Source organism: Dermacentor andersoni, chromosome 3 (genome assembly GCF_023375885.2).
Source record: "Dermacentor andersoni chromosome 3, qqDerAnde1_hic_scaffold, whole genome shotgun sequence".
In the NCBI taxonomy this organism is placed as follows: Eukaryota; Metazoa; Arthropoda; class Arachnida; order Ixodida; family Ixodidae; genus Dermacentor; species Dermacentor andersoni.
The window spans coordinates 19,999,422-20,114,147 of NC_092816.1; the positions used below are offsets into that span (position 1 = coordinate 19,999,422).

Sequence of the window (114,726 nt, forward strand, 5' to 3'; positions counted from 1 at the left end):
GCGCACATTTACAAGAAGCACAGTTCAACTCAAGTAGACAGGCATGTTAGTTACAGTAGCCTTGAGTGGAGAGCGAAAACAAACAAGTTATGTTTTTTGGACATTAAATACAATTCCATTATTAGTGAACCAAAGCATTGCATTGTACACGCCATTTTGCAACATTTCAGTGGACATTTTGTCAGAAAGATGTTTTGCCAGTAACACAGTGCAGTCAGCATACTGGAACACGGAACATTTGAAAATTGCCAAAGGAAAGTCATTAACAAATATGTTAAACAACAATGGCGATAAAATGGACCCCTGAGGAACTCCAGCTTTCAGCGACAGCTTAGAACTAAAAAGGCTCTTATCATCGATAGCGACCCCTTGAAATCTGTTGCCCAAGTAATTTTCGAGAATGTTGTAAAAAGGCCCACGAAATCCCCCAAAATACAGTTTACTTAACAAGATTCGACGATTCAGGGTGTCAAACGCTTTCGCTGCATCTGAGAACAGCGCACACGTGAAAAGATTCTGATCGAATGCCGACAACAGTTCATCTGAAGATTCCTCAAGCAGTGCCACAGTACCACGCCCTAAACCAAAGCCAAACTGGCAGGATAGAAAATTTGTTAAGAAAAGAAGACATAGTGTGGAAAAGAAACTTTCCGAAGACCTGAGCAATAACCGGCAATATAGAAATCGGCCAATAGCTTTCAATATTATCTTTCGTCGCTGACTTGTGTAGTGGTGAAACAACTGCAGTTTTTAAGCAATCTGGCATTTCGTCACCTTCCAAAAAACCATTCAGTATATGCAGGATAATATCTGACAGCGCATTGAAAATGCAGTGGCATTGTTAGGACGGAAACTGAAAAGAGTTTCTTCCAGATCACAACTCGCAATTCTCGGAAGAAAAGCTGACGCAGGTACGGATTGCCCTAAAGACCGAGTGTTTGTGGATAGAGAGACAGCTCTTTCGGACGCTCTTACAAATTGTCTGTTGAAAACATCAGCCACTGCTGTGGAAGGTTGCTGAAAAGCACTGAAAATAGACCGTTTACTGAAACTCACTCCTCTGAGACGATTTACCAAAGACCAAGTTTTGCTACATTATTTGAAGATTGTTGAAATTTATAAAAAAAAAAGTATCGGTGTTTGGCGTCACGAAGAAGAGCAACAACTCTATTTCTTGCAGACTTGTATTCTAATTTTAGTGCTTGGTTTCTCGGGTTTCTTTTGCAGCGTTTCCACAAGGTGTCTCGATACGAAATAGAAGCAAAAATTTCCGTGTTCATCCAGCAGTAACCCTTTCTTATCGACTTAGCTATCAGCCGTGTGCAATGTAATTCCATTTTTTTTTTCAGCTGCGTACAGAACCTTCCATACACTTTGCCCGACGAATCTTCTTTGGTTAAGGATGCCCATTCAAACGAAACGATAGGCTTATCAAGCTTGGATTGATTAGCAATAAGGACAAGGCATTTGCGCTGCCCAGATGCAGTTTCTACCGACGGCGTTCCAGGCACGTTTGGTAATACAAGACGGCATGCCACTAAGTAGTGGTGAGCCAACATTTGTAGAATAGTACATGACCTAAATGAACAGCTGGGAGCTCCGACCGCTATGTGATCTACACAGGATTGCACTAGGCTATTATTAACTAATTCCGCTCTAGCAGGAGCTCCAATTGTACATTCCACACCATAAGCGGACAACGTAGATAGACAATCACAAACAGTAGTTTTTTCAGGACATAAAATGTTGATATTAAAGTCTACGATCAAGCATAATGGGTCCACTGAGCTCCACTGCCGCAGAGTTTCATCAAGCCCTACAAGAAACCGTGACAGGCTCCGTGGTCGATAAATCGACAAGATATGCACAAAAAATGACCTCTTACAAACTTTGACCATCATGGATTCAGCATGTACAAAAGATGCGTCAGCAGAAGAAACTTCACAGTTGTCGTTTCCAAGGAGAGCAATACCTCCGCCGCGACGCCAGCTTCGTGTAACAAAATGTGTGGAAAAGCCCTGCAAAGTAAATGTATCAAGGTAAGCCTGGGAAACATTGATTTCTGTTATTACAAGAACGTCAACAAAGGCAGCTGCCGACTCAGCCAGAAATTTAAATTCGCCCCAGTATTTACGCAGACTTCGAATCTTAACTCTCACCACAGTGAAATCTTTATCAGAATGGCGTTGAAATTTTGTTTTAAATGAACTGAAGTCCGGTAGTTGGCTGAAAGAAAAAAAACAAAACATGCTGGCTAAGCGATGATTTCCAGGTCTACTTGTTTACCGATTCGAACAAGAGACACTCTTTCATTCTTTTTCACGAATATCTTGCCTCTTTTCGTCCAACAAAAGCGATAACCATCCTACTTTGCCTTTGTTCTGGCTTTCCAGAAGAGATCGCGCTTAACTTTGGTCAAGTTATCGTTGAAGTAGATCGTTGGAAATGATACACCTTCACATAGTTGCTTCAGCTTTCCCCGCGCTTCAAACCATTTTCCCTTCCAAATTACAGATTTAACTACAGGACCACAAATGTACCACCGATCTTGACTTTTAAGCGATGTATGGCCCGCAATGTCGTCGGATGAGAACCCAGACAGTTCCAGCTTTGCTGCCATTTGCACGACAGATTGCGTTAAGCTTTCATTACTTTCCTCTGGCAAATCGTGAATCTCGTGATTCTTTCGTCTGCTGTAGCGCCCCTTTCATATTGGCTTTCTTCTAGCTTTTGTATTGCTGCTGTCTGAGTTAACACAGTTGTTTTCAGAGATTCCAGTTCAGCACAATCAGACATTTGACGTTGTTCCCTTGCCAGGTTATTTATCATTATCTTTGTCTTCTGCATATTAATCTTCAGCCCTACTCTTACACTCTCCCTGTTAAGGTCCTCAATCATTTGTTGTAACTCGTCTGCATAGTTGCTGAATAGAACAATGTCATCGGCAAACCGAAGGTTGTTGAGGTATTCGCCGTCGATCTTTACTTCTACGCCTTCCCAGTTTAATAGCGTGAATACTTCTTCGAAGCACGCAATGAATAGGCGTATATATATATAACAGCCGATAAAGCGGCGGACGGGGAAAACCGTTCATCGAAGGAGTTCTTGTCGAAACAAACACGACTAGTATCATCGCTCACCAGGAGAAGCGCGGAAGTCGCCCCAGGCCCACTGTAACTGTCGCTGAAACTGCCAGCATGTGTTGACGCCTCGCAGAGAGCAGCCACAAGCGACTACTGTTAGGGCCTTGCAGTCAAATTGACTAAAACAAAAAGTGAGTGTGCTTACGAGGGCGTACAACGTAGCCACGAAATCGGTGGCACGCAGTGTGCCAACGTGCCTGTTGCACACGCGTCATTCTGTGCGCCATCTTGCTCTGGAAAACTGCGCCACCTCGCGCTGTTGGCATGCATATGTAGCGAGAATAATAATAATAATAATAATAATAATAATAATAATAATAATAATAATAATAATAAGAAGAAGAAGAAGAAGAGAAGAAGAAGAACTTATGGCACGAATGAATGCGAAAGCTTTAGATATGTCCAAAAATAATGCAACGCTAAACAGATTTTGATCAAGAGCTGAAGAACAGTTCACCCGAGAACTCCTCCAGAAGGGCTACCGTGCCACGACCGGCACAAAGTGGCAATAATAATAATAATAATAATAATAATAATAATAATAATAATAATAATAATAATAATAATAATAATAATAATAATAATAATAATAATAATAATGTTTATTGCCACAAAATATACAAAATAACACAAGCAGGCCGGTCTAAGCCTCAGTTGGCTTGTAGGACCGTGCCTATGAGTGTAATAGACAAAGCAAAAAAAAAATATACATAAATTGATGACAGATGAATAAAAAAAAGAAAAAAATGAAAGGCAAAAAATTGAAAAGAACAAGATAACATTTGCTTATCTACATATAACAAAAGTTGAAGAGGTAAATATTGCGATGCAAAAAATAATAATAATAATAATAATAATAATGGCCTGTTGTACTATGGTATATATGTGGTAACCATGATGTGCAATAAACATTCAGTTGTTAGTAGCGCTGTGTCTCTGTTTCCTTCTCCTGTCCTCAGGGATGTTTTCTTTTTTTTTCACTTTGCCCCAAGTTATTGGGGGCACGTTAAGGATCCCCTGGTGGTCAAAATTATTCCGGAGTCCCGCACTACGGCGTGCCTCATAATCAAGTCGTGGTTTGGGCACATAAACCCCAGAAGTCAATTCAATTCGACAAAGCGCATATGCGTAGGTGGTGCGTATACTTGAAACGATCGTGACGTGTCGACTGTGCCCACACATGCAGCAAGAGATACTTTTCGTATGCCGTGCGCTCTCTAGCGAATGCACGTGCGATGGCTTTAGATGTGGCGTGCGATAATAGGGCATGGTGCGGGGCTTAGGAGTTTGTCGTCTCTATGCGAAAATGAGCAAGTTATTGGAATTCTTATCTCCCTCATCGTCTAATCGGCCCCACGATGTGTTGCATCTTCGCGTCGCTACGAAGACCTGCGGTCTCTTCAGAGCTGGACGTCAGAGCTAGGAAGGCGACTACGGCCTCTGTGTTTCGTTGACGACCACGATACAAGTTGCTCGTCGCCGGTGGCTTAAGCGCGCGCTTTTGTTTGGTCTTTCGAGCTTGTAGATAAATTTTTCATTCCTTATTGTACTATTTGATTTAAATGGCTAAACGTCGTTATATCTGACAGTCTGTTATTTGCTTCAAATTTCTTTAGCTAAAGAAAACATCGCGGAAGCGAGTGAAAGAGCTCACGTGAGCAATGATGATTCCCAGCAGCGAAGCGACAGAACAGCAAGGTTCTGCACAGCAGTCCTCGAAAAAGTTGTTCTTTCCAGAATGTAGCATATTAATGTTTTGGAGCCTTATTCTTGCGGTGTCGATGGCATTCAAGAGCAACCAATCCCAGTAGGAAAAAAGTCACGGAATAACGAAGGATGCCTTACGTTCCTTCCATATATTTTCCTGTGTTCACTTGTTTTCGTGTCTGTTGCGACTCGTCACTTGGATTACCTCGATTACTGCGATAACAATGATTTTATTGTTGAAGTAACAGTTTAATACATTCAGAAGATGTGCAGTGGAGGCGCAAATAATTGTGTACCATCTACTTTAACACTCATCTGCGTTCTTGCGTTACTGCCATGTATAAAACGAGAAGAAAGGAAGCCGAGGGCCCGATTTTTATTTGTCATATTATAAGAACACAATAAACAAATACGCAAGGACAGTATATGGGAATCTACATATACATATTGATTGAATTAAATAAATGATAAATTAATGGAAATTAATGGAAATGCTGAGGTATTTATCTACTAGAACTAAATCTGGGAGTGTTAGCCAGCGCCACACCTCACGGGCTTGACGGCGGATGTGGAACATCCTTTCCATTCATGTTTTAGCAACGCATCAAAGGCCGTGTAGGCACCAGTATTAAACAAATATAGCACGCCATAGGCATGCGACCAGTATAGTGGTCCAATGAGGAATGCCTTGGGCCGGAGCCAACGTTTCGACTAAAGGACTCTGTAGGCGCAACACCAAAACAAGGAAGTGTGGCAACCTTCAGGAAAGCGTCGTAGTATGTCTCTATGCACAAGTTTTCTGTACTGCTGTCACTAGCGTCAGCAGCAAGCGCGAACTATACTTCTGCAATGACGGGCACGCTAGAGTTACTGTATATGCTACCAAGTACCTTTGGTAGCATATACAGTAACTCTAGCGCTCGCAAGTGAGGAAGGCGGGGAGGGGTGCGCGCCGTCTTCTCATGCGCGCTAGGAGGAGGTCGAAGGGGCCAGGTTGGTGCACATCTACTCCAGGTTCGGCCGCTGAGACCGGCCGCGCGCGTCCTATCTTGGAGGCAACCTGCGCTGGGTTCGAAGGCTAGCCGGTCGGTTATAGCTGATGGCTTCGTGTGCAGAGTGTTCTCGCGCACCTAGTTTGCGTTGAAGCGAGAGGCAGCACGAAGGGGTATTCGCTCACCGCTGCTGCCGCTCTTCATCACGCCAGCGTTCTAACAACGAGTGCCCGCGCTCATCGAGTGAGTAGTGTTTGCGTGTGCGCGCCTGACAACGTGCTTGTTAATTTAGTTAGTAAGCGAATGTTCGCAGCAGTTCATGCAGCTGATAAAACTACTAACCTTACTTCGTATAGCTGTCTAATAATTTGCTATCGCAATCATTGCTTCGAGTGGCGGCGAAACTGTGACCTTTTATACTATTACCAGCTTGTTTACGTCGACAAAAGTAATTGCACGCATATTTCAATATTCTATTTGAAAACGGGCATAAACTAAACAAGGACGAGTAAGGGCACAGGACAGGTGCTCAGTCGCAACTGATATTTACTGAAACCGTTATGTGAACATGTACATTCCCCCAAGTTCTCAGGCGCACACGCAGTGAAAATTAACGAGACAAATAGAGCGTAGTTTATAGAGCATTTCATATTCCCTTTTCCTAACTAAAACGGCATGTGGTGTCTTTAATGCAGGTGCATATATGTGCATGCATTTTCGCGCATACACGATAATTAATATGTTGGCGTGATGGTTTCCACAAACATCACTTGTGAGTAAGCATCAGTCCTGTGCCTTTATCCGTCCCTGTTAATTTTGTGCTCATTGGTATTTTTCAAACAATTACAAACTCTCCCAACAACGCACGTTGCTTCAGTATTCTCGTATAACAAGCTTGTTTGTGGCGGACGAAGAGGAGAGAATGGTGAAAATGTACGAAGCAGAAAAAAAAGGAAAAATGTATTCTGTTTTCTTTTTTTGTTTTGTTTTTGTTTTCTTGGTTTTCATAATTTCAGATGGAAATTATATTAAGCACTAACCCTCCGAAGTGCTGATGCGGACAGGTAGTAAAATTTGCAGCTAATGAGAAATAAAAAAAAAAAGGAAGAGACCGAGAAAGAATTGGTGCCGGTTGTATTAGGGATTGTCAAGAGGGTTTGATGATCAAGACGGCGGCCATGATGATGATCATGATCACAATAGTGATGCGCAGCCTGTGCAACACTGTGCAGCCTCCGAATCACCGCAACAAAGAGACTGCTTGTTAACTTAATTGTTTTACTTTCCTCGATATGAACACAAAAATATTAACTTCAAATTTTAAAATGATCCAGCCCGAAAATTGTTAATAAAGGTTGGTATTCATTTGATAATATTCATTTTGATAATCAATTCATTTTCTAATACCTATGTTTGTGCTGCAATGCATAGCGCTACTTTTCACAAAGTGTTTTGTTATTTTGTTTCAGTGTTTATTTGGAAAATTGCAAATCTCTGCCTGTGTACTGTACTGCCAAGTTAATAAAGGGGGCAGGACCTCTGTCAAGCTTACGAGCTTTTAGTCCTGTCTCCTTCTCTGTCCAAGAGAAAAATAAAGACTGAATTGAATTGAATTGAATATCATCTCTAAATTACAAAATTCTATTGAAGTATTCTTCCCTTCTAACTTACTTCCGCCCGATCCATGGCCGATCCCCCGTAGTGGGCTGAGCCATATCCATAGGCACCAAACCAAGTGGTCGCTACGAGATGTTCGGCAGGTTCTTCGGACGGGCCGGCCACTTTCGGCCGAAGATGAACACACCCGTATTGCCAAGGGTAGTCGATTGCGCCAGTCCCGGACGCTCGCGGGAGCTCCCACGGCCGCGCACAGCGCCCTGTACGCGGGCCAATCTGTCCGTGACCGAGGTACCCTTTCGTTCGCCGGTAGTGGAGCGGAAACCGTGCCCGAACCGTGGGGGCGGCTGCCGGAGGATAATTGATTTCTGTTTGAAGGAACGACGACGACGGGAAGTGCAGTTCCATTCAATTTCCCGCACTCTTTTCGTCATCTTGTTCGCCGCCACCGCCCGCCCACTTTTCTTCCTCCCCCGGCAGCCGTAGACGTGTACACGCGGAGAGACGGTACACGGACGGGGGCAATCCAGACCGGCACACGGCGCACGTTTCGTCGAAAAGAAATCTCTCGCACGAAGCAGAAATAAAGCGGGCACATAATGGCAGCTATCGGAGAACAGGACCAAGCTGTACGGACGCAATTCTCTTCGTTACGTCGGAGCCCGCCTTTCGAATTCCTGGCCCCGATCGATTGACGGCCAAAAGGCACAGGAGCTGCCCGTGGACGAAACTGCTCTAATCTCTTAATGCTGACTCGCTTTCTGCATCTGCTCTGTCTTTCTCTCCGCGCGCGGCGTTCGTAGCGCAGCCCTATTGTTTTGTAGCAGATTTACGGCCTTGTGCTGCTTCGTTCATCGACATCACAGCTGCGACAAGTGATCGTCAAGCACACCAGCCGCGTGTCCCCTCACCCCCTTCCTCCCCTCCGCAATTCTCCCAAATTTCTGTGTATCATTACGTCGCATATATAGTATTTGAGAATATAGTACTTGCGACATTTAGCCGAATGCTGTTGGAGACATGCCCAATCGCGCCTGTTGAGGCTGCACGGCACCCGAAAGTCGCGCATCGGATCGTAAGTACCGCTATTCGCAGTCTTTCCGGACAGCACACTGCGCGCGCCACCTAAAACGAGACATTGAACCTGACCCGTCACTCGTATCGAGCAAGGTATCGTGAGTTGCTCTTCAAGGTTTTGTGCTGAACCAGCGGCGCAGGTCTAAATACATTGCATTGCTTTTGCGTGAGTTTTTCTTTTTTTTTTTTTTTTCTCATCAGTCGAGGCTTCTTACACACTGCGGTGGATTGGCCGAGAAATAGGCGGTTTAAACAGCAGCAGGTTATCTAATCGTTTGTCTTTCTTGTTTAATCTTTGTATTTCTTTCTTTCTTTTTTGGGGACTCTAAAATAGAATCGAGAAGAAACGCCAGACTCAGTGAAATCACACGAAGAAAAGAACTGAAGCACACACACTAGCAAACCAGGGAACAAAGGAGACAGGAGACAAATTAATGTTTCTGTACTGTTATCTCATTGTTATTCATACTGGGGAACGTGCACAATGAGTTATGCAGTGCCATAGAAAATTTCATTTGTTGCTCCCACTGACTAAATTGTCAACATCATTTTGTTTATTTTAGTTATTTATTTCTCTATCTCATTTGGTTACTGTTATGTTTTATTAAAACTCAGAAATTATACCAACAGCGTCTGACTGTTCGATCACACCTTTAATTTCTGCTTTTCTTTATTTAATTTGTTGATCTTTGAAAATTTATTGAATTAGTGCACTTTTGCCTATTCCTCTCGATTCCTGGCCATAGTTTTGTTGTTTATATCCGCTCATAGATGGGAAATTGGTTACGCCACAATTTTAGGTCATCGTCATCACAAAGAAAAGAAGAGCTAGTAGTTGTGAGTGTGGCCAGGAGCTCTGCATGGAACTATAATTTCTGTTCTCTCGTTACCAGCTTATATAACAGCGATTAGATGCAAAAACTTTTCAACAGAAAAGTTGACTCGCTATTCCGGCCCTGCGAAAATGGACGTCTAGCGAAGCTGTCGAAAACCACCAATACAACTGCTGAGGGGGGGGGCATGCAATGCTTTATTGCTTTAGAGTAATGGTAGTAATGTAATTTAGAGTAATGCTAGTAATGGGAGTAATGATAATTTTGACAGCACGCTGCCGCCGATAACGGCAGCGTAGTGTCAAAATCAGCAGTTTCGCGGGAACGCTGCGGGCCTATACGCTAGGAAGTCAGGAATGCTATGTCTCATTTAACCTACAGAATGTTAGGCATAACGTTTAAGAGGCAGAAAGAGAGCGGTTTGGATTAGAGAGCAAACAGGCATAGCCGATATTTTAGTTGACATTAAGAGAAAAAAAAATGGCGCTGGGCAGGTCATGTAATGCACAGGTTGGATAACCGTTGGACGGTTACATAACGGGTACCAAGAGAAGGGAAACGCAGTAGAGGACAGCAGAAGACTAGGTGGCGCGATGAAATTAGGATATTCGCGGTTGCTAGTTGTAATTGGTTAGCGCAGTACAGGGGTAATTGGAGATCGCAGGGAGGGGCCTTCGTCCTGCAGTGGACATAAAGTAGGCTGATGGTGATGATGATGCTCTTCAACCGCACGCGAATGTTGGAATGACTGAATATGCAATCCAGTTGAAAGCTTAAGGCGTGAATATCTACACGTATCGACAATAACGCCTTTCACATCGTTTCCGTGTATAGGCCGCTCTTATTACAAGACTGACGCGAGTGCAACTCGCAGGTCTTTCACCTATGCAGGCAGCACGGCAGCGCAACGAGGTCTGTCACCAGCGCTCGGCTGTCGGTGCACGTGCAGCAACGACGGTAACGCGCCAGTGGCTCTCACCACGAGCTGGTGCTGCGCGCATCACTGCTACGCGTTCGCGCGTTCGCTTTGACACGTTTAAGCTGCGCGTAGCCGTCGGTGAATCTCGCGCTGCTCACACCTACTGGTATACTCCGTTCTTGGGCTTGACGCTCTTTTTTCGGCAGTTATTCTGGCCGCACACAATGAGCGTGTTCCGCGACATTATCAAGCCGTGCGGCCGCACTAAAGTGTCGACGTTATCCCGCCTTCCCTCGCGGTTCTTTGCTATAGCTCAGCGTATATAGCTACGCACCGTTCGGCCTCTTCGGGACAGTCCTCGCACGTCCCGCCATCGACGGATCGCTTGCAGACCGAACCACGTGCGGTCATTTGCTATGCTCACGCATGCACGGCACGCGACACGCAAATGGCAAATCTTTACGGCCACTTCTGGCTCGGCGACCCCCGGCACGCAGCGTCAGGGCATAGCGGGTATCAGGAAAAATGCGTGCGGAAAAAGAAAAAACAAAAGGAATTGAGATCGTTCGCCAGAATTGGCCCGTCCTAATGCTACCCTACGCGGGCGCACCCACAAGGTCACATAGCCGTATTCGTGAATAGTCGTTTGCATTCAAGTACGTCCACACTATAGCAGCACGTACCAAATATGGATTGAAGGAAGTTGCCCACTTCAAACGCATCCTGGATTTTTTTTTTTTTTCGTTGTTCAAACGGGCTGACTGCGCGCGGCGATGGGGTGATTTGGCTGTGCCATGACAAAGTTGTTCAACGTCACTACAACGTGACAGTGTGCTTTCTGTTGTTATGCTTCCTGCCCTTTGGAGCTTGTTAGCGCATCGTTTCGTTAAAGTAAAAGCAAGAAAGGCAGATATACGAATGCAAAGTGGAGTCTCGGGCTGATCAACGGAGGGTGAACTAGGTTGGCTTCAGGCTGGAGCAAACGTTAGGCAAGGAGACTTCGCCCTGACGAAGATAACTTTCTTTGCCTGAACGTTGGCTGTGCGCTGAGGCTTCCCTCGCTTGTGCTCTCGTCGAAAGGTTGGCTTCAGCAACATGTCTTGTCCAAAACTGTTAATAAATAAGACACAAATTAAGTAAGGCAATGTGAACGTGTAGAGAATAACTCGAATGAATTCCATCTGGATTGAAGACAATGAGTCGAGGAGGCTGACAAGATGCACGAAATTAAAAGAGAAAGATTTGCTCTTCGTGTGATCAAATTTGTGGCGCCCCGTTTCCCCATACATCGCCATAACGGCAAGAAAGCTTTTCTGCTCAGCGTAAGTGTACCGAGGCAAAAGCAAAACACTGCTCGAAGCGCGGCCCGCAGCACGCGTGTGCGGGCCGGGCCGCGTGCGGGTCGTACGCGTGTGCGTTCAACTCAAAACCATTACAGCGGATTATGTGACTACTTGCTGCTTGCTTTCACATTTCTGGCACATTCCAGTTAACGAAAGCGTGTGAGTGCACGTCCTAGGTGTGTTGTTAGGTGCTGTTTTGAGCGAGAGAACGGTTTGCTCCGGAGCGCAATGACAGAATTTATTCGTTTATTTGATTGAGGAACAGGGACGTCCTCGTGAAAAATAATTCTCTAAAATGTGTTGACAAACTCTGTGCGAAGAGTAGGTTACCAAGACATAACAGCCAACATCAGATACAAGAATATGTGATACATAATTTCACTTTCATTATCAGTGTAAATTCAATATCAAACGGTTAACAGGGCCTTCGCGGTAACGCGATATAACGTCAGCAAGAGAAAGAAAACAAAGTGCAAGAATGCTAAACGCTAGCTATAACGCGCTTGCCGTGAAGGTAACAGCTGCACGCTACAGCACACTACAATATAATAAAAGGGTAGTTAAAGTTTCAAACATTATAATAATCATAAGACCTCCTGCTGGCGACCTTTATCGTGTGCAGTTTAGGCATGGTTAAGCGATTCGCTGGCAGTAGTGTAGACCTGTCTCGAACTTTGGGGGCGTTTGACACGGCCAGCTAACGGCGAGCGACACACTGTTCCTGCAACAATGCACGCACGCGAGGAGAGTGCATCGAATCAGCGGTCGCACGTGAAAGTCTGTGGCTACAACAATCGAGAAAGCGTTGTTCTCGCGCTGCGTGAGGCAAGCGTGACCGAGCCTGCACATACAAAGATTGGGAACAGTTATGTAAACGCACGGTAAACGAAATCATAGTCAGCAAGGCAGAACCAAAGAAAGAAAGGAAACTCGCCGCACGCCTTGTTGGCGGCGTACAATGGGAACTGTAACATCACCAACGACGACGACAACAACAACAACAACCCAAACAAACAAAACCGCGGGATACCGTCATACACCGCTGACCCAAAATTAACCACAGCCCTCGAAAGTACGCACCGCACTGTATATAACTAGATAAAGCGGTTTCTCTCTCTCTCTCTCTCTCTCTCTCTCTATATATATATATATATATATATATATATATATATATATATATATATATATATATATATATATATATATATATATATATATATATATATATATATATTGTTTGTTTGTTTGTTTCTCGCGCAGTATTTTCTTTTCTAAGTGATGTGAAAACAAGGAATATGTTCTTGGTATTCTGAACAAGAGACGTTCCGTGGATGTCAGCACAGTAGAAGAAAAGTGTGCTAGTTATTGTCGCTGAGCACCGTGCTGCAAAGCATACGCGCAGATAAACAAACCATGCCATCGAAGCGTTAAAAAAGATGGCAGGCGAGCTTATCGAAACTCTTATAAGGAAATCTCGTACACTTACGTCACTTGTTTGGTACCAGAGAGCCTGAGTCGAAGGCTGCCTTGCCGGGCGCGATAATTATTGCACAAGGTGACTTGCCCACCTCGTTGGCTATCCATCCTTGCTTCCTGCGAGGACACAAAGCATGGGGCGGAGCTGTTTGTTGCAGCGCTCCGCTAGCGAGCTTCGCGCTGCACAAGCGGCGGCTAACCGACGCACGTGCAAAGAGAGCGCGGCGTGGCTGCATTATTGAAGGAGGCGTCGCGTCTGGCCGGCGACAGAACCGCCCGTCTATTCGTGATCGTTGAGTTTCCGCTCCACGGGGAGGGCGATGGTGTCCCAGGGCGTGGTGTCGCTCACCAGGGGAGGTCGTGGCCCTGGCGCCGGCTGGGCTCGCGTTCGCGCGACCGCTTCTGGACAGCAGCGATGCGAGCCCGGAACGCTGGAAGCACAGTGCTGCGCTATACGCTCGCGCGAGGGATGGGCGCGTTCATGTGCGTCTCTCCGGCCACGCTTAGGTACAGCGCGAAAAACGCGCGGGCAACACAATATCCGACGCCGCAATCGCTGCACCTTTACCACGAACGCATATCGATTAGCCCAACTTTCCATCTTGGTCCACCCTCGTAGGAGTCGAGCGCCTTTGTTTCCGTGATAAGGAGCGGGGAGTGGAGAGGGTGGCGAAAGGCGACTGGAAAGCGCGGAGAAATGTGCACTAATCCTGGAACAGGCGAACGAAAGAAGTAATTTTACAAATTACAAGTACCCGAAAAGCAGAGGATGTCACCGTCCGCCGCGGCGGCTTTGGAGCTCCAATGCTGAGCATAAGGTCGGGGTGCGATCCCCGGCCGCCCGGCGGTCGCAATTCAAATAAGGCGGAACGAAAAAAAAAAAAAAGCTCGTGTGCTGCACTTTTTAGTACGCGAAATCAATCAAAGTTAATGCACCACCCTCTACTACGGCGGCCACAAAGGTAAAACCCTTAAATAAAATTTTTAGAAGATATATGACCCACATAATGCAGATCGAGGGAATTTATGGGAGCGTATACTGAGAGGCTTGGCGTGGGATAATTAATATCTTCGCCAACTCATCAACGCGCATACAGGACAAAGATGCCACGAGGACGATAGATTCCTCCAATGTATCCGGGAGATCGCGATAAAAGCGAGGTGACGGGAAAGCGCTGAAAATAATGAGCGAAGATAAAGCAGATGGGCCAGTCGGAATACCAGCAGAAGCCGGACAGGTTCCGGGAGATGTGATCTACATACTGTGGGGCCTTAATCTAATTATGACGTTTGCGAACTAAAACAGCGAATGAAACGGGAGATATATGCATGAGTGTTTTATCTGTACAACAATCTCTTCAACCCATTTTCCCCTCCCTATGGTGAGAGCATGTCAGCGGTAATATATATATATATATATACAACAGCAAAAATTTCCGCCTACCAATAAAGAGATTCTCTATCTCTTTGCGGCGGTGAAGCATAAGCACAATTCGTAGTAGCGCTAGTGTGTTATTTCTGTCTTGTTCTCGATCTCTCCCTCTATAATACAAGATAAAGGTGACAGCTCACAAGAATGACAAGGTGTGAAGAAGGTACACATGGATCCCATACCACCGGCAATGAAGACTTTAGAACGGATTCAGCTCGTGTACGTCTTTGTGAAGATAGGTATTAGAATAATGTCTAATATTTCTGCAAGAAATTGCAACATTCGTTCTGAGACAAATGACGGAGAAGTGGCAGTTGTGCGCTGAGTTTGTTGACGTGGAGAGAGCAAGCGTTTGTGATGTAATGCCAAGGCAGGAAGTTTGTAGGATACTTAAGAAAACAACGCGCCGGGAAGCATGACCGGCTGATAGGGAAATGTACAGCGAACAAGGACAAAGGTTCGAAGCTGCTAGCCTCGGTATCACAGTTGGAGTCCACCGATGTTGAGCGCTGCACCGTTTCCTGTTTAACGTGGCGATGGCTGTCTCGGTGCAGCACGCACATATACTCACGTCTAAGCACCAAACATACTGAATGGAATAAAGAAAAGCGCAAACTTCAAACAGGACGCAAAGAAATACAGAGACATAGAACAGGCGATCTCTGTCTTTCTATTCGTCCAGTTTGAAGTTTGTGCTTTCCTTTATTCCAATCAATAATGAACCAACGAGCCCAGCAACAAAATTTGTTAAACCACGCACACTGCACTGACGACATTGTCCTCTGTTGAAAAGAAAGTGCTGAAGCAAATGTAGAGTCTTGCAAATGACCAGAAGGCACTCAGGGTTTTGGGGTCTGCAGAAGAATCAAAGCGAGTTCATGGTCGGCAACTCTGAAAGACGTGCAGTCGCTGCAATGAATACGTAAATGTGGAAGAAGGGGATCAAGAAGGCACTGACTTGGATATCCCTTGGTTCAATGCATGGGTAAAAATGAAGTCAGCGTTTCAGAAGAGGTAACAAACAAAACACAGACAGGATAAAAACAAAATGACAGAAAGAATGACTCAAGAATTATGTGCGACAAGAGTCCAATAACAAACAGTACACATTTATGAGACAGTGGTACGACGACTAGTAATACAGCATGGAACCGTAGCGGTAGCGAGGAAGCTCAGCATTGAGATGAGCCAGGTGACTGAAACAATGACAGGAAAATGTATGTGTGCAGTGACCCGGAGAGATAAACATTGCATCGGCAACATCTGAGACCAACAGTCGCAGTCGCGCATGTTGCATCAAAGGTTTAAAAAGAGCGAGAACGTGGATGGTTTCGCCATGGCGTTATGTGTGAGAACAAGAACTGCATCAGCATAAAGTTGGATGCGAAGTTGCGCCTGCATAGTTCAATGCATACACAAGGAACGAACGATCACACACACGCAAGCTCAGCACTAAAGCCGGGAAGATTGTCTTTGGTGGCAAGAGGAATCTAAGGGCCATCTCAGAAGGGGATTGACGATATCAACAAAGATTCACACCACGAGAACCTCAGGAACGAGTGTGTTCAATTGCGCAAAGAGCAAAGAATTCGCAAGAAACTGATCCCAGGCCGCAGCCTGGATAAGAGAGATATTTTTATGCGGAAATTTTAACAATGTAACTTCTTTTTCTCAACGCATAGATCTCTTGAGAAGGTATATACTCATTGCGGAAATAGCGGCAGGTACTATTGGGTGTGTTCAGATGAGAGCAGACTCCTGCATTTTTTTTAAATTTTCAGCAAGATATTTATGTGAGGTGGAAAAATGTCTGTAGAAACGAATCAACCTTCGTTTTTGCGAAACTTAGCACGGATTTCTTGGAAAAGAACTCGTATTTCACTAAAGGTGCAAAAGACTGTTTTAACGACTTTAAGATTTTACAAATTCATAGGCCTATCACTCTAAAGTTAACGCATTGTACACCGCCATTATTTTCTCAGTAAAGCTACACCACTTGTAGTGTTGGTTCACGGGAAGTTAAATTTATGTCACTCCCAGTATGTTTTTGAAAAGTTGCCAAACATTGGTTTTTGAGCAACTGCCTCTGCCTGACCCCACAATCAGGGTTTCTTTTTTGTAGGCCATTTTTACTCGTATTGTATTCTCGTGTATTACTCGTATTGTACTCTGAACCCATTATTTTTGTTGTAGTATAAGAAATGTCACTCAGATTGTGTCTTTTTTTGCCTTTTTTTAGCCATGAAATGAGTTGAGCTTGAGTTTTCAAGGCTCCTGCATCCGTATTCCTATACTGCCGTATGTTGCAGTAGCAAGCACGCGAGAGCTCGTACAGCAAATTTTTTAAAGACTATAGTCGGGGGGAACCTATTTCTGGCGTTGATCTCTAATTACATCTGCTATCTAAAATGCTCCCTGCGTGCATGAACGATGCAACAGCCTAGTGGGAAGCTGCGGTGACGCCCCTGCAGTGGGTGAGCCAGGCGGGTATGTGCAGATGAGGACAGGTGCAAAACGGGTCCCGAATATTTTAATTTTCGCTTAAACTTTTATATTCGGCATAAAAATCCTTCCACACCACCAAACTGCGTCTACTTTCCCAACATACTTTCTTTTTCACACATGATGAAATCTTAACTGAGACAAGATGCAAAAATCTTGTCCAGTCGCCAAATGTTGCAGACTTTAAAAGCGCGCGAGAAAGTTAACAACAGAGACGCCAACAAAATAGAATATGCCAAACTAGCGATTATTTTTTACTGCGATCTGAGATGACCTGTCAGAACACACAGAACTGTCCAGAAAAGTCTGATGTGATTAGCATGGAAGCCACTCTTATAAAAATTTGCATTTCTTGGACCGACCGACTGACCTCGCATTGAAAACAACCTTTATACCGCTTGCCATAATACCATATGAACGTATGGGTTTGTGCGGGAACAAACAGGATCACATATGATCATTTTGGATTATGCATATCGGGCATGCGTTGTATTGGAATTTTTCATATTTATTTATTTATTTCGTTTTGTTTAGCGCATTAAGAAGGATAGGTACTAGAACTGTCTATTTACATAGGGGAAGCCAAGCTCCTTATCGAACAGAACAAAGTGCGAGGAATTAGAATAGCTCTTAAAGCTTACTGCTTCTGTTTTCGTGGTCTCTAGCTTGGCTTTCTCCTGAATTACCTCGGAACCGCACTTTTTTTCCAACCGTCGAACGCAGCAGTAATTTTCCAGTTACCTCCATAGTGAGCCTCGTCTCTTACTGCGCTGTAATCTTTAAGCGACGTCAAATCTCGCCAGCGTGATAGCTACACATATAGAAGCGAAGCCGCACATAATTATTATCCGCAAGCTTCTCCTTTACATCAACCTGGGCAATATAAAACGCCGAGCCATGCTGAACAAAGCAAATACCTTGTCCCTTTGACACGCTAATCTATTTCGGCGACTGCACCACAGCAGCTGCCGGCCAAGTTTGACCCGGGAGTCGCCGTCGTTTCAGTTTAGCGAAAGACCGACCAACAACCACACGTGTCGAGCACCAAAACAGAAGTAGGAAAGTGCACCGCGTGCTTTCTAGGTATACTGACCACGTGACCTCTGTGCGACAGCGGGTGTCGAGGCCACAAAGTTTGCGTGCATTGATCCGAGCTCGGTGCTCCACGCGGCTCGATGCCATCCGTCAGCTGCGCGACTCGCGGCGGTCCGGTGATCGATGCCGTCGGTGAGCGGCCGCGTCGACCCCGCCGTGCGATCAGGTCGCGAGGACCTGTGCAGGGCCTGCGGCGAGGACGAGCGCCCCCGGTTTTTGGTTTCGTTTACTTCTCAGCCTTTCGTGGGATTACGTGAACACGTTGGTGGCGTTTGTATAGCGGGCGTCAGCTGTATAATCTGACCCGCACGCGGGAGTTCAAGCTGGCATACAATTTACCAATTACGTCGTCAACGTTAGCATATTATTTCCTGTATCCTCCCAAGTCGTGCGTCACGGGCCTCACAGTCTGCATCGAGAAAGATTTCGGCGCCGGGCTAAGCGGAAACAAAAACAAGCATTTTGTCATTTGTTTCCAGCCTATGGCACTTTTCTATTACTACTGGCACTTTTGTAGTTTTCGTTTTTATCCCTTTTTCCTCCATACCGCGGACATTGAAAAATATCTTGTGACCGCTCCTATGGCTGCATTCACATAAAGGACATGCTTAGCTACCGAATCTAAGTCCTCCGAAGGGGCCCGAACTGAGGTCATCCTTCGGAGGGCTTAGACTTGGGCCTCTGTAAAGTGGCGGTGGCTATCAACCACGACAACGTTGAAAATTCACCGCGATGTTCTGTAGGGCTGTAAACAGAACGGGAGACCCACTACAAAACTCGGGCCCACTCGCCTAAAAATATTTTAGCCAGAATATAGTCGATAGGAACAACCTAACACACGTTAATGAATCACAATTTCACATAAGGCACTAAGTTCATTGTTTGCGACTAGTTCGTTGACTTATGATAGACAGACAGACAACGAACTTTATTTAATCCTGAGGAGCTACTGTCAGGACCTCCTAACTTATGACTTATGAGTTTACACTTTTTATAAACGATCCGGTGTACTTAGTTCGTGCATAGACCAGAGAAAAAAAGTATGCAGATCCCACGCACTGTGGGTACTGACGTTATGCGAAGAATTTTGCAGATAGATGGCTGTCCGGCATCGTTTGAGTTTCTGCAAAGCGTTACCAGATGGAAAGTGTTTTCATAAGGCGAGCAGTCGTGCGTGTGGCCACAGTAACAAGGCGACAATGATGGCATGACCATTGATTGACACGACCACTGACCGATGGCATGACCACTGATTTATGGTATACTCCGGCGAAAGAGCTTTACCAACTGTTCCGTTACCACCGGGGATGATCCCGAATGTGGTACAATGTTGGTAAATAACCGTATAGCAATGTTTATTTATACAAAGTTCCAGGCACGTACCCAGAATGTTTTTTCGAGGGGGGGGGGGGGGGGCAACCCAAGGTAACTTTTCTATTCAAATGAGGGGGGATTACCTTTACTAGTATAAGTGTGAATAATGCCCACCGTTCACCATCAAGACGCGTAAACCTGCAAAAGAGAACTGAAATAAGGTGTATCTCACAGATAGGCCTGTGAGATACACCTCTCCTTTACTTCACAAATAACCACATCAAATGGACGTACCAGGAAAGAAGCGCAAGAAGAACGCTGCCAATAACAAGCGACCAAGAGAAAGTGTAAAATAAAGATTTCTAGTAGCGTTTTTCGAATTACCCCTGGAAAAATTATAGAAAAATATATATTTGCGGAACGATCACAGTTCTTTTGGATCCCTCGTTTACTGCTCTACCAAGTTAAGTGCCACAACCGACTTGTATTGTTATTTGGGAAGTTGCGTAACGATGCGTGATCGGCAGGCCCCTACAACCACGTAGAGCGCAGGACGCTGCGGCTCTAGACGTACTGCGCCCACCGCGGAAGGTCATAAAGGCACCCACATAAGCACAGCAGAGAAGTGGCTGCATCAGGTGGCTCGACTGATAACTCTAGAAGCATTATTGAAAACACACGGAATCATTCTCCACTTCCGGCGGCGTTTTCACTGCTTTCTTTTTAAATAAAAATATGTTGATTCATAAATATTTCCACAAACAACGGTTAAATTTGTTAATTTTCAATTTTGCTTACCGTTTGGCTGCTGCCTCGGCTCTCTCCCTCGTAGATCACTTAAGTTGTCGACTCCTTGTGACTCTTGTTTCCAGTTGGCAATTTTGCAGGAAAAGTGCTGTGTAATTATGGAAAAAACCTGGCGATATAACGGGTGACATTCATATTTTTTATGGGTTCAACGGTTAATGCAGGGTTTAATGATGGACGCTGCCTCGTATGATTTTATTTTCCACTTTATCTTACCCATATCACAGGTATATAATTCCGAGGATCTGCCAGCGTCTCGGCGAGCCATCACTCGAGGAAACAATGAAGCAAAAAGAAAAGTTAAACACAACTGGCGTTTTCTCCGGCCGCCTACAGACCAGCTCATTACGAACTGAATCCCTGGTCTCTAGGTCAGTCTAACGAAAGAAGGTTAAACTAACGAAGCAACAGTGATGCACGTGACCGTTGCAACAGACGGTGACAACTGAACGTATCTCGAGTTATTCGCGCGGGCACCGAATCTATGAGAAAACTGGCCTTCGCACCAAAGGAGATGCCGATAACTACCGCCATCTAAAAGGCAGCAATAATGTTAACCGCCGAATAGCTGTCGAGTCTTAAGACTGATTTGACGGCGCTTTAGGAATGTGTGTGAGGAGTGGTGGCTTCGGCATTATGGCCGTGAAGAAGCTAGATTCTGGTAACCAAAGCATATTTGTAAGGCGAGTTTGATTTCATAAAATGAGTGCGGTTCCGCGCTTCACCTCGCGTTCTCTAATTAAATGAAATTGTGGAGTCTGACGTCCTGAACTTGCACAATGTTGTAGGGGAAGCCGCAGTGGGGACGCTTCGGATTAATCTTGGCCACTTGCGGTTCTTTAGTGTGCACTCAAAGCCCAGTACGCGAAAATTCTTTCGCATTCTAACCCCGTAAGAATGCGCCGCGGCAGAGACGCGCACCCGCGACCTCTGTCTGGCCTTCGCGGCGCGACGCCACTGCACCACGGCGCGCGGCGTGTGTACCGCGCGTTCTCCAGTCGGGTGCGCGGATTCGCCGTTGCGCGAGCCCCGTGCAACTGCAGCGCGATGGGGAAAGCGAGCGCAGAAACGCGTCGGCGTGCAATGGCACGAACTCGCCCGGCGTTGCAGTACACTGTGCCGCAAGCCGTGGTTTCTCTTCCGACGCGAGGAAGAAGCTAGGAGAGGCTCGCCGCGCATCAGTGCGGGCGAACGCGAGATCGTCATCCACACCGCGGCTCCTCCGGAAACGGCGCATGCCAAGCTTCGGTTCGGAAACAACGGCCGCTCCGTCACTGCAGTTGCCCCCGCGTCTCTATATTTACGCGCTTGCCGTGCAGTGGCGCGGTTCTCGGAACTTTGTTCCGCCTCGGGAACGCCGCAGCACTTCTGCTGAGCCAGAGGTGTATAGGAGCGCGGCGGTAATTTTAACCCTTCTTTATTTATTTATTTTTTAATGAAAAGGAGAATAGCGGAAGACGGAGATGGCCGGAGAGAGAGAGAGAGAGAGAGAGATAGATAGATAGATAGATAGATAGATAGATAGATAGATAGATAGATAGATAGATAGATAGATAGATAGATAGATAGATAGATAGATAGATAGATAGATAGATAGATAGATAGATAGATAGATAGATAGATAGATAGATAGATAGATAGATAGATAGATAGATAGATTAATGGAAGCTAAAGATGTCACCCCTGTTATATGCAAGGTTTGCTGCTTCAGATGAAGTGCTTGAATTGGCATGAAGGGAAGAAATACGCCAACGCAAAAAATAATTATAGTTAAGGAAAAGTTAAGGTTCAAGACTGGGTGTGTTGGTATGGCATACGACAAGTTGGAATGCCCAACATTTTAACGGGACACACAGAAGAAAAACACACACGTGTCAGTCAAGTCCAGACGAGTGATAAGAGGTTGAAGAATGTCTTTGAGTCGTGATTGGCGTGTAACATTAGGGCTGTAGTGAAGACGACGAACGCTGACCAGTCATCATCACCAGCGCTGGGCACGGGGTTCGCCGCTCGTGCTGGGACTCTTGCTGCTGCTTGACCGCAGCCGCTCTCAGTCCGCAGTCAATAAACCTCTTCACAAGTGGTGGAGGTGCTGGGTATTTTGAAAACGGCCACACTGGAACTACGATCCCACATGCTACCTTCCACATTGCCAGACGACGCATCCCGGCAGGCTACTCCTCCTCCATCGGTCGTGTGCCCCGGCATGCTCCGCCGCGTTTCAGCGGCGCAGATGACAACGACGTGGAAGATTGGCTCTCGTCGTGCGAGAAGGTAAGCGTGCACAACAAATGGCTTGATGCAGCCGAACTGGACAACGTGATCATCTGTTATCTCGTAGATGTGGCTAGCCTTTGGTAGAATAACCGTGAGAGAGATTTCCAGACGTGGTCAGCGTTTAATACCTCTTTCGTAGACGCGCTTGGCCGCCCTGCTGCTCGTAAGCTGCACGCAGGCAGTGTTTGCGGGAACGAGCTCAACAGCTGGGTGAATCGTTTACGAGCTACACTGAAGATATCCTAGACTTGTGCAAAAAAGTCGACGCGGCCATGTCAGAGTCAGACCGAATCAAGAATATTATGAAGGGAATATATGAGGGCGTTTTCAACATGCTGCTTGCGCAGAATCCGCGCACTGTGGCCGAAATAATTACTCTGTGTAAAAACTACGAGGAGCTGGGAGGGCAGCTGTCGTTGACCCGCCGACCTTCTTTGCACGACCAACATCTGGCTGGTGTGTCTGCCGTTTCCGACCAGTCAATGCTGTTCGCTGAGATAAAGGCTCTTGTGCGTAAGGCTCTTGTGCCCTTCACTCAGCCGCAGCATATCCATTGTCTGCTACAGATTTCGGGCCCTCACTATGCCACGCGACTGAGCAAGAAATTGCCGGAGTCTTGCCTCTCCACCGCCAACAGATTCCTGCAGTGAGCCTGTCAGTTACACTGAAGTCGTCGCCAGGCCCCCATCATGCCCTGCAGCTGCAGCTCCGCCCCTCAATCACGCCAACGTGGCCCCGACCACAAGTCGCCGTCCCGTTGTTTCACGATGCCACATCCTGTGACCTGGACTGGACCTGCTGTCCCAAACTTGTGGCGTACGTCCGACGATCGGCAAATACGTTTTGCCTGTGGTTATATGCCGGTCACAGCGCCCGCTTTTGTCGACGCGCTCAATGGACTGGTGCCGCATTACCCATGAAGTCCCGTGATACAGGCGTGCCAAGGCCATTTTGCAGCTTTTACGACTCATATTCGGCCCCGTCAGCTGTTGGACCGATGCCCGTTACCTGCCGTTCACCTGCTCCGTGTCGCCGCTCACTATCGCCGATGCAACCTCGTTCTGTGGCTCGAGACGAGGAAAACTGATTGTCGCAGTCCACTGCGTCGCCGTCGAACTATACAAAAGTCCTCCCCGTCGCCCATCAAATCTTATAGAAGTTTACGTTGAAGGTGTACGCGCATTTGCTCTCCTAGACACTGGAGGCACCGTCTGTGTTATGGATGCAAAACTCTGTCACTCCGTTCGGAAAGTTACGACGCCACTTTCGAGATTCTCCTTTTGCACAGCAAGAGCTCAGCATGTTCACGGTCTCGCGGCGTGCATGGCGCGCGTGTTCATTGAGGACGTCCGGTATACCATTGAGTTTATTGCTATTTCTTCGTGTTCTCATGACTTTATCCTCGATTGGGGCTTTCTTTCGCACCATAACACCGTCATTCATTGCGCACGTGCTGGAGTTGAAATATCACCGATGGTGATGGGACCTTAGCCGACGTTTCGCCCATTCTCTGTAACTGCTCGTGAAGGAAGATGCGGACATTCCGCCCAATGCCTCAGCGCTTCTGCCCGTGTGCTGCAGCAGCTTCTCCGACGCAGTCGCGCTGTTTTCTCCACCTGGCCTGTTCCTTAAAGGAAGAGCTGTTGTGCTATCTTTCGCTGCAGTTCACATTACGCAAGGCAGCAGCAATCTCTTTGTTTCGAACCCGCTTCCGTATCCTGTGGTACTGATTCGAGGGGAATGCCTGGGCATTGTAGAAGCCATTGACGAGAAGCAAGTCCATGACGTATCGGATGACGCGGCCTCTGCCAGCCACCCTATCCTGGCTGCTTTATCTACGTCTACAGAATTGTCCCCTGGTGTGTCAGGACATCGCCGATGATCTTACACCGGTTCAGCGTTCACAGCTTCTACGCGACTTAAACGAATTTTGTTCTTATTCGATGCCACTAAACATTATTTGAGCCGCACGTCCACCGTTACGCATGCTATTGACGATGGCTCTCACCCGCCATTACAACACCCGTATTGCGCATCTGCTTCAGAGCGTAACGTCATCAACGAGCAAGTCGACGACATGCTTCGCCACCAGGTGACTCTACCTTCATATAGTCTGTGGGCGTCTCCTGTGGTCCTTGTTACGACGAAGGATGGCTCTGTTCGCTTATGTGTAAATTACCGACACTTTAACAAGATCACTCGCAAGGATGTCTATCCCCTACCGCGCATAGATGACGCCATCGACTGTCTGAAAGGCGCAAAATTCTTTTCTTCATTAGATTTGCAGTCGGGATATTGGCAAGTGCCAGTGGGAGAAGTCGACCCACCGAAGACAGCATTTGTCACGCCTGATGGCTTATACGAATTTAACGCAATGCCTTTTGGACTTTGTAATGCGCCCTCAACATTTGAGCGCATGACACAGGTTTGCGTGGCTTAAAGTGGCACCCACGCCTGTGCTATATCGATGATGTTGTTGTCTTTGCTGCGGACTTCACCGCACACCTTCAGCGGCTCAAATGTGCCCTGACATGCTTAGCGAATGCCGGCCTACAGATGAACTTGCAAAAGTGCCGCTTTGCAGCGAGACAGCTTACAATACTCGGTCAAGTTGTATCCAAGGGCAAGATATTGTCCATGTGCAGCGCCTAAAAACCCGATCATCGTGGTGACATCTAGCCAACATGGTTTTCGTAAAACATTCTCCTGTGATACCCAGCTTCCTTGCTTTATTAACGACTTGAATTCAAACTTGGACGCAGGATTTCTTACGGACTGTATTTTTCTTGATTTCGCTAAAGCTTTTGACAAAGTACACCACACATTACTGCTATCTAAACTCAGAGAACTAAACATGTATACTAATGTACTTAATTGGATAAAAGCATTTCTAACACACCGCATGCAATTTGTAAGCACCAGTGAAGTTAATTCAACTCTAACATCCGTCAAATTTGACGTTCCACAAGGGTCTGTGGTTGGGCCGGCGTTCTTTTTGGTCTACGTTAATGACCTACCTGAAAACATTTCGTCTAAAATTTCTCTTTTTGCAGATGACTGCGTAATATATCGTAAAATTACTAATGACGCTAATATTTCATCTCTTCAAGACAATTTAAACACACTGCATAAGTGGATTATAAAATGGCACATGCAGCTTAACGTCAAGAAATGTAAATCGGTGTGAATATCCCGTACTAATGAAGCTTGTCCTTGATATTTACGTGATAACATTCCTGTAGAGAGCGTAAGAAACTACAAATATCTGGGCGTCTATATGACCTATAGCTTATCTTGGAAGTACCATATCGACTTTATAACGAGCAAAGCTAATCGCACACTTGGATATCTTTGCAGAAACTTCTCGCTCGCACCATTATCACTCAAACATTTGTTATACACGACATATGTCTGTCCACAGTTTGAATATGTATCGTCAGTTTGGGACCCACATCATGCAATCTCAGTTAACTGCCTTGAAAGTGTCCAGAATCGCTCCGCTCGGTTTATACTAGCAAATTACCATCGCACGGCAAGTGTAACACAAATGAAGACTACACTGCACCTACCTTCGCTGTTAACCCACAGGAAACAATCACGCCTACGCTTATTTCATAAGATTTACTACCAGAACGCAGCGCTTCGGTCGGCACGGACTAATCCAGCACCATTCATCTCCTCACGTAGAGACCACACGCATAAGGTACATGTGCCTCGCTCTAACACACTAACACATTCGCAATAATTTTTACCCAAAACATGCAACGAATGAAACGGTCTGCCAGCATCTATTGTTAGTATAAGTAATCCTGTTCAATATAGAAACGCTTTAGTTAACTACATTTAAATCATGAAACGCGTTGAATATATCATGTGACTTTTCATTGTATAAATACTATATTTGCAACTTGACTATGTATGTATTGACCTATCATTCCCAACTTGTGTATTGAAAAGTGTATTAAGAGATTTCTGTGAACTACCGCTATTATCTTTTGTTTATGATGTGTAAATTAGTGAACTAGCATAATTTTTCATTGTTACTTCATTTTTTACCTCCTATGTAACCTCTCCCCTCTAAAATGTAATATTTCTCTGAGCGTACTGTAAATAAGTAAATAAATAAACTCTTAGGTCGCCAAGACGGCTCTTTTTAGTTACCGAGGGTAACTGTAGTGAAGACGACGAACGCTGGCAAATCATCGTCACTGGCGCTGGGCTGCAGTGGTTCGCCGCTCGGGACTGTAGCTGTTGCTTGACCGCCGCGTTAGCCGCTCTCAGTCCGCAGCCAATAAACATCTTCACAGGACCTTCATGGCTCGGGTTACGCCTTCACTTGTCTCAGGGCTCTGTAGGAAGTCTGTAGTTATCCTCGTATATCAAGTAGCGGCCTGTCTTGAGCGCGCGTCTGGTGTCTGGTCTACCAGACGCGCGTCCCAGTCCAGTCGTGATCAAGTGTAGTCTTTGCGACTAGCCGCATGCTATATGGCATAGCGGCAGCAGTGGCATAACACGGGTTCAACATCACCAAACAGCTTGCAAGCGGCACAAAATAGCGAACTGAGTTGTCCGATGCCAATGTGTATATACAACGGCGAGATACAGGCTCATTGATTCATGGAGAGGCTTGCCTAGCGGCTACTTCAGGTGAATATGATGAGATAATAAATGTTGCGCGCACAGCGCGCGTAACTGACACACAGCGTACGTAAACGCTAAGCAACCCGCAACATACAAACTAATTAAAGTGCCTTTACTGCTTGTTGGCCTAGTTTGGTGCTTGCTAAAAGACATGTTTTTTGCCGCAAGTTAAAACACACACAAAAGGAAGACACATAGAAGACAACACAGGCACCCGTGTTGTCTTCTTTTTGTCTTCCTTTTGTGTGTGTTTTAACTTGCGGCAAAAAACATGTTTTGTCAAATTAACTTGTTGCGAAATCTTTTCACGAAGGGATTTCCACTGCCATTTATGTCAAGTCCGAGCAGAAGTCAATGCTGGAATGCTAATCAGTTGTTTCCTAGAAGCCAAAAAGCTCTCGCGAATACGTGCCCTTGCACGAATCACGTGTTGACATCACGTGCAGAACGAAACCAGTAAAAATCGGCGCACGTGCTCGAAATTGTCAAAATGCGTATACGTGCTTCTCAATTGGTACGGCACACTGTCTCTTTATTATCTATAATTTGTCCTCGCCACCCTTTATGTACCACCTGGTGAGGATAATCGAACTTCACTGAACGCAGTAAGCGAAAGAAAAAAGACAAAAAAAAGAAGGACCTCTGTCTGTGCTGGTATAGCGTCCCACTATTCTGATGAATTCACGTGTTGTTTTCCAGCCCAACGGTGAGGGCACGAGCTCTGATGCATAGGGCTGCTTTGGTGTTCCATCTAAGAGCAGCCCGCAGTGTACACAGCATGATAGTGAGGCATTTAAGCGTGCACTCGTTTGCAACACGGAGAATTCAAACTGCACAAAGATATGGACATCGATAAACACGCATCACATTAATTTATTGTTTGTTTGTTTGTTTCCCGTGACTGTTCTCTCTCTCTCTCTCTCTCCCCTTCAATCCGGACAAGTTCTTGCGTTTACATAAGCCCTCCAACCGCACGAGGAAAGACAAGTGCACGCGATCTAGTAATGAACAGCCCGTCATCACATAAATTGCGCCAACTTTCCTCATGCATGCCGCAGCCTTGGTCGCGATTCCGGCATCGTACGCTCGGCAAGGAATAAAAGCAGCGGACCGGGCCACGGTTTAATAATAGCGTCTCCACCCAGTGAAAGAAAGCCTGTCATCGGCGTGATTATATGCATGGGCCTTTCTATCATTGTAGTGTGGGCAAGAAGAGAATAGTTGAAGTGCGTTAGCGAAATTTAGTTGGTACAAACTCTGGTATTATAAATGACAGGCATGTCGAAAGACATCAGCGGGAGCCACGACGTACCTGCATTGACTGCACTTCTGCCTCGAGACTACTTCAAGAGCGCTGTTCAACGTTCTCCGTTGGAACATCAGCTAAGTATATGTCAGATAGTTTTTTGCGGGAGGGAACGTGTCATGAAAAACGTGTGACAGATTTGAAAGCTTTCATGACTGCTATCTTTTACATTAACTGTGTGCGGGGCCAAAACGCCTCCAAATTCTATAATGTGAATTTGCTTGTCACTATGGCAAGAGCTCCTGAGCCAGCCGCTCAGATAATAATAGAATTAGAAGGAAGTTGAAGTCGAAGTTGAAGTTGAAATTTATTTGCATCATCACAATGCGGGAATGCTCGGGCAAAAAGTGAAAATCAACTCACAGGCAAATGATATATATATATATATATATATATATATATATATATATATATATATATATATATATATATATATATATATATATATATATATATATACATTTCTATATTATATATATATATATATATTTTTTTTTCTATATAGAATATATTTCTCTTGATTGAATGGCAGTCTACTGAACGTTTTAACTTTCCTCGCTTCAATTTATGCAACAAAATGATAGATCTTTAAATTCATCGCCTGAACACATAAGTAAAGTCTGCCCGACTCTTGGCCAATCCCCGTGAGTGGGTATGCGCCAAACTCATCAAGGTCATCATCATCATCATCAAGTCCAGTCCACAGCAAGTCCCAGCTCCGTGGAGCTCACGACGCTGGTTCCGGTCAAGTAGCTGGCGGTTTTGTTTTGATCTGTGTCTTTTACCTAATTGTTTTAGAGCCTTTAGTTCCAATATCTGTTAACTTCCCAGAGTAATTTCCTATTTCTCTGCAATGTCTCTCTCTCTCTCTCTCTCATCGCCAGGCCAGGAGGCTTCCACCTGGTCGGCTTCTATTCCTCCCTCTGATTTGCCGGTGGAGCTTTTCTTACGCAGTGGGACGAGCAGCGTACCTGTGGCTTTGGTTCAGAGTGGTAGCGGAGTGATTTGCATGAAGAATCTCAAGGCAATTCAAACCGAACTCCGAACTCGGCCGAACTCGGCCAATTTTCGACAAATCACCGAGGTTCGACAGTTTGGCAGAGAGGGAATCCTTTGCGGTTCGTCGTACCAGACTCGTGTTCAAGATTTACTGAAGTGCGATGTTCTTGCGACACATCCGGTGAGCAGTTTCATTCCTCATCACCTTGCATGTACCAAAGGGCTAGTCCGCAGCGTGATGGGGGCAAAATGCGAAAACACCCGTGTACTTAGATTTAGGTGCACGTTAAAGAACCCCAGGTGGTCGAAATTTCCGGAGTCCTCCACTACGGCGTGTCTCATAATCAGAAAGTGGTTTTGGCACGTAAAACCCCATAATTTAATTTTTTTTTTTTAGTCCGCAGTGTCGACATAAGTCTATGTCCCGCAAAAATTTCGGAAATGCTTTCAGCGGCAGGCGTGATTTCTGTGTATCGTTGCTGCCGTGTCGTTGACAATAAGCGCATGCGCGCAGAAACAGTCATTGCTACATTTGCTGGGATGAACTGCCCATCGGAAATCAAGGCATGGCCACTTATATACCGAGTTGATCCTCTATCACCACGCGTCCTTCAGTGTCTAAAGTGCTGGCGGTTTGGGCATTCCATAAAAGGTTGCAAGTCCAACACACGATGCCGGATTTTTGGAGAAATCCATAATTCAAATGACTGCTCTTCCTGAAATGAGTCCTGCTGCATTTTCAGTGGTACTCACCCTGAAGATGAGCCTAACTGCCCTGCAAGGTCAAAAGAAGTGCAAATCCTCGAAGTAATTGACAGACGTCGATGCCCTCGTCGTGATGCCATTGGAGAAATTCCGAGCAGGACTCAAGGGTATGCTGGTATAACGGCCCGTCAAATACAGTGCATGGAAAACTAAATCTCTCAGGCTGTGGCAGCTTCCGTAGAAAAGGCGTTGGAGAAAGCAATGGAGCGCATTGTGACAAATCTCACCGACTTCCTTGTTCAGGTGCTGTCCTCGCAACTAGCTCCGTGGCTTCAACTAACCAATAAAGCCAACATTGCAGGTTAGGTGTCGGGTCTACCGCGGAATCCACCTATTGAAATGTCGACCGCGCAGCCATTCACTAATAACGATTCATCAAAGCCACCAACTTCTGAGAAAGTTGACCACATCTGTCTCTCCGACATAGATGAAAGGGAAAATCAAGATGTAGATATGGACCTCTTATCTCTTAAACGAACAAGGTCACCGATAGAGAGAAAGTCTAGCTCTCCCACAAACTCCAAGGCAAAAAAGTACATTAGAGAGATTCCGACTAAGGATTTGTTAAAAGAGAGCGTTTTAGACCAAGCAATCTTCTGCTGCTCGGATTTATTCACCATAGGAACTTTAACACTAATTCAGTGGAACTGTCGTTCCATACTTTCCGCTGCAACAGATTTATTATATCTTACTTCTAAATATTCTTCAGATATTATTATTTTACAGGAAACTTAGCTTGGTGCTGGTCAAACTTCTGATCGAAAAAATTTCCGACGTTTTCGATTGGATCACCTATCCCGTGGCGGTGGCTTAGCTTTTTTTTTTTTTTGCCTCATCAAACATCTGCCATAGAGCTAGTGTAGCATACCAGAGAATGTCCCCAGACTGTGAAACCTTAGTGCTGGATATAGTATTTCTTGGTTGCACGCCTTTTTCTATAATTAACACGTACTTCCCCGCTGGAGTGCAAGATGCCCGTTATCTCGGTATACCTCTATTGCTTGCAGTCAGAAGAACATCATACTAGTGGGCAATCTTAATTCTTATCATGTACTGTGGGGTTTCCGAACGGACGCTTGTGGCAAACGCTTGTGGGATTGGGTCTTATCAAATCAATTCTCTTGCTTAAATTCGAGAGCACATACTTTTGTTCAGCGTCAGCTGCGATCTGCCCTAGATCTTACGTTTGCTACCTCGAGCATGTCTGTCACCTCCTGGAAGACTGTTGGTGCCGGAAATAACAGTGATCACCTCCCTATAATTTTTGAACTGTTTACCCCGTTAAGTAGTTTAGATAGTCACGTGCGCACTTTTGTTAATTACGCAAAATTTAAAAAAAATGCGTTAATATCAGCTTAACACGTTCAGGAGGGCATGGAGAGGGATATTAAAGCAATGGGATGTTCAATTCTAAAACAATCATAAAAAAAAGCTCAGTTTGTTGTGCAAGGTACTAAGGGTGGATCATATTGTCCCTGGTAGAATTCTGACTGCGAGCGAGATTTTAGACACAGAAAAGCTGCGTGGAAAAAACGTTTATGTAACCAATGCTCTGTTAATTGGGCTGATTATACACATATAGCTACTACGTTTAAACGAACAGCCTCAAAAGCTAAGGAAGATTATGATTTCAAGCACTACACATATCTTTCGAAGTCTAGCAATAAAAAAGCCCTGTTTAAATTTCTTCGATTCCGTAAAGTTATACCGGCCCCGTGAATATCGACTCTGTCGTTCTATCAACAAAAGAAGTATCGGAATCGCTTGAGAAAATTGCTCAACTCAAGGACTTTCGCGGCGTTTCAAGCATAAATTGCTGATAGGACTAAAAAAACCTCCCTTGGGAGACGACTTTGTAAAAGTAACAGCGACAGAGCTTGAGGGCATTATTAGTTCATTACCGGCGTCATCCCCAGATCCAGATGGCATTACAACAGGAATGCTAAAGGTTTTGTTTGATTATGCGCCTCGGGACCTGCTCAATATAATAAATTTCTCTCTCAAAAATGCATGGGTTCCAAGAGAATGGAGAGTAGCTAAAATTATTCCGCTATTGAAGAAAAAATGATGCTGGACTTGATTTAGACAACATAAGACCAATTTCTCTTACTTCCAATGTCGTCAAAGTAATAAAAAGGGTTGTTCACGGCCGTATAACAAATTTTATGCAGGATGATACCATTCTCAGTCCTTGTCAGATTGGATTTCGTCCCGGCCACTCCATATGGTGCTCTCATGTAGATTTAGAAAGCCGCATTAAACTTGCTCGCCGCAAACGTGAGTACGCAGCTTTGGTGACGCTAGATGCAGCAAAAGCATACGACTCTGTAGAATACTGGATTCTATTCGATAAGCTCCAGTCTACGAATTTTCCGAAGTATATAACCGCTGTTATCTATGATTGTATAAGGGATAGAGGGTTTTATTGTTACCAACGCGTTATTTCTACGTCTAAACACAAGCAGACAAGAGGTGTACCACAAGGTTCCGTTCTTTCTCCTATATTATTTAACATTTTGCTAAGCACACTTACTTTGTCTCCGGAAGTACATGTTTATGTTTATGCGGACGATATTGCGTTTTTTATATCCGCAAATAATGTAAATTCAATGCACCAGTCGTTGCAGAATTACTTAGAAATGCTCGAGACATGGCTGGAGGGGTTATGTATGTCGTTAAACATTAGCAAAAGTACAGTATTAGTATTCCCGTTGACTGCACAGGTGCATATATCTTTACAATACGGACAGGAAATCATTCCTCAAGTGGACGCAGTCAAGTATCTTGGTGTTATTTACGATGGCAAACTCACCTGGCGCAGTCACACTGATCATATTAAAACAAAGGCAGAACGTGCCGTAGCTATACTCCGCCGGCTCAGCCACTGTCGCTTTGGGCTACGCAGGGATACTTTACTGATGATATATAAGATGTATGTTCGGCCTATATTAGAAATTCGGCTGCGTAATATTTTCCGGTGGTTCCGCATACAAAATTAAAACTCTCATACTCTTAGAAAGGGAAGCTCTACGATTATGCCTCGGGCTACCAAGATTTGTTGCCAACACTGTTTTATATCAGGAAGCTCATATAGCCATCCCAGATTTCAGATTCCACATGGTTACGGTTCAGACATCTTTAAAAATTTATGACTTTTTTAAAAAGACGTACGCAATATGTATTTATCACTGAACCGCCTGAGTTTTTTCAAGTAGCGTGGTCGAGATTACACAGTTCTTATATAATATTTGTGCAAGCTCAGTTACAAAAACTGGATGTGTCCATACGCCAAGCTTGCCATTCAAATGATGCATTACCAGACTTCAAAATTGAGTTCGACGATTTATTTCCAAATTATTCTAAACTAGTACCAAGCAGACATTTAATTAATATCTTACACGGCCGGGCCTACACTAGCTAACCATTGACAATGTAATAGCTACTGACGCTTCTGTGTGCAATGAGAAGGCAGGAGCGGGGATCTTCTCTGAATCTCTTCAATGATCTTGCTCCCTTCGCCTTGCCGACTTCACACCCATATTTCAGGCAGAATTATTAGCGATTATATTAGCACTACGAAAACTCCCCCTAAGTGACCCATTAGCTGTTATTGTGACCGACTCGCCATCTGTATGCAGAGCACTAACTGCATCTTTGAATTCAAGAATTCAACGCACATTTCGTTCGATGGTACCTCCGTACTTACGGAAAGTGTGTTTGCAGTGGGTACCGGGACATGGTGGGCTGCACTTGAACGAAATGGCCGATTCACTCGCACGAGCATCCCTCAATGGTCCTATCATATCTGTTTTGCCGACATCAGCTTATGTCACCGCGGTTAGGTACAGAAATTTCTCTATATCGCAAAACTCTGCAATGTGCATGCTAACAAATTCTTCTGAATTCCACCATCTCGGCTTCCCATGGAATAATAAGTGGTGTCCATTAAAGCAACTGGAAGTTTCTTTTAGTAAATTGAGATGCCGTATACCGCCTCTAAATTTTTACCTACAGAGGTCTGGTCTCGGTATGCCCCCTCTATGTTCTTTTTGCAGTGCACCTGAATCTATCGAACATTGCTTTCTCTCGTGCCGCCGCCTTCTAAGACAACGAAAACTCTGAGAAAGCTCATTTAGCAAACTTGCGCTCTTGCTCACCCCACCAACCATTCTTTCTTTTGGGGCGACTTCACTGGGATCCTGCCACAGGGATGCTTTTCTTGCAGTGTACAATTTTATTAGAGACAAAAAGATTACCTTGCTGAATTTCTAAAATCATCAGTTATTTCTATTTCATTTCTTTATTTAACTTACTTTATCAAAATTCTTAACAATATTTTCATTACACTTCTAAATTACAGTTCTTTAGTCCCACGCTCCACTGTTCAAATCTAGTTTTGCTTTAATTCTAACCATACGGCCTTCTTCTTGGCCAATCCCCCATAGTGGTTATGCGCCAGTGTTTGGGAGACGAGACGAGACGAGACTAGTTCATCCCCGCGTTCTGTCTGTCCCTGGGCTGTAAAAAAAATCAGGCGTGGCGTGCCTCCTGATGGCAGCTTCCAACCATAAAATTTTCTCTTTTTCCATCTTCGTGCGCGTCACCATTGTTCGGCTATAGCTCTCGTGTTCGAAAGCGAATTAATAACAATCCTGACGTGACATCGAACAAAGCGCTCGCATCTTACGCATGCATTGTTCATAGATGTGTAAATCGCGTATGGGTAGACCCACATCCGCAACGTCGCTTTATAATGTCGATACAACGTCACTTGACCTCGCAGCGCAATCAAGCGCGATGCACAACCCTTTGCAAGTATTTAGTTGACTTATTATTATTTTTAATATAACACGACGCACATTTTCCAATGTTGCCGTGAGGATCGGCTTTTGAGTGTATGTCTCCTGTTCAGTTAAAGTTGGTAAGTACGATTACACACAGGCAAATTAGTGCATTGAAACTCAAGTAAGCAGAGTCTGCGTGCAGAGAGAGTGAATAAGAGAAAAAAGAGGTTGTGCATATTGCACCCGATTTGTTACCCTACACACTGGGGGAGGGGAACGGTATGATAAAACTGTGTGATAAAGACGACGGTATGATAAAAACAAGTGGCAGGTTGAAGGGCGCGCGTGCACGCACGTGAGCGTTAACCCCGCATTAATAGATGGCTGCACAGTTCGGTTGTTTATTTTTTGTTTAGAAACCGCGGCAGTGCTCTGGTATGCTTTGGTATGCTATGTGCATAAACGTCGCCCTCGGCTCTTGATTCGACAGTGGCCCATTGTGAAACCGCCGTGTTAAGCTAAACCGCCGTGTTTTAGTACAGGTCTTGTCGTGAGATGACCATGCGCATGAGTTTTAACATGTTCGATGGATGCAGACACCTCTGTAGATGGCAACTTTTGCACTCGGTTTGTTTGGTTGCTTATTGTGGTGGCGATTGCACATCTCGTGCTTCTGCACGACGTCGACATAGTTGAAGCGTGCCTGTAGGGGCAACATTTGACAGCAATAGTAGCTGGGCTGCTTATGTAGTGTTACATTTAAACAAAACAAAGGAGTCACAGAAAAATGGAGACGTTCGAATTACGACCAAGGACGGTCTCCGCCCGGAGCTAATGTTTCGATCGACAAGGGAACTTGTCCTTCTTAGGGCCCTGACGTCCTTCGCCCTGACGAAGACTAGTTGTAGTTGTCGAAACGTTGTCTCCCGGCTGAGGCCTCCGGTGGTCACCCGATCTTTATTAATGCAATATTATAGGGAGTTATAATAATTCATTCTCCCTAATCTAACTGTATCTTTTGTATCGTTAGCCAGTTTTTCTTTTCTTCTTTTCTTCTTGCTTTTTTTTCTGGCTTCTATTTTCCTCGTGAATTCCACACACCGCTGAAAAGATCGAATAGATGATCTTCGCTAGCCATCTTCAGATTAAGTAAGGCTCAGCGCTTCACGTTGCCTTTTGCGGGTGAAAATATCTTTCTGGACCTGTCCCTTGGCTTCTGTGGCCGCGTCGTACAAAAAGCATGCCCAGGGGGTCCAGCGAAGGTTTTCTGATAAGCGGATTACGTCTTGCGGTTGACTGCAGTGCCCGCAAGCTTCTCCGCGCGCATCGAGATGGTAAGGGGGAGAGGGGCGGACTTTTCGTTCCAAGAGAAGCGCGTTCAACACAGGTCGTGCCTTGACGTCACGCGCCGTAGTTCTCCCGCGCGCTCTCACCGTACTTAGGTGCTGCTGAGCGCATGCAGCGTGAGTAATGGGAAAGGTTAAGCTTCCTAAAAGTTTAATATGCTCTTGAAGCAGCGAACGTTGCTAGGACAAGTTCGTTAACAGGGAGACACTCAGCTCATGTTGGCGCCGCGCCGGAGGCCTAGCACGATCGAGCGCGTCACAGTGATGAAAACCTTAATATTAGCAATTTTGTTGTGTTTCAGACACATATAAATATTATCCTGAGTCGCTGATAATTGTGGAAATATGTTACATTTTCTAAATTTTGTTGACTACAGAATATTTAGGTACCATGAAAACAGCTCGCAGCTTGGTCGGGATTAACGACGTGATCTCTGTGGAAATTCCGTCAGTGAAAGAAGTTTGCGGCTAGTCGTAGCATAAGACCACGAAGCGTTTCTTGGTAAGAAAGCTGCCTAGTTAAAGAAAAATCCGCCATGGTCTGGGAATCTAACGCTTCTAATTACACCCTACCGTGCTACCACTCAAGCGAGCCAAAATGCTAGCAGATATCAGGGTACCGCAGAGTTAATGTTCTACTAGAATTAGAGGACTAGAACGCCTGGCTTTCTGTGCTTCAAGTTTCCTCCGTTCAAGTTGTCAAAAGAGATTAGTGGAGTGTACTTCTCCGCACACAACCTCTTATTGTGGAGAAGCCAGCTTTGGCAGCAGGCGCACTTCAGCGTTTTAATAACTCGTACACGAGCTAATTTCGAAACATGTCTAGATATACCATAAACCTGATATTGCTTGTATAATCGTCCCTTGGGATTTGTGTGAACTAGTATTGCTATAGTAGACAAGGATGTGAGCCTTAGGACCACCCATTAGTCTGCATTGCGAATACTTCTAGTGATATATACGTGAGCATTTCAATCGCATTTCAGTTCTGCGCTGAGTTCTCAAAAGAATTCAGAACGGTGTCACATATTTGAGCTAGGTGACAACAAAGCTTATCAAAAACTACGTTTAGGCGCTATAGTGCACGTGTAAGATGCTGCACTACACACATCAAGATAGTAAAATAGAGGAAGAACGACTGGCATAGGCCCCGTATGGATCATCCAATGTCGCGCTTTATGACTGCATCAAGGTTTGTCGCTAACTTTAAAATAATGGTGATACCTTAGAAGTGTGCACACTTTACGTGGAGTGAGTGACCTGATTTTCCAGGACCACGCATATCCCCAGGATTTTTCCCGAATTCGTAAACGTTACGATCTAGATCGACATCCTTTCAGAATGTGTGCAACAGTGCGGTAGTGTGTGCGGCAAATAACTGCACAAAAGAAAATTTTGGGGAAGGTGGAGGAGGGTGATATAACTAAGTTGACCCCGTCATGACCTTGGAAATGTCGGCTCAGGATTTCTGGACCAGTTCTCGACACTGTCAAATTCCGCCATGCTGAGTTAGTAATCGCGGCATTTTGAGGATCAGAAAGCCTGTAGCAGCTCTCTGGCTCCCTCTGATGGGCTGAAAATGCCGCTGTTACAAAATTTGACAATATGGAGGAATTAGCAAACGTCCAGAAGGTCCAGACACGGCCTCCGAGATTTCGCGTGCTGGCACTGCCTGCGATCGCAACCACGGAGTCTGTGATCTAAAATAGATCATTCGACTAGAGAAAATCGTCCGTTCTTGGCTCAGAAAGGTGCGACATCTGAACCAATATTTTTAAATGGATCGTGTCCATGGGTATACACTTGTGCACAGGACGTTGCGCTTGTTTGATGACAAGCGTTGACGCCTGTGACGCTACAAAATGAGAAAGGTATGGCCTTTGAGATTATTTGACGCTGCGCACAACACCGTGTGCCGTGAACACGGCCGTTGCCATACGATATGCAATAAGGGCAATGAGCAAGCCACACTATAACATGAGCCTGCACGAAGTGCTGTTCACATTGCACTCGTCAGTAAACTAGGGCGAGACCAATCTAACCGATCTCGAAGGCCATAATTTTGCGTACTTCACGGTTCGACACCAAGGGAATACGAGGAAACGAAAGTATTCTAAAACCTAGTATTCTAAAACGATTCTAAAACCGAAAGTAGTCGGCAGTTGCTCACTGAAGTTATTTTATTCTAGGTGGCGCCCATGTGTTAATCATGGCCGCCTTCTGGGGAGCTGTCTGCAATGAGCCCTTATGCCATCGGCATATGTTGATATTGTAGCATTGCGACCCTTTCACGTGTACTTTTGAGTATCGTTAGAGCGAGCGGTCAGCTCATCACGATCTAACGCTGACGTATGTGTCTGCTTCGCTATGAACTCATGTTTTAAATACGTCCATTTCGGCGCAGGTTGAACTGGTGTACAACTGAAACGCGCCTCGAATCACGCTGAAAGCCAACGCTGAGGTGTTTTGCTGCTGAACACCGACGATGGACATCGTATTGAGACAGCAGATATGCCTCAAAGAGTGCTACGATACTTTGCTTCGAAAGCAAGAAATCCAAGATGGTGTGGAGCTCAAACAGAACTTACGAAAGCTGAATGAGTGCAACTATAGTTTTCAATTCATTAGTAGTCGGGTGAGAACGTCTTGATTTTGCCTCAATTGTTTAGGCTTTGGGCTATTTTTCACCATACAAGATATTACTGCAGATATTACTGCAGATGTTACTGAAAAAGACAAGTCCACTTGTCGAAACGTTGGCTCCCGCTTTTACCTTGTTCTCGTTTTGCTCATCGTGCAGATGTTATTGTGATTTGTGCCTTGACCTCGGTACGTTTCAGCGACCCTCTGTGAAAATAACGCGTAGTGTCTTGAGAGGCGCAGTGTTCGTGCAAAGTGAAAGGTCCAGTAAGCACAGATGTAGGTTCGTCAGAGTTACAATCGGATGTTGCGCGTTACCCTGTTTAACTCCCCAAGCCTGATATGACCAATTCTCTATCTCTCTCTCTTTCTTTTTTTCAGGATGCTGATGTGATAATTGTACTTCTCGTCGACACACTGAATGTTTTACATGATGACGACCTGATTTCAAATTTCGGTCAGCTCGTTTTTGACATCTGCACGAAACAAAAGGTTTGAAATTTGTTTTGCATGTGCCATGGGACTTCAGCGTAGTTCCTGCCTTGATATGAACATCTGAAATCCTGCATGTGCGTATGGCTGTACCCATATGGAGCGTGTGACGATTTCATTTGAATAGTCTGTTGAAGATGTGAATTAAATTGAACATATCTAGAGAACTGCCCTGACAGAGTATGATGGTTTCTTACCTTTGTTTTCTTTGTTCCTATCGACTGTGCCATTCGAATGATCAACACTGGTGTGTCAAGTTTCGAGCCAATGAGCAAAACTGAAATAAATGAAACAAAAATATCGAAATGAAATCACCTCCCTGCCTTCATAAACAGAACAGACGTGATAATTTTGTGGCATGCCAGTATGTATATATGTGCACATGCACTCACAGATTCAAATTCTTACTGTAATAGAGTACATAAGTTCTCTAGAGTACTGTATTGTCTATGCAGCACCTGATTTAATGTCTGCAGGGGCACATTTGGTCTTAAAGAGATGGTACACAGAAAAGTAGGTTTGGCTGTATTAGTATATTACGGTTGGGCAGTACCAAACAAGCTACTCTTACCATGAGCGAAGACTTGGTTAGACAAAAAATGTGCAAAAACCGAAGACAGGTGCCAGTGCTGCCTTGAAGTTACCTCATAAGCTTGCCATGGATTTTGAGGGCTTCTGCTTGGGCCTAGTCAGTTGTCTAGTGGTAAACACGGACTTCATTGTATTCTAAAGGAATCAAGGACTGAACTTGGTAAGTCTTGAGAACAATTATAGCGGCACAAGCCAAATAACACAAAAGAACATTTTGAAATCCATGATGTAGCAATAACAAACCTGCACCGAGGTTTCGATGCAAAATTATATTAGGGGGTTTTACGTGCAAAAACCACGATTTGATTATGAGAGGCACCACAATGGGGAACTTCGGAATACTTTAGACCACCAGGGGTTCTTTAACGTTCACATAAATCTAAGTATACAGATGTTTTCGTATTTCGCCCCCATCAAAGTGCAACCGCTGCGGCTGGGATTCGGTCTTGTGACCTCGTGCTTAGCAGCCCAACAGTGCAGCCACTAATCAACCATGGCGGGTCTTTGATGAAAAATTAAGATTATATAAGTTGGCCTTCATTTTCTTATCTCGTAATTACGCTCCCACTGAAAAATGAATGAAAATTAAATTTTGAAATAATATTTTATCAGATTAAAGAGCGTTTCTCTTTATTCTCCCTTTAAAATAAAAAGCCTTTCCTTAGTCCGTGCCCACTATGTAGACCGCTGCTACAAGTTTTGGAGCAAAATAAGCTCTCTCCTTTTAAAAGATTTCGTGTAACCAGTATACAGATGATTTCATCATGTTTTCATGAAAAATCACTTGCCAGGAAATATGATAGCATTCAGGAGATATGACTTGCCATTGCCTGCTATCTCTACGTTGCTCTTCATGATTTCAGGTCACATTGGAGACAAGGACTCTACACAAAGCAATGGAGTACTTCCTCAAGGCATTGTCTTTCTGTAGCTTTTGGGTGCTGACAAGCTGCATCAGTGCCTGTGGTGCACTCCTCTACTCAAATGTGCCGCGGCTGGAGCAGGCAAGCCACAACATGTCTGCTTTTGTTAAAACATTTGCTTCTGTCTTTCTTTCACTTATTGCTCCAGTCTTTCCTTCATCTCTATCAGAGAATAGCAACTGGAACAGTGTGTGTGGATGTCATCACAGCCTTTTCTGAACCATTTCCTTACTAGACTCCAAATTTTATTTTAATTACTTAAGTTCACTAAGTAAAGTACTCTGTGTCATGCTTGCAGAGTGTGATGCCATCTCTACTATAACTTGTAGTTGAAGATATGTGAACATCTTGTGGCTGTGCACCACATAGAACACCTGTTTTTAACCCACACTGCTGCATGCATAGTCATTGCTGCATGCTTTATGTTTTGCAACAGTTACTGTGACACTGTGAGCCCAACATTTAGGCCTGCATTGCTAAATCTTGTTCCTTCGAATTCTTTACTGAGGTCCGTTCTTTAATAAGATTGTGGCACTAAGTGCATGAAGTTAAATGTATTAAGTAGGGACACAGTGAAAAATACTCTAATTTTCAGCCGAAAAGCTTGTTTTGGCTTTGTTGCCGCTTATGGTTCCTCAATTATTCAAGAAGGTGCCAGCAAAATTTCAGCCACATCTGTGCAGTAGTAAAGCGGGAATTACTATTTTTAGATAAGCTGGTGACACCTTGGATAAACGAAATGTGCCTGTGACCACCGTTCTTAAAGTGCATTTGTAACATGAGGAAAACACTTAACACGACTGACTGGCTGAATGGCTGCCTTCATTGTAAAGTAGTTCTCTCTTTTCTATAAGCTCAAGCAGTGGCATCAAAGGTGCGATATGGCGTGTGCAGAGGCTGACAAGTGAAGTCAAAAAGCAACCACTTTTGGGCAGTGGCTGCAAAGGAAGCAATATTCAATACACTGTCGACATTTGAGTGCAATTTACCACCTCATGAGGCTTTGCACCATAACCTGATTTCCTGAGACATGCGGCTTAATGCCTTAAAATAATTTTCTATTACAGTTCTCGGTGCATGTATTGCTGTACGGTCATGCGCCATTTGTAGTGTGCACATTTGCATTTGTAAAATGGCCCTGTAGTTTTGCACAAACCACAGCTTTAGAACACAACATTGTTTCGTGAGGCCAAGGGGCACAGCCTGTGATGGACGAGTGACCACATGCAAAAGTAGCTCATGCTCTGAGCTTTTCAGGCCACTGTGAGATTGATGCAGCATCTTCCCTGATCCTGGACCCACTTGTTTGGCAACCTCTCTGTCACTCATTAAAATTTACTTGCCCATAAGGGATTGCTTGAGAACTCGGGCACTGTTTGTAACAGTGGCATGCACGCAGCATACCATTTGGAAAAGAGCTTTGAAGAATGTGTGTTCAATGCAAAAGTTGATGTAACAGAATTGTAAAAGTGGTCAGAAGGAAGTCTCAGCTCGAAACCATTCTCACAAAAGGACACAGAATACAGGAAAACCCAGCATATATTTCCAGGGGGGCTGGGGGGGTGGAGATGTGATGTGAAAATAAAATAGCACAGTTCTAACTCTGAAAGCACTCGCTTTTTTTCTTTTGCATTTTGCATTTTTTAGCTATGTCTGAGTTTTCAAAAGTTATTGTTTCAGCATTACATTAGACTGATTTAGTTGTAGAGGGTATTACGGTGGTTAAATATTATGCAGAATGCTACTGTCAGCTCAGATTTCTTTAATTTTACCTTCCTTATAATAGAAAAAATTGCTATCTTGAATGCAGGATGGAAGTGCAATGATAGTGGTGTCAATTATATAATATTTTCTTTGTATGAAAACTACTGAAACATAAAAATGGAGCCCCTTAACATAGTTTAGGCTTTCCTATTATTATATAAGGAAAAAAGAGATTGTTGTGCTTTGTCATAATTTGAAAAGGTAACTTTTATGACTAACCACAATCACGTAAACCTTTTAAGAGCAGTAACTCTTTAACAAGTTACTCTAAAATAATAAAACTTGGTACCAGTCCTTATATTATGACCATCAACACCTTCCAGTTTTTATTAAAATTGTGTTAGCAGCTCGAAATTTCGCTTCCTTGTGTAGTGAAGCACAATAAATACTCTTAGATACCCTTAAAGCATAAATATATACTCATTTACTGCTTCCATGAAATGACTGTAATTTTCGTACTCTTCAGATTCATATATAAATTCTTTATTCATTTTCTTTATATTGCTATTTTTACACACACTCGTCGAGTTTCTTAATGTCTGTAGCTTTGGTATGTTATAGTGCTTTTAATAGTATATCTCATTGCTTTCCTATTTTAGTTCTGGGAGCAACTGCTCGGCCGAGGGTGTGCATTTGAAACCCTGCTTTCCTCACTGGAGCTTGACATCAATGCAAAGCTGGCAACACTTAAAGCTCTAAGAGCAATGACGGTTAGGTGAGTCATATAAACCTTATGACTTCAATGTATGCTTGTTGTTTTTTGCTTTTGAGACCGTCTCTACATGCATAGATTTGTTTTTCTTTTAATTTTTGTGATGCATGTCCTTCTAATTTTTTTGTATGCACTAAAAGTAAGAATGCAGACTGTGTAAGGCATAAATTTCCAAGAAGATCTTGAGATAAAGAAAACTGAAGGAAACAATCATTTTCATCCTTTTAAGCGCCATGCCCGAAATGGACCCGTCTGGGTGCATGTGCACTATGCTAGTCCGTCCAAGTAAAACTGGGTTGCGTGACTTGATACAGTAAGTTAGTGCAAATGTGGAAACCACACAAAAAATGAACGGAGGACACATGCAATTTCTTCTCGTCACAACTTCCATATCACTTTTTCCTCTCAGTTCCTGTCTTTGCTGAGAAAGCTCGTGAACATGGTACCCTTATATACTAGTTTCACCATCTATGCAGAAGTCGATTAAACTAAAATTGCATGACAGCTTTTGTTTGTATATAGCAGGTGGTGCTATATAGTTTATCTATAGATGTTGCTCACATCAGCCTCCATACTCATGTGACTTTTGTCTCTTGTTCTCCCATCACGGCAGGCTCACACAAGGCTTGCATGTAGCTTTTGAATGTAGAAGAAATTGGAAGTTTCTTGTGAATTCTTATTCAGAGGCCTTTGATAATGACTACAAAGTGCATTCTATTTACGATGATAGTGACAAAGAGGCCAGGTCATTCATTGGCATAATTATTAACATTTATTGGAATATTCAGATCAAGAAACAGTGTATATACCGTATTTTTGTGCATATAATGCGCAACAAAAATGTAAAAATTTAGCAGTAAAGTTGGGGTGCAAGATATGTGCAACTTTCGCCTTGAAGCGTTGGCTTCACGGCAGCGTAGCGCATGCTACTGTGAAGCTAAACCCTAAGGATGGGTTTTATGATTGTTTCGTTATCTCATAAGGAACCCCACCCTGTTCCCATCCTTGCATGTTGAAGCTCCCCTCGCCCCTCCATGGTTGCCCGTTCTCCCCTCTTTATAGATCGTCATATTGTGTTGAGTAGTTAGCAAATAGTGTATGAGGTGCCAGCAAACAAGAACTCGGATCACGGTGACCTGTGCACAACCGCCATCCTAGCACAGCAGAAACTAATGATAAAGCTTTCACACGATGAAGCAAATCGCAATTTGAGCTTGCAGATTACATATCGTGTGATCATACATACGTCACCCATGCCTGGGGGGCTCCCTCGGTCTGTGTGAAGTGCTTCGCTCATTTGCTCCATTGCTGCTGCCTATGCGAGGCCGACTCCATCCGTGTTGTCATCCTTTGTCGTGCGAATGCTAACTGTGAAGTTATCCGATTCACGTCACATGTCACATGACTGGTTCGTCTGTGATCACGTCCGTTCTGTCAATCCAACTTTATCAGCATCGCCAAAGAGGGTGGGGGGAGGAGTTGCTGGCTGGCCGGATATACGACGTGGACAAGTCATGCGTCCATGAGTGGAGTCTTTTTGCAAGGATTTTAGCAGTTCTATGCAGGTATTTACACGCTATATACGTGTGGATTTTTTCTTTTCTTTCCAGGCTGTTGTTACTAGGGGGTGGGGGTTATACGCAAACAAATATGGTAAGAGGTTCAGTAGCATATTATGAATAAATACCATTTGAATTTAAAGCCTGCTAATGTGTTACTTACACAAATGTTACTGACAAAAATTGAACTTCATCACTTTGGAAAAACCTCCAGCACACATATGGTGGAAACAGCCAAAATTGTCAGCCTGTTAATAACTTGTTCATGTCTGCATTTGTGACTCATGTGACTTTTGTCTCTTGTTCTCCCGTCACGGCAGGCTCACACAAGACGTGCATGTGGCTTTTGAATGTAGAAGAAATTGGAAGCTTCTTGTGAATTCTTGTGCCCTTTAACCAGCCACGTCATGTCGGTCACGAGACTAACTGTTGATGCAACTCTGTTAAGTGAATAACTGGGTAAACTGTTGCTCTGCATCTAGCTTTCGTCACTGCCTGTGGCACCAGGAGGTTAGCAGAAGGTTACTTGACTGGATCATCAACTTTCGTTGACAGACTACGGTGCATTTCTCCCTCTAAGTGCCCTCCCCTCGCCACACCCAGTGAGGAAGTGCAAGCAGAAAGGCTTTCTGAGAATTGCTCAGAAAATTTCTACAAGAAAAAAAGAACTGCGGCTGAGTAATTTTTTTTTTCTTTGCCAAGGAATAGCTTTTTCTCCTCTTCTCCTCTCCTCACATCTCTGTTTTCCTGAAAATGGTCTGGCATCACCACCTCCTTGTTTTTATTTTTTGTCAGTATTCCCTGAAGTTTAAATGTCTACAGTTATTTTTATATTTATTTTATTGGTAGTGCCAACCCCTGTGTGAGGCCATTACAGGGAAAGTTAAAATCATACTCAAACATACACAGTCTAGGTACACACTCAAGTACAGAAACACATCAAGTTAGGCAGTACTAAAATGCACACCTACTAATGCATTTGTGGATATAGTCTTTCTCAACAATAGAGTTGGGTAGTGCTGGCCACATTTCCATTATGTTGAATAATAATGAGTAATGAAACCCATGAGTACGCAATAAATAAGGCTCAATGGCTATACTAATATTTGTTCTCACACTTCTCTTTTCTGGCTGTCAAATATACTTGTCTCTATTTATCCCAACCACTTGTTGCAAAATCCTGAAAATAAACTTTAATCGATGATTCTCCTTGCGGCACTCCGACAGCTCTAGAGCATGTTCATTTCGCATATCTGTAGCTGAACAAGTTCGTCAGTATTTAGAGCATATAAAACTGGCCGCCTGCCTCTGAATTTCTCTCTATTTTACCTTACAGAACTTTTTGGTCTGGACTTCATACCACGCAAACATATTCCAAAATAGGATGAACAAATGTTTTATACACATTCAATGTATAAATAGTCTCATTTATAGTTTTTCCGAACTTCTGACCATTTGCAGATTATCGGGCTAGCAAAACTGTAGACAGAATTAGCAAAGCTTGTAGAAACATCTTGTGATGCTTTGCCCAACTTCAATGCATTTGAAACATTTTCATATTGCATGAGTGTTCTTGTCGAGGTAAAATCATAAAAGGACTGCACGTCAACGATTACGTTGCTACCAACACTTCATACCAACAGTTTACCAACCTCTGGTTAAGCTCTGTGTCACAAGATGGCACTTTTCTGTCATGCACCTGTGTCTCCACTGTTCCAGTATTCTGTAAACGGTAATAAGTTTACGGATTGGATTGGATTGGACAAACTTGAATAAAGGTCCTGCAGGACGCACATCAGCGCGCAGCGGGCTTATCCCACACAAGGACTGACAGATTACAGAGAACCTCAAACTCTCTAATAGCTTTGAAAAAGCTTCAGTATTTTCAGTGAGCTGATTGCTTATGCATTTCATGCAAAACAGGAATCCTGGAGAACCATACATGCCAGATGCTTACGTCATTCGAATGGTGGAAATACTTCTAGGTGTGCTCAGTGGACCATGCTTTAATGACAGCACAGTGCAAGCACAGGCAAGTGTGATCCCATCTTTCTTTCTTTCTCTTCTTTTTTCCCCTCTTTATTACTCTGCAATACTGAAATGCTGTATCATAGTCCTGCTCATATTCTGATTTCTCTTATTTGCCATTGCTGAATATGTTCACATAAAAGAAGGAAGCAAAAGCTTTGTAGAAAGACTTCATTTTATACTGAGCAGGAAGCACTGTGGAAGCTACACAGGTAGTCTGGTCATAAAGATATCACTCTATGTGTTTTGCAAGGCAGTTGTTCTTCAAGTGCATAAGCATTTCTGTGCGTACCCAACGAGGAAACATGTTCGACCGCTAATCCGTCTGTCATGTGAGATGAATCGCTATAAAGAAATTGATGTATAAAACAATATAAATTCGAAAGGATAAACATTGGTGGTGGGGAGTTTCAAACTTACGACCCACGCTCGGAAGCCAAGTGTCTTACCCATTGGGCTGAACACCTAGACTCGCACAAGGTGAATATATCTGAACCATATAAATGTGTTGTAATGGCGGTACAAAAAAAAATAAAAGGAGAACAGCCTCTATGAAGTCTTTGTTGAAAGATTTGGTGATGGTGGAATAAAAGCCATCTCTAGGACCATTTGTAGAGCCGACTTGGAGCCTTGTAAACATAAGAAAATTCTAATTTTGTGAAAATTTAATGCCAAACATGCCCCATCCCCGATGCATTTCGGTGATCGCAGGATGCATTTTCCTTTGGGGTGTTCCTTCACTGACCGAAATGCCACTGATCTCTAAGGATGCACACACTTCGTGTTACACAACACAGATAGATAAGCAGTCAGTTAGTTTATTTATTTATTTATTTATTTGTTTATTTATTTATTTATTGTACCTTCAAGGCCCGAAAACTTTACAGAAGGGAGTGGAACGAAATACAGAGCATGTACAGATGGCAGGTTATAATAATAAAATAATTTTAAATGCAGATTAACAAAAGCATTCCTCAATAGTAGTTCTAAAAGCAGATGTATCAGTTATGTTAACAATTGAGGCTGGCAGATGATTCCATTTATTGGTAGTTTTAGGAATAAATGAATAAAAAAATAGGTTTGTGCGACAATGCGGAATGCTCAATTTATGGTGATGGTCAGTACGAGATGATATGTATGCAGGTTTGGACAAAAGTTCACTTTTTAATTCCAGATTGTAGTAATAAGTTTTGTGCAGCAGTGATAAGCAGGCTAACTTCCTACAGGATGAGAGGAGTGGGAGGTTTAAGTAGCCTTCATAGATGTTACGCTTGACGCCCGAGAATAGTTTGTAAGAATGAAACGTGTGCTACGATTTTGTATAGATTCTATTACATTTGTTAAGTAATCTAAGCCAGGGTCCCAAGCAGAAAGAGGCATATTCAAGCTTAGGACGTATTAGCATTTTGTACTAAAGTAGCTCTAAGTTAGCGAAGGCCATAGAGAAATTGCGACGGAGGTAACAAAGCATGCAGTTAGCATTACTAGTAATGTGGTTTATGTGTGTTTGATAAGTATGATAAGGAGTAATGAAGGGTTAATGGGTCTCATCATGGTTGGTAATGGTCCGACGTGGATGGATAAGGTGCGAAAGAGTAATAAGCCTTATAATGGTTGAAGCAATTCTGATAAGTTTGACAAGGACCGATAAGGGTTGGATAATGTTTATAAGGTTTTTAAGGATAGGTTTAGGATAAGGATCGCATCAATTTCAATAAAGTTGATAATGAGCAATAACGTTTGATAAGAGTCAGATCAAGTCTGATAAGGTTGATAGCAATCGATAAAAGTTCATAAGGGTTGGATGTAGTCCAGTAAGGTTGATGACGACCGATGAGCATTGATAAGTTCTTATACTGGTCGAGTCAAGTTTGGTAAGATTGATAATAATACCTGGCTGTGTGGAGGTGAGCAAGTGGCACAATGCTTATGCATACATAGGCAACTCCCAGACAATATTCTGCATGAATTTTATTTACAGCACTTTTTACCGAATAACTACTTCATATATTACAATGAAAACTTGTTTACGTAAGGGTGCATAACATCACATTATTTGTGCACCTTTGTGCCTCTAATATTCAATGTGCTTGGTTTTGGTCACGCTATCAAACATAGCACTGTGGCCACTGGTAGCTAAAACTTCTCACTCCATGCATTCGGTGGTAAATGGGCTCAGATCTTTAACCCTTTTCATGCAATATTGACCTTATTATTTTGTTTTTTAAAGCTTTTTCTTGAGAGCTGAAAAATGTTCAGAGTTTTTGTATTGTGTGAATAGTTTATCATTGGCGTTTATGCACTTTTTTTCTCCTGGTTTCTTCACAGACTTTGGTGATCAGTGCCCTGAGGTGCTTGCAGAATATTTTTTCTACAAAATGGAATTTTCCTAGTGAGCACCTAGGAAATCTTTTGGGCATTCTCAAAGTGAGTTGTACACAGTTGTTCGGAACAGGTGTAAAAAACCCTGCATGTTATTTGCATTTGTCAAGTGATGGAATTGCCACGATTATGGTGGCTTTTTATACAGACATACAAAATTTTAAAGATAGCATCCTATTCGATTTGGTCTTCGAATCGAATAGTCACTGTTCTAAAATGTGAATACCTTTCGCATACTTTTCAAATACCTCGAAGCGTCAACTGTGCCCAGATAAACATAAAATTGGAGCAAAAGTACGGTAAATTTTTACCCCCGTGGGCATAGTATAGAGATAAAACATGAGATCTTGCGTAGTAGAGCCAGTTGCGTCACTTAGATTTCCATACTTACAGGTTGTACAATGATCATTCGCACTCTCTGAAGAGCCCTGCGCATGCAAAGAAACTATTTGTTTGCTCCTAATGCTCCATTTGTACATTTAATAAACATGCTTCAAAATGTACTATGTAATGAAAGAAACTTACTAGCCTTAAGAATACCGAGATGTGAACATCATTTTGTATTTATTAATTGGGATAACGACTATTCATTATTTGAAAACTAGTCAAACACTATTGGATATGCTATTTGATTTGGTTTGCTTCTGGCACTAATCGACTCGTATTTGATTCGGTCTCAGAACAGAACTTATAACCAACTTTAAGTATAGGGTTTAAGTGTAAGCTACAGCAGCATTATGACACACAGTTGTGTTTCTCTTTGGAATCTTCAATTTTAACTGCTATTGATTGCTGGTCTCTGGTTTGCATGCTTATTTGGCAGGTTATTGCATCAGCGTTGTTTAACAAAGTTGGTCCACATCACTTTATCTACTGTTGCTATATTGATCGTATTAGTTGGAACTTTTATTCACTATTAATTACTTCTTGTGTTATTTACATTTACAAGTATTAGTCACTTGTTAAATGTTAAATGAGGGGAAGGGAAATATGTTGGAAAGGAGGAGAGCACCTGTGCTCTAGACTTTTACGTGTGAGTACAAAGGCATGTTCTACAGCTTCTGCACTCATGCCTGCCAACTTTTATGATTTTATCATAAAATGCCTGATTTTTAGCACTCATCTACAATTTTCCTATTGCCAAAAATATTTTCTGATTTTTATGTGCTGATTGTTAAGGCAAAACTAATTTTAAAAGATAACCAAAGCAGTTGATGGATGATATCTTATGGCCCATTTTTTCAGACCTGTCAATTATACGGACAAGTCCTTGTGGACTTGTCCGTATAATTGACATTAACAGGCAGAACCAATGCATAAGGGCTCTAGGAAAAAAAAAATGTAACGGAGCAACAAAGACCATGACAGCGTCTCTGGGAAAGAGACAGCTGAGGCTAAATCGAGGCACAAGGGCTCACATGTGTGCAAGGATCGAGAAGTTTGCCTCCATGTTGCCAAAATAAATGTCTCTCCTTCACGTTTGGGGCACCAGTCCTTTCGCTATAAGGGCAACTGAACCGTTGACAACCGTTCCCTGAATATTTCATTTTTAAACTTCATAGTCAGCTCTGCTTGTTTAGAGCAGGGATCGTTGCTACAATCATATAGAGCAGGGTGCCTGTTCACACCAACCCTATAAAACGAAGTCACGGATCCTTTAAAACAGCCGACTTGTTCAATAATGAAGCAATCTTTAGTGTTGTCCTCCACATTTTAGCATTTTTAGGCTTGCAGTAAAATGTTTTTCAAATGATAAGATTGGCAGGTCTGTGCTGATAGTGATAAAGCCGCTCCAGTCAAACCTCCTCTTGCCCCCTTGTATATCGCACTCACCTCGTCATAGGAATTGGCCATTGTCAGAGTAGTGGTATTCACAGCTATACTCAAGTGTATTGCCAGTCATTGTGATGCCTGAATATATATGAAGTTCCAGATGCGGTGGGATACCCCACATTGTAGAAACATAGATGCAATGGGAAGGCCACCTGTTAACCTAGTTGTGCTGCCCTTTTGCCTGCATATGACCGGAAAGCTTTCTTTGAGGCCATTCATGCTTAGCTCATGTGTTCCCTCTCACATTACTCATCATGGTAGAGGTCTTCCTGAACGCTGGGCAGCACTTTTCAGCTAAATCAGTCTAGAAATAAGGATGACCAGTCATAGCAACCAGATTCTTGGGGTTTTCCTGATTATAAATATAAGTGGACTGGACTGTATAGCTCTGTATCTTTTAAATTTGAGTAAATACTCACAGTGCATATCCACGATTTTCATTTTTTTTATTCCACTCTTTCCGATAAATAAACTAATGTGTTCTTTCCTTCCCCTTTTCTTCTTCTTCTTCTTCTTTTTTTTGCTAGAGCCTCTCCTTTTTTGGTTTCCCTGGACAAAAAAACAGGCAGTATCTCATCCTTAATCCAAGCCCATTGTGCACACATTTGCCGTCAGTTGCAACCAGTGATGAATCTCAGAGTCCGTCAAAGGTAAGTCTACCAAGCTCCTTCAAAATGTAAACTAGACATCGTTATAAAGAAAGCTGCCAAATATGGGCCGCAGTGATACGCTGGAACTTGATGATTTTGAGTAAATATCTTTCTTTGGCTACCATTTTGCATGATAGAGTGCCGGTGCCCCGTTATCTTTGGCAGAGGGAAGGGGCAGCACATGTGAGCGCCAGAGGTTGGAAGAGGAGAGAGTGTTCACTGATTGGCCCTATGCTAGTGCACTGTCACACTCAGAAAAGTGGGCACCAGAGTTGGAGGTGGGAGAGGGAAGCGGTGGGAAAGCAGGAAGGTTGCAGGGCACATTTCTTGCCAAATGCCAACTGTGCTTAGCTCCTTGAGGGCAAATGTGTCTCATGTGCTTTGTACTGTCCAAAGATTTAGATGCATGCTGTGCTTAGTGGTAGTGCTGTGTTGCGTTTCTGTGCCACCTGGCCTTGCTGAGCATTATCGTCACTGTAGTTCGTTGTGTCTTTTGTTGAAATGTGCCATTTTTTCCTACACAACGCTGCACAGAATGCTGAAGAAAAAGAACATTGTCTACAGCAAACAAATGTGATGAGTGCTTATCGATGGCAGGCCAGCCTATTCACTTACTTAGATAATCATAATTGATGACTTGTGCATGTTATTTTCTTAACAAATCTTTCGTTTCACTTATCTGTACTCCAAAAGATGCTTGCTTATGAAGTGTGAAAAAAAATTGAAATAGAATTGTTAAATTATTCCTACCAACGTTTCTGTGCTCAACTCCTTTACATAATGGCAATGTGTGACTGTAGCTTTACTGCTGCTTCATTGTTCATTACAACGAAGCTGTAAAGGGGAGTTCCACAACAGTTCCCATGCAGGGGCGTTGGCGGTGTGGCTGATATCAAATGTAGATGGCGCTCTTTGACCAAACCTGGCCCTTGCGCCATAAAACACCACACATCATCATATCAAATGTAGATGCAACACGACGTGCGTCGGAGCCCCGAGTTTGCTTTCAAAGGGAACGATTAATGATTGTAAAATTAAAGTTACCTTTCATATATCTCATTTGAATCTATAACTGATATAAGCTCTTTTTTTGGCCAGTAATACACGATTTTATTTCTCATGTCACCTCCACATTGGAGGTCAACCATGAGTTTGTACAGCTGTGGCGGTAAAAGCAGACACCGTCATGCTGCGATGCAGCCTGCATGGGAACTGTCACTAAAAACAGCCAGCCACAATTGTGCTCGAGCGCAGCAACTGCTGCGTTCGAGCATGTCTGTAAGCCAGCAAACAGACCCCTAGTACTTCCAAAGGATGTGACAACTTGCTTATACAGCTTTGCTGTCTTTGAGTTATCAGTTGTCAGATTGGCATACATCTGTGAAGAGTTCTTTTTCTTTTGTTAGCTCATCAAATAATAAGGTTCCCGATGTTGTGGGTGGCATGAGGGGGCATAAATCAACACAAGACAGAGGTTCAGGGCAAGAGAGATACTTCAATTGTGAAACAGTAGTTAAAGAAGAGATGCTTCGAAGTAGAACCAACGTTTCAACAAGAGTACTAACAGACAACTCCCATTCTCAAAATGTTGGCTCCACTTCGAGGCATCCCTTGTTCGATCTCTGCTAATAACACAAGAGGGTGTGATTAGGTTTCAGCATTCGTGGTTTTTATTTTCTCAAAATTGTGCACACTCTTCTCGGTTTTTATTTCGGCCCCAAAATTGGGCGTTTTTCGCTGGATATATTTTTCTAGGTGAACTTTAACCAACTATCTTAATGGAAAATGTTTTGCGTTAAGCGTACTGTTGAGTTTTGGTTTGTTTTTCTAGTAAATATCTAGTTCACTAATTTTGTATATACTGAAACAATCTGTATAACTGCACATCTTACTCTTCAACACTAGTTGCATCCAGTACACAAGCTTTCGAGAAGCTGTCTAAATAGCAAGGATGTAACTGGATCCATATGGTGACGTGACTATGCGGAAGAAATGCATTTCGCATTCAAGCACAAATAAAATCATACCTTACTTATAACATTATGCAGGTACAGAGCTTCTACAAATAATCAGAAAAAAAAAAAAGAAAAGACGAGGTAGATATGACCTCGCTTTACTGTTAGTGAGCTTGCCCATTTGATCCACCACAGTGGGGGTAGTTGCCGCAGTGCAAGAACTGCAAAAGCCTGGACCATGGATCCCTGAACCCCTCTGCATATGGTCCCCACTTCTCATTTTGATTGTGCAGCTACAGACAAAACAGAAGCAAATAAGAAAAAAGCGAAAATTGCTTGGGATGAGGCGTTGGAGCACACATAAGCTCACAGCTGTTTACTGAGCACCATCCTAGCTTCAATGTAAATTTACTTTCACTGACCCCTTTTGGTTTACCCGCCGTGGTTGCTCAGTGGCTATGGTGTTGGGTTTCTGATCATGAGGTCGCGGGATCGAATCCTGGCCACGACGGCCGCATTTTGATGGGGGCGAAATGCGAAAATACCCGTGTACTTAGATTTAGATGCACGTTAAAGAACCCTAGGTGGTCGAAATTTCCGGAGTCCTCCACTACAGCGTGCCTCAAAATCAGAAAGTGGTTTTACCACGTAAAACCCCGTAATTTTTATTTTTTTTTGGTTAAAACTGAATCTCGGGGAGAAAGTTCAACATACTTTTTTCTTTCTCATGAAAAGACCACTGAATTTCATTGACTAGTCTTTTAACTAAAGCACAGAAGTGTGTCGGCTCATTCGAAACTAATTGAACATGGCATCACGTTCACTAAGCTAAGTGTTAGGTGAATTGGCAACTACTCATCTCTAGAAGACCCAGCAGGAAAAAAAACAACGGCCTTGAGAAGCCTTCTTTCTTTATTTCTTTCTTACGTCATGCTGAGTATTCTGAAGATGAATCTTGTTAATTTCATGTCTCTGTGTTCGTGTGTAAGTATGTCTTCATCTGCATTCACTTTCAGTATCGCTCATGGAGAGGTAAAAACATTTACATTAAGGGTTATTCTTTTTATGCAAGAATATTTTGTTTATGTACAATATCTGATAGATTTGCTAGGAGCTTGCTTTGTTCACACTTTCATTCCTGGTCATCTGTTATTACTCCACTTGAAGCTAGCAACACCGAGGCGAAGGAATCGTAAGAAGAAGGTCAAGAAAGGGAATGGATGTCTGAAGGAGGACACTCCAGAGCAGTCTGAAGAAGGTATGTTAAACTGCTGATATCATGGCCATGCGTTTGACAGGCCATCTTACATTGGAGCTATAGAAACTGATAAAGTCATGGATCCATATTTGTGCTAATCAATTTTTGATGCTGTATGCACTTTCCAATATATTCAGGTATGACTCCTGCAAAATATAAAAAAATGCATCAGTCAGTTAATGCAGGGCTGCACAACTCCAAACCAGCAAGGACCAATACCAACTTTTATGGGAGCCACACAGGCTGCACTTTAGCGGGAAATGGTGTGTCTTTTATTTGCAAAAAGGCAGTCTGGTTATTGTCATTCAGTCAAAACATATTGGAAAAGCACATGTTAGGAATTATTTCAGAAAAGTATGGGCCAATAATGTGGTCTTGATGTTAGTAACTTAACGAATACGTTCGGTGATTGTGCATCTTTGATATCTCCTCCCAACTAGAGATCCTTGCTCCCACACTCCTTTTGTTTTAATGTTTCTGATGCTGCCAACAATTCACGTTGTGCATTATGTTCGGTGATGAAATTCTTTTTCTCGCCATATGGCCGTGCTCTGATTGCAGCACCAGCATATTATAGAAGTCTAAACTTGGCTGTGGGTTGCTAAAAGTCTGATCACAGGCCACATGCAACCTGTGGGTTGTATATTGTGCAGCCCTGCCTTAGTCTATACATATTATAATAGTGTAGTTTTACCAGAATACCTAAAGAGAGCCATGTAGGACAACAGTAGTGGCAACATCTTGTGGCAATTTGTTCAGTTAACCATGTAGATTGTTGCATAATGCAGCTGTTTTCTCTTGTCTGCTAGCATAAAGGTTTCTGCAGCAATGTAGGCTTCCTCATGTTGTGCATCATCTTGCAAAGAAGTGTCAGGCAACTGAAGAATGCTCCAGTGCTTTCTGATCGAACACAGTGTCACATGATAGTGACACTTGTGTTGCTAGTTCGGACCCCATTTTAATACTCCAGCAAAGTGGTAGAACTACTCTTTAGTGAGACTTGTGGGCTGTGCATCTGGAGAAAGGAAAATTTAGAAAAAGAAAATGCATTGGCTTCAGGGTAAGTGGGCAACCGGGAGCCACATAAAAAGAAATTAAAAAGAAAAGACGCACAGGTGGAAACATGGGCGAGTGGCATCTCATGAGGCGGAATGTAAGACTGCTGTAATGCGCTGATCTGTTGTCATGGCAGCGAAGATGGCTGTCTCATTATTTGCCATGTGACTCTGAATGTGGCAGTATTTCTGGCATTTGCAATGCTACTCTTTTTTTGTGTGTTTGTGTTAAGTTAAGACGGATTCTTAATTTTCCATACCTGCACCCTTCTATATTGCTGTAATTTCTGCAGAGGGCATGAAGACTCCTCTTCAGTTTTGGAAAAAGACATCAAGTTCAGAGTCGGAGTTTTCTGATTCCGAAGGAAGTCAGGTGATGAGGCAACGACATTTGCAAGCAAGTGTCCGTCGAAATGTCTACTTCACTCTCGCTTACATTACAAAGGTGAGAATTGTGTCCATAACTTTTCTTTCTTAGTCGTCTCCCTCCACCTCTATTTCTTTAGTAACATATTTTCTTAACTTATGTGTTGATGAGTTTTTATTAGCTGTCCTTTTTGGCAAGAAGATTGTCCAGCAGATTGTGCATTATCTCCTATTGATGCTGGGGCCCCCAAAAAAGAAATTTGAGGAAAGATTAATGTAGTAGACTTATTTAGTAAGTAATTTTTCTTGGAAAGCTGGATAACTAACATCTTCATCTCTGTTAATTAACCCCTTATTCCGAAGTGCCTAAAGCGATAGGCAGAATTTAATTTTTATTCTTTCAAATTATTTGCTCATAGTATTCCAATCTAAATAAATTGTGTGTGGGATCTGCCTCTTATTTAGACACATATGTCTGAAGAAGAAAAGTTGGGAGGAAAGTTGTTTGCTTTGTTACGCTCCCTTGCTAGGCAAATTCTGCAGTAGCCTTCATGTACAGTTTGTAGCAGGCATAGCACACCCCACCAAATTACTGATAACATGCTTGATCGCATATTTGTATTGTCCAACACGTTCATCAAGTCATGTTGAAGCTACAGTATATCATGCCATCTGGGTAAATGGGTGAAGTCTCTTCTGGCACAATGCTGTATTTGGCATTTCAGGTCGTTGACAGCCGAGAGATGTTTGGCTACTGGCTTCACTTTCTTCCTGATATACCAGTTACCATTGGTGCACCTCAGACACAGACAGTTCTTTTGACCATCCTCAAGGACCCAAACCCACAGGTGCAGTTATGTGTACACTTCCAGTGCTTGAAATTCTCCTAATTAGTCTAAGTTATGGCTTGAAAACACTTTATTAATAGTCTAGATAATTGCAAGGAGTCTTCATAGTCTTCATTTTGTGTTCATTTACCGAAGTGGTATCACAAAGAATTACATATTGTCTTTTGCAAACTCAATTTACATTCTGACACTGTCCGTGAGTACTTCATATAAAGGTTGCTATTTCGGCCTGCTGGTGCGCCATTAGTACAAATTCCGTAGCCCATAATAGAGAAGGACACCAGCAAGACACAGGTCACGCATGCAGTGCTTTTTACCCTTCTTTGTTAGTAGTTGAGTTAGTGCCATGTGTGTAGCATTTGCGTCTTGCCATTTTCCTTGCCCTTTACGCTCTATGTAATCAGTATTATATGGCAGAGATTACATCTCCTCTGGAGCTCCCACAATACTGTTGTCCTTGCTAGCAAGTAGAGATTAAAATTTTTAGCAATTCATCACAGCACAGACATTTGACTGGGCTTAATGTGCAGCTGACTACTTTTTCTTTGTGTGTAGGTTCGGGTAGCAGCGCTCGATTTGTTGACTGGCTTTGTGACCAAGTACAAGCCGTTCCTAGGGCTTGCAGCCTATAGGTAATGTAGGACATGTTTCTCCTATGAGTATTTTGAATTGCCTCAATGGGGGGGACATGGGTTATTGAGATAACTTTGTTGTTTCTTGATCAAATCTGATAAAACTGCATATGCACATTTAGTGTTTTGTGTTAACTTTAAATATCCAATTATATATTGCATATATGTAGTAGTTGCTGATATAACTAATAATTACCTTCTATTATTTGCTGAAATAATTAAAATTTACCTGCTAAAGGGAAAATTGCAAACAACATATAGTTCGATACTACAGTGCATAAGGATTGCAATGCTGGAAGCAGATTCGAAATTGGGCAATTATTTGTCATTTTACAGCCCACTGAAATTCTGTGTCCACAGTGTCAATAATAAGAGCAAATGTAGATGTAAATAAAAGAATTTTGAAGCTGGAAAGAAAAAATGTGCTCTCTGCATTGCCTTCCCAACACATTTAGCTTTGTGCTACAAAAAAATAATAGCTGTAGGTGTTGTAGGTCCAAAGATACTTATGTAGCAAACAAGCAAGGTGACTAAAAATCATCTTTTGAGAAAAATTTGAAAAAGTAAAGGTTACTCAGTGTTATACAGTAGAAGTACTTACATATTTAAATACGGATTTGACTAGTAAGCCCTGCAATAATCTTCTTGCAGCACTTCAAGCTTTATGCATTTAGCTTCATATAGCAAAAAAAGTTACAGTTGTAACTGTCCTAGATCTTGAGATATTGTTGCCACAAACAAGTAGGCTGAGTGAAAAGTTTGTCTTGAGAAAAATGGACAACTGGGTTTATTAGAAAATATAATAAAGTGTTTACATGCTACAAGTTGTAACAGGTTAGTATGCCCCTGGCACATGCCCCAGTATGTATGCTGCAGCCTAAAACCTGTAGCCTGAAACGTTTCTTATTGAAAAAAAAATATAATATTGTGTCGTTAGCAGATTACCGGTGCTCTGCATTTCGAGCATAGCGAGATTGTTCACGAGGAATAGGTTGCACATCCTGTCGATGCTTCATTACCGCAGATCGGGCACAACATGAATAACTTTCATCGCAAAAAATATCATTTAATGCCATTTGCCAACTACCAGTGCTCTGCATTTCGTGCAAAAGGAGATTACATGAGCAACGGAGTACACGTTTGGCCGCCATTCACGTATAGCGAACTCTGCGCCAATGCGACATCGCTGCAGATTGCACACGAAATGACTATCTCTATGGAAAGACTGCAGTCACGTTCACCTTTTCCCACAAGACAGCAGAGCATTCATAGAATCGCGGCTTACAATAACGAAGTGCGTCTCTATCACATCCATGCCAGCCGCGGCTGCATCAGGGTGAGTGAGAAAATCCAATTTTAACTTGGTAGCTGATGCGGAAACAAAGTCTTGCAGTTTTTCTTGAGCCTTCTTCACTTTCTCCAAATCATCGGGTTGCAGTAGTTTTGCTGGAATGCCGCATGAACACCGGTCGCTGCCAGAACCGCTTTCATCTGCTAAGCCTATTCTGCTGTCGTGGGGGGAGGCTTCGTCAGCACTTGTCATGGGTAGCAAACTATTGCTGGCATCTTTTTAAATGCGCACTTTTAAAAGTTTAATACCCCTCATTTCTTCTTCTAGTCGCTCAATTTATGGCTTGTAGCAAACTGAATTTGACATTGTTTCATGGCGAGTTTCGCACGCCCGAGCAGACGACGGCGAAAATCTGCCAATGGCATGGTGTGCTTGCGGTCGCGTGCCTCAGCCGACGAGTGGAATTGCGCATTGGAACTTTTCTTGTGGGCTTTTTCTTCATAACCATTCAGCGCATGGAGTAGCGGTGGCCCAAAAACTAAACGAGAAGTGTGCCTCTTTCAAACAAGACCAAGATGGCTGCGATCGGAAACTTAGAATGGCAGCTGCCTGTCACGGAAAAAGACCTATTTTTGTGTGTTCATCAATAAAAATACAGCTTGCCGACGCAACCAAAATATTGGTCCAAGATGGGTGAAAATTTCTGAGATAATGCATCCGATACTGCAAAATCCATAAATAACTCTTCAAAAAAGTTATTTTTCCCCGATTTTTCGGTCTCTAAGACCCGTGTCTCCCCTTATAGGCACAGACAACGTTTATGTACTGGACATTGTTGATTTAGGTCATTGCTGAACTTCGTGGCTTTATTTCTGTATTGCCCTGGCTGTCCCAACGTGGGAGTGGCCCGCAGCGCGCTGACTCGCATACCTCAGGACCTTCATTAAAGTTTTGCATCCATCCATCCATCCGCTGTACATCCTCTAGATGTAGAAACATCTGCACCTTTGAATTACCAGTAAATAAATAGACTTCATTTTGATATTTGTACTTACCTTTTTTTCTGCACTTTACTTTTAAATGTTGGCCACTTTTCATATGATTTGAATGCCATTTAATTTTCTTAAGACATGCATTACATAGATAGAAACCCACATTAGCAGCCTGTTTAGGAGTAGTACATAAAATAAGTTATAAGTCATAAGAAACATTTTCTAGGGCAGTACCATCATGGACAGTTGACGCACAAAATGAACCTGCAAATTTTGCCACTGCTTACCTAAGTGCCTGGTTAAATCCTTTTCTTTTTTTTTTGGGTTACTTGTCATGGGAAATGACTCCAGTGTCTGTGTTGATGATGCTAATATTTATTTTCTTCTGATTTATCGTAGTGGCTCAAAGAGAACAGCATTCACGACTTTGTCCGAAACTGTGGCTGCTATCCTAGGAGAAGTGCATCGGTGCCTTCATCTAGCCATTATTGCAGAGAACAATCCAGCTCAGATTATCCAGCTTCTCAAGGTCTGTATACCCTGCTGAGTGCTCAGTACATTTTGCATACCTAAGCAAGCGTATGTGACTAGTTCCATAAATGTTGTTGGCTGTCTGATCTTGACTATGTATTTTGATGATAAGTGGACTACATTTTACATGAAGAATTTCTAGAAGCAGGCAATTTTTCTCTTTTCCAAGAAGCACTTCCATAATAGAGTTGAAGTTGAATGAAACTGATTTCAGTGTTGTCAAGATATCCTTGGTAAATGGTTTGATTTATTAGGAAATCATGTAAACGTGACCTGCGCAGTCTGAGCCATTTCTTCTAAGTAACCTTACAACACACTTTGAAGAAAGGTTATTGTACATGTTTTGAACAAAGAAACAAACAAACAAAATAAGAAATAAAAACAAATATTGCACTCCATGTAAGAACTACACTTCAATACAGCATGGCATTGCATTTCACCACACTTTCAGAGGATATCAACACCCTGTACAGTCTTGTACTGATGTCACAGGGGACACTTTCAATCTTGATTGAGCCTGATCTGGATATGCTTTCTCAATCCCAATTGGTGCCTTTGCACAAGATGTAGAAGGTGGCCGATCAGGATTGAGAAATTCGATCTGGATTGGGCTCGCTCGCAATTGAAAATTCCTCGTCTGGCTGGGATATTATGAGTTGCTGGCCAAATTGTGTCATTTGCAGCACACAGCTACTATGTTCTGGTTTTGTGAATCAACTGCATGAAATTTGAGTGGGTGTACATATCATTTGATGTCATACTTAGTTGCGTTTAGCATATTGTTTATTTACATCATCTATTATGAAGAACTTGCACAAGTCAAGTAACGTAGCATTCACTAAAGCCTTTTGTGTGTATGAGAGTGTACCATAAAGTGAACAGAACAGTTTGTTGACCTTAAACTTGTCCTTCCCTCTTTTTCTCTCACAACTTCCCCCAATGCCTATTGCTGAAAACAGTGCCTAGCAGCTGTAGTCACAGGATCTCCATATCATCGTTTGCAACAAGGACTTCTTAGTCGCGTCATTAATGACGTGGCTGCCTTTATGGACAACAAAGGTTTGTTGTGCTAAATTCATTGTCTGGCTTCCGGTGCTGTCCACAAGCATGTATTCCAGTGCCATTTAAGGTGCAGTTCTTTAAACTGAGGCCATGCCTAGTGCATTCATTGATGCTAATAAAGATGTACTTTTTTTTTTTTCTGATTGTGCTATCAACTGCAAAAGTTTGAAGAATGTGAAAACCATAGAAGCACTGCATCTTCTTAACATCATTACATATAATCTAGAATACTATATTGTGGCACACCTTAAGGGCTAAACATAGTCTGACGTAGCTTGAGCACGCACACATCTTACTTCACGTTAACGAGAGCGACAGCGTGTATAGTTCAACTGATGGTTCCATGCACTGGCGCAGCCAACATAACCAGACACGGCCAACACGCTCCGACACGCCTGGCATCGAGCAACTATAAACACACCTTTACTCTTGCAGTCTGCAGTTGTGTATGCCATCATCACAGACCATATTTGTTCTACACGTCCTCATGTAACAGAGGATTAATCGAGCCCCATTGCTGAGGAGCGAGCACTGGCTTTCTTCTGAAACATCTGTGGACCTTGCACTGTGTTGGACAATAATATTTGGCCCCTATAATACAATAAAATAAATTATGATGGGATCTTATATAAACTGAAGTCACAATCTGGCTGTGAGACATGCCACAATGGTTGTCACCAAATTTGTTCAAACCACCTAGGGTCGTGTAATGAACACTCAAACCTTGGTACACAGGCGTTTTAGCATTCTTCTTTAATAAGAATGCTGCTGCCACAGCTGACAACCAGACCTGTTACCTCGTGTTCTGGGCAGAGTGTCATAGTGACTGTGAGACATGCTTGCCTCTAAGAAGCACACAAACCACAAGAGGAAAAAAACAATTGCGACCACATGGGCGGCTGTTCTCTTTCATGTCTGTAATTCTTTCATGATTGTTTTCTTTTGTGTCTGTGGTTTGCGCACATCCTTTAGAAAAAAAAACTGCTATTATTTCTCACAACGAATACCAACTAGGCAAACAACAAGTTCTTCTGAAGCCATAGCTACTGATCCACCATGGCAGGAAATTTGGCCTTCATGCTAATTGTTTACACACTGCTCTTGTTTATGACGTGCCTTGAACTGCTCAGCTAGCAGTGAGCGTAGTATTAACAATGTTTATTAAAAATAATTTAGGTTCACATATGTAAGGTCTCAGCATGATGTAAGGAATGTTGAGCTCTCATTCTGCTTGCATTCCACAGGTGTCCAGGTGCAGGTCGCTGCCTTGACTGTGCTGGGTGCAGTAGTGAATGTAACTCCGTGGCCAAAGGAAGTTGCTGTAGCACTGGAGCCGAGCAGCACTCCTGGGTTGAGAAGCAATGGCACTGAGAGCACAGAGAGCAGCAGCAACTTTCCTGGCTCTTGCTGGCTTGCTGCAGCTTGTGCTGACAAGCTGCTGGCCGACATGACCGAGTCTGTTCGAATAGCTACAACAGCCGTGCGTGTTGAGGCACTCCAGGTCCTGACCAACATGTGCCAGGGATACTTTGCACAGCTCATGTATGTTTCTACAGTACAGGTTGTGCTTATATAAACGACTAACACAAATAACATCTTCTGTTCACTTGATACGTTATAAGTATGTATTAAAAAGATCTTTATTCCAGTAAGAGGAGAGTATTCTTCCTACCCTCCTTTTTTCTTAAGTGACAGTTTGCTTTGTATAATGTAAAAGCATGTTAAGCACTAAATTATTTTGAATGTCCCAAGGCTAATGGCAGGAGGACGTTCTCAATGTATGATTTCACATTGTAGGATGATTTAAAAATGGCTCTTGGCAAATTGTATTGGTATGTAAAACTCCATGTTATGTCATCTGTCATCACAGCTACAGTCTCGGTGTAAAAATGCAGTAGCAGAAATTGCTGTCACGCAAAGATTATTTAAAGATACTGTATACTTTGAAAAGCAGGAAGCTTTATGAACCACAGTAGAGAAGGTTGCACGCTTGTAACTTTGCCATTCTTAGAAAAACTTTGTATCTTGACTGTGTAATTTAGCTTATCTTCTTTTTCAGGAAGTCATCAGATTGTGTGATATCAGCAGTAGAAGCATGCCTTCAGGACACCAATTCAACCATCAAAATGCACACATTGAAGGTGAGTCTAGTACTAAACTATTCTGCAAAATTTCTATGATGATGGGCCTAGTTCTGCTTAAGAAGAGATAGTGCACCAAATTCGAAGAAGCACTAGAGGTATCAACACGAACTAGCACTTGTCTGTGTCGATACCTTCTTGTGCTTGTCTGTGTTTGGCGCAGTATCTTCTCTTAGGCATTATGAACCCACTCACCCAACAACAAGCTTTATTGTGCCTATTTCTTTTGCATGAGAAAGCATTTCTGCACAAAAACATTTTCTCATTGAGGCTTCTCTTTTTGCTCGCAACATGTATGCACAATGTACTTCACTAATTCATTTAAAAACTAAGGTACATACTTTGAAGTTCAGTTTGAGAAAACTGCTTTCTGAATTTATCACTGGTTTTGCATGTGTCTTCTTTTGCCTTGTGAAATTAACTTCTGTGCATAGGTACCTTTATTTTGTTGTTACTCCTTTATGTTTTGCACAATACCTGCAAGGGCTTTGGCACAGTATCTTGTTAGCAGTGTGTACAAAGGGGTTAGTTGGTTCAGGATTGGAATAAAACAAACAGCATGACACAACATGAGGCAGTAAAGAGCACAGGGCAGAGCGCTGACCAGCAACCAGATGCTTTATTTGCAGAAGCAGTATATAAAGACATCATTGAAGGTGACACCGCTTGTGAATATGCAAAAGGCCTCAAAGATTTCCTGCACACACTGTTGACTATATGTTCCAATAGTGCTAAATAGTTGGAAGATATAGTGAACAGTGCACGCAGGAAATCTTTGAGGCCTTTTTCATATTCACAAGTGGCGACGCACGCGTCAGTTCTGCGTCCCTCACGCTATTGACAAAAGAACTGTATTATCTTTGTGGCTAATGCTTATCCTTCTTTTTCTTTCTTTTATGTCACGTTTAATGATCTTTATATGCTGCTTCTGCAAATAAAGCATTTGGTTGTTAGTCAGCACTCTGTCCTGTGCTCTTTACTTGCTCAGCCTGTGTCGGGCTGTTTCACTTTTATTCCAGCAGTATCTTGTGTTATTAGGCTATATGAATAAATTAATAAAACCTTGTCATTTTTCTTCATAGTCACATCATGTTGATTACAATGTTCACAGTCATGCCATCGTGTTAAAGAAACTTTGCTTACTGTGCACTCTATTCTGTTGTTTACAGCTTCTTGGTGCATTCAGTAAGAAATTGGGTGAAGCTGTCAGCGTGAAGCAGGATGAGGATAATGCTGATGTACAACGCTGCTTAGACTTGGTAAGGCTCAGTGTCTAATCTTGTTTGGATTGACACATACTCGACTGGTACGTGTCAACCTCAGGCCCAAATTAGATATTGAACTGGCAGTCACAGCAAAGGCATTCATGTAATTTTTTGTGTTAATTATTTCTTGTGCCTCGAGTAAGCAGCTTGATTCTTGCATTTATTGTGACAGTGTTCTCCAAGATATTACTATCACACCTGCCGGCTCTGCAGAAATTTACAAATTTAGGCTACTTCTACAATTTTAAGATTATTGTGTCCAATTTTGCAAAAGATAACATGTTGAAAATGCAGTGTTGCAATATTGGAAAAATTTTGTGCAAAAAAAAGAAATTGTGATGGTATCTGCACCGTCATTTTCATGGCAACTCAAGCCGCCATTATGCCCGAAGGCTGGTTGGCTTGAACAAATTTATTTTCACAAGTTTTTAGAGCCGGCCAATTCAGCAACAGCAAACTCAGTGATAAAGTCACTTTGATCTCAAACGCGTGGTTGCTTGTCAGTCTCTGTTGTTCCAAGTTTGCTGCTGCTTGACAGCTGCGTTTAAAGGTAAATCATTAATAAAGAGTGTATTTATCCCACAAAAGTTGTGTTCATAGGAGAAACATTGTAAAAGATGTGTATTGCCCCCCCCCCCCTCCCTCCCCCTTCCTCTTTGTCATGTCTGCAATGCAATACTGGGAGGACTAGAAGCGGTAGGCTGCGGGACACGCATTTACCCGTATGTACGCAGCTATCTGAAAAACCGTACGGCCACCATCAGTCCAAGCTCAACTAGGTAGAAACCCTTTGTAGTTCTTGATCGAGAAACCCCGCAAGTGTCTATACGCTCCTTGCTCCTATTTAATGTTGGAATGTGTAAACCCACATTGTAACTAGGGGTGAAGCAAACCCTAGGGAGCGCCATTTACGCTGATGATTTACGCCTTGGGCAAATTGGGGATCCTAGGGGGATAAGCAGGAGCTTCTCCAGTGGGCAATCCAACAGGTCGAGACCTTCATGCAAGGAGCTGGCATGGCATGTGCCCCAGAGAAGTCTTAACTTATTCGAATAAGGGCAAAGTACGCGAGATTAGAAAATCGCCAGAGTTTTGGACTATCCTTGTATGGGGAGTGCACAAGGGAGGTGGATAAACATCGCATCCTGTGATTATGGATCCAACATGGCCAAAGTAGTGCACACGATCCGCCACCTCAAAGGTACCACCCAATACGTAGCTGAGCTGATTCGTAGTGTTACGTGAACCTGCGAAGGCTTCTTGGAAGGGTTAACTATCTGGCTCGTACACGCCTCCGTCATCAGTAGGATAACATACGGACTCCCCTTCCAAAGCATTACCAATCAGAAGCTCAAACAGCTTGAAGTCATCATTCTGAGGGTTTTTGAAGCTGCTCTAGGGCTCCCTGAATATACTAGTACAGAATGCTTTGAGAGATTAGGAATCCACAATACCTTTCGGTGTGTAGTGGCTACCCTCATCACGCAAAGGGAATGGCTGTGCGCAACAACGCAGGGTGGGGCCATACTAACCAAACTCGGCTTTGCACTCCGCCCTCAGTTCATTGCAGAAGAGACAGTGCAGATGACTCGGGAAGTCAGACAGCACATAGCGGTGTATTCAATGCCAAAAAATATGAGTCCAAGGCATTGCCTGGGGCGCCGAAAGGCCGAGCAAGAGCCTTGCACAAGACATTTAGAGCGCAACCCGACGTGTACTCCACAGACGCTAGTCAGGCTGGCAAGGACAAGTATGTGGTGGTAGCCACAAACCTAACTCTCATGATAGGGGCATCTGTCAGGGCAAAATGTGTCATCACGTCAGAAGCCACAGCGACTGCACTTGCAATTAGGAATGTGGAGAATAGAGACACATCTGCAGCCATACTCATGGACTCACAAATCGCCTGTCACCTGTATCTCTCCGGGTCAGCGCTGCACTTAGTATATACTCGAAATTCTAGGGAACCAAATGACCAGATTTTGCAATCTCACTTGGTGCCCCGCGCACAACAGCATGGAGGGTAACACAAGGGTGGACCGGCTAGCTTGCGTACTAAGCATATAAGCTGTGGACCAATGGAGTGATGACCCCCCCCCCTCCCCCTCTAGAGTGCATGACATCCTCGAACACGAAAGAGAGGAGCAGAGACAATATGGACGTTGCAACCAAAGTTAAACAGGCGAGGATTTGGCGCCGACTTCAAACACAAGCGTACCCAAACCTACATACATACACTTAGCCGCATTCACCACACACGACACACTGACGAATGCTCGTAGTGCAAGTACATGCCAACGTTATCGCACATCACACGGATGTGCCCAAACAGACCGACCCATATCAATTCCACAAAGCTAAGAACACAAGATTTTAACAAGCAATGGGAAGTGCGGCTTGTGGATGAAAATTATGATAGCCAACTGGCTCTCATGGACCAAGCCCAGCGAGCCACTCGTGCCAATGGAGCCCTGGACTAGGGGCCCCAATCACAGGACCTCAAGTTTTGTTTTCTTCAATGAAGTTTGTCTATCTCTCTCTATCTCTCTGCTAAGCTTTGCGAATTTTAATGTTGCAGCTATGTACTTGGTGATGTGCAAAAATAATATTGAGGCACTCTACCTCCCCTTTGGTTAAAGTTGCACTTTGGGCTTGTTGGTATATCATGATAGAGGCGCCAAACGTGTGTGTCGTCTGTGTTCTTTTGTCCTGTTTCTGATGCGCTATGCCTTTTGTCCCCTTTGGTTTTCCACAAGACAGCAAGCTTCAAGGTTTCTGTGCCGGATCTGCAATATAGAAAATTGATATTTCTACTGAAGGTTAATATGGTCATGGTCGGGTCACTGTGCTAGAAAAGGCAGCAAAAAAAAAAAATTCAGCAGAAATGGCTGAAGTGATCTTGTTCATTACACCGCAGCTACCCCAAAAAGGGGGCATAGTTCTTTTCAGCACCACAAGTCCTTTCTGGGTGTTGAAAGGCAAACTGTATTTTCACGGCACTGTACTGAAGAGCCAGGTTTGCACTACAGTACATAGTGATAATAATGATGAAAACATATGTGGGTTTGGTACTGAAGAATGTGTGGTACTCTCTTGCCATGCTTGATGAACAGCAGCCTCTACTAATTTCCCCTCTCATGAATAAAGCTCTGAACCACTGTGTGGCCCTCTGTTCAGCCTGTATAACTACCCTGATGGTTGTGAACCACAGTATGAAAAACACTTGGTTATGATTTTCTAACTGCCACATTAAGACACGCCAAAAAGCTTATTGTTTGCAGTAGAGGCTGCGTAAAATAAGCTTTTAGGCTACGTTCACACTTGGAAAGCGGCAAGCAGCCGGAAAGGCCAAATCAGGTGGAAAATCTTTTCCGCGCATGACCAAGATGTTCACATTTGTTTTGCCACTGCAGCAGAAACCACATCCACTTTCGCCCACATTCATCTAGTCTGCGTACGTTTGCCCGCGTGGTGGTGCTGTTCATCACACCATTTCAAGCAGTATGTTCATTTATTGGTCCATCATTTATTAAAAGCTATCCTTTCACTCAACTGTACATGTCATTATTTACTTTCGTCTACCATGGAAGCAGGAAAAGACGTAGTTTTAACACCTTTAGCTAGTTGTTTTTCTTAAATATGGACAATAAACAACGGGAGAGGTTTACGACCAGAAGTTACATGATAGTGCAGCTTCTGGTGAAGCAGAACAGCTTTCCACTTCTCTGTAATAGAAAAAACGGTCCGAGAGTGATCGGGCTCGCTGCCTGGTTTTCTGCCTGTTTCGCTGCCTACGCAGGTGGATTTTGTCAAGTTTTTACTGCTTCCGCCTGCTCCGAGACGAAGTGTGTACATAGCCTTAAGTAGATTTTATTCTATTGCACTCTGTTTCAGCCGTGCAATCATTTGTTCAGCTGTAACTACACGTATCAGGTATAAGCAATATTACTCCTCCTTTTTCTGCCTATATATAAATGTGCATAGAACTTAGCAAATCTTGTTAACATCATAGTTTCAAGCACAATAAAGTTTCGGAGAAGCTGTCACTTTCCAATGCTTGCTTGACTTGGGAAAGCTCTGTTTAGAATACCAAAGTTTTTTTTTTATACTTGTATAATTCGTCTTTCGAGCATTGCCTCGGGCAATGAGTACTTGGTACAATCAGTATTTGGTACACTTATATATATATTTCTTCTTTCTTTTTTTTTCAGGGGCGCCATCTTTGGTTGGACTGCCTGCTGAACGGAACACTACAGTCTTTTCTACAAGATTTTTCTGAACCAATGCTACAAACAGAGAGTTGCAATTGCCTCTCCACCATTGGGACGGTTATGTGGGATTCTTTGCCTGTAAGTACTCAATCTCTGGGTCCAGATAGGCTGCCAATGGAAACTGACCCTGTCAACCTTTAATTGCCAAACTCTGTCAAGTGAGGCTTGCTTAGCAGAACTCTTTGAGGAACTATCAGAAATTGTTTGGGATATCATCGGACTTAGTGAGATTAGAAGAACTGGTGAGGCTTATACATTGCTGAATAACTGGATTAAGCCACTGTTGGATTAAGCCTGGATTAAGCCAATTTTAAATGTGCATGTGAACCTGAAAATGGAACACAGTGTAGTAGTAGTTTATATATACTGATAGTACAGTATGGCCCACTGTTAAAGGAAACATGCACTTAGTATAGTATACTGCCTTTGATCATCTCTAAGATATGACATAAAAGCACATGTACCAATATCCTATGTTAACGTGTACACTATGAATCTGATAAGCCACTTCCTTCTAGTAACAGCAATGTTATAGTTATCATCATAATCACAATTTATTTGCTCTGAAAGACCCCAATGGGACATTAAGGGGGCCTTGAAGCACTTAAAATGCATTACACAACAATAAAATAAGAAAAAAGATGCAATGTGTGTTAAGACAGTAGCACAAAAAGCACTGCAATTGTAGGTGCAATCAAAGATACCATGACAGCAACAATTATTGACATTAGAAAACCCAAATGTTGGCTTTATTACTAGTTATTTGTTTTCTTTAGCAGTGTACCGTACTGTACATAAAAGACTTATCCCTAGATATTTCTAGCAGAATTGCACCTTCGTTGTTGGTTCATTGCTTGTTATCATGAGTAACACTAAGTACAGCTGTATGCACGGGTTCTATGCTTTTATACAAAGTGTGCACCAAGTATTATGTCTGTCAGTATACCGCTGCTATCATTCCCCATAATGCTTCATAGTGTACTCCCTTGCACCTTAGTCAGCAGTTATGTTGGAGCTTCCTAAGTGAACCAACTACGCCCCCCGCTCGAAAGCTTGTCTTTGGGCACAACCCAGCAGCCATTTTCAGCCTAACTTTCATTCTCTTCAGGATGACCGCAGAGTGCTGTGCATCACGGTGCTACTTGGACTTGCGCGGTCACCCGACAGCAATGGTAATCTTGTGGAACGGACAGAAGATGCCTTTGTGCGTAATGCTGCCATCAGGTGCCTCAGCATCTTCTGTATGTACACATCACTACGGGAGGTGAGGAGGACATTATTTATTTATTTATCTATCTATCTGATATGCCATCCAGTATTTCTATCTTTGCATCACAAACCGGAAAATTATTAGTGAGAAATAGTAAATCAAGCATACTCAAGCTGTGTCCCGTATGCCTGTAGGCTGGGTCACTATTTGAATAAAGTTAAAGGAAAGCATTAGGTAGAAAACGACTTATGAGCTGGCGCTGTGGTACTGCATCGATTCCCAGTTGAAATCAGGCAGATTAACATCCCCCACTAGATTAACTCTGGCACTAGATGCAAGACGCCGCATATTACGTGTACAGTGATCAGGGCTCAACGAAGGGGCACAGTAGGCACACCCAAGAATGGTAACCCGAGTTGTTAACTGTAATTTGTGTGCAAGCAACTGTAAGTGTGTGAGCAAATGGCACTAAGTATGTTCTGATCATCGGCAGAAAGTTTTCATTTTTCCGGGAGGGGGGGCGGTAGGCTGGTTCGGGCCCAACCAGCTTTCCGAACCCCATTTGTGTGTGTGTGTGTGTGTGTGTGTGTGTGTGTGTGTGTGTGTGTGTGTGTGTGTGTGTGCGTGTGCATGCGCGCACGTGTGCCCTCCTGTGCATGACAGCTGTTGGTTCTGATTTCGAATGAATCCAGCTTGGCCTCATTTCAGTTACTGAATGAATTATTCAAGGTGCCCCAACTATCATGCACCAAGACTTTAAAAAAGAGCATTTGCGTTACTCGAAGAAAACCTAGTGCATGTTGTTTCCAGTACAGTGGAGTAGCTGCCGGTAATTATCTCGTTCCTGAAATTTAATTTGACAATTGCAATTAATTATCTAATTCGAGAAGTACTGTCCTAATTATCAAAATGTCAATGAGGCATTTGTAGGCACCCCCAGGCACCTCCAAATGACATCTAACTGCTGTGTTTTCAGCGATGTACTAATTACGTGCAATTTTTTTCCGTCTGGCAAACAAACCTCACGAAATATGAAAAATACCACGTGACTGCACTCCCATCCACATCGTACAGCAGAGCCCTCAAATAAGCTGATTGAAAGACTGCATTGCCTATCCTAAACCCAAAGAGACAGTGCATCACCTTGATAATGGCACGGATGGAGCACCACCAGCACGTTTCGCGGCTTTGCAGCTATTCCTTCCTCCCTACTTCACACTTATTACTGTCTCTTAAGGTCGATTGATCACAGTGATGACAAAAGCCCCTTGATAACGCGGCCAAAGCGCCACTCTGACTACGCACGAAACGCGAAAAGTGATGTAATAGGCATACAGTCGAACCCACTTATAACGATATTGGTTTTAACAATATATCGGTTATAACAATGAGAAGTTGCTGCACTGCCAACTTTTGTATGTTTTCCAAGGTGAAATAACCCGCTTACTACAATGCCCCGATGCCGCATTATCGGTTATAACGATGAAGTTTGGCTGTTGGGTGTCCGAGCCGAACAGTAGTGAAATGCGAAATCCTTGAAAAGAAAAAAAGAAAGCAAGAAATTTGAGCCGCTGCACAATGGGCCGCTGCTCCAACAGCCACCGTGCACTTATTTTCTAGCTATCTCTGCACGCCTCTCTCCCGTCACCCTTCTCCCCCCGCGCCGAGTAACGGCAACTTCGAGGATGACGTAGGCCCTCGTCGGGGCGCGCGAGCGCCCAACTGCAGGCATAAATAAAGTTTCTCCAATCCAATCCAATCTCCCCCCCCCCCCCCCTCTGGACACGAATGGGCTGCACACACAGCTCGGTTGCACCCACAGCTCTATGGCGCCCCACCCTCCGAAATACGAATGGACCATGCCAGCCACGCTGTTCGCAGGTTGCTCGCTGGCTCTTCATTCAGCGCAGTTCTGCAAACAGCTTAATCGCTCGTGTTCGTCTTCATTGTTTGTGTTGAAATAGTTCCTGGCCACGCGGTTGCTCGCTGCCGAAACGGAAAATGGCTGATTCGCCCGCTGATCATCGACAATGCACGACGTTGCCAGTGAAAAGAGAGCACACGGCCGTAGATTTAGAAACTAAGTGCTTCTAATCAATGAGGCGATTGTCACAACCGTGCTTGCATCAGATAGCGATGATGACAGCGATGACGCGGTAGGGCAGACTGCTCAATGTTGTCCTCAAAGGAGGCCCAGCAGATTATTCAGTCGCTCCGGAGCTTCGTTTTTGCGAGGAACCTTCCGCTGCACTGTGTGGAGCACCTGGATGCCTTGGAGAAGGATGTCGGCAAGCTTCGCGTAAAGCGTTCGCACGCAAGAGTGAGGGACGTAGGGCTTTCTCGTGCAAGCCAGTGAGAAGTACCTGTCGAGGTGCTTGTGGCGATCCCACCTCAATGTTTCTTCTGGATTTCTTAAGCTGACAGGCTGCTGCGGCAGCGTTCTCACAATTTTTAGAAGGCCCCTTTTGGGGACACCAAAGCAATGCCTCGGCGGTACTCACGTATCGCTTGTCACCCCTGACACCTCCTTGCATTTGTTATAGCAGTGTCATTCTTTAACGCCGACAGCCACGTCTTGTTACACGCAATCAGAGCGCCCAGTAAGCAGTTAAACAAGTAAACACAATCAGCAGCCGGATGGAGGAAGGTGTTGTGGAGGGGCACTGGCCTCCCCGCCATTATAGTTTTCTCACAACAGCTCTGCCATCCCCATATTTTGGTTTTTTCATGCAACCCGTTTATAACAATGGAATTTTCCTGGCGCCTGAACATTGCTATAATTGGGTTCGACTGTAGCATGTTTCACGCGCAGCAATATTTCGTGCCAAAAGCTTGCTTCGGACCAAAGCCAAATTAAAGTGACGGTCTTAGTTTTCATGAGAGTGTTTACGTCCTGCAAAAATAGGTTCACGGCATAAAGTAAAAGCGAAATAAACACACTGGGAAGCGACCTATGTGTTCAGAAAAGACATAACCGATGCATTCAAGAAGTAAATAACCACTTCTAAATGAGCTGAATTGGCAATTGGGATGCTTGCACAAAAAAGAAAAATACATCATATTTTAGTGTGCCCTTATTATCTATGAATTCGTAAGCGCCCTTGAACACTACAAGATTACAGCTATGTAGTACTGAGTCTACTTTATCACATCCTCAGTCGCTTTCTTGATGACCAATTCTCGAATTCTACGGCAGCCATCTGTCATCCTTGTCTTCATCTAAACTGACGTCAGTCTCGATCATGTAAGCACAATCTTTCATATAACCCCAAAGAAAGAAATAAAGTGGAGAGAGGTCAGGTGAACTAGCCGGCCAATTTACAAGCCTGTGCCTTCCAATCTGTTGCACATGAAAAGTCGCATACAGTCAGTTTCGTGCTCGGCTGCTGCTCTGTGCTGGTGCTCCATTTTGCTGATACCACAGAAGTAGAAAACGTGACAGCGGGACTTTGCTGAGAAACTCATCCACCGCTACTTCAAGGATCTCGTCCACGTAACGCTTTCCAGTCTGTCTGTGATCGAAGAAGATGGGGCTGATTATGGCACCGGCGTAAATTCTGCACCCCACATTGAACGACCACTGGTACTGGTGCCGATTGCACATTACCCAGTGTGCATTGTAGTCACTGCACTAGTGTGCATTATGCAAATTTACCTGGGCATTTCTGTGAAAATTGGCTTCATCTGTGCACATGATGTTGCTTAAAAAGTTTGGTGACTCATCGGCTTTTCGAGGACATAATTCGAGAAATCTAGACGATTCGACAGGGCTATCTTCCAAGCAGTGGTGCTGGTTAAGATGGTACAGGTGAAATTTAGAATTCTCCAAACTTATGACTTGGAAATTGGCACCTGGGCGGCCGCGGCCGGCACACTAGCATGAGGGTTTGAGGCCATGAATGCTCTAACATCAGTGCGTAGGCTAGGACTAAAGATACAGTCCTATGCCGCTATTTCTTGACACTGCTGGTTTGTCTCAGGTTTTCATCATTTCTGATGATAGTTGACGTGTTTGGTCTACCACCACACTTCCACGACTGATATATATTTGGGGCCTTCCTCTTGTCGTCACTTGCAGCTCCCAAGGCAAGGGTTAGTGTTTACTCATTAGAGAAAGACACGGCGTCTCGGACGAAAAAAACGCACCGTCAGACATTTGCACTGACGTCAATTCGCTTTTGTGGTGGTAGGTCCTGCGGCAAAAAAAAAAAGACCATCCGTGCACTTTATCTACGCTCGCTAAGACAATAGCTCACTGCTTGTTTCCAACTAACACCAAATGCGACGTGTTACTGCGGCCAAGGCGCGGCAGATAAGGCACTAGCTCAATCGTGACGTTTTATAGCGAAGCTGTATATGGCTATTAGATTTGTCCACCCGTCTGTCTGTCGCCTGTATGCCGAAACCTCCTCCGGTGCAACCCCATGTGAATGCATGAAAAAAAAAAAGAAGTGAAAGAGCCGTGCGATTGGCTGTGCCAGTAGTGATGTCGTTGTTCTCCGTCGCAGCCGAGCAGGCGCGCAGGAGTTTCTCTCCGGCTCCCAAATGAATAGGCTACACATCATACATACTCCTGAGGAGCAGGCAGCTTTCAATCAGCAATGCCGCAAGCAGAACCGGGAACGAGCTCTTCTACACCGTCCCATTGCTGCAGCCCGGGCACAAGAACAGGCTCGTCCAGCTGAGCGTAAGCAGCAACTGCGTACTGAGGATCCGGCAACCTACCAAGCCGTCATTTAATGAACCATCGGGATTCACCCAGTGATAAACACCGAGGCTGCGTTGTAGCTTCGCTGGTTAACCATCTGTACGGAGTGCTTGGGCGGTGATTTCTTTCTTTATTTCCTTCATTTCGTTCTGGCTAACTGAGAAGGAGCCTGTTCGAGGGCGCTACTTTATGATGCAGGTGGGAGCGCAGTCATGTGATGTTTGCCACATTTCGCAGTGTTTATTTTTCAGTTGGAAAAAAATTTGTATGCAATGAGTACCTTGCTGAAAATACCACAACTAGATGTCCCTCGGTTGGGCCTATAAATTCCTCATTGGCACTTTGATAATTATGATATTACATCTCAAGTTAGATAATTAATTACAATTATTTATTTAAATCTCAGTAACGAAAAAATTACTGCCAGCTACTCCACTGTACTGGAAACAATATGCATTAGATTTTCTTTGAGTAATGCATTGCTTTTTTTTTATCTTTGTGCATGATAGTTAATTAGGACACCCTGCATATATTTATGACCTCTGCATGCAAGTGACAATGTTTCCATCCCTAATAAATGTTGTCAATTAATGAGTCGTTAGCTTTGCTTACTGGAAAGAGAAGCGATAATGAGACACACATCATTCACGTGCATTTCACACGCCATTGATAAAAGACTCTGCCGAAGGGGTCACTAAAGTCTACAGGCTTTTTCAGCATCAAAAAAGCATTCAAAGCCTTTTGAAGCGTGGTGAAGATACAGCAACATATTCATTCTCTAGGCATAAGCTATACATAGCTTTAGAAGTAATTCTTAATTGGCTATCTCCTTCTCTTTAAAAATATAACGAACTTTGACCTGTGTATATATTTAAATATATTTTGTATGTGCATGGTGTTTACAGTGGAAATTTAAAACAATGCTGAAGTGAGAAAATACGTATGAGGCAGCCGCTGCAGGTACTTCTAATGTGCTTGTTCTCCTATTGTCAGGATTTGCAGAAGTAAAGCAAGGTATGAATTAAAATCCGTGCACATCCACGTGAACAATGATGCAGTAAGCTATAAGCCACAATAAAGCTTTAAATGAGAAGGTCGAGGCAAGACAAAAGAAACCTCAAATGATGGGGGTAACAAAACTCTGGCAATTACATGTTGGGTGGGGGGAGGTAGGCTTCAGCATTGCCAGGGGAGGCTCAGCCCCCCCCCCCCCTTCCCTCGGAAAACTTCGGAGACTGCTCGGGCCGCAGAGCCCCCCCCCGTAGTCAGCACCTATGATTCTGACAACTTAGTTACTCCAGTGAACAGTGACACAATCGAACCCAGCTATAGTGAATCTGAAGGGGATCACAAAAAAATTTCAATATATTAGTAATTCAATATATAAAATAAAAATTCTACACAAAGATTTTTAACGGGACTTTACAACTATTTGTTATACACAATAATTTGTTCTGTGTGGGTTAGATATATCCAGGTTTGACTGTACTTCAAGTGCTTAGTCATTAAACTGTTGCTGTCATCATTATTGCACTATGGTGGCACCCCTGTGTTTTTGTACATACATTGATCCTGGATATGTGAAACTCAAAAATGATTTTGAAATAGTTTGATATATCAATAATTAGAAATATAAAATATGCCTATTTGAAGCTCAACCGAGTCCTCCCCATGTCCAGAACAGTTTCCCGAGATCATGGAAAGCGCGAACTTAACTATTTACTTCTCCAAGGCTGTTTCGAATAAACAAAACTTGACTTATTTTTGGCTTACGAATGCTGCAGCTTACTCATGCCGTGGCATGGTCTTTGGTATACTGATTGCAACGCTAACCCTAAAATCCCGCTTAGCCCGTACATGAGATCGTGGTGTGCCTCACGCACATCGAAGTGCATGTTGCACATTTTTATTGAAGATAAGGTAGAAATGGACACACCACGGAAGCAAACTAACCTGTATGGATATGTGTCATGCCGCCAGCGGCGCATTTGTACTGCGAATTGCATGTAAACGTGCCCGGCCATATGTTCATTACAATACCAACATTTTACTGTTTAAACGGCTGATTGTCATACGTGGGCAGCAAGGCAGACAGACGTTGTGCCTGGCTTTGGAACTGACTTTTTGTTGGAACCAGTCGCCCTCGCTTCTAAACTGCCCTAAGAAGTCTACGCACCTCTTTTTGCATGCCACTTAGCATTCCGACACCTCGCAGATGCTACATCCGTTCATTATCGACCCTTCCCCTCTAGCCCCTGCGTCAGTGACTGCCAACACTACACAAATGCTATTAATTTTGAAAGCGACTTTCAGCTTGAAGAACGTCCGAGTCCATTCCCACTCACATGTAACCATGTGAGCACAAATGAAATGCCTTCAGGGCGGACCTACGAATCGCACAGTGATAAGTCCTGAGTGCCGCTGCTGCATAGGCGGTTCTTACCGCGAATTGCAGATTTGACATGCGGTAGTTTTGTTAAATTCAAACTGTAATGTAAAGATTCATCCAAGTAGAAGTTGGGGTTGAATTCATTGTAGCTGCTTCCGAAATGCTAAAATTTGGCTCGTGCCACAGTTTGCGCAAGCCATCCAAATGCACAGCAAGCAAAACTGAAAGCACCCTGCTCATTTTTTCTCCATGGCCTGCACTGCCCTTCAGATTCGATATCTTGTTTGGCAGCATCTGTCAAAATAGTGCCGTTTCTAATTTGCCATCATTAAAAAGCGATTGCAACCTCAATTAAGAGAAGCGCACTTGCAGGGATGTGGCGTGGCATTTGATGTAATGAATGTGATGGTGAGTGCGAGTTCTACGTATGTGGAGTTAATCGGTACACTTTTGCATGGGATATTCAAGGAAATTTTACAACTGTTTGGTATAGACAATAATTCCATATATTCAAGCTTGATATATCTGGGATCAATTGTATATGTATATACGCAGCTATCCTAAAATAAGAGAAAGTAGTTTGTACCTGGTAGAGCCCGGTGTGGTGTTGTTATCAGCTGCCTGTTACAGAGCTGCTCTCAGGCAGGCCATGCCTTCCAGCCTACAAAGCCCCACAGTCATTTTATAATGTCCCTAGATAAAGCTCTCTTCAAAAATTTAACAAGAGACCATGTCTGCAGCAGTGCTATTGATCAAATTCTTGCTAAAGCATAAATAAGTCCAGCCCATATAATAATTTAGCCCCAGAAAATTCACCATGCCAATTTGGTTCCACATTGTTGTTTGTTTTCTTGGATAGTTTCACAATTATCAAGGTGGAACACAAAATGGCAGCCAAGACATGATTATAGCACTCAAACAGGATAGGATGAAAATGACTGCACTTATTATTACTCAACAGAAGCAATGTATCTGGGGGAGTATTCTGTAAGTGTCCACCTAGAGGACTGTCCATTTTGGCTGGCGCTGATTGCCTGAAGTTGTATGAACGAGAAGGGGACAGGCTGAGTGCGCCTGCCTCCTTGTTGCCATGCCCTAGCCCAACCAATCAGCACTTCGGAAGCAGCCAAAATGGAGAGTACACTAGGTGGACACTTAGGGAATACACCCCTGTACTCCATTTCATACTTAGAAGGCAACACTGTGAAAGACACACAAGTAGTGCCATCCAATGCCTGCATCAAACATGGCTCGGCTGTATGCATTTATATGACGCCTTCGGCTCTCTCCCCTTTCATTTTTTTGGTACATATGCCTTGCCAAGTACATATGTTCACTGAATTAAAAACATTAAGAGAAAATGTAGTGTCGTCGTAGAAGTCTCCCTCCATGCATTTCACTGTTGAAGTAGTTGTTTCACGAAACAACTACTTCATATGTTACAACTACAACTTGTGGATGTAAGGTTGTGTCACATCGCTTATTATTTGTGCACCTTTGTGCTGTCAACATATGGTGCAGTACTGTGTTTTGGTCGTGAGAGCAAATGGTCGCCACTGCTGACAGAAATGCGTCGCTCCACTCGCTAGGTGGAGATACAGGTAGGTTTACATCTGTGACGCTGTCCATGTGACAATTACATCACATTTTGCCACTAAAAGTATGAGACTTATGTCACATCGAGTTGCATGATTCATACCTATACACTCAAACCTCGTTTTAACAAAGTTGAAGGGGGTGCTGAAATTACTTCATTATATATATTATTTAATTATATCCATTATTGCCATGTAATGCCATATATGCCCAACGGGATGCACAATTGTAAACATCGAAATAAGGAGACTGCTTTACAGCCCACGAAATCACTACACAGCCACGCATGCAATGATATTTGAATAAACAAAACAATCTTCAGCGTGTGCAACATGCAACTTAGCTACTGACACAACAGGCTTTAGATAGTGGCCTTCTGTTCCGTTGTGATGGTCTTTTGCATCCGCTTTCCACTTGGCTCGTTGGGGTCGAGCAGCACGTGGCAATCAACACAGCGCTGTGCTGCTGTGTGCAGTCGAGGATGCAAGTGAACTTCGCCGCACCGCCTTGGCTCTGTCGGCTCATGGCCTTTGAGATCGCACTGATGCCAATGCGATCTCAGACGCCATGCCCAGCTGCCAGCCCGCATGACACACCGCAGGGAGAGGGATAAGTGAATGCATGGTCTGGGCAGGACCCCTCGGGATTGCCCCGGCGCGATCTCAGAGGCAATTCAGAGCTGCACCTGCCTGCGCTGTGCGCCGTGCAGTAGAAGTGAATGCACTAATCTTTTGCACTACTGCACCTCTTGCGCAGCCAGGCATGCACTAGAGTGAGAGGTCAGTGGAGAAGTGTGATAGTGAGCTGCTGCTTGTGCACAGGTGCGCAGGTGTGCAGCTACGTGCGACTGTAAGAAAGACCACTGTTGCTCAACAAGATATTTGACGCAGGAGTTTTGCAATGCCGTGGCTAATACATGCCAAACCCCGTGGAAAGAGATATACTCAGCATGCAACAGTTGGGTGTTGTTTCTTTTTGGAGACAAATCTAGTTCATTAAATCCATTGGCTGAACAATTTCGCTTTGTTAAATCAAGGTTTTCAATACGTGAATCTCTATGAAGATTCCAAGGGCAAATTCTTTTGTTTTGTTGTATCCGTTATTTTCTTATATTCCATTTCGTTATGACGAAGTTCAAGCGTATGTCTTTCTTTCTAATCTGATGCACTCTTTTTGTGCAGTGAGAAAAGCCTCGCTAGCCTTCGCAGCGTTGCCCGCTATGTATGAAACTGAGTTAGGAGTCATACATGAGTTATAAGACTCATAGCTGTTGCGTTTTTGCATGTTTTGTCTTCCAATCATAGGATCTTTTGTTCCTGATGGATGTTGGTGAAATTGCTGTAGAAGCACTTGAAGATGTCAGTGTTCGAATGAATGCATCATGGGCTCTCAGCAACGTGACTGAAATGCTCTCAGAGTTAAGGTAAGCATTAAAAATTAAGCCACCTTCTGCAAACACTGCATTATCATACATTCTTACAATGGCATGGCAGTGTGTGAAGACAGAATTTTACTTTTTGCTATGTCGCTAGCACCACTGTAAGGTGGTTGTGTGCTTCATAACCGCCTTAACATTTTAGTATTGTGTCCAAGAAATTCTAAGATGTCGGGTAATGTTTGTTCTTAACGGGGTCCTAACCACCCTTGGGCTTGGTGAAAAAACACAGTGCGTGGATAGCGTACGCTGCTGTGAAGATCTCAGCCAAGCTTTCCTGTCGTGCACTTTGCACGGAGCTCGCAAGCAGAGCGCAAAGTCACCTTTCTCTCAAATGCTCTCTTTCCAACAGAAGCCTACTCCACACTTTTTCTGGAGGCTTTATTTCGTAATATAGCGTATTCCCATTCGCAGCTGCTATTGGCCAATAGCTGACATCAATCAAGGACATTGTCGAAAATTGTCGACCTGAATAATCAGTCATGTTCTAATTATCTCAGGTGTTTTCTCAGCTACGGCCTTGGTTCTTTAATCACCACTCCAATTAGATTACTACGACAGCCTCATTGTATTTCTTTCTGTAATTAATCACTTCTCTTTTTTCTGTATATTTGAGACATGGTTGTCACCGAACGATAGAAATTTGTATGCACTCTCTGAGTAGAATGCAGAGTACTGCTATCGTGCCACACTACCTTGTGAAAGATCTGCCATATTTATTAAATCTTCATTGTTATACAAACACTGCTACGACCTTGCCTCTTCTTATTTGGTCTGTGAGTCTACATGGTTAGAAGTTAACCAGAACTTTTTGTCTACAGTTTGAAAAGTTGTTGCACACTGTTACGAACAAAAACAAGAATGTCATTATCTGTGGAAACAGCAACATTAACAATATTGACTCTAATTATCAGTCATGTTCTGATTATCCTGGGTGTTTTCTTAGCTACAGCCTTGCTTCTTTAATCACCACTCCAACTAAATGTGACATGGCAGGATCTAATTTGTTAATGCATCACATATTAACCAACTTTACTACAGATAATACAGCTGAAGTCATTGAGCACAGCATAACAGACCACCACCCTATATTTCTGACCTTAGGTACAGAAATTCTAAATCTACTGAAAGCAAAGAGAAGTTATATTTTGACTCTCAAAGGTTTATTTCTATGATGCAGTCAACTGGCTGAACCTCCGTACTACATGAATTCTGCGCTGAAAAGGCTTATAAGTTGTTTTTGGCTGAAGTTACACACTGCATTCATGAATGCACAACTGCATTAATTATAACTTGTATCCCTAGAAAACCTTGGGTCACGAGGGAGCTATTTCTATGTGTATATTCAAGAAATATCGGCTCCACAAAGGGTAATTTTGTCATTTGTGAGCCACTTAACTGTAAACTTAAAGCTCATTTCAAGAAATATTCCAACACACTTGCAGTCGCACTTGAGTGTACCAAACAAGATTACTTTCAGAACAACATTTTGAATAATGGCAGTAATACGAGGCACAACTGGCAGGTTATCAACAAATCTTTAAATAACAAATGTCATGAGCATTTAACAAACATAGTGAAATAATAAAAACTGAGACACAAACATACTGCTATCCAACTGATATCGCAAATTCCTTCAGTGAGTAGTTTAGTAGTACTACAGTGTACTAGAATAGGGGCAGTGTGTTCAGACGGTGGAGCGTGCCACGCACTGCTTTGAAGCCGGGAGCGTAGACAGGTCCCAGATGTATGCGGCGGCGCTGCAGTCGCACAGGCTGTACGGGCGCATTCTCCGTGTGTTGTGGCCGGTTGCAGTGTGCTTGCTCTTAAGGACTCTGAAGGAATTCCTCGAGTTTCTGTCTTTCAGTCTCGTTGGAAGTCACATGCAAAAGGGCTTTTCTTCTTGCGCCAGTCGACAGCAGATGGGCTCCGTGCGACATTGTGCAGCACTTTGGTTCTGTTAGAATACTTGGAAGGGGAGGGTTTTAAATACATATTGACATCTAGACTAAGCCAATATAAGTTGGAGAACTTCTTGTGAGGTAGTCATGTGGATCCATTGATCACCAAACATTGTCTCAATTTTTTATTGTTGTGAATTGCCTGTCTTTTTATAACTTGGCGAAGGCAATGCAAACAGGGAACACAGAGGTCAGTGCAGATTCGGTACCGCTACTTCACTCACCTGATAATTCGGACTAGGAAGGGGATGTTGCATCACTTGATAAGTTAGTTGAAGCTGGAAATCTGACGCTGGTACAGCAAAGGCTAAACAGTACTCCGGTATAGCATCGGGCTTATGTGGAGGAAAGGAGCGATGACCGCCTCATCCATTATATGACAGGGTATGTTGCGCAGACATTTTTTACTTGCAACAAACGTGAGAGCTGCCGCTCTTTCCTTTTGCAGAACTCTAGTGTCAGTAGCATAGTCTCAAAATTCATGAAATTTGTGACAGGGGAGGATTGCTGTATCCCTCCAAGTTGCTTGTTGAAGCAGTAAATAAACTTGAGGGAATATATTTACAACCTTCTTCAAGCAAAGAGGAGCTTTGCAGCGACAGCATAATCGATGTCATGATTCCAGTGAAAGCTTTAAATTTGGCTATGTCATAGGCTGCAAATTACATGCTGATGATTTCACATCAGCAGTTGTGCATTCTTATGTCCTAACAAGGCTGGCAAAACATATGTATACTGACCCTTCTTGTTTTTTATCTAAACGCACAACTTTTTCAGGTGTGTTCAAAAAGCTAATTTTGAGAATATAATTGAGAAATTAATTAAGGAATCCACTTGCACATATTAATTCCGCCATAGGTCTCAATTGTTTGGGATGGAATGTACTCATACTGTTTTTCTGTGTTTTGGCATACTGAGTGTAGTTTTGCAGAGATCCCTTTTACTTGGCGTCTTTCCTACTCCTTTTATTCCATATATTTATTGCCTTCGCTTATCCATATCATAGAGTTTAGCCATATTATAGAGTCCTACATATCAGTGTAGGATGTTGGTTTACACCGACATCCTACATTTCTATGAAAGGAATAAAACAGGTAGGAAAGACACCAAGTAAAAGGGATCTCTGCAAAACTACATACAGTATGCCAAAACACAGAAAAACAGTATGAGTACATTCCATCCCAAGCAATTGAGACCTATATCAGAATTAATATGTGTAAGTAGATTCCTTCATTCTTTTCTTAACTATATACGTAAAATTAGCTTTTTGAATGCAGCAGAAAAAGTTGTCTCATACTCGCACATGAGCCTGACGTTCAGGAGCACTTTATGATGTAAATAAAAAAAAATTCATGAATAAACTGCGTCAATGTAGTTGCGGGGGATTCACAAAACAGAATGAAAGAACGAGGGATAAATGTTTATCGCGAAAGAAGGCGAATGCCAAGCAGGGAATGTCTTTGGCTTTGGGCTATGTACGTACATATTGTTTTGCCTTCTCTTCTACAACAGTGGCTGAGGAACTAAGCGCCTGACGTTGGGTCGTGGATGCCGCGGGCGCTTATATATAAATGCAAACCGCAACAGAAAATGTGTGCACGTGGAATCCAAGTTGCTTTAAATCTATTCGATGTCCTTTACTACGGTGTTATTTCCAGCCGAGTGTTGCTTGCGGATATTAAACCCATTAATCAATCAGTTTTCTTTTTTCTTCCGAATAATTTCTGGTTACGTGGCAGCGTGGCTCAAAACAGATTTTTAACAGCTTTACACCACTACTTCGGTGTCCGCAAAACCTTTGCTGTCAGGTTAATAAATCCGCATCTAATGGGCGTTGAGATGCGCTAGGAGTGCACATATAATTCATCTCTTATATGAAGTGAGTTTCAGGCATGCATGTTAACATCCGCCGAGCATTTGCACGTCTATTTGACTGAGACAAAAAATGATTATCAAAATATCAACATGCAGTGCTGACACTGCACCGTCGGTTCCGTACAGCCCATGTTCCTACAGCGCCATCTCGTGCCATCTACATGAAGCACCTCAGCGGAGAGTGCTTCGTGAACACACTGCTCCCATTCTAGTACACTGTAGTAGTACTTGTGATTTTCAATCAGATCCACCATTACCGGCATTGCCCCGCCATCTTCATTCTTTCTACTTGCGACCTACTAGTGCTGAGGAGAAAGGGGGTTAACCGAGGGGCCCGATTTTTAATAATCATATCGTAACAGGCCGACAGACAGCTACACCAAGGAAAACATAGAAGAAATTACTTGTACCTAGTAATTGAATTGAAGAATGGATAAATTAATGGAAATGAAAGTGGATGAAAAAAACACCTTGCCACAGTTGGGGAATAATCCCACATCTTCACATTATGCATGCGATGCTCTAGCCAATTGAGCTACTGCGGCGCTGTTTTCCCATCCACTTTCTTGGGTATTTATGTTTTACTACTAGAATTGACCTAGACAGTGTTAGCCAGCGCCATCACTCACAAACCTTGGTGGTGGATGTGGAACGTCCTTTCTGCCGCAGGCGTCACGATATGTGATCATTTTATGGGGGGGGGGTGCGGGGGGTGAAGGCAGCTGATCAATAAACCCGCATAGGCTACCGGAAGACATCAATGTTGCCGGATTCGAGACCCTCATTATGTAATAAACGAGAAGATAGTGGGTTAACCAAGGATCCCGATTTTTAATAATCGTATCAGTTCATTATATAATAAACAAATAAACAAGAAGAAAGGGGGTTAACTGAGGGGCTCAATTTTTAATAATCATATCGTAACCCCCTTTCTTCTCCTTTATCTTTATATTCACACACCTCAGCCAACTTCAACGCCTGCAAAATCAGGCGCTTTGTCTCATGACTTTCAGCCATTTCTTATCCAATGCAATGCCACTTTATTGCAATTTAAACATTCATCCTCTTCATCAGATCTTTCAGTTTAAGTTATCAATTGAGATATATAAGTTATTTTGTAATGTTGCACATATACATATGTTTGTCATTGAAGTTTTTGTAAATCCTAACATCACTACTAGGTTCTCCGAACTCAATAACCGTCTTTTTACCTAAAGTGCACACAAACTATAGTAAGTTCACTACCACATATGCGGGTATCGAACTGTGGAAATCTGTTCCAGATACCATTAAATTATCACCCACAGAGCATGTATTCAAGAACCAGTTTAAGGAATAGTTTATGCAACATCTCTGTTCCTCCTAACAACTGACATTTGTGATTGTAATAATATTAATTGATGTAGTAATAATACTACATGTTATATGGCTCCCATTTTATTGTATTGTTAACTGTCACTGCTTCTTTATTACAGAAGCTTTCTTTGCCATTTTTGTCTTACTAAAGAGCTTTATATTTTCTTGTTTTTTGCACTGTTCTTTCCTTTTTCGAATTGTCTGTAACGTTACCATAACCACTGCTTGATGTATATCTCGTTTTTTCGATTTTGTTTGTGTGTGGGAGTCCCCCTGACAGTTTCTAAGTTTGGAGCTCCTTGTGTAGTACTAATTTTGTATACAATTCTATATGAAACTGACATTTTTGATGAATAAACTTGAAACTTGAATGCCCCATATGCAGAGCTTTACTTGAAGCATGTACAAAGAGGACGTTATGTTGCAAAGTACAAATGTCTAATGAAACACATGTGGTACACATCAGTGAAAAACATTGTAAATTAAGAGTTTCGGTAGCATACAGAATGTCAGCAATATGCATGGAACGATAATACATTAAATAATTGGGCGTGTATCAAAACCACAAAGTAACAAATGTCATGAATATGCTCCACTCTGCAGGATTGTGGAAAAAAGTAATACAATTGAATTCAAATATAACGAACCCAGATAAAACGAATGTCTCTTTAACACGCTAATTTTACTGATCGGTACTCATCTGAAATAACTCCCTCGTAAAGAACTGGGCATTGGATATATCGAACTCCGGGCAACCTCTACCAGTTGAGGAACCACCTCCCCTCAGCACTTCAAGATGCACTTTTGCGGTGGGTGTGCTCACCGGTAGTGCACAGACAATCTCAATCATTGAGAACACCATTCCTATTGACACTGAGGTTAAGACACTGGCAATAATTACTGCCTACTATTTGTACTTTTGTCTTCAATAAGTGGACTTCTTTCTTGCTTCTTTCTTCCAACGAAGATAACATAGATTCATATATTTAACAAATGCATCACATGGGTTTATGTAAGTTTGTTATAGGCAATTTCGGGTATATCGAACTAGACAATACATTGAACTATTTTTACTGCACAAACCTGTTCATAGATTTGACCAGGTTGGACGTATTAAAAACATAATCAAATTAGTAATAACAATCAGGAGGAGAGGAAAAGTATGGCAGTGACAAAGAAGTGGACGAAAAAATGGAAATATTGTCACGTGGTAGTGACGGTGAAGAAAAGCAGCAATACGGTGGAATACAAACTAGCTTTTATTGGGCGAACCTGTGCCCACAAACACAGGCTACACTTATAGCACAACGATAGCGGCGAACACGGTCAGCGATCGTCGCAAATCTGATCAGCGAGTCAAGCGCGTCGGCTTTTATACAGCAGTCGTCAAATGTTCCAGACTAATCGTTCGGACCCGCGTACCTTCCACAAAGTTCTACACCATTCGCGTCACACGATGAAATCAAATAACACAACGTTCGGCGACAACAGATAGCCGGGTAGAAGTATCGATAACTTTCCAGAAACTTCGGATACAAGCAGGCGCTTCCCGCGCTGTGCGATTACATTTGTTAGGTGGCGAAACGTGGTCGCCCGATAAAGATAAGTACACGTGTCAATATGTTTGATAACTCGTGGCTGTCCACCATCTCCTGGTCTGACTGTGACTTCAGTATCTTTACTGCTGAACAACAAAAACCTAAGAAATGACTCACGGTTCCATGAACTGCCCTGGCTCATCCATCTTGACAGAAACTGAGGTTCTGCACTGTATTTCCTATGTCCTCTTGTCTGTCCTTGTCTTTCAGCGCTATGACCAACTTGGCCTTACTTCCACCATGACTGACTGTAATATGTGCATTTGTGCCTTTGCATGCAGGAAGAGCGGGTCAGAGGTTGCATCTGAAGTGCCAGATACTTTCATCTGTCTTCTCGGGAATGCAGCAATCCATGTCCGGCCAGACAAAAACCAAATGCAGGCAAATGCGGTCAGAGCACTCGGTTGCCTACTGCAGTTCGTCTCGGTGAAGAATTTAGGTAACTGTCTTTTTAGTGCAGATAGCTTAAACTATCGCTCTACAGTGATCTCTTGCACTGCATTATTTCCAGCTGTGCTGTACCCTTAATAGGTCATTTACAGCTATCCACTATTGCTGCATAAAATTCTGTGCCTCACAAGCTTTTCAGATTAGTGTTCCTTGATTGAGCTTTTTTTGCTTGAACCTGGGAAAGATGCTTTAATTTATAGTGGGATACAACTTAAAGAAACAGCAGTTGGCATCCGAGGCATACAGACAGAGCAGGGTTGTGTTAATTTGCGAGCCAATCAGAGAAGCAAACGAAATCGTCGTCATGCGACCTTTTCAAAATGGCGTCGTACTTGATACCTCATTGGCAGAAGCGATGAGGTGTGCAACAGACATGGACGAAGTTTACGGAGTCTGAGAATTTCACTCTTCAAAAGGTTGCGGTACAGTTCATTTCACTGCTAAGCCCGTTTAACTCGTGAAACTACACTTGTTGCAAGTTATACTTGCAATAACTTGCAGCGGAGCAAGCATTTTATTTCAGTTCAATAAAGAATTAGGCTTTTGCCGTTCCACTATAATAGACAAGTGAAACCACATAAAATCAAGTGCTTGTAATTTTATTTTTGTGGTTAACTCATTTTTTTGCATAGCAGGGAAAGTTTGAAGTACGAACTATTTGCAGCATCGTGGAGGAATAGTGGCTGGTGGTTATGAGGGTGTGGGCGGGGCTTCACTGCAGACAGAAGTTGTATCTGACTATAGGCCTATTTAGAGCTGTGACAAATGTTTGTAGTAACTGTGTGTAGTTGTATTTGTAGTTTAGCCCTTACACATGTAAGAGCTAGACATGTTTATAAAATACAGTAAAACCTCATTAAACCGTACCCGCTTAAACAGTAGTTTCGTTTTAGAAGTACTGAAGTCAAATCCCTGGCTCAGCAGCCATTGAACATAATGCGTTGTGTATCCGGATAAACCGTACTAGCTTATTGCGTACATATCGATTAACACATAGTGTTTCCACTTTTTGTCGCGCAATCACGGCTGTGCGTCGTCCCCTTCGGGTAGCCCGCAGCACAACAAGCCTCAGAGATCAGAACAACGACCTCCAAACAGCCTGTGTGTTTGCATGTGAAGCGACATCAACATCATTTCAGCGCCACGTTGCCATCATCAACCTTCTTAGACATACATACTTCAGTTTCGCAGCTCCCTATGCAAGCTCACTGGCTGACGTGGCCACAGCAGCTGTCACTGGAACTATCGGCGCTGCACTCGCTTCTTTCGTCACGCGCCACGCGTCGTCTGCTTCTGCTGCAGTGCGTCGTTTGCACCAACTGGCCTGTAGCGCTTATCCATCACTAAATGTAGTTTATATATGCACTCTGAGCTTTGTGACAAACCTGCCGCGCTTAAGTAACAGCTACTTTATTGTGTTGATGTGTCTGTCAATGTGTCTTACAGTCGTGTCTCTCTTTATACATGGTGCTTCGTCTACTATGATTGGTGCGATGCATTGTTTGCCCCACCTAACCTGTACTGCTTGCTCGTTAGTGAATGTGGTTTAGCTGCCCGCGCAAATTTTTATGCTAAGGTTAATGCAAAACACAAAATTTGCTTGTGCCGACCTCGAAATGCACATGTGGTTGGCGCATCGCATCTGGAGCTGTACGGGGCAAATGAGCGGCCAGGTGCAACAATTCGGTTTTTTTCCAACCAACTTTTCCTAGTCTGAAGCACCACACTGGTCTGCTCGGTGCTTTTTTCTAGCAGCATATTCCTACCATCTGTAATAAAGACGAGTGCCTGTATGTAATCTGCAGTGGTATTAAGAATGTATCGCGTGCAGCCGTAGATTGTAAAGTGCACCAAATGCTACTCCTCTGCTCGTGAGCTAACCACTTCTCATTATTTTAATGCATAAGCATTCTTTGACGAGTACCCTTTGCAAAATCTGTCTGTCACGCGTAAAGTGCGTAATTTGCGCATGTAAGAGGTACATTAATTCATTAAAGTAGTGTAAATGTAGATGATTGGCATCTGTATAAGCTATAAACAATAAACAAACGAAGGTCCTATCTGGAAACAATGTGCTCAGTGAATTTCTCCGCCCGCCGTCTGTTCCTTGTCTAATTAACCTAATTTGTGCATACCTTTTTACATTTCCCTCACGCATTTAAAATATGTACGTTCAATGTGATCGGCAGGAAGTGGCAAGAACCGATTCAACAACTGAACATTCATTGGTCAAAAGATTATTTTATTTTCTACGAACAAAAGTGGCAACGAACATTGTGAAGTCTTTTATTTACTTGATCAACGTCTTTTCAAAGTAATCTTGCGTGTTTTTTACTGGCGAGTGATGTGCACATGCTCTAGCGGTCATTTTATATCCTTCTTTCTTTTCTTTTCTTTTTATTAAGTGAATACACATGATCACATAAAACTTGATTGGTCATTTTAACAATTACAAATCTTCACATCCAAATACAGGCACTCGTGGATGGTTTTTTTTATTTATTTATTTATTTTCTCTTAATCGTATTGCCCATACTTATGTTTCTGTAGTTGCTTAAGGGTTGTGTTTGGAGGCTTCCTCAAACAAGGCTGCCTCTACAGCAAGACTGCCTCTGCAAGCTTCCATCGAAGTGCCTGTCAACTCAAGCTACTTCTGTTGCTGAACTTCGCTTTTGCATCACATTTCTTGGCTTCAAGATGTGTTCGTGAAGACCGGGAATAACTAAATTGTGGAATTGCGCCGTGAACAAGCATCCATGTTTCCAGTGAACAATCAATATATATTTGTTCCCAAGAATTAAAATTTAGATTGTTGGTCTCAACATGACGTTCACACGTGTAGGAGTTATCTGTGGGGCATTTTTTATCTGGGCGCAGCATTTGTTTCCATATATAGGACTCTCTATCGTCATTGCGGTGTGAAAAAAAATAGTGACCACCAGCATCACATTGCATCTGGCCACTCAAGCAGCTGTGGGCAAAGCAAAACTGCACAGGAAGCTCCTTCCTGTGAGGAGACGGCGACACGCGTCTGCGCGAAACTTTTTGCCGGAAGAAACTGCCGCACATCACATGACACCAAAAACATGACCACAGTAGCAACAGACAAAGCAGCACCACCAAAATGAAAACAGAACTGAAACCAGAAGTGGTAGAAGTGATGAAAGACACTATCGCAGCACCACTCGTTCGCGTGATGACCACTTCAGCCACCTCGCAAGTGGAGTTGTGAAACTGAAGTGTGTTTAAGAACATTTTGGCAAGGTACATCTAAATAGGTTGCAAAGCTTGGAACGAAAAGTGTGCCAAAACTTATTGCCAAGGATATCAGTTAGTGGTGCATAATTTAAGTGCAACTATGTGAGGGGGGACAAACACTGAAACTAGAAAATTTATGTAAAAAAATTATGTTCGAAAACTTTTAATCAGGATACTGTCATATGAGTAAATATTCCTTTTCAAATATTCCTGCTGTACTAAAACAACAAATGTTAATTTTTTTTCTATTTCACAATTTATTAGTTTTTTCTCGGTGACCCCTTCTAACCACTGATTCTGGCGCAAGACTTGGCAAGGCTGTGCAAGCAAGCTATTATGTCGTGCGGAATGGCGTTGTGTGACCTAGAGCATGCCATTCATTGGCGAAAGGTGTGTGTGCAGGTTTTTTGTTATTGTGCAAGCTCACGCTGCGGAATCTGACGTGCTCGTCTCATTGTGACGATAAATGTGGAACGCTCTGTGAAGAAACGCCGTGATATGTTCGTTCACTCTCCATAACACAAGCTCCGAGTGTATGACGGGCAGCAAAATTAGTAAATTGAATGTTTTCTAAATGATGACGTGGGGCAATGTTGTCTTGTCTGATAACTGTTGCATATGAATACATGGTGTCACAAGGAATTACGGATGATTCTGGGAAAAGGATCCTCATATGTTGCTTTACATTATGGCTGTCTGCTCGCCATCATACTTTTCATCCATTGAAACATGTTTTGTTTGGTCAGTTATATTGGTTGCATTATTCTAGATGAGTAAAAGTGAAGTTGCTTTTGAAACCTTGGTGGCAGTGTCATTTATTTCCATCCTGTTCGCTCACATTCCTAAGGAAGCTACTGGAGCAATTGCCACCAATAACAGCCTAATTATGTTCACATTAAGACATATACCAGTCCTATAGTTAAAGGATTTTAGTTAAAGGGTTTAGTATAGTTAAAGGCGTTTCAGCTGAGGCGAGTCACAAGCTCACCTCAGCCTCTAAAGAAAAATAACTGCTGCCGTAGCGGTCGAAATGCCAGAGGCTAAAGAAATTCAAACATTCGTGCCAAGCATTACGGCATTGCCATTTCCAGTTGTGACATGACTTTTTTATATTTTTATTTTTTGCTTGCTGTTAGTTGTCCCTGCAATGCATAAGTGGTGACGGTTGCAATGAGCCGCCATTTTCTTGACAAGTGGGCTTTTATGGAAATTTCGCTACCAGTTTGCATATACCTTGCTTTGGGCACCATGCCAGAGAGCATTGTGGTTTCATGCTGAAGCTCGGATGAAAGACACCGGGTGCTCGGCATAGCAGAAAAATTGGACATCGTTCGTGCTATCGAACGTGGCACGAAGAAGTCGGTGCTGGCATGCGACAGCTGGAGATCTACTGTTGACTGCGGTGTGTGGCATTTGGAATGGGAAGAAGTTGCTCGGCAACGCTGCTACAACCTCGAAGAGAAGTCAGCTACGAGGTTCAACTTTTCGCCATCATTGCCTCTGTTGTTGCCAAAGTGTCACCTAACGACAGTGATGAGGACAACATGGAAAGCGACAGTACAGGTGATTCAGGCCCGACAGTGGCAGAATCTGCGCATTACATTATCCTAATGAATGCAATTGTCACGACAAGACCAGCAACCCGCAATATAAAAGGCGCCCCGCAACTTAAGCAGCGCTACTGCGCCCGTGCCCGGAGTATATGCAACGCCTACGAGGAATCTGCCATGCGAGTCTTTGACAAAAGTGGGGGCTGACTAAAAAGCTGGCTCACAGCTTCAGTAAGTTTGAGGCCGCTGTCGTTGCTGCTAGGCCGCTGCAGCATCAAACGAAAAGAGCTTTTGTCGCAGGAAGTGAATAAATACTGCCATGCTGTTGCCCTTTCATCATACTCTCTCTCTGAGTTTCGTTTTAGACAGGTAAGTGGGCGATCTCATGCTATTTCAGTTAAGCAGTATTACCATTTAGTACCTACCTTTTCTGAGCTCCGGCCAACTACGGTTTAATGAGGTTTCACTGTATATGGAAGGACACTGTGTAACACACGCTTAAAAGAAATAGGAGAATAAAATTTTTTGTTAATGCTGGGAGAATTACGATACACATGTGAAGTTGCCTTAAAGATACTAATCTCATCTGTGAAATTGTGCAATTGCAAGAGTCAATACTTTGTTGATGGCTGTCTTACTGTGGTGACTTGCTGCGAGCATTCACCTTGTTGCTTATCCTTTTCTTTCTTCCAAACCTTCCCATTCAGAAAATGAAAGCATCAGAAATCTTGCCATCAGTTCAACATCATGTTTGATCCAGAGCCTCAACGCAGGCCTAATGAAAGTACGCTGGAATGCTTGCTACTCTTTGGGCTGTCTGTTGGGAAGCACTGACATTGTCTCCGCTGACTATGTTGATGTGGTACGTATTGATGAGCTTTTCAGGTCCTCAAACTAGGCTTCAGCTATGGGAATGTAGGAGACTCGTAGATTAATTTTGGTAACTCTGGCTTATAATGTGTACAAAAACCTCACTGCTTCGACATTATATTGCATTCCATCCACATCAGAATGCCACAGTGTTTTTACTTCTTACTCGATTGTGTTAGAAATCTCAGGTAACAAAAGGCAAATGCGCAGCAATAACTGAAAATTATGAAGTCGTGCAACCTTTGAGAGCTGTCACCATATCTCTTGGCAAAGCCTGTGCAAGAGATTAAATGCTATGACTCTTGGAAGTATCTGTGCCTTTCCATCTCTACAACTTTGGAACACTTAAATTCCACAAGTATCTATATCCATGGCTTTGTTAGGGCTCTAGTCAAATATAGCATTTTAGAAAATGTTAGCGTAAGCTAAATAGACCTCAGAACATCCTAGAACAATGTGCTTATGGGCATTGTTTTGGGGTGCCTTTGCATATCATGTAACCCTACTGCGTATTTGTTCCTAGAACAATGTGCTTATGGGCAATGTTTTGAGGTGCCTTTGCAGATTACCTAACGTTACTGCCTATTTGTTCCCACAAACAAGTCAGTAGTTCAAATATTTTAAAGAAATAGCATAAAGAGGTCACAATTTTTAACACTAATACACTGTATTAGATTGTTGTTGACATTTCAGAGCTAATAATGAGCCACACTTCTGTAAAGTAATCCTTAGTACATTTCAAGTAGCACTCTTCTTAAATCTTTCGTTGACAGTTAGTTGCATAGACATTTCTGACATTCATCTATTTGTGATTGTCATTTGTGACTATCTTCATCAAATGTAGAAAAGATAGATGACAATAATTGTTTGGGAACAAGATAAACCCCAAAGGGTGCCAATTTTTCTTAAGAGTGTACTGTTTGAAGTCTTCTCCAGGTCCAAGGTGCTGCTTCAAGCTCGTCATGAAAAATACTGAATCTTTGCTCTAGTGCCCAGACCTTTTGTGAGGTAAAAGAAAATAGCATGTAGCATTTTGCTGCTTATGTGTGCCTTCCAGGCTTCTGTCTTCGGGGCCCTACTTTCAAGCCTCAACACCTGTAGCAATTTCAAGGTGCGCATACAAGCGGCAGCAGCTCTGCAAGTGCCGAAAGTACGCAACACCTATGGCGACCACATGCAAACCGTGTGGTGTGGTACACTGACCGCTCTCGAAGGCACCAAGCAATCAGTTGACTATCGAGAACTGCAGCACCAGGAACAACTGAGGGAGCAGGTGAGTTTTTCCTGTGGGATACAGGTTTGCAACTCAGTTCCTGAACACCTGAGCACTTGTATGTGGTGTGGGTTCCCAACTCAATTCCTGAGCACCTGAGCACTCGTATGTGGTGCGGGTTCCCAACTCAATTCCTGAGCACTTGGGCACTCATATGTCTGGGATTCCACAACAAAAATATTCCGGTAGAACCCACCTACAATAATTGTCTAAGTTATGCGAGAGCATTTGCACTACACACACATACCTTATTCAACTTTCATTGCGGCAAATTGAGTGGAGTGTGACGATGCATCCGTTTGGCTTTGTAACTTTTGCTGCCAAATGCATTCCTCAACTCTGGAGGCCTGCTAACCCTCCATGCAATGAGCCATGCATGCACGTTGCTATTGTGGCAGCACAACTGTGGCTGTGCTCTTCTGCTGTACTGTAGTATGTATCGTGCACCCCTTCTCAACTGTTGGCATGACACCAGTGCGTGCGTGTGTGTGTGTGTGTGCGCGCACGTGCGTGCGTGCGTGCGGGAGGGTGTGTGTGTTTTTTTACACAATAATTGCATCAAAGCAACATATACCAACCAAGGTGGGGTAGGGTAGCCAAAGGAATGCCCTCACATTTAATATAAAAAGGACGAAAAATATAGGTTGCTGTATTTTGAGTCTGCCCTCTGTTCCCATCTTGCTGCATTTTCTTGCCAACGTGCGTAAATCAAAGCACTGATTGAGTGTCTTCTTTCATTTGGGCTAATTGTTTTTATTTAGTTTGTTTTTCTGTTTTTGTGCATGCACAACAATCTTGCCTTATTGCCTAGGCATTGATGGCCTTCAAATTGTTATTGCGGATGCTAAGTGTTTCACAAGCCCCACATGTGGAAACTGCACTTCTGATTCGTGATGTCATTGGAATCGTTTTACATATGGGCATTCACTAGGCATTGTGTGATTAGTCGATTTTGATTTCGAAGCCAATATTGATTTAGGATGAACACTTTCTATGTGATTATCAAATGGTTGTTATACAAAGGAGTAACTGCAAAACCGTATGCATAGGAACTGCTGCACATTGGAATTAATGAGTCCTATCCACAGTTGAATTTGGGTTCCCACCATGGTATTCATTGTAAACAAAATTGAAACGTAAGAGGATAACTACATTGCGAATCCCATTTCTTTGGGGTACATTATACGGAGGCAGGAGAATATTTCATATTTGTTCAAATCTGATGTGCCCAGGATTGTAATGTGCACACTGAATTTAGGATTTTAAGAAAAAGCAGCCTTCAGATGCTTTCACTTTCAGTTGTAACAAATGTGCTATTTCAGATGCCCCCTCCCTCTTTCTTCTTTTCCTTTCTTTCTTCCTGCTTCTTTTTCTTGAGAGGGGGATTTACTAGATTAGAATATCACATACCGAAGTCACTAAACGCCTTACAGAGTGTTGATATAACCCTAAATGGTATCTCTAAGCGAACATTGACAGCACAACTTTCAGAATACGGTGCATTTGCATGGAACCGGCGATACAAACAGTTGAGCAATTTGATTAAAATGATTTATATAACGGTATTTTGCTTAAATTTTTTAAGTATCCTTTGTACGAAAGCATGTTGCTGTACTAAATTATACCCTTATGAGTGGCTGTATGAGTTACAATGGCAAGTTTCTGAATACTGAATGTTGTAACAATGTTTAAAGAACAATGTTTCAAGAAAATGCTATAGGTGTACTTGTCTTTGTTTCTATTGGTGAATATGTGCACACTTTTTTCTTTCTTTTTTTCCCTGTCTCATTGTCAAACTAGCAGGAAGTTTTCTGGTATGAGTGTGTGTTTATGCATATTATATGTACTCTGAATGTATGTATGAATCTGTGCCTGTTGCCAAGAAAAGGGGCAAGGACCTAGTCAAGCTGCTGTTGTGCAGCTTTTTGTTCTTGCCCTAGCGTTCTTTTTCTGCTGTAAAAAAAAAGAATGCTGAAATAAAATGAAATGGCTGAGGGGGCCTTCAGGTGAAGGTGGCCATTGCAGTTAGGATTTTGTGCGTGTGTGCACCTTCAGCGAGCCATTATTTATTCTTTCTAGTTGTGTGCTACAATATGCCACCTCCTGTCCCTGGCAAAATCTGAAGATCTAACCGATATGGCACGGGCTGCATTGGAACATGAGTGCAATATATCCAGTGCCTTTAAGAGGACACAAGGAAAGTCATCACTTCTAGGTAGGCTCCTTGAGGCAGCACTATTACTGCATGCAAGTTGAAGCCAAACATTGAATTGTTGTTAAAGCAGTAGTTTATCCTCTTGATTTTCTGAGCATTTGCCTGAAACGTGTAAATGACTTCTTCAGGAAAGAAAACTTCATTTGAAAGTTAGACCCATCATTGTTCATTTCTGTCATTCACAAGCCATAGCACAAATGAAGTCAGTGTGATGGCGCAGATGTTGTCTTTATCTTTACTTCTGTTTTGGGGGGAGTCTTTTGTGCTTGAAAAGTCTACAGGGGTTGCCAGGCCAAACTCTTTTGTTTTCGAATGTAGTGATATCTATTATTATTATTATTTTATTTTATTACAACTGGCAATTGTCTAGTCTCAACCAATAATTTTTACAGCTTTTGTGCCAAAGGAAACTGCTCTAAAAAATTTAACAAATATTCACCTGTCCTATCTATATCACTTTTTTTTATTTATCACGTCACTACCTCCTGAAAGTAACAAAAATACTGTTATATAATTGTAATCTACCAGTCTAGCTTGATTGAGTGCCTTCATTTAATGTCCCTTAAAAGTGCCTCTGAAGGCATTCTTTTTAACCTGTGAAGTGACCTCGATAGGTTGAAGCATCACCTATATCTCTTTGAAGAATTATATTTTTGGATTGGGAACTGATTATAGTAATGGTAATAATCTGTATTGATCCCTTACTACATTTCTGTCCTAGCTTGGACTGGTGAACTGATTGACATGTTCATGTCAGTGAACAGCATACACACTTTTTGCATATCTTTTATGGCTACTTCAATATCTGTCACCCCTTATTCTACTGAGTGATGTATTCCACCAGAAGCCCCTTTATTGCTTATAATGCCACTGTATTTATTATAGGCCCAAAGCACAGGTTTTATATTTAACTAACATCAATTGTGTTGCGGACCATGGATGAAAAGCTTCAAGTGGGCTTTACAGGGCCCACAGTCCCACATACATGGCAGGTAGCAAGAGGCACTTGTACTACATGATGGTATCTTCAATGCCAGAAAATGCTTTGCAGTGTTATTGGGAATGGGATCTTCTGAAGCTCGACCGAAATAAGTGTTTTCTTCACGGAGCTGAACAATGTGTTTTCATCACTCGTATAATGTATGGTGTGTTAACTTCAGTTTGCCTTTCCAACCATGCACTTCCAATCTCTATACTGGTTTACTGTTTTTGCCAAGTTTCTTTTACATATTAGAAATCGAAAAATATAAATACAGTATATATATTCCGTATTTAAGTTAATATCTAAAGTCATTATTCTCTAGACATTCATCTTCACAGTGCTCTGTGTGTTCTCGCTCCTTCCACTGTCCGTGTTTTATTTGTGCGTTACCTGCCTTAAAATTCATCTGCAGTTACCATATTTGCTCGAATGTAACGCAACCATGATTGTAACGCAAGGGTCTACTTTTCAGTTCGCGAAATAGAAAAAAATAAAACTGCGAGTGTAACGTGAGATGAACAGAAAGAGAAAGGGTACCTTTATTTAAGGAATCAATTCGGACACGAGTTCTCTTCACTTGTCGTCATCTGAGAAGGGGATGAAGCGTTCCTTGGGTGGTACTCTCAGGTGATCACATTGGGAAATAGCTTCACTTTCGCAAAATATTATGTCATACGTCACTCAGCACCGAAAGTGTCCCCGACATGTGTTTTTGGCGCTTTGCCAAGCTTGTTATCAGTGCCAAGAGCGCTGTCGGCCGTATACATTGTGGGGTTCGGTGCTGAAGCGAGTCAAGTCCTGCAAAAGTGAAACTATTACCGATAGTGATCGCCCAAGAGTAAAGTTATCCGTGCGGTCAAGCTCGTTTGAGATTAAGTACTTCTTAAAATACAGCAAAACCATTTTATTCAGGGACAGCACCAGGCCACTACGAGGCCCTTCCAACCGACCGCGCATTTACAAAGGGCCTCCCATTGGTGCTACCATCCGAGAATCGTCGACTCATTGACGTTGAGCCGCCAAGCCATGGCGGAGTTTCTCAGCTCCTTGGCCATCAAACTTACTCGTCTGTCAAAGCAACTGTCATACTGAACGCCCTGCATTGCCATAACATTGTGAATGAATGTAGTCAAAGCGTGAAAAGCCACAGGGTAATGCAGCACTGTAACCATAACACCAGTCGCAAGTATAGTGAAAATGGTGTCGATTTGAACAAAGTTTTCATATCGGTTGACTTTATCGATGGAGTCGGGACATAAGTGTACTGGTTGTCAACAAAACATTGAAATCGGCAGAAGTTGGAATACTTGTTTTAAAATCTTAAATTTTGCCATTATTCGAATGTAACACGAAGCTCGAGTTCAGGCAACGAAAATCATGAAAAAAAGTCGCGTTACAATCGAGTAAATATGGTAAGTGTGAACATTTTTGTTACTACATTCTTAGGACGAAAATTAGAGCATAAATACCTAACCACTTTTTCATTTTAAATGAAAGACACAAGCTTTTCTGTCATATCATAAATCCAAGCAAACCCCCCGAAAGTGTAAAGTAGCACTATTTTCAGCCATTTCAGCTGCAGTAAGCAAAATATTTTAGCTACCAGTATGCATTCAGTATACCATGCAAGATTTTATAAAGAAAGGCTCAATAACTTGGCAATAATATTTTATTGGAAGTAGAATACAAAACGACTTTTGGGCTTGCATTCCAGTTTGCTGTAAAGAACAGCAGCTGGTTGAAATTAATCCAAAGCCCTTCACGGCAGCATCTCTCATGGTCCAGGTGGCACTTTGAGATGTCAGACCCTGTCAGCCAAGCACTTGAAGCTTCACTCAAAGAATGTGTGCTTTAGGTGTCACACAGGTCACTTCCACCTCAGGTTGCCAGGATGGCATGACCACATTGGGATACAGTAGTTCCTGTTGACTCAGTGTGTTAAACTGTTCAGACTGGATGCAGTTGATGCTTTTGTTTAAAGTGAAGCTTTTTTTGCTTATGTATGGGTTTGGCTTTTCATCTTTGTATTGTCCAATAGGCTCAGCGTGGGGTCGTTCTGCTGCTAGCAAGCAATAGCTAGTCAGCACTCTGTTAGCTGAATATAAAGATAGAAAATTTTGCTCCTGAAAAAAAAAGAAAGCCTATGCAGGCACACCATCATTCATTTGCAACTACATTTGCTGAACAAGAATTCTATAGTTACAGCGGAACAAAACTTTCTGCGATTGGGAGGCTTTGTTTAGTCAAGTCTTCATTTTGGCATCCAAAGGTTTACTTGCTGTGTGTGGCATTCAGTTTCATTTCTTCAAAAGCATCTGTAAAGTCTACTGCCATAGCTGAAGGCAGTTGCTGGATGCTTTCGTTGATGAAATATGCTGTGCGAGATATGACAAAACAACACTGTGTCTCTTATTGTGCAGTGCCTTATAATCTTGTTGGCTAACCAAAGCTTTGCTTACATAGATTCCCACCACAATGTGTAAAATATGCATTAATTTTTATGGTACAAGAAGGTAATTGCTTTTTTTTTTAGATACATGACTGTTACTACAGCTGTTGATAGATAGGCTGCAAAGGTACATCCCATCCAATTTGCAGGTTCCATTTAATTTGTATTGTTTTGTTTTCAGAGCTCTTAAACAAATCTCGTGATAATGTTGCAAGAATATACCAGGAGTTCTCGGATAACTCAACTGCCAAAGTTCTGAAGCTGCTGGACAGCCTGCTCAAGGAGAAGGAATTTACTGGTCTTTTGTCACTGAAGGAGCTAGAGGTTGACTGAGTTGGATATTCACTGAATGTTTGTTGTTGTTATCTTGTGCTAACATTGTTTCCCAGTTAGGCACTATTTTAATTGAATTTTGTGGCTGCTTTACATACTATTTTACTTCAAGGAACCAGAAACAGATTCATTGAGTTGACCATATTGGTCAGTACTCATGAGAACAGCGAGCTAAGTTGGTTGTTGTCTAGAATTGTGCATCACAGTTGTACTTCAAAAAAGCAAGTGGAGGCTCCTTTTGGGCCCATTTTTTTTCTAGATCATCCAAGTGCTCTTTTGCACATTTTTTAGTGCATGAATAAACCATTTGCATTTGTGCACACCTAGACTCTTCTCCCATTAAAAGATTTGCAGTTCTGTGCGGGAGGCGAAGCACCGATTACGATAGCAAATTAGTGGATAGCTGTACAAGGTAAGGATAGTAGTTTTATCAGCCACATGAACTTGTAAACATTCGCTTACTAACTAAATTGACAATGATAGAATGTGTAAGCATGACTGAACGAAGATGTAGAAAGAAACAGACACACTGAGACAGCGCTGTCTTTGTGTGTCTGCTTCTTTCTGCATCCTTGTTCAGTCACGCTTACGCATTCTATTATGGATTCAGATCAACCAGCCCGCCAATGTGTTTTAACTAAATTAACCAGCACGGTGTCACATGTGCACAGGTAAACATGAACACATCTCGCTTGATGAGTGTGGAAACTCGCTGTGAAAATCCTGGAGTGAGGAATCGCGGCAGCAGCAAGCGAATTGACCTTCATGCATCTCTCGCTTCAATGCGAACTAAATGTTGAAAGCAGAGCACATACGAAGCTACCGGCACTAAACACACTCTGCAAACATCGCAGATTACTTTGAAGATGAAGCCCACGCAGGTGCCCACTTTTGCCATGTCGCAAATCACTTTCAAGACACACAAGCGCTGGCAACACGTCCTTGCGGCGTCCGCCAAAGGCGTCTACTATGGTGTCCACCATTCGCGTGTCCAATGCTGTAGTAGACACCACGTATGTCTCCACTCTGTACGGAATGGCAGGCGAGGAGGACATCGAGACACCCTAGCAGCTGCCGGAGAAGAATGCCCTCCCTCGCCTGACCGCCATGCCTCGCATGTGACAAGAGAGGCCACGCTGCCAGCCTGTATTCCTCGCTCGTGCACGCGAGATTGAACTGCCTTCGCTGGCTCACCCTCGCATGCTTTCACTCGCACATGCAGCATACGACATGTCATCATCATCATCAGCCTGGTTACGCCCACTGCAGAGAAAAGGCCTCTCCCATACTTCTCCAACTACCCCGGTCATGTACTAATTGTGGCCATGTCATCCCTGCAAACTTCTTAATCTCATCCGCCCACCTAACTTTCTGCCACCCCCTGCTACGCTTCCCTTCCCTTGGAATCCAGTCCGTAACCCTTAATGGCCATCGGTTATCTTCCCTCCTCGTTACATGTCCTGCCCATGCCCATTTCTTTTTCTTGATTTCAACTAAGATGTCATTACCTCGCGTTTGCGTAGAACCTTTAGTAGAACCCTTTTTGTAAGCCTCCAGGTTTCTGCCCCGTACGTGAGTACTGGTAAGACACAGCTGTTATACATTTTTCTCTTGAGGGATAATGGCAACCTGCTGTTCATGATCTGAGAATGCCTGCCAAATGCACCCCAGCCCATTCTTACTCTTCTGATTACTTCAGTCTCATGATCCAGATTCGCGGTCACTACCTGTCCTAAGTAGATGTATTCGCTTACCACTTCCAGTGCCTCGCTACTTATCGTAAACTGCTGTTCTCTTCCGATACTGTTAAACATTACTTTAGTTTTCCGCAGATTAATTTTTAGACCCACCCTTCTGCTTTACCTCTCCAGTTCAGTGAGCATGCATTGCAGTTGGTCCCCTGAGTTACTAAGCAAGGCAATATCATCAGCAAATTGCAAGTTGCTAAGGTATTCTCCATTAACTCTTATCCCCAATTATTCCCAATCCAGGTCTCTGAATACCTCCTGTAAGCACGCTGTGAATAGCATTGGAGAGATTGTACCTCCCTGCCTGGCGCCTTTCTTTATTGGGATTTTGTTGCTTTCTTTATGGAGGACTATACGGTGGCTGTGGAGCCGCTATAGGTATCTCAGTATTTTTACATACGGCTCGTCTACACCCTGATTCCGTAATGCCTCCATGACTGCTGAGGTTTCGACAGAATCAAACGCTTTCTCGTAATCAATGAAAGCTATATATAAGGGTTGGTTATATTCCACACATTTCTCTATCACCTGATTGATAGTGTGAATATGGTCTATTGTTGAGTAGCCTTTACGGAATCCTGCCTGGTCTTTGGTTGAGAGAAGTCTAAGATGTTCCTGATTCTATTTGTGATTACCTTGGTAAACACTTTGTAGGCAACGGACAGTAAGCTGATTGGTCTATAATTTTTCAAGGCCTTGGCGTCCCCTTTCTTATGGATTAGGATTATGTTAGCATTCTTCCAAGATTCCAGTACGCTCGAAGTCATGAGGCATTGCATATACAGTGTGGCCAGTTTTTCTAGAACAGTCTGCCCACCATCCTTCAACAAATCTGCTGTTACCTGATTCTCCCCAGCTGCCTTCCCCCTTTGCATAGCTCCCAAGGCTTTCTTTACTTCTTCCGGCATTTCTTTTATAAGAGTTTTAGCATGCAGAAGAAATGTTAATAAATTTTAAGTGCTTGGTTTTTTCGAGATTAATTTCCATTTGCCAATTATTGCACCATTCCTTTAACCTTGAGAGATCAGATTGTAGTTCTGCGACGTCGGCCATGCAAGTTATTTTCTTATAAATAACACAATCGCCCGCGAAAAGACGGATCAACAAACTTATGTTAGATGCTATGTCAGTAATGCGTACTAAAAGGAAGAGGACTAAAGAGGAAGAGGACCAGCTTGAGGTACCTCAGATGTTGCACGTTTCAGATTAGATACGTAATCGTTAAGTTTAGCTGACCGACACTGACTGTTTAAAAATTCTTCAATCCAAGCAGCCGTTCTCAGGTCGAGACACAGATTACGTATTTTTAACATTAGTCGATTATGTGGAACACGGTCCAAAGCTTTTGAAGAATCAATGAAAATGGCATCGATGTAGACGGGCGTATGTAGTGCTGTGTGCAGATCTGTCACAAGTTCAAAAAGTTGTGTCTGACATGATAATTTTTCACGAAAACCATGCTAGGTGTTAAGAAGTAAATTGTTACGACTGAGATGACCTATCACCTGTGAATATATGATGTGCTCTAGTATTTTACACGAAATGGACGTAAGTGAAATCGGCCTGTAGTTGTTAGGATGATTGCTGCTGCCAGATTTAAATATAGGTGCCACATAAGCAGATTTCCAGTCGTCCGGTATACAGCCAGAATCAAGGGATTAATGGAAGATTGATGCGAGCAGGTTAGTTGAATTATGGCAGGTTAATTTAAGTAGTTTGGCGCTGATGCCATCAGGACCGGGACGCATACTTACAGTTGCTAGTAGATACAGCGGGGCGTGGCACTTGCAGAGACGCCGGATGTGTGTGCGCATGCGCGAGTAAGAGCGGGTGCGAGAGAGGAAATGTGGGCACTTTAGCTCCTTGAATATACGACTCTACCCAGGCGTTACGGAGGAGTTTCTTAGCTCGTGTTGTAGGCGTTTGTCCATAGGCGTGCCGGCAGAAGTCGCGGGGCGCGGTAGTGCTGAACTTAGCGTCGCAAGTTGGTGGTAGGACTTAACTATATTTATTCAATCGTCTTTTTTACTAATTGAAACAACGTGTCATTATTTTGCATTATTCGCGGCGCCTCCAGGACACCAGAATGGCAACGGGGGCACCAAAACTGGAACCCGGACTGGTCCGTGGGTTGGGGCTCGCCGAGGCCTTATCTTTTTCATGTCAGCTGCGGTGATAAATTATAAAACACCCTTACAGTACACTGTAACACCGTCCTATGTCTTGGCTACGACTACGCCTTCCGGCAAAAATCCGACCAGAGCATTGGCGCATGCACACTAGCTTGGAACCTTCTGCAATATAATAAATATCACCTCTAGCCATTTAGAACATCACGTACAAGGAGTTTACTTATCACAGACTTGAATGACGCAGAAAAGAGTAAGCGCAAGAGCAAGGAGAACACGCAAAGAACAGTGAGTGTTGCTACCACGTAGGTCGTGGACTCGTGGCCGCCACCTTGTAAACTTGTTTTATCTAAGAACCTTTGATAGAGGGGCTTTACGTCTACTTAATACATGACTGAACGCCACCGTGGCGTGCAGCTCAAGTTTGATTTTGAATGTTAATTCAGACGCCACTATACTTTCGATTTTGCCGCCTTTACGACGTGCCAAATGTACGCCAAACGTGGTTGTCCTCAGTGAGCCGCAGTGCGCCTAGCCCATGGACTCGTCGAGGCATCTACGCTTAGCAGACCGCAGCTACACGCAACTAAGTGTGTATGCGCAATGTTTGCTTTGTGCACGACGGGGCTTGAGTGCGTGCTCGTGCTTATATGCTCCAGTCTGGCCGTGCTACGAGGTGCAGACTGGCTTTGTCCTTCACCAGCTTGAGCGATGGCTGGTAGCCACAACCAACTTGCTATTTTGAAGCGGCTATCAATAAGTCTACCGAAGCGTCTAACCAGGCTTGGCCAGGAGTGAGCGCACGCTGGCCAGCGTGCGTGTGGTCTGACTGGTTCGAGGCTATAGTTGAGTGTACAAAACCAGTCGAAATTAGCAGGGTGGCCAAAGTTTAATTCCTACATGGGTGGCTGCGGCCGAGCGTGCCTGAGCAGACGATAGACATCTTCTTCCGGAAGTACGTAATTATCGAAATTTGAAAGCAGGTTTTTGCTTACTTCAGCCTCATAATGGCAAAGCCTTAGCGCAAATCAAAAAGGCATGGACGTGCGGAAGGGTTGAAATCCGGGCCAGTTGGTACATAGTTGAAGGGAAAAAAACAGTGAAAAAAAAGGACAAGAGGAGAGATTCACAGTAGTTGTGGTATGAACTGGTCATTGTGGTGTGAACCTCTCCTCTTGTCCTTTGTGTTTTTTCACTGGTTTTTTTCCTTCCATAGGGAAAAAACCAGTCCAAAAACACAAAGTAAAACATAAACAGTAACAGGCTAGCGCTATTGTTGAATAGCGCTAGCCTGTTAGATAAACTTCATAACTAAATATACGCAGTAACAGTGGGAAAAAGCGCACTGACCCAAACACCCTTCTTGATAGCAGCCGCATAGGGGAATCTGCTATATTACGAAATAAAGCATCCAGAAAAGTGTGCATGAGGAGCAGGAGCAAGCAGCAATAGACGGAAAGACAGGAAGGTTAGCCAGTTCTCAGACCAGCTGGCTACTCTCTGCTGGGGAAAGGAGGGAAATAAAGATAACAGAAAAGAGATGCATGTTGCAAAAAAAAAAAAAAGGAATTAAGAGCAATAAAGAAAGGGTGAAAGGAAATGGGAATACGACACTGCTTAGAGTCTGTCTCTCCGCAAGAAGCGCAACAACGCTTTCAAAGCTTTCTGTTCTGAGAACGGTCTTGGCCAGTGACCCAGAGGCCAAGACCCTTTCTTCCGACAAAGGGCGTTTGTCAAGACTATCTAACACTCTTGAAAGTTCTTCTGTGGGCGCACTGAAGTGGGGACACTACAGAGAAGGGGGGCAATTGTTTCCTCTCACTTACAGTTATCGCATGTAGGGCTGTTGGCCATTCTGATCCGAAATCAGTAAGCAGTCGTGAAGGCCACGGCAAGCCACAAGCGGCAAAGAAGCATCCCCTCAGCTCTATAGTCCTGACGGAAGACTTATAGCCGTAGATTCGGATCCAAGTTGTGGAGACAAGCATTGGTAAATTCCGTCAAGTTTCCCTGTGCAAGTGTTAGTTCACTTGCGAGCGAACGAAGCCCTGCAGCTGCATCTGTTCTGGGTAACGGTATAGGTACGCAGTGGAGGCCATCATGAGCAGATAGGGCCGCCTCATCTGCACGGTCGTTTCCGTAGATACCGCAATGGCCCAGTATCCACTAATAAACTATGTTGTGTTTTTCTCTATTCAGGGTGGTGAAGAAGTCTTATGTCAGCGTTTAATTGTTCGTTCGGTCCATGACGAAATGTCGACGTAAGGAACTAGAAAGCGGCTTTGGAGTCTCAGAAGACTGACCATGTCTGGGCCCGTTCTTCAGTTATGAATTCTAGGGCAGCACGGAGGGTGGCGAGTTCTGTAGCCATTGATGATGCAAAATGCGATGTCTTTGTAAATGTGAAGGCATCCGCATGTGTTTCTCAAGCAGGAGCAGTCGTGTGGCTTGTTGGGTTAAAAATTACGATTGTGCTTTCTTATGGATTCCAGCGCACCAATTCGCGACTCATTGTTTAGAAAGAAAGTGTGAACACGAGAACGCCTAAAGCCCCTAAATGATTTTTATTTAGGGGTTTTAGGAATGCGTGGCTCGCGCGGAGCGCATTCGCCGGAGCGCGGAACTCCGCAGGTGAAGTGGCGCATGCGCAGTAGGTCCAAATCCACTATAGCGCTTTGTTTCGCGCTCCCCGCATCGCCGCCGGCACTCCGCTTTCCTCCTCATCCTTTCGCCACACTCCTCCTCATGCTTCAGCTGCACCCTCCGCCTCCGCTTTCCTCCTCGCGCTCCCTTCGCTCTCGCCATCTTTCATCTGCGCTCCGCGTCCGCTCTTTCATCCTTCGCTGCGCTCGGTTACGAGACAATGCCTACGCATGCCATAGGAACGGGCGCCTGTGAGCTGCGCTCTAAAACCAAGGGGTTAACTAGCTCCTCAACGATTAATTAAGAAGCTAGCTCTATCTAAAAGTTGCTGTCTTTTGAATGCACGTCAACTTTATTTGTAACGAAGAGATGTTTTCGGGCCACCAGAAGTATAGAATGTGTAGAATGCCGTATAGCTACTGCGGCAGAGATGGTCACCTGCAGGTAGATACTGAAAGAACCGTATTGTGTAAAATTGTGAGCGTTGGGAGCTCGGTTTCGCGGAGGCAAAGAATACACGTTTTGACAGCTTCAGAACGGAGAGTCAACTGGCTTTATTCGAAAGTAAAACCAGGTTTGCTGAGTGGCAGTGGTGGCAGCCCAGTCGGGCAGCCGCTCTTCGGTTCCAAGAAAGAGCAAGAGGCAATGACCCCCGTGTTGTCTCCTTTCTTGTGTGTGTGGTTTTGGCGCAAAACTCGTTTGTAATGACCCCCACGGCGGGGACAACCAAGTGACGGACGGTCGCTACAAGGGCACCCCCCCCCCATAGAATTCCGAAGGCTTAGATGTGAATGGCGGAATTATGTTCAAGATAGGCTGGTTTCACGTGGTCGCACGACACTATCTCTTCTTTGCCGCGAACGTCAATCTTCAAGGTTTTCTCTAAACGCGAAACCACTCGAAGGCGGCCTTCATAGAAAGAGTCATGGTGGCATGATAGAGTCTTGCCGCAGAAAGACGTGCATGGTTATGTCCATTGTCGGGGAAACGCAGGCTACCCGCGGGCGATACGTGGGGATGTTGGGCGAAGCTGGTCGAGCCAGGAATGTTGCCTAAGTGCTGCGCGGCCGCTGGCGAAGTGCCTTGCTGGTTGCCGAAAATCTGGCCTGGAACGCGGATTGCTGACTTACAGAGCATCACGGCTGTGCTGACTCCGAATTCATCCTTGATTGTTCGCAGCCCCAGTATAGTAGTAGTGGTAGCCTTTCCATGCAGTGCTGTCTGTCGAGCGTGGCCGTCAATGACGTACGTCTTCAGTTGTCGGTGGAGACGCTTGACCATGCCGTTGCTCTGTGGATGGTAAGCCCTGGCGTTATGAAGGCATGTGCCGAGCAGTCTCGCCAGGGTGGAAAAAAGCGAGCGTTGGTATTGTCGGCCTCGGTCACTAGTTGTGCGCGAAGGGCAACCGTACTGCGATTCCCGCGTAACAGCAAATGCTTCCGCCACTTTTTCGGCCTTGATATCGTGTAGCGACGTCCTCACACCACCTAAAGTACCGGTCGACACACATGATGAGGTACCTGAAATGTTGGCAGGATGGAAGGGGCCCCAACAAGTCTAAGTAAATGTGATCGAAACAGCTTTCTGATGGTCAACGCGGCTGCACCACTTGTGCCGGGCGTGTGGCGAATATTGGCCGCCGAATCTGATGGGGAACGAACGGGCGAGGAGCTGCCAGCTGCCTGCGATGGGTTGAACGTGATCAATGTTGTGTAGGGAAGCGGCACCTCCGCAAGCTGGAGCGACGAGCATTTTTCCCGCAATTGGTGCAACTCGGGGTCGTTTTGCTGGGCGGAGGCTAGAGCTTGGAAATCCACAGGGCCAGCAGGGACAGCGCCGATCCGCAACAGTTCGTCTGCTGCCTATTTTCGGTCCCGGAGAAATGGTGGATGTCCGTAGAAAATTCGGAGATGTAGGAAAGTTGCCGAAGTTCACGTGCTGAGTACGAGGAACAGTTGTTCTTGAAAGCGAAGGTTAACAGCTTGTGGTCGGTCAGAATATAAAAGCTACAGCCTTGAAGAAAAAAAAGGAAGTGCTTGACAGCGCAATAGATGGCCAACATCTCCCTCCCGAAGATGGTGTAGCGAGCGTTGTAGGTTTCAGGCGATTTGAGAAGCCAGCGGCCTCCAGTCTGTGCCATCTGTTACGCTTGGCGTGTAACACCCCGGGCAAAAAGGATGCTCCACCACCACGCCTCATCGAAACGAAGGATGGATTCCTAATCTACCATGGTTGTCTCGAGTGGATGACTGGTCTGTCAGGGCCCGGCAGTGCTTACAGGCCCCTTCGTGTGTGTGCATGCCTAAGCGCAACGAAGGATGGATGCCTAATTTGCGGTGGTTGTCTCGAGTAGATGCCGGTCTGGCGGACGCCCCGCAGTGTTCACAGGCCCCTTTGTATGTGTGCGTGAAAACTCTTTCCGCGAACCAGACAGGGCCCCCGGGCTGCCGCCAGCGGAGGCACGCTTGTGAAGACAATGGATCAGCCGCCTATCCACAACCAGACGCCCTTACCACGAACTGTCAAGCTCTACAGGAGAACTTCCGCGAACCAACGTCGCCTAGAAGAAAGGATAAGCGCCTACGATCCCGGACCTGCTGTTTTCCACCTGCGTGGGCGGGCTCGTGAAAGGTCGCCGGGTGAGTGGGTGCCGTCGCCAAGCACCGTGGAACTCGATCGGTGCATATCACGTGACGTTGACGTGAGCAAGATCCCGCCTACGACTTTAGCGGGCCTATTTAAAGGGTACCGCAATGTGCCTTTTCACTTCATTCTCTTCTTCTCATCTTTCACCAGCCTTTGAATAAACCGTGCAAGGTTTGCTCTAGAAATCGTCTCGTCCTTGCCTGCATGGTCGCTATGGTCTACCGTATGCCTGCAGCCCGCCAACGCCACGCTACCCAATAGTAACGTCGGTCGAGCTTCGATAAACAGGCGTCGCAACAACTAGGCAGCGGTGGGGTATGCTACCCTGGAGAACGCAACAACTGGTTGGCAGCGATTGGGATACGCTACCCTGGAGACCCCAACATTGGACGACATCTACGAGATCGTAGCCTCTTCGTCCTGGTGACAACGTTCGGAAGGAAGGTGTCAGGATTCATGACTGCATATGATGAGTGCGCGGCTTTTCTTCACTAAAACATCACTTGGCTTTACGTATTTTTTTTTAGAAGTACAGAGCAGGGATTTTTCTTTAACCGTTGGCGGAAGTTTTGAGTACGTAGAGGTTGTTATAGAGTGAAGAGTTAGCAGCACTAAGGGCAGCCATGAACTTGAAGGCACTAAAGAAGCCGGAATTGTTGAGCTTGGCCAGAGAGTTAGGCCTCCAAATTGCCAAATCAATGAGGAAGCCGGAGATCATAGAGGCGATCGAAGCGACCGAGCACTGAAGATGAACTGAAGGAATGCCTGTAGAGCATTGCGCATAAGGCGGAAGAGCGTAAGCGCCTAGAAGAAAAGAAAGAGCGTAAGCGCATAGAAGAAAAAGAAGAGCGTAAGTGCCTAGAGGAAAAAGAAGAGCGCGAGCGTGTTGCACGCGATGCACTCGAAATGAAGCACCTAGAGATTGAGCTTCTGAAAACTCAAAATACTGAAAGACCTAGCACAGAGGCACCTCGCCGGACCTACAATAAAGTTTCTTCACTCACTGACTCACTCACTCAGAGGCACGTGAAAGCGGGCGCAGAATGACAGACTTGATGGCACCTATACGCAATAGGAGGGGACATAGGTCTTTTTTTGGTTCAGTTTGAGCGCGTGTGTGAGAAGGCAAAATTCGCGAGAAACACGTGGCCGCAACGCTTGTTTACGTTACTGCCACGGGAGGTAGCTGATATCATTGCCCGCGTGGAAAAAGAAGAAGCAGAGGACTTCGAAGAAGTCAAAGCGAGTCTGCTTAAAAAGTATAGATTATCAGCGGAAGCATTCAGGCGAAAATTCAGGGAGGTCGAGAAGACCAAAAGTGAGTCATACTCAAATTTTGCATACACCTTGGAGGTAAACCTGAAAGAATGGCTTAGAGAAAAAGGTGCACTCGGCGACGCCGAAAAGACAATGCAGTGCGTTGCTTTAGAACAGTTCTACGGCCGGCTGTCAGGAAACCTCAAGTATTGGGTTCAGGATAGGCCAGGCGTAGACACTATCACGAGAGCGGCCAATCTCGCTGAGGAGTAGGTAACTCGCCGTGCGTTCGAAGGCAACGAAGCTCCTAAGAAGGAGATGAATAAATACAGACCCGGCAAGCCAGAGCGATGGTCAAAGTCGAGCCAGTATATATTCAAGGAAAGGTCAGATTCAGTGAATATTAGTGATGAGAACAGCAAGGGAAGGGAGGAGTCACCCGAACAGAGGGCAGAAAGGCAAAAGAAAAAAACTTTCGAGGAAAAAAGAAACAGTAATTTGCTACAACTGCCAGCAAACGGAGCATGTCTCCGTGGGGTGCAGAAATCCCAAGCTAGTGCTGATGTCACTAAGTAGTAACGAGGAAAATCTGAACTTGCTAGAACCGTACATTCGAGACCTTAAATGGCAAACCGTGTCGGGTGCTTCGTGACTCGGCAGCCACAATTGACGTGGTGCACCCGTCGTACGTGGAGAAAGGCCAGTTCACGGGAGAATGTGCTTCGATAAGGCAAGCCGTAGAGGCCTTCAGTGTTTGTCTCCCTGTGGCAAAGATTCGCATCGAAGGCCCTTTTGGAGTACTGGACACTGAAGCCGCCGTCTCGGCACATCTCCCGCCGCAGTATCCATGTTTGTTTTCTAACAAATCCGAGGATTTGCTACGACGCAAGGGAATCTGGTTTATTGAGGGAATAGTGCAAGCTCTAACCCGTTCCAAGGCAAGGGAGCTCGCGGCCAAGGCAGTGTAGGAATGGCCCGGATGGAGGAAACTGGTTTGACGGAGGATTCGTCAACGAGCACTAAAGAGGACAGCCCTATAGGGGATATTGCGGAAGGTACACTAGCTAATGAAGAGGCCAGGAAAGCACCGGAACCTGAAATGTCTCGAGAGGCAGAATGCAGAAAAAAGTTATTGAATGTAAACCCTGCCACGATGATTGCTGAGCAGGAAATGCGCAAGGCCCAAAGCAATGCTAAGCATTACTATGACAGGACGGGTCGGACGCGACGCTTTGAAGTTGTGGAAAAGCTAATGATCCTGAAACCCTAATTAAAAAACAAACTACAGGTTCAATGGGAAGGACCGGCTGACATAATTCAGAAATTATTTGAAACAAACTACGTAATCACGGTACCGGGGAAACGAAGGACACCACAAGTGCACCGCAGCAATCTACTTAAACCCTACCGGCAGAGGGAGGCCATTGTGAACATGTCCCTTAACCAACCTGAGGAGATGCCTGTCGACTTTCCCGGAGTTAACATCAGTAACGGGGGCAAAAGACATTCACGAGACCATTGACAAGCTAGTAGAGCAGGCGGAGTTGAATCCCAATCAAAGGGCCGAACTGAGGGAACTCGTGTTTGAATTTAAAGACATATTTTCAGACACACCTGGCAGGACCACTGCGATTGTTCACGATATCGAGTTAACCTCGTCGGACCCAGTTCGTTCGAAAGCTTATCGCGTTTCACCTCGTCAACGTCAAGTCATGGCCGCTGAAATAAACAAGATATTAGAGCTAGGTGTAATCGAGCCAGGAGAGAGTGATTATACCTCGCCTCTTTGTTGAGGTCCCAGGAAGGGAGCCACGACCGTGTATCGACTACCGCAGGCTCAACTTAATCACGAAGGACCAGACCTACCCAATACCGCATATCGAGGAAAGGCTTGAGAGAGTTAATTAGCAGTGCTAATTTCATCTCCACGCTCGATTTGGTCAGAAGGTACTGGCAGGTTCCGTTGACCGAGAAGGCAAGCAGGCTTGCGGCGTTTATTTCCCTGATGTGAACCTTTCGGCCGAAAGTCCTGAGCTTTGGATTGAAGAATGCTCTCTATTGTTTCTCTAGCCTTACGGACCAGCTGGTGCTACAATTAAGGGATGGAGGACTTTGCACTTCCGTATCTCGATGACATAGCAATCTTTTCTTCATCATGGACGGACCATATGCAACACTTGCGAACCGTGTTGTGTCGTCTACGAGAGGCCAACTTAACTGTCAAGGCTCCCAAATGCCAATTAGGGCGCGTGGAGGTAGCTTATCTAGGTCACGTTTATAGGGCAAGGCCATCGTCGGCCTTCCGAGGTTAAACTGACCGCAATAGACAACTTCCCGCAACCACGCACCAAGCGGGACATCAGGTCATTCCTTGGTTTGGCAGGTTATTACCAAAGATGTATACCGCGTTATTCTGAGATTGCAAGTTCTTTAACAGATGCTCTCCGAAAAACAGAACCGCAAACGGTAAAGTTGTATGACGCAAAAGAAAAGGCTTTTAGTATCCTGAAGAAAGCACTAGCGAGTCAGCCGGTGTTGAACGCGCCCGACTACTCTAAGCCATTCATTCTTCAGTGTGATGACAGCGACAGGGGTACGGTGGTGGTGCTTCAAAAGAGAGATGACGAAAACGAACACCCTGTACTGTACGCCAGTAGACAGCTTCCTGTTAGGGAGGAAGCATACAGTGCATCAGAAAAGGAATGTGCCTGCGTAGTACGGGCGGTGCAGAAGCTAGCTTGCTATATCGCTGGTTCAAGGTTCGCAATAGAGACTGACCACTGTCCCTTCACATGGCTGCCGTCCATGTCTACGAAAAACGGTCGTCTTTTGCGCTGGAGCTTGGCTCTTCAACAGTACACCTTCGATATTCGCTACAAGAAGCTAAGCTTAACGGCAATGCCGACGGTCTTAGTCGTTGCCCCTATAGAGTAACGAAAGCCTCATGCTCACTCCGGTTTCCGTGGCGTTTTTTCGTTTGTATTTTTTTTTCGTGCGTTTTTTTATTATCGCGAAGTAGTCGATTGTTAGCTGATTTTAGTAACCACGTCTTAACGCTTTCAAGAAACGGCTATCTTAGTGTGCGGCGGGGGGGGGGGGGGGGGGGGGGGCGTGGACGCGCGAAAGGAATGCGAAAGCAGTCGCGTGTTTTCTTCTTTTTTTTTTTTTTTTGTAAAGCT

At 43.6% G+C, this 114,726-nt stretch overlaps 1 protein-coding gene across 4 annotated transcripts; it reads left to right on the top strand.

Annotated features, from left to right (window-relative positions):
* Positions 1–38,570: 38,570 nt before the first annotated feature.
* On the top strand, positions 38,571–101,446 carry LOC126519436 (HEAT repeat-containing protein 6). Of its 4 annotated transcripts, XM_050168971.3 has the most exons (25): positions 38,571–38,724; positions 38,780–39,010; positions 39,397–39,507; positions 40,962–41,102; positions 43,385–43,500; positions 46,980–47,088; positions 49,413–49,511; positions 51,827–51,949; positions 55,072–55,162; positions 56,511–56,662; positions 57,309–57,431; positions 57,987–58,063; positions 60,746–60,875; positions 61,837–61,936; positions 63,184–63,481; positions 63,999–64,080; positions 65,250–65,339; positions 69,557–69,694; positions 70,725–70,880; positions 80,824–80,942; positions 88,026–88,183; positions 93,710–93,864; positions 94,930–95,145; positions 97,225–97,360; positions 100,973–101,446. In XM_050168971.3, exons 2-25 carry the CDS (start codon positions 38,861–38,863, stop codon positions 101,122–101,124), a joined length of 3,222 nt encoding a protein of 1,073 aa, XP_050024928.2. In that variant the 5' UTR covers positions 38,571–38,724; positions 38,780–38,860; the 3' UTR covers positions 101,125–101,446. The 4 variants fall into 4 exon arrangements, with proteins under 4 accessions (XP_050024928.2, XP_050024927.2, XP_054921510.2 ...); XM_050168970.3 differs by having other exon boundaries at positions 38,571–39,010; XM_055065535.2 differs by lacking the exon at positions 70,725–70,880 and having other exon boundaries at positions 38,571–39,010.
* Positions 101,447–114,726: the final 13,280 nt, after the last annotated feature.

Excerpts from the sequence above, each read along its gene's own strand:
- LOC126519436 (XM_050168970.3), top strand. The coding sequence starts at position 38,861 with ATGGACATCGTATTGAGACAGCAGATATGCCTCAAAGAGTGCTACGAT. Across the intron at positions 64,081-65,249 it reads TCAAAATGCACACATTGAAG|CTTCTTGGTGCATTCAGTAA; the intron begins GTGAGTCTAGTA and ends TGTTGTTTACAG. Across the intron at positions 80,943-88,025 it reads GAAATGCTCTCAGAGTTAAG|GAAGAGCGGGTCAGAGGTTG; the intron begins GTAAGCATTAAA and ends CTTTGCATGCAG.